Below are 144,179 nucleotides of genomic sequence, written 5' to 3' on the forward strand. Positions count from 1 at the left end.
ACCTCTATAATTTCCTGTATTAGAAGCGTCACTGGACTTGAACATGGGTACAATTCCTCTCTGGCCCCATTGCGTAGGAAAATTACTATTATCGAATATTGCATTTAATAATTTACATATATAGGGTTTCAGTATCTTCAATCCGTTTCTGAAATATTCCTTCAAAAGATAATCATTCCATGTTGTTTCAAAGTGTTCAGATTTTCTATCACTATTACAATTTCATCCACTGTTATTTGTTTATCTACTTCTTCGCAAATTGTTGCGTGAATCCACTAAATCCTATTCATATATACTTTGTATAAAAATCATCTTTCCTCATTTGAAAATTGTTCGTATTGATTCACGTCATGAGAATGAAAGGAGCTACATTTTAAAGCAAACTCTAGTCGTAAATGATCAGAATGAGGTCAAATATAAAAACAGGAAAGTAATAAAGTGGTATTATCGAAAAAGAAATAAGGATCTGTGATGGTAAATTTACCAATCTCTCGATCTCTAAAAAGCCTACCATTACCGATTCTTAATCCAGTCGCTTTACACAAATCAAGCAAACAATGAACAAATACATTTTGAATCCTTGTCCATAAAAACTTTGATATTATCATCATTAACATCAATATCAGAATGTTTTCTATATTTCATCATTTACAATAAAATCAGTTTGTGAAGCAGTTCTGACATTTCAGTCGCCAGTAAGTATAATACCATAGCATTCAGAAATGCACTTATTTACATCACTGTGTATTTATTGCAACAATATTTGTGGTAACATGTATTATTTTGTTGATCCCTAATGGCGGCAAATAAAGAAAACAGATTAAAAAAATAAACAAGAAAAACAAACTCCTACCAAGTAAATTCATAATCAATAAAATACTTAGTTTCAAGTTGTTACGATCTTAATTCATATCTTTATTTAAGAAAAGAAAATCTTGCGACATTTTGTCAAAGCCAGACAAAACATGAGACATAATTAGTGAAAAATTATTGAGGAGGAGGAAAACCATTGTATCATTCAGAAAAATACTGGCGGCGCCAGGGTTTGGGACGCCAGGGGACAATGTTCTTTAATGGTGCCCTACTTTGATACAATCAACCTCCCTCCTCACCCCATCAAAATATGGGTTTTGTGGAAAATTTCACCTGTTAGATTAATGTAAAGGTGAAATACTTGAACAGTTCAGTTCCAAAAAGGTAATAACGGCGCAATCTTCGCCCGGATCACGGGAGCAATTGCCAAACCCATACTACCCCCCCCCCCACACACATACACACACCTTGCGTCGCCTGTAACTGTATCTTTAAGGGGCACTACTGTCTCAAAGACTCAACTGTTCGTGGTTCTTCTTAGTAAGTACTTGTGGCCATTCCCTTGGCTTCTTATGTCTCTATGATGGAAAAGTTTGCACACTTGTTGCCATTCCCTTGGCCCCTTATGTCTCTATGATGGGAACGTTTGCACACTTGTGGCCATTCCCTTGGCTTCTTATGCCTCTATGATGGGAAATTTTGCACACGTGTGGCCATTCCCTTAGCTCCTTATGTCTCTGTGATGGGAAAGTTTGCACACTTGTGGCCATTGCCTTGGCTTCGTATGTCTCTATGATGGGAAAGTTTGCACACTTGTGACCAGTCCCTTCTGCTTCTTTTCTCATTACCATAGGTACGTTTTTTCTCTTGTAGCCAGTCCCTTCGACTTTTTATCTGTCTACCATGGGTACGTCTTTACTCTTATTACAGTCCCTTTAGCTTCTTTTCTCATTACCATCTGCACATTTATGACACTTGTGACCAGTCCCTTCGACTTTTTATCTCTATACCATGGGTACGTTCTTACTCTTGTTGCCAGTCACTTCAGTTTCTTATCTCTCTACCATGGGTTCAGTTTTGCACCTTTAATAAGTCCCTTTTGGCTTTTGATCTCCACCATGGGTACGTTTTTAGGATTGAGACCAATGATATGGTTTAGTAAAGATCGTCGCTCAGATATATGGATGACCACGGTTCAGCTGAGTTCTAAACATGAATCTTTAGTATTCGTCATGGTTAGCATTAAATAATAATAATACCTTTGAAGGTCGCCAAAGCTCAGGTCAAATACATTGACGCTGATGTTATTTTAAAAGAGATATCGTTGTAACAAGGACAGAAAACCAGTATATTATTCACAATGCAACCCAACGATCGATAACATGAAAAGCGTGCAATATTTGCCAGACTCGTCAATTTAACCACGTTTTGTTTTCTCCAGCTGTTTTGTACTTAGAGGAAATCTAAGTTTTTTAGAGCAGCTATAAGGAAGTTTGTGGTTTTGTGGTCTGAACGTCATTTTTCAGCGACCAATATATTTGGAGGGAGAAACCGGAAAGAACCAGCGACCCACGCCATGTTACTGACAAACGAAATTCACAAACATTGCCCGAGCCGAGATTTGAACTAATGTGGATAGAGGAGAAATGTAAACGACCTGTAAAGGCGAGCGCCTTTCACATCTCGGCCACCCGAGGGCCCTGTAATGACCATCCGGTGCCTCAAATAGAGGAGAATATTTCACGAATAAAGTTGAAATATTGTCATATGAAATGCTCCCACTTCACAGATTAAATATTTCTTTATATCAATCCTCAAAACCCATAGATTCTATTTTTATCATATATCTATGAGGATACAAACCGTCCACCTGCATAGATTTTATTCTAAATAAAATTATTAATTTACGGTTGCATTACTACATTAATAAAAAGAAATTCCTATATTTAGGAAAGATCATCTAAAGATCTAAACCTTACTATATTTGTCAGATTAAGTGCTTATGTCCACATTTCTTGCACAGACTGATACCGTGAACATTGCACAGCTGATACTAAAATCATAGCAAAGTGGTTGAATCGGAGCGAATTCATATCGTAACATGTTGAAACTAAATATTTTATTGATTATGAATTTACCTGGTAGGAATTTGCTTTTCTTGTTTATTTCCTTATCTGTTTTCTTTATTTTCCGCCTAAGGGATCAACAACATGTGACCTTTAAACCACAAGATACACACAGTGATGTAAATAAGTACATTTCTGAACCCTATGATAGTATACTTTCTTCTGATTTAATTGTCAGAAATACTTTACAACCTGATTTTATTGTAAATGATGAAATATAGATAACATTCTGACTTTCATAATAATAAAGATAATATAAGAGTTTCTGTGGACAAAGGCTCAAAACAAGTTTGATATTTGTGTGTTTGATTTGTGAAAAGCAAACGGATTAAGACTATATAATGGTAGACATTTCAGGGATAGTGAGATTGATACCTACACAAGTCCTTATTTTGCTCTTAAATCATACTGCTTTATCAGTTCCCGAATTTTATCTCCAAGGTAATACGACCCATTCTGATCATTGAAGAGCGCTTTAAAACGTAGTTTTTTTCCTTCTCATTACATGAACGCCATATATACTAAAGTTAACTACAAATAGAATCTAAAACATTCTGCTGCATTCCTTCAAGATTTAGAAAGTAGCCAGTCCAGTTAATCAACTGTATTACAAATAGTTCTCTTCATGACTCAGGGAGTAAAAATATTGCCATGAGAGAGTTTATGGATATCTTGAATGACCTTGGAAAACCGTACTTTAAACTGTCATACAGTGAAAATGTTAGTAGTGTTTAATTTAACCACTTAAGTATTAATGAGTAGTGAATGTAGCTGCAGTTATTAACGATATGTGGACCAATTATGAATCTGTCGGGAAAGTTTAACTATACTTGCAAAAAATAGCATTTGTAAGAAATGTTTAAGAAGGGAAAGTTCCGAAATAAAAACTAAATATCACATGACTTTAGTAATAAGAAAAATTCTAATCCCACGAGATTCATGAATTTCTTTTACAAAAACAAAAGATGAGACTTCTGCTTAAGCTGTGTCAGCTTAACAATGTTTCCAATAATTAATACTTTTCAAAACGAATCATTTTCAAACGAGGAAAAAATGGTTTTGTATATGAAAATGATTACTCGGAACAAGCTACAATCTTTGAAGAACTATAAAACAAATAACAGGGGATGAAATTGTAAAAGTGATAGAAAATCTGAACACTTTGAAACAAAATGGAATGATTATCTTTTGAACGAATATTTCAGAAACGGACTGGAGATACTTAAACCCTATTTATGTAAAATATTAAATACAATATTCGATAATAGTAATTTTCCTAGGCAATGGGGCCAGGGAGAAAGTGTACCCATGTTCAAGTCCAGTGACACTTCTAATACAGCAAATTATAGAAGTATTACTTTAGTAAAATGCTTTACAAACTTATTTACTAGTATTTTAAATGAAAGACTGTTGAACTGGGCGGGGGAGGGGATGACAAATTATTGGATGGACAGTTTGGTTTCAAGAAAAGAATGGGAACTACTGACACTATTTTTGTTTTTGCATTGTTTCATTAATAAATTGTAAGTCAAGGTAATAGGATTTATATATTTTTGTTGATTTTAACATTGCATTTGATAGTGTTTACAAAAATAGTTTGTGGTCGAAGATGTTTAGACAAGGTGTAAATAGCAAAATGCTAAACGTTCTTCGTTCTGTGGACAGTATATTTATATATATATATATATATATATATATATATATATATATATATATATATATATATATATATATATATATATATATATATATATATATATATATATATATATAGTGTAGTTAAATCGCGTGTTTGACATTTGGGTATTCAAAGTGCCTTTTAAGCGTAGGGTAGGTTTGATATAAGGGGATGTGTTATTAGCGATATTATTTTTGTTTTTTTATTGAATATCTGGAAACATCATTACAGTCTATCCGTTTAGAGTTAGACAAGTTGTCGTTATTTTGAACAATTTGCTGACGATTCAGTTTATTTTCAGGAAACTTTTAGGATTTACAAAAGCTGATGGGTAATTTGCACGACTACTTAAAAAAATAGAATACAAATATTAATCTTGATAAAACTGAAGGTATGGTCTTTAGAAAAGGTGATCCATTAAGACAAAACGAATTATGGAATATAGAGTAATATTGATGTGGTAGAAAATTGTAAATACCTTGGTCTTGTCTTTTAGAGCAATGGAAAATTCTCTAAAGCTCGACAAACATTGACTGATAAAGCACCAATGGCAGTGAATATGCTTAGTTATATTTTTAAAACGAAAATTTTAAAGGTTGTGATATTTATGTTGTTCAGTTTTGAATTACGCATCAGAGATATGGTACTTCACCAACGAACTTGTACAACAAAGGTCTTTGTTAAATATATAACTATCTACTTCTGACGTCGGTGTATATGATGAACTTGGAAGAATAACGCTTCAACATTTAAGGTGGCTGAGGTAGTTAAATATTGGTTTAGAATTAAACATTCTGCACATATTACCCTCAGCACAGCACAGTCAGTTGTATATTAAAAAGGAATCAAATAATAGTATCAACTAGGTTACACTCCTAAAATATTCTTTAAACAGATTTGGTGAAGTGTGAATAATTCCCGATGCTGTAAATTGATCTTGTTGTTGTTGTGTTGTTGTGGGATTTAACGCCATTTTTCACCACACGATAGGCTGTACAAAGATTGTGTATATTTATCTATCCTCTCCTTTCCGCTCTTAATAAGTACCGTTCTAAGTTTTTTGCTTAAAGTTGTACATATAGCATTTGATATTGACGCAATATTTGTAATATGTATTGTAATATGTATTGTACAACAATGTAAATGCTGATGATAATGAACTATTGAATTTAATTGTACATCGCTTGTTGTATTTGTCGGACATTTATCAATTCACACATTTTATTTCGGAAATTCGTTCATATCTTGTCATTCTTCTTTGTTTTTAAATCGAAACCAGTCATTAATGATTATTCAAGAGCCTTTGTTACAAATGTGAAGACAGAAAGAAAAGATAAGGTAATAAATTGCCATCTCAAAATAATCGACTATATTTTCTTGGTACTGACAGGTATTACTGCCAAAAAGAGGAATTTAATTTATTAAACTTTATTAATAACATATAAACTTCCTACGTCAGAAATCTGCAAATTACAAAGCATTACTACTTGAGATGTAATACTCTTCAACTTGTATAACATACCGATTGCTTACGACCCCAATGAATATTATTAAGCAAACTTACGTTTCTCTCAGTACGAATGAAAAAAATTTATATTAGGATTTTGAGACGGACTAGAAACAGACATGTCAGTAGATAGTATTTACCTGCGGGATATACTGTAGCTCAACTCTTATTCCCAGCTGATCTGTTCCAATCGACAGTAACAGAGCAATGACTTTGTTCGTCCATATCCGATCTATCAGCAAAAACAACTCAGTAATATTAATTATTCTTTTTTTTTTTATTAGAGACCACTTTATTATAGGAAACGTTTACTGAAATTGCTTATCCGTCTAGAGATAAAGTTTATGGTGTGATTCTCTACTTGTATTTTCCTACAGCGTACCGCGAGTAAGCAGGCACTGATGCTTTCCCGGAAGAGAAATATGTGACCCAACGATACATTGCTCTGGTTGCAGCACAGCTCTCCAACACCTGAAGGATAATATATAAAAAGAACTTAACTATATGTTTGTTTCAAAACAAACTTTTGATAAATATACGATTTTGGGGGATTTCGACTCACTTGGAAGTTCAGCGCTGAAAAACAAATGTTGAGAATCCCTCAGGAAAATAAGTGTATCCTAAACCTTGTTGGCTATGCGTAATAGTCTCTGATTAGAACGTTAATAGGCGTGCGCTCCAAAATGAACTTGAGTGAGTATGAGATATTTTGGATGATATTAACAGCTCTGAGTGGCACTGGTATTAAATTTAGCACAGAGATCTCTTAACTACGTATGTTACCGCAAGGAGCAATGTAAGGTAGCTGTTTTACTTATGCATCCACATCACACCAGGACCACGGCGAATCAACAACCTTTTCACGCCAGGGCCACGCACACTCTAAAAACGAAGGAAGGCGGCTTTGAGAAAAGAACCTAAAAGACTCTTAATAACACGCTTTTTCCCAATATTCTGCATCTTGTACAGAAACAAAGTGATCACAAAATCAAAGTTGTTTGGGTCAGATAAGAAATAATGAAATGACAACAACGGTAAACATTAGACGACTGCTACTGTTGATAACGATACTGCAACAGCAACTTCAACTACTACTACTACTACTACCACTACTACTGCTACTAAAACAAAGGCATAAGTAAACATTATATTGCTCACCTGGTATATATTTGGCTAGAAGGCAGTGTAATAGTAATCAGGCAGGCGCCTTTGGTTGAAAGGCATTCAGCAATCTGAACGTCATCCGCCTTTCCCTTCGCATGCTAGATCAAGGACTTGCATGCAAATAGCGAAAATATTCAACCCTGGCTTCATGGACTTTATAACGACTCGTTGACTACTGGGAAATTCATCGAGCGTCTTTCCGATTTGTCTTAATGAGTGTTTCTGGCGGGCGAATATCTGGATAGATGTTACTGATGGCACGTCATGAGTTGCTGTAACGTCAATGAATTTATTATGACCCAGTAGCGTTCACAGGCTGGAGCTAGTTGACAATAGTCACTATTTACAGCAAAGTATTATAAACATATCGTCACTTTTCGATGTAACCGCTCCGTTGGCCTGGTGGTTAGAGCGTCCGCCTCGGATACGGAAGTTAGCTGGTTCGAACCCCGGCAGAGTTATACCAAAGACTTATAAAAATGGTACTAACAGCTCAGCTTTAAGAGGTTAGTGTTAGGACTGGTCTGCCTGGTGTCAGGATAATGTGAATGGGTGGTACGTCATGCTTCGAGTCTACCCCAGTACTAGACATCACTATAAACTGCCACACTGCAGACATCGTAGCAAAATGACTGAATAATTGTTAAAGCTACATTAAAAAATTTCAAATCACACACTCATTTTCCAATGTGTGTCGGATAACTTCAGCTCTCTGAGAGAGACTTTGGAGCAATCGTGTAATACTTCCCACACTAGTAACTTTTTCATTGATGCCCATTCGTCAAGATAGAAAAAATAGAGCGTCAGAAAGAAACGCTGATGAAATAACGTTTTCCGGCGTTTCACCATCAACAAAATACACGCATTTCTAATTTATTAAGTAATTTTTAGAAATTTTGAAAAGAAAAAAAAAAGAAAAGAAGAACTCATCCATTTGTCATAGCCTCAAAATTAGTATTCAATATGGTGCAATTACAGTTAAAACTTTGTTAGGAGAGTCAAACGGACATAATTTTCAAGAATATTTCCAGGAAAATACCCATTTGAAATATGATCAAAACTGGTTCAGCCATTCAAGACGAAAATAGTTTATTCACCTTGTTGCTAATGAATCTCAACAATTGTTAGGCAAGCCAATCATAATAACATTTTGATCGAATTTGGTCCTAAGAATCATTCCTATCAAGTTTGATCACAGTTGGCTCTGCCATTCTGACGTAGAAGTTGAAAATAAGTGTTCCATATTGTTGATATGGAAGCCATGCCGTTCATAAGGAAGTAAACCAGTGTGCAATTCTGATATACCATATCCTAGGAAACAATCTTCGCTTAGTCGTTTTGGAGAAGAAATCGAAAATAGGTTTTTCATTTTTCTATGAAAACCATATCGTTTTTAGGAAGACTCTCAAGAAACTATTTTGATAGAGCATGTCCTATGAGACATTTGTTACAGTGTTGATCATAAATGTCCCGCTAGCTATTGAGAACAAATTTGAAAATTACAATGTTGACGGTCGACACATGAATGCCAACGAACGCCGGACGCAGCACTATTGCATAAGCTCACATAGTTCAATAATAATAATGACAATAATAATAATAATAATAATAATAATAATAATAATAATAATAAAGTTTTTACGCCGATTATGAGTACAGCATGACATGGACAGAAGCAACAAGAACAATAACTACATTTTCACATAAAAGCCACAATAAATGTTTCTTCGATTTAAGACATGTTTCTGTTCGCTCGCTGGTGAACGAAATGCGCAATAAATAACATAGTCGCTTCAGGGAAGAACAGCAAATAATCTTCAACCGTTTTACAGATTAGATCAATCATGTAAGTAAAGCTTTTCATACGTCGCTTCCAGGTTATTAAACAAGGCTCACCGGCACGAACAATCAATACATGGCCAGACGTATAATGCATGCCTCCGGAAGTCAATTTGATACAACCCTTATAAAAGGATCTTACGTGTATATTCGTGTCGCTCAAACACGTATTTGATAAGTATATTCTATTTATATTAATAAATGAGTTCAGAACTATCACTTGTAAAACTTACTGGGGTGAGAACAAAATATAGGAAGGCATGAAGCAAGCAAGAGTAATCTTCAAAGAGTGGTTACGGAAATACATAAATCTTGTGTATGCCATGTTTCCTTTCATATATATTCAAGTAAAATCTTGAAGTTATGATTTTATAATTGTTATAGCTTTTTATTTCAACGTTTTCTCATCAGCATGCGCTTCCGGAGGTAGTAACTTATGTTGATAATACAATTATCTTAAGCCAGTAAGAATGCGCAGCGCATCACTAAAAAAGTTGAAAAGTCATCATTGAAGCAAGTGTATTTAAATCTACCTGCAGTATACACGTGATTCAAATTGTGTCTTCTCCTTGTATAGTTTATAGTCTACAAAGGAAAATATTGTCAGGGAACCGCCAAGCAGTCCTTTTGTTGCATTCGTAGCGAAAACGTACGACACACTTATGAGAAAACAAAACAGAGAGAAAATGGACGAGGAAAGCTCTGTCAAAATAAACAGAGAAGAATTTGTGGATATGGTAAAACAATGATGTATGTTCGTACTTACCATTGAATCAATATAGAATCTATGGACTATTATTAAAATATTTGTAACATTGTTATTAAATCGTTAATCTTATAACTTTCTTAACGATTACTACTGTGTACGCCATTGCGACCATTGCGAGACTGACAAAAGGAAAAGCCCTTGCATTAGACCAGGATGTCAACGGGCAATACAAGCCTGTAGTATGATGTTGTTCATACGTTTCTATGCTATGCAATCATTGTCAGCCTGGCTTGGAGATATCCAGTGAAACTTATATTTCCCCTTCAGATCTACGGATTTTTAATAAATATCGCATCAATATCACCGTTGGGATCAATCTGAATAATTGTTTCTGGTGGCTGTATCTCCTTTCAAAACCTAATCATTATGAAGCTTTGTGGATGTCTTTTCATGTCTAGTTAAATGTAGTATCTTCAATAAGAAAGACAGGGACTAAAATAGATGATATCTTTGTTTCCTTGAGTAGATATAAGGAAATATTTCATGAGTGAAATATTTCCTTATATCTACACAAAAAACTTAGATTTTCTTTCTATTATATATTTCTTATGGCAAGAACCTTCGATTGCTTATAATGTTTACAATATAGCAAACATTATAAATGCGGCGAAACTTCAAGGAATATTATTTCTCGCCCACAAAGCAGTATACCATCTTTTAGATACGAGCAAAATCTAAAAATCTAGCAAAATCAAAAGCAAAATGCGTGTGTGTGTGTGACTTGGATTTTTAACGTAGCTTTAACAGTTTGTCATAGCGCTACGATGTCTGCAGTGTGGCAGTTTATGGTGATGTCTAGCACTGGGACATTATACTTCAGACATGCGGACGCTCTAACCACTAGGCCACCGGAGCGGTTATATGTATACATACATACATACATACATACATACCGGAAAATAATTCGTTTATCTTCAAGTTCTTTATTAGTAGCCAGTGAGAGAAAATTTCAAATATGTTTTATGAAAAACTGAGATCGAACTGTTCTACATTGTAGTAAAGGTGATCGATCGATCGCTAGAACTATAGTAAAGGAGAGGGATATAAAAGTGGAACTGTGGTAAAGGACATCGATCGAACAGTACTAATGTAGTAAAAGAGTTGTATCGAACATTATAGCTGTATAAGGTAGATCTATCGAACAAAGACCTGTAGTAAAAGAGATTGAAACCTATTTTATTTTGGAATTTACCGTATGAAAAAGAAATGATTAATTAAACAAAACGGGTTGAATTGAAATCTTACGGCATTTGTCTTATGTTACTGCGGTATAAATTTGATGTATGTATGTATGATATCCGATGTGTTCTGTATTTGCCTAAATTAGACCGTTTAGCATTAGTCTGTGGAAGAACAATTTAAAACTAGGGCCGTTGAAACAATATAATCCTAGAATTTCTCAACCGGTTACAAAACCCTTCGGGAGTTAGTGACAGTAAAATTGTGATTTTTGCGTTTGTTTTATTAAAGCTGTGAATTTTGTCATTTTTTATTTCGGTAATTGGCTGAAAACTTAAATTCCTTTTCACTATATCCCAAAAGCTCTTTATTGCGGTTCGTAGGACCCATATGGTTTGTTTACTGGCTTACATGTCAAATTATAATGTAACGGGGAGTGGGGATATGGGATTATGTGAAGGTCCCTCTGTCATCTGCCTCTTCATGTAATGGAATTTGAAAATCGTAGTGATTGTTACATCATTAAGCGCCATAAACTGGTGCTGTGTAATTGGCTCCTGATCCGATGTATTCCATACCTACTAAAAAAGCGCCTGAAACAGCCAACGAATTTAATGAATTGCAGCGTTTCAAAAGCAGGGTTTGTATTTTCGGGGCAATTACAGAGTTTTGTGCTGGTAGCGGTACAGCTTGTAAGAGGTGATTAAAATCTTTAGTATGAACATATCAAATAAAAATTCCAAAAGTCATGTTCTACATCAATTTATAAAACTTAACGATGAAGAAACGGAGGTGCCAAAGAATAACAACTTTAAGAGAAATGATTTTCCTGCTTTAAAAACATCTCTTATCAATGACTAAATAAAAGACATAAAACGTCTTTAGACGACAGAAGTGTGTATAGTTTGTATTTGTGACTTCGTTTTTGCAAAATGGAGAAAATGATGAACTTTTTCTAAAAGGCTGTGTTACGATAGGAAAGCTCTCTGAAACACTTGATGAGATAGCTATTCGTGCTAATCTTTTGTTGTTGTCTTTTCATTTTACATTTTATAGTTTTCTGTTTGTAAAGCATATATATCTCATCTCTGACGTATAATTAAGGCATTTCAAATGTCAGCGGCCTCCAGGGCTCTTTTTATCAGTGGAAAAAAAAAAACAAATGTGTGATTTAAATTTTTAATTTTCCAGTCAGACTTAATTCTGTATTTGTCAAGTAACCATTAGAAGAATATTAACATCATCACGTCAAGCCAACCAACATTTGCTGGACCTACATAAATAATTTTGGAGGGTGATGTCCAAAAAAAATTTCATATCAAAATTGTACAAGTTCATGGAAATCTTTATATAGGTATTAGGAATCGAGATGAAATATTGTCACGTTCTAATCACGGCAGGTATAAAATGCAATCGATTTTCGAATGCAGATTGATCTGGCATTTCACTTACAATGACAGTGTCTCGACGTCTTGCCTAATGAGATCAAAATATCTATGGGTAAAGCTCAACAGATAAAATGAATAGATTAAAAAAACTGGAATAGTTATAACAAAGTATAAACTGATTTAAATTAAAATATCGATTTATTTACTGTATTAGACTTTGCAATTAAGAGGGCACATGCGTTTAATCGTACGTGTCATGACTCATTCAGTTGTGAATTTAGTACGTTACATGATTCATTGTTTATATATTCATCTCTGGTAGGCTTCTATTTCCGCATTAGATGTGCTTGCTCAGTCTTATTCCGGTTCCCAATTTCCATGTGTATCCACATCCTTGTATTTACAAGGTTTTTCTATGTAGGAAGCGACGGCATCGTAGAGTGCTGTTATAATTGGCGGTAGCTTCTTGTTTATTCTACAGCGTTTCCCTCGCTTCTGCCAAAGAATATAAACAATGTAGTAACGAAATCTAGTTACAATAAAACCAAAGTAGTGAGGTATTCCTAGATAGATAATCATGTGCGACACACGTGGAAGCAATACGTGTATATGCATTTGAAGATGTTGAAATCCCACAACAGATGCTTGGCTTCATTTAACAAAGCCTTCCATGTAAACATAGCAATTTGGAAAGCAATAAGTGTAAGTTCTGCGTATGAAAATAATACAAAAATAACTTGGCCGCATTTCATTGTTCTGATCATCTGCAAAAACTTTGTTACGGTCCTTTACATTAATGTTGAATTTAACAACATCACAGATGCATAATTAAGCATAGAACTGTAGTTATTTTCTACAGCTTCATAATAAACACAATTTTATCGTCGTAATTAGGGACCTTTGTATGAAATTAGGTGATACTGAAGTCACTGTACCCAGATTATTTGTGTAGAAAAATACATCTTTGAGTTTCACTTGAATACAAGACCTTTGTTTATCTCCACTGTTAGTGGAAGTAAGATGTATTTGCTATCTACATTATTTTCCGTATAATATTCAAACGTTGACTTTGTGCGGTCCTTATACATGACTGGGTACCAAATTAATAAAGGTCACAGGCCAGTATTGAATTAACAGTGCTGACGTGTGCATATTTCTAGCTACAAGATTGTAGAGCAAGGGCAAAAGTCAACCACCACAGCCAAACCTCAACCATTATTTCTGACCACTCCGGTGGCCTAGTGGTAGGAGCATGTGCCTCGGACGCGGGAGGTCGTGGGTTCGAACACCAGCTGAGTCATACCAAAGACTTATACAAATGGTACTAACAGCTGCCTCGTTAGGCACACAGCATTAAGAGGTTAGTGTTAGGACTAGTTGGCATTGTGTCAGTATAATGTGACTTGGTGGGACGTCATGCTACATGTCTGGGGCATCATAAGTGCTAGACATCACATTAAACTGCCACAATGCAGACATTGTAGCGATATGACTGAAAAAGTGTTAAAGCTACGTTAAAACAAAGCCAAAAATCCTATCCAAGCAGTATTTCTATTCGATAGCTATATTCATAGAAGCTGCAAACTCACAGATGGAGCCCAGTTATTGTAACAACGCGATTTATGTCAAAAAGTAGAAATATTTAAAGGTAAATTCGTCCCATAAATTCTAACACTAAATTTCAATAATTATAGAACACTCGAAGAATGCGCTACATATATTAATGTTTTAATGTTTTACTCAAAATTAATAATTCTGTGAATATTAATTTTTTAAAACGATTTCAATGAAGCTCCAAAGCAGTCTCATGCATTATAAATCTTCCTAGAACTTAAAGCCTAAGTTGTTTGTTGTACTCCTAAAAACATAAACAAAACTTCTCAGATACTAATGTATTTGAATGAAATAAATTTCAACTCGTTGATTTTAAAATAACAGTCATGGTCGGTGAGAAGATTTGGATGAACACAGTATCAAGAGAACGGAGGTTGCGTGCCGCCTTGCATACATCTAACCAAGATTCCTATATGTTAAACCAATCTACACATTGGCGGATTAATCAGACATTTCAGTGATTTGTCCTAGCGATATATATTGGATTTCATAGTTGCCCTCTTTAATATGTAATGCTAACAAACCAATAGCGTGTAACAGCGGTGTTTTGTACATTGTCCGAAAATAGTAGCGGCAATTGATTTTAAAAGGATGCTCTGTAAATGTTACATCAAATGTATGACTACGTACCAGAGAGAAACTATTACAGATGTATCTGAGAAAGGATGTATTTTTACAAACATGGACCGGCAGTGGAAAATTGCTTTTTTACGAGTCCATTCCAGTTATGTACTCCTCTTCTCCTGATCCTGCATGAAGTGTTCAAATTTGAACAAGCTGATTTTGATTGGATGCGGCGAATTGACCAATCATCCAAGGAAATTCACAGACCCGAAGAAACGAAAAATCTGATTGATCCGCCAAGGTGTCGATTGTGTTAGCATACTGGAACCTTGGCTTGCGAAGATGAGATATATGGTCGGTTAGATCTTTTGCTTATCACCAGAAGTTTATAAGTGCTAACGATAGCGGAAGTGAAGTACGACTACGTATCATATGCGACTGTACAGGTACCCGCCAATAAGGAAAAATTTAAAGCCAACAGCTGCCTTCATTAACAAATCAAACTTAAAACTGGCATACATATATGTAGGTAACTGTGGCGAATTTAATGGTGAAACCTATTTTGTATTGCTTTCAATTACGCATGTTATGACATGTATCTTTGTACTCTTAGTCATTTTATCATGTTGTTTTAACATGTATATTTTGTGTATACAAATTACAATAATACCAAATAGATGCATTCAGTTTTTTGTAGAAGTTTTTTTATTCAGAACACGTCAGATTCTTATCAAGACAATTGCTAAATTGCTTGAGGTATCCATCAAACATAAGTGTTAATGCGTGAACGATTTCTTCCAAGACAAGTATATTGTGGTTGTTGCTTTCGTATTTTCCACAAATCTCGTTATCGATTTTTCGTATCAGAAGCAAAAAATAATCTTATTAAAACGTAATTTTATGCGCATTAATTCGTCTGGAAAATGTTAGATATATTACATTGCAATTTATATTTTCTTACGCAACAGTAACTAAGCCATTGGTGGTATTAACATTATACAATGTTACCATTGCAGGAATTGACAGTTATAATTCTAATCGGGATGCAAGTTGCACAGATCCAAATCTGGAGTCGCATAACGCGCCAGTAAATCTGGAATCATTTTTTTAAAGGAATAATCTGTTGAACAAACAACAAAGACATTGATCTGTCAGCGCATTAGGCGACGCCAGATCAGAGCCAATGTTGTTTGCTTTTTAACTTATAACCTAGTATATAGGGTACAGGATGAATTATTTATGGCATACAATTTCAAGCAGACTTTTACAATTTATTAGATTCAACATATTTTAGTTGAATTCGCATTAATTGCGCGAATGTTCTATTTGTGCAAGAGGTTTACCTGAGTGACGAGCTATGGCAATTTCAAAGAATATTCATGCTTCAATGACCATCGTTTAATAATATATATTCCAAATCATTTACATCTAGAAGCTTGCAGTTCATTGTCCTATTTCAACTGTGTAAACAAGAACAACATAGCGTTACACAAAGTCATGGCAACATCAGCAATAACTCTGTCTTCCTTCTGGACCTTTGATTTTGCATCTTCTATGTAATTTTAGTATTACACTAAGAAAATACACCAGATCATTAACTAATACAGCGTTCCTGTTAAACTAACTGATTAAATATATTATAAAATCTGGATCACGTAAACGCTTATTGTCAATATCTGTTATTAAAGACTGCTCAAGATTACTTAAAAAACAAGAATGCACTGGTCTAAAAATGATATAATTAAAATATTTTACTTTGGTAAAGAGTAAATGTTAATCATTAAAATGTTTCCTAAACATGATTTCGAAATAGAAATATGCCTATCAATGAATAATAAATTAATTAATAATTAAATGAATATATTCCCTTACTTGCTACATTAATCCCTGTTGCTAGACCTAGTCTAAAACGGGAAGGAATAAGTGCAAGTAGTATCGGTGCACGCTCATTTTTAGATATGCTTCTATTATCCAACATATTTCAACACTATTAATAGCTTAGGAAATTCTCGTCATATTCGGTATGTTATTGTTAGAAACACACGTCACCGTTATGTTCCGCTCGTCTGTCTTGCCGATTGGTGATACTGAATTGCACAAAACCCTTGGAGAACAACGAGCAGTTTGAACGTGTAACCTCTAATGCAAATGCGCAAATTGTATGTAATATTAACTGTCAGTCTTTTATAATCATTACTGCTAATACGCAACCGATAAAAAAAAAAAAAAAAAAAATACTCAGGCGGATCCGTCTTTGATGAATAGCTATGTTATCGGCAAGCGGAACTAAGAACGGTACCGCCTACGGAAAATTGAGAGACTTGATAACCAGAGAATCCATAAATCGAATAGAGAGGCCCACAGTGTTTCCAACTATCGGTATAGTATACATTTCATTTTTTAAATAACTAAAGCGTATTAATGCAAGAAAATGTTATCGTTAAAGAGATGAAGAAAAAGTGGGCTTCGGTTCAGAAAAAAAAATATTGTTACCATGTCATGAACGGAAGATCACAGTCTCCATGAAATCGAATAAATTTAATTTAAACATATATAATTGTTGGGATAAAAATTATTGTCATATAATATCCACGGGGATGATAAATGAATCAATGCCATTTTGTGTAAAAGCCAGACTATTTTTTCTTACAGATTCGTAACAGTGCGCAATGTTCGTCGTGGGCCTGACGTTTTGAAGCAGGGATCAAAAGACAAGCATGCAAGTAAAATACCTATACATCAAAAACAATTACTTTCTCGAGTGAAATGAAAATCATACGTTACTAATAAGACAAAATCGTGCGTTATCATTAACATCATTCGTGGACCTTTAATGCCCTACTGGAGCGATTGTCAGGTACAAAAGAAAGTCAAGTCCCAGTATAAGGAGGATCATGGGTTTGGCAGGCTATATATTCCTTAACATATTTATACCTCATTTCGTCCGGCATCGAGCGTGGTTTATCTTCTAGTAGGACTTGGTTACGCTTGCCCGGGGCCATCGCTACCTACTACACTGAAATATCCTGACACCAACATAAAGATTTACGCATGCATATATCTTTGTAAGAAACATTTTTGCAATTAAGCATGAACGCGTTTCCGAAAAAATCGAATTGGTGTCAGTAAAATATATCATCTTAGGTTGAAGCCTAGCAGGTAGTAAAAAGGTAATTTATTTCGTCTTTTGCAGTAGTAAAGTGACTGACTGGCACATACATATATTTGGATAATTTATTTACATCTGAAACAGGACTGCTCCAGTGGCCTTGTGGTTAGAATCACCGCTATGGATTTGGGAGGTCGCCGGATCGAACCACGGCCGAGTTACACCAAAGACTTATAAAAATGGTTAATGGAAGCTGCCTCGTTAGGCGCTCAGGATAATCTGATAGGGCGGAAGGAACATCATGCTACATGCCCCAGTGCTATACATCACTGCTACACTACAGGCATCGTAGCAACATGACTGAAAATTTGTTAAAGCTGCGTTAAAAATCACCAATCACACACAAATACATCTGAAACAAAATAAATCACCGATGGTTATCGAAGATAAATAAAATACGGAGCCGACATGAATTAGAAATGAAGCTTTAGATGAAATTTACCAGCTTCCAAAGAAGGAAAGTACAATTGGGCTTAAATCCAAGAGGATACACTTACGTCGACATGCATGTTGAAATAAATATAGAAGACTCGAAATGCGTTGCAGGTGCCACAACATTTTGTTCAATTGTATAAGGCATGTGGAATGCAAAAATCAATTGTTTATCAAGACATGCAATGCAAATTCAGATAGACTAATTACTAGAGCCTCTATTCCGTTTTCGCGCACTACGTCTCATCACCCCGGATGGTCTGTAATGTGCTGCTGTCAAAACCCTGGGTCGAGCTGAACTTCTCGCTGATATCGATCCATATCTGTTTGTCGAACTTGGCATCCGCGGCGAATTTTCCATGGTGAGTCACCGTTACGTTACGGATAGTTACATCATGTACCGGCACAATAATAACCTGCATGGATGGATGGGTCATGATGTAACCTATGCCGGCAAGACAGGTTATGTGAAAAAATTATGTGAATGTTGACATACACAAACACATAGCAACAGCGACTGTGAATGCTTTTTTGAAGTCGACTTGGAATATGTGGAGGAGTTTCAGTACACACACACCACGAACATCCACAGCTCCAGGAATGTAATCACCATACCAGTGTGCACCCAGAGTCGATTCCAGGGGCATACAACTGTTTCCTGCAGAAAACTGCACCATTCCGGTTACTAACCTGCGCCAGAAGCTCAGTACTGTCGCACATGGAAGACCCTTTACATGTTGATGAATACGAATTGAGAACAGCCGCGCCAAACGAATTGTTAAACGACGTTTTAAGCTGATGAAGCGCAATGGAAAACCTGTGAAAACGACTTCGTGACGACATTGTCAGGGCATTGTTAAAGGAAAATTTTACAGGTTGAATATTGATACGATATCTGAGTCACGTAAAATATTCGATAGCGGAGAACTTAACATGCACATTAAGAAGTCCAAAGTGAAGCTGACGAAACCCATTTACTTTGGCGCATCAGTGTCGAATTTGTCAATGCTGCTTATGTACGATTTCTACTATGACTCGATAGCGACACGGTACGGTGACAACATTGAGATGTACCACACTGATACGAACTCAATGGTATCTCTCCACCAACGCAGTAACAGCTCCGAAAATTCTTTATCTGGATACATCTGCAGAAGCCGTTAGTGTCTTACGTTCATTGATTCGTTTGAACGCGTTTGTGACCCTTTTTGACTCCTAATACGACAGTAACTTGGCTTTGTTTATCTGATGGCAACGGTAAGCGCATTTTTGTACGTACGCGCATGTGTGCGGTCATGTGGGAGAAACAAGATGCCAGCCAGGTGAACCTCGTTGGTGGTTGAACATTTGAAATATCAAAACGCCCACGGGAAACTTACTTGGTGAAGATAAATAAATCTACCACAACGCTTGGTTGGGTAATAACGCTACAGCGACACTACAAATAACTTTTTCCGCTTTCGCTAACTTATCAACAGCTCCTTCACTTACCAGTAACCGTAAGGAATGTAGTATATGTAATACAATGTCCGATCGGAAGTCAAGTTTGTTATATCAAGGTTTTGCCTCTAAGAGCAACTTTGTTCTTCTGTTCTCCCTTGTTGACACTATTTGGCGATTCTTTCTCTGAGTGTAGAAGTAATTGCATTTAAGTCATAGATAAGTTCCACGCTAGCGCGTTGACGCAAACGGTATCGTTTCATGTCTTATATTCGAGATCATGTCGGTAACATGCAGCACTGACACAGATAATGGGTTCTTCTCAGAGCTTCTGTTGGTTAATAAAGTGCAGTGGTACATCTAACCGTGTACCAGCCTTGCAGTAATTGTATCGGCGGATATGCTTCTCACAAGGATATTTTACTTCAACGTGCTTCAGGTAGTTTCATTAGTGAGGCAGTGATTTCACCGGTAAGTTTTTCTTAGACCTTTACCCAATGGACCTGAAGGGTTTAGAGCCGGAAACGAAAGGGATTTTTTTCTTCTCTGAGTCGGATGCACTCTCGAATTCGGTTTACGCGATGTGCATTGGAACAGCAGGATCAGGGAAAATTCAACTATTGCTGAATCCGATCATGCATTTGTTATAATGGGACAAGTTGTATGTAACAGCACCATCAGTGCACGATCAGCTGTGTTACAACGTACCCAGGCATGCTAGCGTATTAGGTGCCCAATACATTTTCGTCGGCCATCCTGTAATTTGCCACGTCCTACGGAAGCCTCTACCAATAACAACCTTTACCCGAAAAGGTGGAAGACATCCCACAAGTGCAAGATAGGGGACACCAACGTATCATACATGTGGTCAAAGAGCAGCTAGATGTCAATCGAAGATTTAGAAAAATGATCAGTGATGAACGAACACATCCTTGATTCATCAAAATCATAAACTAGGCCACGTCGATTTGTCAGAAGTTGGTCACAGACAACATGATGGGCCTCAGTAAGCTCCGTGTATTAATAAACGAACTCAGTGAAGATATAAATGATGTATACAACACCGATGAGGAATTCTGAATGAATTGAAACACATCTTATCCTTCATGGAATCAATGCCGCCATGCATTGGGTCGTTGAGAATACAACCCCGAGCGTCGCTTCGATGATTACAATCTGGTTATTGAAAGTAGAATTTCACTTGGGTTTACGACACCAGTTACCGTGGAGGATTCCCGTACACTCGAGACTATATCGTTATATTACGCGTCTATCACAGTAGTCCTAACATTTGATAGACACCGTTTGGAGGCCTGGACCCGAATAACCAAGTGGTGTTCAGGTCGAACAGTGGCGGAACAGCAAATGTTATTGTACTTCTTGCGAAAGCATATGAAATTGACTGATATTATTGACGAAATCTGACAGAGTATTTCGGTGTGGCCAGCAAAGATTCAATAAGTTGTATACGCGAACACGCACTAATGCTCAGCGTTGCCATCTAGATTCAGTATCTGCAGTACGTGGTGGATTTTGCACAGTCGTGGCTGAGAACTGTTGTCAGCTGTCTGAAGACATTAATGAGATTCGCGTGGAACATCGAATTCTGCATAAGGACCTGGAGTTTCAGGATACCATATCGTGTTAGGCATGTCACGATGACCTCCACGATGATCGAACATACGATGGAATCAGCGGAAGTTACCGAGCAAACTTTCATGCCTAATTGCTCATGGTTACATATCGTTCGGATTCGCCCAAATGTGTCTCGGCTGATTTTCTCTCGATTACTCCAACTTGCATCATCGGTGCAACAATCCCCGGTTGATATATCTCCGATTTCCCCTTGTGGATCAGGATAGGCACTCGTTTGACCCCGCAAGGGGACTCTGAAAGTAACTGTACAGTAGAGATCGATCAGAGATTTAATATATACAATTACAATCGTACGTGTAAGTATAACCACTGTTCGCTTTGTCAACGCAGGAGTCCAGTTTACAATATATTGTATGTAAATGGCCTCATCGATGTTGTCCGAGGATTGTTCCTACAAGCGTCAAAGGTTCTCGCAGGCCTGGCCTCGCCTGCTGATCAAATCGCTAAATAATTTGTTATGTGAGTTGTCGATAGCATCAAAAGGGCAGCTGAAATCGATTGAAAGATCTAGAATCACAGGAATTTCAATGGATGCAGATCGATTAAGACGATTCGTTACTCAGAATGCGAAGCTTCCAAATGCGCTTCCGTCTACGGCAACAATGGCATGCCGGTTGATAAAATCATCAATGAAGCTGTTCAACAACGTCTAGCTGAGTCGGAGAAAGTCAGTACCATACTGATGACTGCAGATCTGGCAATGGGTGTGGGTTACAATTGCGGACGATACGCAAAGACATTAAACGAAACCAAGAACTGAATTTTGAATATTTAGAGAATTAGCCGATTCCGCGTTAGATATGGACGCGTCTGTTCTGTGTTGCTTCCGAGAGTAACAACGTTATGTGTACGAGGCTAAGGCGCCAGACGAGCGTGGACAAATAGAACGTCTAGTTCAGGACACATCTCTGTATTTTCTTCAGTGCGAAGCGTTCTTGGAAGTCTATGTAATGCTTGTACGCTTCACCAACAATGCTGAATTCTACCCCAGCACAAAGCCGGATTTTTCAACAATGACATCGCGGCATTACTCAACAGCGCAGGTTATCTCATGAATGAAAAGTAAATCGAAGCTTGTTCGGACGATTTCGACGTTGCCATGACAGTTACGACGATGGTTATAATAAGTCCGCTGGCCCGTATATGTTATTCGTGAAAGACACAAGCGAACGTGATTCTCATACCACCTGAAACTTAACAATAGAGGTTCCTTGTCTGGAGACAACTTAGGCTTTGATCTCGAAGAGACCAGATTAATGATAAACGGAAAATATATATTCTGCACGATTACATTCAAATATTCGGGTTTTCCATAGACTTTTGTACGATTTAGGCCTTCGACGCGAATAACTAACTCATGTTCAGGTCGAACGGTGTTGAAACTTTAAATGTTATCGGACTTCTCACAGTAGCATACCAATTCGACTGAATCAATGACGAAGTTATTTTCGGGGCCAAACAAAGTCGTGTTATTCCTTAAGGGCAACGACAACGGTGCAATCTGGCGTGATGGTGCCCTTCCCGAGGGTAATTTTTGTTGTCCAGACTTGCGCTTTGGATACGCTTAATGAGCCCATCAATGACCGTAGAAGACTGAAATCTACGATGTTATTGCTCACGACGAGCTAATCCCAGACGGCTATGATGAAACAACTTATGTCAGCGGATCTTCCTGTGAACTGGCAGCCTTGACAAGAAAGGTAGAGGTCTTCGACAACCCCTGCGGATACGGAGCGGATGGAGCGGATCTGGTCTCTTCTTTTAGGGCCAAGGCATCGAAATGTTTCATTCATCCATTTACCAATTTTGATTTAATAATGTTGGCCAAATCAGTCTTGCATTTTAAAGATTTCTTTATACAGGCTTGCACTGGCACGTGAAGTCATTGATTATTTATATAAACATTCCGGATATGTCAATGCTGGACAACAAAGTGATATACCTCTGTTTTGTCCAACGCTCTCAGTGAAAGTCCGAAACGACGGTCCAATATGTATGGCCATCTCGTCGCTGAAGTACTAAGCGCACTCAGGCGATTACAAAGGTCACGTGCGCAAGTCAATTTTGCGTTGTCAGTTAGAAGCTACGCTTGAAACAGGTACAATATGCCAGTTGACATCTACAGCGACACAATGGGGAGCTACCGATGTGGATCTGCCCATGTTTGCGACCGAAGCCGATTTAGGTTGATTTGAATAACATGGTCATCGTCGGTGTAGACGACATCAGTGGCCTTGTTTTGAAACCATTGATATCATGGCCGCAATCACTGAACACGCGTTAATCAGAATCTCTGGTGTGTTGGTGGAATTTATCAATAGTTACTTCGATGATGCTAATGCTAAGATAAAATAATACTTGGGGGGGGGGGCACCAGACAGCTGCCCCCCCCCCCCATCCTAGCCAAAGCTGTAAATGGTTTATGTGTATTTGTTTCCCACAAAGGTGTCTAGTTTGTATATTTTATCTCTAATTTGGAATTTAAATTTTTGTTTAGAAATTTAGAGCGGGGTATTTCTAAGTTCCCTAGTTTGTCTATAGGGTTGTTTCTCCGAGAGTGATTTTTGTCATCCTCTCGGAAATCCTTCCCTAGTGCGTTATCGACCTGGCTAGGGTCTCCTATGTCCTGTAAAATTAGCGAGCGATGAACTCGGGAACTACCTGGCTTACCAATGTCTGACTGGGATTATATCCTGCTACGTAAAACATACATGGGTCTACTTTGGATGCCTTTTGATATCATATTCGGCATTGCTAAATTAACACACAATTTATTAGGTATTTTTATGGTTCACTGGACCTCAGTCCCCGCCACGAGCAGCACTTACTTCTGGAGTATATAAAGAAGGGCTTCTAGCGATTCGATGGTTAACATGATCGTTGGGGCTGGAGACTTAATGTTGATAGAAGTGTTTCTTGAACGTGCACGCGTACAACAACGAATGAGGGTCTATTCGTATTTTGTTAGCAAGTCAACCCATCCATCCCACTCTTTAACGTGCACGCGTACAACAACGAATGAGGGTCTATTCGTATTTTGTTAGCAAGTCAACCCATCCATCCCACTCTTTAACGTGCACGCGTACAACAACGAATGAGGGTCTATTCGTATTTTGTTAGCAAGTCAACCCATCCATCCCACAGAAGATAAGGTCCTAAGCTTGGCAAATAATCTTACGAAAGCAAAAACCTTTAAAAGTCAGAAATTCTTTACTTAAAGGAGACCAGAAATCAAACTTTCCCTTTTACGTATGTAATTCTCTACAGATTTTAATTCGACTGTAATGTTTATAAATTAAATATCGTTAGCGGGTAGTGATTATATTGCATGGATGATACCACGATTCCGTAAATTGCCGAAATTTTTCCGAGTTTTGATGAGACGACAGGTCCCGTGGTCCCGTGACGCAATACTAGCCAGTCCTCGAATACAAACATAAACATGGCGAGCGAGACAGACAGGAAGAGACTAGATTTGGGTTGCACATTCAAAAGATCTGCTGTCTGGTATAATAGTTTATGTACTGTACTGATCAGTGCTCAAAGAAATTATTTTTAAGGCACAGGCCCCGGGCTGGTGACTTAAATAACCTCAAGCCCTGACTGAAAATTCAACAAGCCCGGACAGTTCATACCTGTCAACTCTCAAGCCAGGAGAAAAACCTCCCGATTTGGTGAGTGTTTCCTCATCTACCTCCAGATCTCGTAATACCTTCCAATTTTTCGCAGAGAAGTCCCGATTATTATATTATGTGTCAATTTTCATTTGTCAGAAGAAGAAAAAAACCAAACAAGCCATACATAAATAGATATAACGTGCAATCCACAGATGCCATATTCTATTTTATCACTTGTGAATATTGTAGTGATCAAATCAGTGCCGGATTTAGGCATAAGCTAAACAAACTACACCTTAGGGCCTCACAGTCTGAACTCAGTCTGAAGGGGCCTCTCAATTTTATTTTATACCAAATAGGGCCTCTACAGCTTCTCATAGCTTAGGGCCTTGCTATGTCTAAACTGCCACACTGCAGACATCGTAGCGATATGACTGAAAAATTGTTAAAGCTACGTTAAACATCCAAATCACACACACACACACACACACACGCGTCTAAATCCGGCACTGGACGAAATAATTAATATCACACGAGTTATTTTTCTATTCTTCAGTAACTAGAACGTTAAGATTAAACATTATTCCCGTAAATTTCAGATGTTTTTAAACACCTACAACAGTACCATAGATTTTTTGTTTTTTTTAAATAACAAAATTGTCACCAATTAGCTTAAATGAATGATCACTGTGGATGCTGTGAAATTTTCTCTGCAAACAAAATCTCATCTCCATTTCAGCCAAAGAAACTCGGCCAGTTAACACCTGACATTTCTCTACCGTATATGTAAAGTTTAATTACCATGATTACATTAAAAGAAGGAATAAAACAAAATATACCACGCAGTATATCTGCCTCCAAAGAACTAATTCAGAATAAATATTTTATTCAGTAAAAAGTGTTACATGCATTAAGACTTAAACCTAAGGAAATAAGGTGGGGCATAAAACGAGTACGTTAACTTATGACTGCAGATTTGAACTGTTAAAATGATGTCCTAGGCATCGTAAGTTACAACAAAATAGGCATCGTTTATTTGGCAATCAATTGCTGGTGCTTACATACACACACTTTCGAACACGTATTCTTTGAAGTATGTCCGAAGGGCAGTCCTTTTCATAAGATAAATGCAAGGATAAGGATTAACTGTTAATTAGTCACACTGGCTTTATTGTTTGCGTACTTTAATCAAACCTTGAGCTATTTTGCAGTTTAGCCAGAGCTGACCAGAATATGAAAAGGGTCTTGTCCTGGGGGAATAATAAGGCGTATCACAGGGAGAAATGGCACGTCCCATGTGCGTTCGCACATCGGGGCAAGGGAGTGGGGTCAATAGTCTCCACCCCCCCCCCCCAATTTCTATTTTCAGCTAGTTAATGTGAAACTATGACCTCTTTTCTTTTAATCGCTGCTATTTCAACTGCCCAAGGGATAGTTTTACATCAGTTCCAATCATTACAGAATACCGTTTATACATACTACATGTAACAGGCATAGACTGAACTTTTTTTAAAAATTAATTTTTAATTTTTTTTTAAGACTACTGAAAATTGCGTTTTCTCGAAGCACGACAGGTTTAGAATCTTATTTTTAGCAAAGCTTCCATTGGATTAAAATTAGCTACGATGTCGTAGCCTCAGCTTGATTTGTTGTGGTTGAGGCTACGAACTGATCCCATATCATGTAATGGAGCAAAAAATTTCATCACTAAAGTCAGAAAAACAAACAGTGTAGAAATCAGCTACATAAGTATAATCATGTTGTGAAAGAAGTTTGGCTTATTTTGAATTTATTAAGCCCTTACACGATAAAATAAATTGACATAGTTACTCTAACCTTATACTGTCCGCCATGACAGATAACGCGAGAATCTCGCCGTGACCCCTTTTCTACTTTAGGCTTGCCAAACCATATTTTGGATATTCTACGCTATATTATTATCAATCAAGTGCGAATAATCGCTTGTTGGTGAGTTTCAAAGTTGCCGATAAACTGTATTTACTTTTAATGCGCAGAATTTCTGACCCAAACGGCGCCAAATTTTTACTACGATTTGTTTACATTTCCAAATAAGGCGTCAATGTCCTTATATGGCACACAAACAAACGAGGCTGAGAACGGAAGTAATCATTATTTGAAATAATATGGCGGACGATCTAAACGAAAATATCGGCTAAAAAAGGTAAACGAGATTTTACAACTATTTCTACAATGATTTTCGATACTTCCGGTATTAAATAAGAGGACTACTCAGTTTATTGGATTATATGCAAGGAATATGTTTAAAGTGTTATTATTAGGCTAAAAGAGCGCCGGGTGTGATTCACACCCGGCTTGCTCCATTAACACGTATGTGCTCATGTTAGTACCCTGTCCACGAGGTACGAGTAAGGGTACTAATATTAGTACTAGATTTAAACCAGATCTCAATTTCACCTAGGACAGTAGTGACCTGATTTTAGATTGTGCTGTGTTAAGTCATGCATGTCAACATCTTGAAAATACATTTACTCATTTCACCAGCGCGATCAAAGTTTCCTCAGGCAAACATTTTTAGTTTAGACAAGCCCGACGGGCACCTAACTTTGAATACAGGATGGGCCCGAACTAAATTCAGAGGGACCCCAGATGTCTGGCTATCATCTATTTTTTTAGCACTGCTGCTGTAGATAAAAGATCTGTGAATTAATTGTTACATTTTGTGTTCACTTACTCGGCCTTTTACCTATTTTCGTAACTCACACGTTTAACACTTTTCCAGGATTTAAAATATCCAACGGTATGTCTGGAATAGCGCCAACTTTTAGTCTGGGCCTAGCATTTCCGTATCCTAGAGCTGCCTATTTTTCAGGATCCCTCTTGTTACATTCCTTATAGAAATGTAATGAGCACAGAGTAATGTATGGTGTTGCTTTGAAATCGAGTCGCTTGTAGTAAATTATCCATACTCTTTTATGCCTTTATCTTTTGGAAAAGAAAAAAATGTTGTCCACGGGCTTTTCTTCATGTGATATTACACCTGTAAGCAACGCTAAACGGCATCATCTTTTACTCTGGCAACTTATACTTGGGATGCTGGAGTCGCTACTATGACGTCACATCCCGAAAGTAGCCGAATAGGCGCGGAAATTGTGCATACGAGGTCACGAAAATTCAGCCTCTAGAAAATATGCCAATAGTTAAATATTGGCATTATGGTCGCAGATGATACTTCAGAATATGGTTTTCTTCTATAGTGATTTTAATATTATTCTATATTTCCATTGGTTTCTGGTCTCCTTTAAGTCATATCTTAATGATAAGTCTTTGAGAACGTTTTCAGATGCAGTCTCTTTTAAAATGAATCTCGGGGAAGTTATAGAGAGACAAGGGTTGCATATTGAGGAAGAAACCCAGTTAACCTTTTCTGGCATTGTATTGAAGATCGATTACCTTGTATAAAGGGCGGACGCGTCGCTTGCAGAATTTGTTCCCGACGATGATGGAGCAGGAGCTGAATTGGAAGACGGTGTGTTGGATCAGCTGGGAGATCATGAAAATATTGACGACAACTGTGTGCCTCTTGTCAACGAATATATGCGTGAGAACCAGTAAACATACCCTTAAATACAATTAATTATAATCTCGCTGAGGGTCAGAGAGAAATCGATAGTTGGAATCACCCTGATGGGCCAAAACCAACTCCATGCCACCTTGGAATAATCACTTTGGCATGCGAAATTCCAAGTCGTTGACCGAGCCGACAGGCATGAAACCACCCAGCGACTATTCTACAATGATGAAGCTTGTTTTCCCGACAAATCTACAGCCATTAAATTCTCCGTCAATTATATTGAACCAACAACATTAATTCGACCGGCAAAGGAAACCTCCAGACTGATATTCAACAACGATGCACTCGTCAGCGTAACAGTTTTCTGGATGAGAACAAGAACGATCGATGGCGACACAGACCAGGGCTGTAATAAATGTAGTTCTACGTGAACATGGAAGCATGCAAACAATACCCGGAAACATACATTTTCCCAGGAAGACATTTTCTGTAATTGCATGGCAGTTGTAACATTGAAGAATGGTAAATTACGTATGCATGTTTCACCCGGACGCGATACGTCATAATAATGTCTGCAGATGAACATGGAAGCATGCAAACAATAGCCGGAAAAAAATTGCCCAGGAAGATATTTTTTCTGTAAATTGTATGGCAGTTGTACCACTGAAGAACGGTAATTGTTTAAATTACGTGTGCATGTTGCACCCGGACGCGATAAGTCTGGATAAGGTCTGCATGTCAGGTATTCATACTTCACCACGAGTTTATGAATAAAATAACTATTTCAGACCCTCAAAACTGCCAGCGCGAAAAACTAATTTAAGCCAAAAAACTGCCGAGGGATAAAATCGCCACAAAGAAAGACTGCCTGTTGTCTTAAATGTTATTTTGACTAGCGCGAGCCTTGGCGTAGCGGGATATGCGACTTCGGCAACTTACACATGTACTCCAGTTGTCTTTGCTCTCAGAGCTATATAGATAACAACCTGTGTTGCTGGCAACACTGGAACAATAGCATTATTACGGCTGCATAAATAAATACGCGTCTATTCGGACGCTTTCATGAACGTCCAAAGAGGTCTCAGTACAATTATCAAGCTGCATTTGGTGGACATCAAATATAAAATTCGTAACACAACAGAATCCCAAAAGGTGTTGGCCGAAATGAAAATCTGCCGCCAACTACGCACGAAAATACGGTCAACCGATACGTCATCGGAATGCTCTGCCTCCTCAACAGAGTAATTATCTTTTTAAAAAATTCAAAGTATGTCAAATATAAAAAAGACAAGCACACCTTTCGCGCACAGGTTTGTTGAAATACGATGCCTGCATTGTACGGTCTTTGAAAAAGCAGTCCAAGCAGTCGAAGAACAATATGGAATGAGCTCAACAGATTATATCAGATATAGACTGCTTTCGAATATTTCCGAAATGTAAAAGAAAAATATGGTACCGACGAGAAAGGTCTACACCTATAATTGATAAGATTAAGTGAGCGAAGGCTGGATGCAACGATATGGAAGAAAATATCCAAAGACAGAAATTGCTGAAACCGAAAACAATCATTTGACACCATTAAAAATCTCTTAACGCTTGCATTGCTTTCAGCCGTAACCTGGCCCTTTACATCAATTGTCAAAGAGCATTCTATGTTCCAATGCTTTCGGCCATAACCAGACGCGTTACCTTAAAAGGCATCTGGCATTTTATGCTTGCAATTCTGTATGCAACAAAGATGGTAAAAAGAAAGCAAACGGTAGTCGTAAGATTTGCTAGGTGAAGTTCAGGGCGAAATCCACGAAGTCGGATAAGACATGTACAGGGATTTCAAACTACAAGTGTTCTAACACACTTTTTCTGTACTACAGTAGTACATTGATATTATTTACAACAACAACCTACGAGGAAGAAGAATTTGGGAAACAACTGCTTAACAATCATTCACTTTGATGTGAGACAATAAAGCTTAACACAAGGTAATTTATAAATAAATATTTGATGTAATTCATTAATTATTTAATTATTTAAAAGACAGTTTCAAAATGACGGAGATACAAGAATCTGTGGGTGTATGATATCACACAACTTATCTAAAAATTGTAATTACCATATGATCAAAAAAAATGTTTTATTATAAACATATTTTTGCATTTTTTAAATTACATCTTTTTACAAAAATTGTTTATATAACCTTCTCATGTCATGGGAAATTTTTTTATGTGAAGATTTGTTTGAAGATGATGAGAAAATATTGAAGCTGAATGTTTCTAAATCTTATCTTCATGATAATTATAATTCGTTATAAACAGTATCATGCAGCAATGAAATATTCGATTCAGGCGTTTAGAAAAGAAGGAAAGGAAATTAGAATTGAAACAAATGTACTGATAATAGCAAAAATCGCAAAAATCAAACTTACTCTTAATATTGATAAAAAATATATTAAAAAAAGAACAAAATAACATAACTAAAAAAAATAATAAAATAAAATAAAGACGCTGTTCGGTATTTCCCAAAATTACTTTCGGGTAGATTTAAAGATAATCCTGTTTATATGTACCGGATTTCATATGGCGCCATCTAAATGTGAGATAATCGAGTAATGGAGGCCACTGTAACTCGATATAAAATGTAGACCATGCCGAGGACGAATATCTTTATATCATGACTTCAACAGATTTGTCAGTTTATGGCCATGGCATATGATAAAATAATGGAACGCATCAACTTAGTTGAGATAGCGGTCGCACAGTTGTTGTTATCATCAATCTAGACAGCGGGTGCCAAGTTATCATATTTAATGACGTAACACCGAATCAAAGGATGCTTCAAGAACTCCGAGATAAGCTACGTGTCGACAATTTAGCTTTATGACCATGTCGTTACCAAAAGCAACCAGTCAAACCAACTATATGACACCGCACATAAGTTTCGATGTGGATGGGGTTGATTATTTCGAATGATTTCGTCTCCGTAGATTGGCATCGATGCTAAATTAGTGAACGATCAGGAAGGTGTGACCTAGCTACATGTACTTTTCGAGGATTAATGTAAATTAGTAACAAGCGTTATCGTTTGCTCTCTCTGCAACGAATGGACAATTGACACCAAATATTTGTCACATTGTTTTGAAACTGGAAACATTGCATACCATTTCAAAGATAATGAATGAACGAATTATTTTCGACACATTTATTTAGGGCCATCAATATATGACGTCACACAATTTTGGTGGATTTTAACCCCCTTCATCCCTCCTCACGTTTCGTCACAAAAACTCATACCTCCTCATATATGACAACACAAAGCTTAAACTTCCCAATATGTCTTTTAATTTGGTTTGAAATCAGTTTGTATAGAAAAACCTATACCAAAGAGGAAAATTATGGATTGGAAAAAGACTTACAATCCAAGGATAACGTTGTAGAAAATCTCATCTCATGAATTTATTTTTTCAATGGTCTCTCCTTTCCATGGCGATAGTGCCATGCTACGAAGTTTACATTTTCTCTGGTCGGTAACGCTGGTGTTATTTTTGTGATTTCACATTTTTACCCAACCATCACCATCATCAAACATCGTCACACAAGTCAAACCCACTCCCCCTCCTCGCGTGACGTCATATATGGAGGGCCCGTTATTGACCCCGGCACATACTAAATTTGAGGATTGTAATGTAATTCATATGGCCATTTAATAATGTGATTTTTCTGTTGCTGCAAGTGCCGAAAACAATCGAAAACAAATGGCACGTAAACTTAAGAATATGTATCACTAACCTAAATTTTCTTTTATTTTCGTCAAGACGCATTTAAGAAGAATGGGTTAGATCTTTTTCTACATGTACATAAAAACGGGGACAAAAAATCGTACTGAGTACGATTACGACAATTATTGTGCCTGTTTAGTTAAATGTTCGCTATCACGAGAACTCAAGCCTGATACAGTTCTAATGATAGGGTATGTCATAGGCTATATTCACAAAGGTGAATACGTCTGGTCTTGTTTATCTGATCTGACTATTGTGGTATTCTGTGCGCCTTATGTAGACGCACAAAATAAAATAACCAACAAATAAAAAGTTTAGTTCATTTAATATTCTGCAAAGATATCACAAAGGTACATTTAGCTTCGAATTTTCAAGACAATCTTAGTAAACGTACCAAACATTTTTTGCATGCTTGAAAAGACTATAGATACAGTCAAATGACTATATCAATGACTCTTGCTATTGGAAAGCATTATTACTGATTTACATGCTACTTTTCTAATGAATTAATTCCCTTTGCATCACAATATTATCCACTGTGTGTGTGGGGGTGGGAGGGGCGCTTTGCCAAGGAACCAAAAAGTGAGTATTTTCCGAGACAAGCAAAAAACCAAGGCCACAAGTTTTGTGAAGGCGAAAGTAGACAAGACCCATGTGTTAATAATTCAATTCTGTATCTTGAATAATTTTTTCTTCCTCAGTTGATATATACATTATTTCGGCCATTAAATTCTCTTCAAAGCACACACGTACAAATTGAAATGAAATCAAACCTACACAAAAGACGGCAGACTAAAAGCAAAACACTTTTCAACCGATCAGTAAATAACAAGCTGTACTACATGTACCGTTCATACTCGCTTATTACTTTAATCCAACTGTAAAGAATATAGACCCTGATCTGCGGTCGTATAATGCGCCATCAGATAAAGTTCTATTTTGTTTATTCCTCTGATTACTCCTAACAAGCTGCATAGACCCAGATTTACAGGCACATGATGCAACATCAGATCTGGGTTTGCGCAGTTTGTAGTTCGATATGGCTTACAGGCTAGTATATACGGTATACGTTAGTAATATTGTATACCTGGAAACACGAAAGTGTCGATAGAAAATACAATTAGAGCGACGAGTATTTTAAACTAACTGTAGATAAATAGTTAATGAGATGTAAATAAATTTATACATTTTAATGGCCAAGCTCGTACATACGTCAACAGTTATACGTATATGGATCCTAGTCTAAAATCCAATCGGTGAGTTGATGGAGATACGATGAGACATTACAGATTTGTGTGTGCTCGAACAAATATGCTTATAAATGATTATTTTAATATCAAAATTAGATTATGCAAATCTTATTGCTGAACAATGTATCGCGTTCCTCTGAATACAAACTTTGGTGAATATATGAAAAGGAAACTAGTTAGTGGTTATAATAATAGTCTTCGTTGTCTATTGAGCCTTACAAGATGGAACAGCGCCTTTAACATGTGTGTAAACTATAATATATTCAGTTTTGAGGAAGTAATGAGAAAGTATGTATTCTCAATGATGACATGAATGAAAAGTAGTAAGAACTGTATTTTGAAATCTTTGTGGACTTTCGTTTTAAATTTTCGTGTTATAGATAAATGGAACAAATTACCCTTTATTCTTAACATTACTGTAGATCTGTCTGTGTATTTGTACATTATATATATATATATATATATATATATATATATATATATATATATATATATATATATATATATATATATATATATATAAAATCTTTAAAGTTAAAAATACTTTAAATTTATATTTATATTTTATTTTAGATGTATGGACTATGCAGTATGAAATAAAGAATTATTATCTTATTTAACGGCTCATATATCTTACCTGATCAGTTTGTAATTTGGTTAAAATTTGTCTTTGTTTTAACATTTTGTATCCATACTGTTGCTTGACTGGAAGTGCATTCCCACGCATTACTGGAAATACTAGTTCTTATACATATAAGCAAGTTGAATTTATATCCCATTTATATATATATATATATATATATATATATATATATATATATATATATATATATATATATATATATATATATATATATATATATCTGTGTGTGTGTGTGTGTGTGTGTGTGTAAGGTTTAGTTAGGATAATAAGCCGATGTCAAGTACTTTTCATTATCTTTAGACGAGTATTACGAACGAAGGACTGATAATATCCAATCACACAATCCTTGACGGATTAATATTTGTAAAACTACAAGTGGTGAAAAAAGAGAGGAAAGGAATTAAAATGTACACAAAAAAGTAAGTCTTTACATAGATTGCATTTCAGAAATAATTAGGAATTTTCTTCGCTATTAATAGTATCGACCACAACTGTACTTCCCATATGGAAAGTTTCCTAAGTGGTTAGAGCGTCCGCCTCGGATTTGGAAGGTCGCGAGTTCGAACCCCAGCCGAATCATACCAAAGACGTTTACAAATGGTGCTAGCAGCTGCCTCGCTTTGCGCTCAGTATTAAGAGGTTAGTGTTAGGACTGGTCGGCCTGGTGTCAGAATAATGTGACAGATGCCACATGTATTCGGCATGATGACCCGGTACTAGACATCACTATAAACTGCCACATTGCAGATATCGTAGCGATATAACTGAATGGTTTTAAGCCTACGTTAAAAATCAAAATAAACACAAAGACACACACACACAGACATACACACACAAATACATTCACATACGTAAGTTTGATAGCCATCGTGCTAAAGGTATGCGTTTAATATGACCGTCAGTCAATGGACCGTGTTGCATGTAATAAGATTGTCAGTCATGGGACCGTGTTGACTGAATAAACACCATTATGGCAACCCACATTACATGACATCGTACTGTTTGCCACAGGCAGTGCACGCAAGCCCACGATTATGAAGACTGTAGCGTTCGTTGTATCTTGCTTACTCTTTATGCACAATATAATTATAATGCAATATCTCAATTTTTTGTCAATGCCGTGACACGTTGCTGAGAAAATGCAATATCAAATTGCACATTTTGTCCAGGCTTGCAAGCGAATTCAACAATCATGGTAAGAACATGTCTAATTAGTATAACACAAAACTATATTATGTCGCTTGATGGTGTCTATGAAATTCAAAACCTTTCATTTTGATTATCTCCTCTTGGTTCAGACACCCCACTGTATGTACATGAGGAGAGAAAACGAAGGCGGCAGGAAGAAATCACCAGATAATCTATGAATCGAAGATAGATTAACAGTATTTCGTATTAAAGAATACAATCCGGGCATTTATAGAAACTTCGAAAGCACTGAGAAGTAATAAAGACAAAGATGAATGCCTTGTAAAATGTGAATTTTGTAATATAACATGGCATTACAGATACTATAAATCCCACTTGCTCGAGTTACGTGTTTACCCAGATGCTTGACATTGTCTTAAATGTGCTGTATGAGTCAACGATGCCAACGATAAGTTTGTTCCCGTTGGATAGCTTAAAAATTAAATCTTAGCGGCAACAGTTTACTCGAAGAAACGCTCCGCAGTCCCCCTCGTACAAATTCCCTACTTGGCTGACACAGAATGTCCATTAGTCTAACTCCCGCGTGGCATACATATACCTAACTAAATTGTATCTGAGTGAGTATAACACGGGTGGATATGAAATCACTGTGTGCACAAATGCGACAGATTTCTGCCGAAACGCGTCAGATGGTTTCAATCCGATCGAACGTGTGGGGCCCTTATTCAACGCTGCCATGACCAACCAAACTGAGTCAACCATTCGCGAGACGGTGCTCCACAATTTATTAGCAATTCTTGCACGTACTGGTACTCGGATAATTGTTCCGAAAGAGTACGGCTAAATAGTTTCACATTGGCTTGATCACGATGTATGCTTCTATGTCCACAACGAACCCGCGCATGACGATTCACCACCAGCAACTTCGATAAATATTTTGTCAGGATTCGCCTGTAGATACCGTGGTCACGCTGACGGTCCCATTGCTTGATCCATTGACGGATAATGCGTGATTTTTTTAGAACCTGTACACAATGTACCTAAAAGATCCGACAAATGTAAACGTCTTAGATTTGCGGTATAATTTTTAATCCGGCATCGCATACTATATAAAGGCAAGATGATACATTATACGCAAATTGACATTCAACATGAATAACATGCATCACATAAAAGAAAAGAGTTTACTGTCACTGACTTCTCTGTGTCGTTGTGGCATAAATAAGGTTCCGACAGAGTCAGCTCCATGTTTCCAAAATCGCTTCATGTGCTGATCATTGACACTGCTGGATCCGGGAAAATGTTGTCGCCTACTAATAAGTTCTTTTCCACGATTGACGAACCATCGGCGATTGAAGACCTTTACATGGAACACAATAATCCTGTTGCATACGATAATATGATGCTTCACCAGCAAGACCACCATGCAAGAATATTTTGATTAATGTGACCCAAAAATACAAACCGTACCCAAAGTGATCCGATACAATTGCGGCATGTTAATGATATTTCGTGCAGTTGACGCGCATGGTCTGGCAAAGGTTCATAAGTCCACGGTCTGCCGTCAACCGCTTCTTGGATGAGTTTCGAAATATTCTTGCGGAGCCCAGATGATCACTTAATTGTCTCACGATTGGTTTGATATTGGACGCGTTTTATCGTTCTGGTCTGCGCCTTGACATGCCTCACGGGAACACCCATAGCGGGCTTCGAACAGACATTTGCACCGGTGAGAGAAACCATTAGGGAAGTTAAGACAATTGTCAAAACCGACGCCGAGATGATGGAAATAGAAAAAGTAAAGAAATCAAATTCAATTGTCAGGACAGCCCAAGCAATTTAACATTCACTTACCGGCGCAGATGTACGAGTCCAACAAGGTGATGAACAGGCAACGGCGCATCAATGCAGAGCCTTCCAAGCGCAAGTAAAGGAAACTTGAAATATCTAGCAAGCAAAGCTGCCAAGAGATCGATGTTAATGTTGTGAAACTTGCTGGCTCTTTCTCCAGGGACTGGAAAGGTTACATCACGGAAACATATAGGAAAAGACTTGACATTGTAGTATTTGCAAATTGTGTTAGTGGGTATATCAGTAGAGGATAATTAACAGTAACTGCATCGGCAAATAATTGGAGGAATTAGATGGTGAAGTACAAAATTTAAACTCAACGCGGTAAGCTTTACAAAAAGTCTTTGAGAGAGGGAATCTGGAATACTTTGCTGGTAAAGGTATCAACAAAAGGCAACGTTTACCTATTGCTTATTTCGCGACTGTAGACCATTTGGCGTGATAATGGTGTAGCTGACGGTAAAGTTGTGTTATTCAAGCTTTGAATGCCCTTAATCAGTCGATCCGTGGCCACACACGAATTTTTGGCGTCATTTGCAGGGTTTGGCGGAACATCTATGATTTCATTTCTCACGATGACCACAGACTCAAACCAAAGCTCTGTTCGAGGAGAATTCTTGTGAAAAAAAATGTATCCAGCAAGTTAGCTCACGTGTTTGTGGCATTTAATGCTAAGAACAATCTGAAAACTCAACGGGCACGTTCTATGATATTTCCAAAATGGCAATGACTGAGGTCTCGCTGACGCTACAAGGTCATCAAGAATCCATCCAAGATCTTTTCTTAGACTTTCAAAGCAATTACTGGACCATTGGCACCGCATCCAGAATGGCCAATGCGACTAGTAACTGGATGGTTTTAAATTAAAGGAATATTTGTCCTCGAAGCAAATAATAAAATCTGATTTGTTAATAAATCATTGATTTACTTTCAGTGTTATGGACGAAGATTACTTCGATAGACCTGTACCTATAATCTTAAAAGTGTGTGAGCCTGTATCATAATTGTTCAACGTATACCTATATGGCCGCTAGTGGGATATAATTATATTAGTAAATGATCACCAACGTTTTAAGTATAATAAATCCCGGAAATGTTCAATGACCCTTTACATGTGCAGCATCGATATCATTAGTCCATGGAGATAAAATTTAATTTGAAGGACTCAGTGACTTTCAAATGGAAACTTAAACAGATTTTGGTGCTTGTGTTTAAGATTAATCATTAGGTATGCGTGATGGATTCTTACTATCCACCCGATGGTGACGTTGCGGAATTTACAGATGAGGCGGTGGAGCGAATGACGGGGAATATAAACATCGATGGTAATTTTGTTCGACTTGTTGCTGAATATATATCAAGGCCAAAATATAAATCTACTGTTGGAAACACCACACTGATTTGCCAATACCAAATAGAGATCAGCTTAGAATTTTAGCATTAGCATGCGAAAACATCACCAACAAGCATGCAAATACCAATGCATTCTTTCTGAAACGATGAAGCAAAATTCATAGACAAATCCACGCCGGTAACATATCCCGTTGACTATGTTAAACAAACATTGACTCTGCTAAAAAGAGAATACTTTCGACTGTTATTCAATAAGGACGTACATGTCCGTGTAATAGATCTTGGGCAAAAAGAGAACAATCATTTTCAACATCAATGAGTGGCTGAATCAAAATGATTTCGAAGTGAAGCGGTGTCAGGTCCAAGACCGCACAATCGCCGGAGACTTAAATATTCTTCTGGCATATATTTTCTACGAGTGCATAGTAGCTGTATCACTTAAGAAGAGTTGTTGCTTAGAAGTGCGTGTGCGTGTTGCTTCTAGAACAGATCAGCCTGCTGAGCAATTATACCACGCGATCACACTATTAATAAAAGAACTGTGATGGACCCTCGGAGATACCGACTCCAAAATGTAAACAAAGTAGAACAACATCTGCGAGAGTGAACTCGAAAGACGACTCTCTCTCTCTCTCTCTCTCTCTCTCTCTCTCTCTCTCTCTCTCTCTCTTTCTCTCTCTCTCTCTCTTGGTAGTATCCGAGGAAGACAATTTCTGCGACCTCGTCGACGGTGGGCGCGCATGTGACTCCGGAGTCCAAATTCCGATGTACACAGGAGGTTGCAGGTGGGGCATGCGACACATGTGGTTGGGGGTGGCTGCGATACAGCTCTGTGTCGTGTCTCAATAACTGTAGCAAGACCCAGGCGGCGGTCAACCTCGAAGGTGGAATATACTTGTCTGGTCAGGGCTAGCCATTGGCTTCTGTCTGAGGCAGCAGTCTCCTGCTGGTGCGGTTGAAGATCTGTCCATTTCATGTGCGTCTTGAGATTGTCTTTTTACTTCTTGCGAGAGCGGCCTTGGTTTCGGTTGCCCTCGGCTAGTTCGCCAAAGACCAGCTGCTTTAGGATTCTGTTTTGATCCATGCGGGTGACGTGGCCAGCCCAACGAAGCTGGGCCTAGATTAGTTTGGCTTCGATGCTTGTTGTGTTGGCTCTATCAAGGACTTCCTGGTTGGTGATTCGGTCCTTTATCCGCATGATGGATCTCAGCAAACGCTGGTGAAATTGTTCTAACTGACTAATATGCCTTCGGTAGACAGTCCACGTTTCACAGCCATGCAAAAGAGACGTGAGGACAACTGCACTGAACACTTTCATCTTTGTTGACAGACGTGAGTCCTTGTGCTGCAAGAAATTGGAGTCGTCCAAGTGCTTGACTGGCTTTTTAGATCCTCGCAGCAGTGATCTCTTTGTCCCGGGAACTATCACTGGATATTGTTCTGCCAAAGTATTTGAAACTGTCCACATTCGTCAGCTGCGTGTTGCCAATGATGAGGCAGGGTTGTGAAGGGACAGTGTTTAGGGCGGGCTGGAAGATGACTTCTATCTTTTCTAGGCTAAATGTGAGTCCAAATATGTTGGAGACTTCAGAGAACCTGGTCACGATTTCCTGAAGATAAATCTCTTCATGGACCATGAGTGCATTCATCTGCATCGAGTGCTTCAGTGATAAGGTGGCGCTCACCAGATAATATGTACTTTTGAGAGAGTGACGTATGTAAGGTGAAGTAGTTCGCATTTAAAACATGCACAGTGGAGAGAATGTTGGCATACCTCTATGCTACATTAATGTAATGTGGATGATATTTCTTTTGGATATTGTACTTTTGGAAATTGTACATGATTTAAGCACACTGCTAACTAAAATGACTGCTCCCTTGTGTTAAAAAATCAGTCTGAATTAGTCTAAAGTACACTATACATAGCAGCTATTAAAATAGGGAAAATGAATTTTGCCAGACTAGACAATACCAGCTTCTGAAAGTGCAATGAATGAATTACCAAATATATAAAATGTAAAAAAAACTTATCGGCTCTTTTTTAAACAATTGACCTCTGAAGTTCAGGAAGTGAAAATGACCAAGCAGAGCTAGCACTTTTTTGAAAGGTGCACATTTGAAGTAAGGCCAAGCTGTATACTCTATAACCCATAGTACACCCGTCAATCATACACCAAAATAAAGGGAATTAAAGGTTCTTTGCATTATACCTAAGATATACAAGGTCTTTTTTAAATAGCTAGTATAACCAGTGAGGAAAGCCGGGGAAATTCTTTTTCTTTAAAATCCTAACCCTATGCAAAATGCGAAACTGTATAGCGCCACCTAAGTCTTTCTAGCGTTCTGGTTTTTGCAGCTAGGCGACGGAGATCAAACACTGATCCATCCAGGCGATATCTAATGTAGATAATAAGGTCAAGGTCACGGATGGCATGGAGCAATACCGGTGTGAAGAATAGGTTGAAGAGTACCGGAGCGAGTACACATCCCTGTTTAACACCGTTAGATACGGGGAATTTCTCAGAGGGTTCACCGTCTGAGACAATCTCTCCAGTCGTGTCATCGTGAAAGAGCTGGATGAGGTTAGTATACTTCTGAGGACAACCAAGCTTCTTGAGTACTACTTGACTACTTCCCACAGTGCGTCTCTGTTGACTGTATCGAAAGCCTTTGACAAGTCCACGTAGACGGCATACAGATTCATGTTCTGCTCAAGGCATTTCTCTTTGACTTATCTCACTGCGAAGATCATGTCAACGGTGCTGCAGTCTGAACGAAAACCACACTGAGACTCGGGGAGGTTATCTTCTTACACTGCTGCAATAAGTCTGTTGAGAATGATGCGAGCAAGTATTTCGCCAGCTCTGGAGAGCAAGGGGATGCCTTTAGCTACTGCAATCCGCACTTGTGCCTTTATTCTTATAGAGGGTTGAAATTGATGTGTCGCGAAGGCCGTCTGGCATCTCCTCTTCCGTCCAGATGCTGATTAGCACATTGTGGAAAGCCTCCAGAGTATGTTCACTGAGAGCGATGTACACCTCTGCTGCAATACCATCCTTTCCAGGTGCCCTGACACAGTTCATTGTTTTAATGACCGTCCTCAACTCTGCTATTGTTGGCGGAGCATCCAGTTGGTTGTGCGTTGGCTGTTGTCGTATTTGGTCAAGAACAGATTGGCTGACCGATGAGGGATGACTAAAGCGTGTTTTTCATATGTCCTTAATGCCAGCCTTGTCCTTTATTAGTGTACTGCCATCTGCAGCAAGCAAGGGGGCAGAACCAGACTTTAAAGACCTGAAGATTGACTTGATGGAGTTGTAGAAGTCCGTGGAGCTGTCAATGTCGGCATAGCGTTGCGCTTCATCAGCTTTCCTTTCCAACCAATGGTCATGCATCTTGCGGATTTCTCTCTGAGCCTGATCTTGATAGGATTTGAAGCGGTCTTTTTTGGGGGGTGGGGGTGGATGATTGCTTTGTTTTTTTTCCTGGCAAGAAGATCGTCAATGGCACTGTTGTTCTCGTCGAACCAGTCTTAATGAGTTCGCTTCTTGGGGCCCAGAGTCGCCATAGCTGTTTGTCTTATCATGTCCCTGAGCTTGTTCCATTTCTCGGAGGCATTTCCACGTATAGGTCCGATGGTAGCCAGCTTGTCGTCTAGGCTCTTCTGGAAATTGAGCTGGGTGGAAGGATGCTGCAGTTTGACAATGTTGAAGGCTGTGCGCACAAGCTTATGACGACTTGGGTGATGTGGTGCAATGCACAGATTTAGGGTAGTTCGGACAGGTCTGTGGTCTGTCCAACATTCCGCTGCTCGCAGGTCATTGGCGGTGAGGACATCCTGGTCATCGCGATGGCGGACTATTACATAGTTAATTAATTGTCATTGGCGAGATATGGGGTGCATCCAGGTGTTCTTGTGTTTGTTCGCCATTCTGAACATTGAGTTTGTGATTAGGAGGTCAAATTCTACGCATTTGCTCAGTAGGAGCAGGCCGTTGTTGTTCATGTTGCCGACACCTTGCTTGCCAAGTACACAATTCCATCGACCATAATAGCAGTCAACAAGAGCGTTGATGTTCCGCAGTAGTATGATCTTGTCGTCAGCTGAAACTGAGCTATGCACAGAGCTGAGGTCCGTATAGAACTGCTCAACGGTTTCCGCTGAGTTGAAGAGGGTAGGGTTGTAGGTTTGATGATTGTTTCGTGGCTTTTGTGGCTAATAGGTAGTCGCAGTTTCATTAGCCTCTCATTGATTCAGGTCTAGAAGCTGCTTCAGAAAACTTGATTTGATAGCCAGGCCTACTCCGTAGATCCTGTCCTAGTTTTTGGGCTTTTCCTTTGCAGATGAAAGTGTAGCCGTGAGCTATCTCAGTCAGAGAACCCTCCTCTGAAAACCTGGTTTCACTCATGGCTACTATGTCGATATTGTAGCGTGAAAGCGCCATAGTAACTAGGGCTGTTCTCCGGTGAGGTCTTGATACGTTCTCTTTGTCCATGAGAGTACGTATGTTCCATGCTCAAATAGAAGTATTTTTGTTTGTTTGTTTCGACCGCGGATATGGATATCTTTCCAGCCTTGGCAAGCTGGCCAGATTTTGAAGGGAAGGCTATTTTTAAGCCACCTTTTCTAGGCCCCTTTTTATGCAGGGTGAGCAGCGATGTCCTGAAAAGGTCTGCTCGGTCGTCCTGGTTGCTGTCAGACTGTTCTACTGCACTTGGTACAGAGCAGATCGACCATTTGTCCAAGGGCCGCCCACTTGGAGGTCTCTGACTACAACTCCCAGTGGTCATCTCCACCTATTGCTTCGCCAGTCGCCCATCGCCGTAGGACTTTGGTAGGTGTAGGTAAGGAACGATGAGTGTGATGATGAGGATGAAGGGTGCACACCAAAACCTGTGCGTGAAGAAGATTAAATTGAAACAGCCTTTGCAGATAGATAGCCTCACTTTCTCGGCCTTGGTAGTTGGAACTCAGTGGTACGAAGATTCGTCACGGCTGGGGACTACTTCGGCTGTATTGGATGGCCATGACGTCTTCAGTGCCTTGTCTTGCCCTGCGCTCTCCACAAAGCGTTTGCAGATTCTCCTTCGTGGCCGTTGGATCACTCAGTTGATCGCTTCCTCCCAGTCTGTCGAAGCTGGTTTTGCATGCAAGGATATGCAAGCTCCTAAATCACCGAGGGTTTGAGGCCCGTTGGCTACCCTCAACCTGGTTTAGCCGGCCAGTTGAAGCCGTTGCCCGAGATGTGGCCGCTGAAAATGCTACAGCTGCTTGGAGCCACAGGTCAGAGCTGAGTGCCTGGTGGGGACCAAAGGTGGGCGAGCTTCTACCGAAGGAGCAAGACGTGCCCCCCGGGTACTACCCCTCCCAGAGCCCTCCCCCCCCCCGCCCCGAAAATGATGTATATGAAACGGTTAAAGTATAAATGTTTATGTTTATCTACCTTGTCTAAAATTTGTACATTACTGCTGTATTGGCAGTTGCTGATATTTTGTTATATCACATCAGTTTGAAATGTATGTCTCGGATAAACTATTGTGTCATGTTTGACTGGTACTTGTAAAATGTATGTATATAATAATAATTATGTCCTCCTGAAGCCCCAAGCCTAGACCTCACCAATCAGGTCATGTCCTTATTGTCATTCCCATTAAAACAAGGCTCTGCATTTAAGACAATGAATATCTTATGTGTACAAGAAATTTTATTTAAAATTGAAGCCGCGGTCGCTCAGGTAGTGAAGCATGGGACTCAGAATCCAAGAGTCACCGATTTTTATAACCTCCTTCAAGCCATGACTGTCACGGCGAGTCTTTTGGGGAAGGCAATTAGCTCCGATTTCTTCGGAGTGATATAGCCAATGATATATTAAAGTGCCATTAACACCAATCAAAAATGCACGTAGGATAAGGATAATTTGGGATTTTCACCACATGTATTAGGTCTACTCTCGTGATCAAAAGTTTTATGTATAATAACCTCTTTATCACGACAACAACAACACCAACGAACAACAACCATAACAAGAATAGTAATAATAAAACTAATAATAATATAAAAAATAACAGTAATAATAATGGCAGAACTAACGGAAATGACAGCAGCAAGCAAACAAAGACACGATCCTCTTTCTTGCAGAGGGTGCATGAATAATCGATAAATATCGTTTGTTCTTTTCACTATTGACTCAAAGTTAGTTGATCAAAAACTCTTATTTTATTTTTATCTAAAGGACAACTTTCTTGTTTTCATTTGTATTAATTACACATTTATATTAAATACAGAAATCAAAGACAACTGCAACATCAACTATGTCTTGCATTATCAGATAGTCAGTCTGTAACAAAAGAATATTCCTTCAAAGTGGTTTCTGCTTCTGCATAGGTTTTCATTTTATGTCTACCGTCATGGCTCCAGTTTTAATGTTACGCAAACCGCATCCGCTAACTGCATGACAATCCGATTCGTAAGTAGTGCGAAGTCTTTAATCCTAACAAACATATGTTTTGGTGTCTGTCTTTCCTTCGTTCTCACCACAGACGAGATTTGTAAAGTGGACATTACCCGATAAAGCCATTGGGTGTGCTTGGAAAATGCATAGATGCAAATTGCCGAGCCAATATGTATGTGTGTGTGTGTTCTGTTCACTTATGCAAACTAAACTGACACCGAACTGGGAATTAACGCGACAACCTTTCCTATGTTCCGCTCAGGTGGCGTAGTTGTTAGAGCGTCCGCCTCAGATTCGGGAGGTCGGTGGTTCGAACCCTGGCTGAGTCATAGCAAAGATGTATAAAAATGGTACTGGCAGCTGCCTCGCTTGGCGATCAGCATTAAGTTAATGCTATGACTGATCGGCCGGGTGTCAGCATAGTGTGACTGGGTGGGACATGGTACCACATGTCTGCGTCATGATGCCCCAGTGCTTGACATTACTGTAAACTGTCACACTGCAGACATCGCAGCAATATGACTGAAAACTTGTTGAAAGCTACGTTAAAAATCCAAATCACACCCCCACCCCACCCCCCACCCCCACACACTTAAAGCAAAAGTTTTGAGCAGTGGGAAATGTAGAAACTATCGCGTAAAAGGTACTACAACAAGCCTATTTAATTTATATGTACGTTTCCGTTTATAACTTTTATTAAATATTAGCAGCAGTTTCTTTGATTATGCGGAGTCTGTGTTGGGAAGATGTTTATCCAACAGTAATTAGCCAGGTATTAGGTACAGGCGTCATTCACAGTCAGCCGATTTCAAAAGACTGTTTAGTAGTACAAGTCAGTTTCGTACAATTACTTAGTCAAACTTATGTAAGGAATACTTCTAATATTCTCATATATGCTTAGTAATTTGAGAAAGGACTAAGTATGTGTACTAGTTGTTTGGGCAATGCTCTGTGGTACGTGGCATGAAATACTGATCTATGGCTTTGAAATACATTCTGACAGATCATACGAATATAAAGCTGCTACCTCCCAACCCCACCCCACACCAACAAACTTAAGTGAAACATGCTCTTGAATGTATGGTCCTGGTTTGATTGGACAACAAATATTTTGTGGTAATAACACATTTAAAGTCCCTTAAATTGACAACGACTGTTGTCTTAAGGTAATTGGAAATAGCGTAGGTATTGACCTCAAATCATACCTACTCAATGGTTCGAGACTGTTTTTCGTTCGGTCTTGAAGTGAACTTAGGCAAATGTGTATAAGACCGCGGGCGTATCACAACATATAAAATATACAGTATGTAAAATACTAAATTTAAATACCTATTTCAATTTTGATGCGTTCTATAGGGACGGGACGATGGAATAAAGAGGTCATAAATTAATCACCAACACCTAGATACAATTCGTGTCAGCAGTACAAAAGTCGCCTTTTTTCTAACGTGTTATGTGGTTGAGTACAATTCATCTTGTTGGTACATGATGTGTATACTCCAGCACTCACCCACACACGGACAGTTGGGATTGCATGTATGCTCACGTTTTGTTGTTGACGTCGGAATAAAAAAATATATCACGCATAAAAATAATACATAACTACAGATACATGCATACCAAGTGACAATGCATCAAGTGTTTACATAGTTTTTACCGGATGTGCGTGTAGTCGTATTCGTCATACTGAATGTGTAATTTATGAAGGAAAATGCTGGTTTTCTCGCTCTGGTATTTCTCTTTCGGACAGAACGTCACCCCTACCCACCCGGTTTAAGAAAATGTTCGGGCGCACAGTCATGTATTAGTCGATTGCTTCTGTCCTATAATAACCTCCTCTTCTTAAACTGAAATTCATTGGACGTCAGTTGGGACTCTATCAAGACAGAAGCAAACTTTTTCTCCCATGATTTAATAAGGGTGAGATGAGAAAATGTATTGTCCAAAAGCCTTTACAATCAAAGCACTTTCTCATTGAAAGTATTTGTGCAATCAAATCACTTTTCGTTCACAGCCCTTGAGCAATTAAAGCAGCACGCGTTAAACCGTGTCAAGGAATTTTTAAACCGTGCCCATGAATTCCATAGAATTATTAGTGATGTTGGATAGACGAATTGAACAATGCTTTGTTTAAAATTTGTTTAACTACAACGAGCTGACAGGACATGCCCACGTGAATCACACAGTATTCTGTGAACCTGATGTTTTTTTTTCCTAGGCTCAATAATCACTGGTATAGTTTAAATTGTTGTTGGAATGTACTAAAATCAGACTTGTTGTATTATACATATTTACTGAAATGAACAAGCTAGCTCCAGTAAGTATATAGCCCAAACCTTTAATTTTTCAAACGAATACACAAACACACTCACGTCATAAAAGGCAGTTGTAACTTTCAAACTGCTGATAGATTTTGCTAAGTGCTTTCGAACATACATTTTAATAAAATAAATTGGTCTATTTAGGAAAATAACGTATTCAAATCTATTGAAAACAGTACATGAAAATGGTATTTGGCATCATGCAGTGGTGTATTTTACCTGGAGATTAATTTTTTCGCCATACTATTACACTCAAGAAATTTAGTCTGAAACATATAACAAGTAATAAATGTAAATGTGCAATACATTTGTTTCGGAAATGCACAAAATGATAATCTTTAGGTTGAAAAAGTACTTGAATAAATAAGGAAGCATTGTCTCACAGGTGTATTCAAACAACCTCATTCCAAATTAAAGTACCTATAATAAAACTACGCTCTCATCTCCGATCACGCTTCCGTGCGTAAACGGTTATCTTTTTCCGGTATGCACGTGGATCATGCGAATATAAACGTGTTTTTCAAATAATAAAATAGATTTATGAGTAGAAAAAAGTATCGCACACATGTGATAAAAGATTCGTGAAACACGCACAAGACGAGTAATAAACTCCGGTTATTCAATAAAATTTACGGAAATAACAAAACCATGAAATATGATGTCAGAATGATGTAACTTACTTTTTCTCAGCCGTGTTCAAAGATAAACAGTACTACTTGAAGTATTTTTAGCACCGGAAGTAAAATCGCAATCGCAAAATTACTCATATACACGCCAGATCGTACCGGACTATTACTCATGGGAATCACGACGGAATGCATTCGGAACGCCTCCAGAGAATGTGATAATGTGAGTAATGTATATTGACCATCAAGTATTTGTATGTTATGCGATCTAGAGTAAACCCATGTTAAATTTTACTGAACTAAAATGTCCCCGTTTTAACTGATGAATTGTGAACGATTTCATACGTTGTTCGGATACGACAACAATTATACCAGCTATCAACAGGCTCGCAAGTTTAAAGTCGAGGTCACATTCGGATTCAATTTTAAGATCTAACTTTCAATTCACGCTTGTATCTTATGTTTCGAAGGACATACTGTCCTCGTGGCGACTGAAATAAACTTAAAGGCAAGAGCATCAAAGATAAATATAGTTAGATTAGGGATAAAGTACTAGTAAATGATAACGTATTTCGACAGTGAAAATACAGCAAAGTTTGTATATGAAATGTGAATACTAACGTAAAATAAAACTTAGCTACGTTGGTCCCCATGGTTAATTCAAACAAACTTTACATTTCATCACAAGTTTGAATGCACTAAATAGCTGTTAGATGTCGAAATATGGAGGAAAAAAATCATTCCATCTACTTATTCCTGTACGTCTTCTATCCTTCGCACTGAAGCCAGAAAGCTCGCGGGCAGCTTTACACATCTGGTCCAATGACAAGAATCAAACATTAACCGATGGCCTGAAAGATATGTAGCCAACGCCCTTAGTAACAATTTCTCCAGGAGAAATATTTTCTTCAGTACCTTAGTAGGCAATGAAAATGTAAACAATCCGACGCTTTCATGAGTTCTATCTCAACGTCAAATGTTTAAAATTATTCACAGGGCATGGTAGATAATTGAGAATTAATTCAGTAAAAATCACACCTTAGTATGTATCGTATGGTTTGTTTATATTGCGTCTTTTTTCCAGAGTAATATTAGATGGAATATGTTAGCTGTTTATGTTTCATTTTGCACGGTTTATGTAGTCTACAAATGATATAGTTTTATGTACAAGCCAACGAAGAAATATCAGGATGTAATTTTGTAATTTGTTTCTGACATTTGATTGGTTGTGACTTTCTACCAATCGGATGCCAAAACAAATTCGTAAATCAGTCATTTTTCTTTAAGAAACCTTATGGGCCAGTTACTTTCTAACTGATACTGTGTGCCATCTGATCACGTACATGTAAAATTTAAGGCTAACCTATGTTGATTATATCCAACGTTCCAGCACGAACCCGGCAATGATAAATTCATTTCATACACAAGAGACAAAAATATCTTTCTTACTGCCTTCTTGTTTTGTTTTCTTGTAATATAAACCTATAGTGAAAACAAGACTATCATCTTGTTCGATAAATTATCTGTAGCTAGAAGTTACAACTATTCGTGGGGATAATATTTCATGGCCTCGGAGTAAATTGACGGTTTCGTAGAGCTAACATTTCGTGGCAGTCAAGACTAATAACTCAATGTTTATCAATATTGTTTCACAAGGTGGCTTATGTTTTGTGGCTATCCTTCACCCACATAAACAGAGAAAAGTCAAAACGAAATCCTCTATGAACATTTCTGGTTTTATAACAGCAATTTACAGGTCGCCAGCTCTAAGGTTAAATATTAATATTCTCCGCCTCGTACGATTAACCGCCTTTCGTAAAATGTAATATTTTGAAGGCGATTTGTAGGTCACAGTGACATCTTTCCAAACAAAAGTAAATACTTTATAGAAAAAACAACATTTATTTGACATAAATGTGTACAAGACAAATACACACAAATTTATTAAAGACACTATGTGTCTGTACAGTACTGATATGACTTTTTCATGAACATGGACTGTGAACAGATGCATAACGTTAAATAACAATATCTCTTTTAATAACTATTGCTTGTAATCTCTCTCTCTCTCTCTCTCTCTCTCTCTCTCTCTCCCCAGTCATGCACTTCAAAAACGTGCCCATGTTACTTTCTATAATACTAGAAAAGAAAAGAAAAATGAACACAGATTTTCTACCGCTTAATTAAAACTGATTACATAGTTAGTCCTCAATATGACATACTATTCTTCAATATGACACAATATGGGCACAGCGGATAAAATGACCTTGTTTGGAATTCATCAAAAAGAAAACAACAGCACACATGGATTAGAAACATGGATTTGGATGGAGAAAAAAAAGAAGATAATCGAAAATGGTTGATGGATGCTATTAACAGAACATGAATTCAAAACAATATGGATTTTCTAAACAATATGCAAATACTTGTTAATATTATCTTACATGTTGTCTTTGTAGAATACATTCTGCTTTAATCTACATAAACCTAGTTCCTGAGATCATATATACAGAGAGAGAGAAACTGAAGTGTCCAGGACATATGAAGTCAAAAACACTTTACACGTCACTCGCTTCTTCCACAACATCTAAGGCTCTTTTGGCCACTCTGACTTTTATTTACATTTTTCTGAATTTTAACATAAATAAAAAGTACAGAAATATGTAGAATTTCATCTAATTGCATAAAAATAAATGAAATGTACTTAAAAACATCAAATCGTATATTTGCAAGGTTTATGTAATCAAATATAAGAGCCAGCAGAATCCAAAGAAGCAATTGCAGCACTCGAATACTTGGGAGGAAGCCGTGTGTCAAGCCAATGTGTTGTAATGGTGTTTGAACAAGAATTAAGTAGGGAATAATTTGTTCAAACGCTCTCGCTGTTTTTAAGATTTATTCAAACGGATCAGATGTCATGACACGTTTTTCTCTATTACAAAATAAAAGGTAAATGGTTTCCTATTTGAACAATATAATTCATCTGGCGCTAAAGTTCTTGGTTCTAAACGTGACTATTCAATACTATTTGACAGCCATGATGACTCAAAGCCCTAACCATGCGACTATTTGATCTTTAGATTCGTTTAAAGGATAAACATGGATTATATTTACGATTTATGTTCCAAAACCTAGCTAGTATCATCTCAGTAGCTTTTATGCAATTTTGAAAGAGCAAAATGGGCCATATCGTACGCATCTACTGAGAAAGATATTCACAAAATCTTACAAAAGATCACCATATACGTAGCTTTGAAACAAGAAAAACACGCTTACAAACGTTGTATTTAAATTTGTATAATTCATGTACATGCAGATTTGGTACTACAACTGGGCTAAAATGTTCTTAAAGGAAAACGAACGGATTGTGATAAACCGATTATACAGAAAATTCTATGTTTGAGAAAGATGTGATTTTTATTAATTTTGTAAGGATAGTGTTTCACTTTCTGCTCTGCAAAGGACGATCTTCCCGACGCATAGATGCCATATTTGTAAGCTCTTCACGTTTGAAGGCATTAATTGTCCTATCGTTACGTAGATTGTTTATTGCGGTTATGTGACAAGTTTTCAGTTGATTGAAAATTTCTTTTGGTAGATCTGTGTAAATTCGTAACTATATGGGATGCAATATGATTTCATAGTAACAGTACAAAAAAAACTATGAACTTGTGTAAGGAATAGTAAGACAAATCAAATTTGCCTTAGTGAAAGGGGGTAGGTACTCGAAGTAGGATGCAAAACTATGGCAGCATTGCCTACTGTTTCTTCGTCTATTTCACGATCTCAATTCATATTCATTATTTACTAAAGCTTTAACATCGTTGTTTTCTGTGATTTTTATTTTCAACAATTTTACTGGAACAGCTAATCGGTGGAGCAATGTCTCGTTGATAGACTTGGAAAAGTGTTACTTTTACATCGCCCAACTGGTAAACGCTGATGAACTCGTACAAATGATAGGACAAGACACCGGAAATACTACAGTAGACCCATTTTGATATGCATCTACATTGTTTACAAAATGGCATGTTCCATCACGAACCCATCATAGCATTTTTTACGGGCTACTCAGATAAAATGACTTATTTTAGCTCAAACATTTCCAAATCTCTTTTTTGAATCTGTGGAGAACTTTTATTTACTGAACGTGTACAAATAATTACATAAATCTAAAATAATGCTTTTTAAACACGGTTCTATGTGACTGAGTTCTCTGCCATTTCACGGCATTTTCCCTACTGTTACGTTGCGTAACTCCATTAAAATGGATCTGATATGTAATATTGTGAAAATATAAGAAGGGATCCAAATTATACCTCATCAAGCTTAAGCAGGAGAGACAATAATGTTCCACTTAGACTTCAACATGTAGCATTATCCACAGATTAGAAGAATACCCCCTCCCATTATGAATCATCCATTTCGTTGACGTATTAATAAGTGGGTTTTTTCTTCTTTTTATCAGGTATGCACTGCATACTAGTAGAAATAAACATGAATGACTTGTACATATACTATTTTGAAAAAGTGATAACATAAAGTTGAGTATCAATGTTAATATGAAAACATCGGAAAATTAGGTCATTAAGGGTTATGACATTATTTTTTAAGGATTTTGAGGTTCCCTCACGACACGGCTTAATACATAACGTGCATCAGTCGTTCAGTTCAACTGTTAGTAATACAAACATGGGTTATTTAAAAATCTTCCACTTGAAAATACCACGTAAAGGGCGATAAATAAATTGAAATCTTCATGATTACGGTATAATATTTTCGAAACGTGTTTAAACTGTATGCGAACATCAATCTAAATTTCAAACTAATGACAAAATGTACCAATAGTATTGGTCCCAAGACTTAACAATGCAAATTAGACCAAAAAAAATTAAGGAATATTTCTGTACATTAACTGAGAAAATTCGTATTTCGCTCCTTCATGAAACAGTGAACGCATGCTTTCTCCAATAATCCTCTAAGGTAGGGAAAATAGACAAACGATTGATGCCTATACTTTCCAAGTGCATTTCTTGACAAAAATTCAGTTGGACATGTTGTGGAAGATGATTTCCAATATGGATCATCGACATGGTTTTAATCATGTAAACCGAAGTCGACACTTCAATGTTGAAGAACATGATTTTCAACATGAATCACTGACATGGTTTTAATCATGTAAACAAAGTCGACACGTCAATGTTGGGGAACATGATTTTCAACATGAATCACTGACATGGTTTTAATCATGTAAACCAAAGTCGACACGACAGTGATGGGGAAGATTATTTCCATTATAAATTGTTGACATGGTTTCATGCATGCACACCAAACCAGACACTTCAATACCTGAGTAATCTTGAATAATGTTTCTCATATAAAAGGTCCCTTTGAATGGATTTCAAACACGAATCTTAAAGTCCGTTTAATATAATTTTCCACCCTGAATCGTTGAAAAAACCCTCAACTAATTCACTGGGAAAAAAAGCCTAATAACATATCTAATTCAAACATGTTGATCTCTTTCAGTATGTATTCACATCCCAATGTCTACTCCTACTTTTCCGTTGCAGAGTTTGCATGATAACGATGATCCGGATTCCCGTATTTGTTTCTCTACAGCCTGCTTCAAGAAAAGAGACGGTCCCATTTTCATGCCAAGAGAACGAGTAAGCTGCTCAATGGTAAGGGCCGGCAACAGTAAGCCAGTTATCCCTTGTTCACGGAATGTCTGAAAAGCAGGAGAAGTGGCATGTAATATAAACACAATACACACCCGTTTTCTGCACACCTAACTCGGTTCCCAAAGAGAAGTAATATAAATGGATGTAACTAATGTAAGGAATTGTAAATAGTACGTAACTTTAACGCATTCGGACAAAAACCGTAGATCGAATACAACCAAGCGAATTCACGTGAGCGAATTTCTTTATGACGAAAGTCTTACAAATTAGAAAGTTCTTGTCATGTGACGACCCCAAGGAGGACTTTCTCAAAAGTTCTACCAATACTTCAACATTTCTTTCTCGTGCTTTGCTTTCTTTACCTGTAACTAGATGTACAACTAAATATGTCGCAGTTAGTGTATTCAATGAGCATTTCCACGCTTTTATAATGTTATCGAGTCTCGTTTATGTTCATATTAACGCGCGTAGTTATATATGGGAAAAAAGTTGGTCCCGCGGGGTGGTGTTATATTTTCCTTATTAAATTCAATGGCCCAGTTTTCCACTTTGGGAAACGACACATTAATCCTTGAATATAACGGTTTGATCTTTTGGAATATAATAATACTGTAACACAGTCGTTTAGTCGAATACAGCAATAGGTTTAAAAGGTACACAATGATACATGCTTAGCAGCTAGCGAAAAAGTGATACCTATGTCTTGTAATTAGTAGAGGTCTTTTTTAAAAAAATTATTCAGGATTTGATATGGGTTTTCTTTATGATTGTTTTATTACCAATTAAAAGTTATATCGGTTTTAAACTTAACTGAAAGTAATGTTTACACCATAATTTCTTTTTGTTTTGTTTGTAAATAATATTTCATTTTGTTCCAGTACGAGACATTAAAACATTCAATCCAAATCAACACGAAGCGGACATGCCATTCTTTGTAATACAAATTAGGTAAAGAAATCTCAGTTGGTCCTACTTAAGTGTTATGTATGAAAATTGTTAACGAACATTATTATTGTTATTATTATTATTATTATTATTATTATCATTATTATTATTATTAACGGCGAACTATTTGTACCTTTGCATACATCGCACAGCCGTCGAGTCTTGTAAGAAAGTTACAAACTTGGTCTACTGTCCATTTCCGAATGTCATCTGAACAGTTAGAACCGCATTTGCAGGAAACTTCCACATTTGCTTTGGGAACTGAGTTTGAGTTCTCGATCCATGAATTGGACACGTTAGGCGACCGATGTCGTTTGTGTACATACGTTTCTTCAGAACTCCATTTCAAATCCATTCTACCATTGTCTTTCGACTTGTCTCCTTTTTTACTGAAGTCTATTGGTTTTGAGTAATCAAACACTCTTTCAACCCTATCTATGCGTGGAAGGTTCTTCTTTGACAAATCCAAGACTGCATTTTGTTCTTTTTGTTCCATTTTCGTGGCTTTCTGAACAGGTTTTGTTTCTTTGGCTTGCTTTTCTGGCTGACTGGTTGTTGGCATTGGATAAATGGCACTATAAGAAGGCACCCCAAATGGAAGTCTTGGAGTGAACGCTGGGAACGGATTAAATAAATGTGAATAGTCTAGCGGGTATGGCGGAATGGGATGAACTGGAATCATATCTTTAGCAAGAGGAGATGAAGTCTGGGCCCGGTTTTCCTGTAACTTGGAATACGAGTACATCTCTGGAAGACTTGGGCCGGTAACCGGAACAGGAAAGAAAGGAAATGGTTGCCTGTATAAGTAAATATTAATTAATTAATAATAATAATAGTAATAATAATAATAATAATAATTGCTATATCAAGTGTTTGAAAAGATCTGACGTTTTTCAATCTAGCATCTTTTATGGCATATTCCTGGAAGGCACACATTTTGGTAATGTGATATCATATGCACAAGGGCTCATTAGATACAGAAATGCTGAAATAATGTACAGTGCTTCAAAAAGTGTATCAAAGAGAGAACTGAAAACAGGTAGTTTATAAATTAAGTTTCTCGCATATTACTGTTTCTGCATTGAGATACCAATTATAAAGTTTTTGTCATATTTGTTTTTATTACCATGTACATTCAAGAAGAAACAATATATTACAGGCATTTGAAAATTTGTACTCAGTTTGTATATTGATAGCCTTATACTGAGTACGTTATCTCTTTCATAAATACATAAATTGGTGGATATGTTTATTATTTAGTTCGATCTCTGGTTTATAAATAATGTATATTTCAGTTCATTATCTGAAGCAGCGACACTGGCCAATACCTACCCCACCCCTCCCACATATATAGAGACAGACTGTCTGAGAGTTATAAAACACACACATACATGAAGGCATGTTGTGTGACACAACGTACTCACGATTCCAGGCTGTACATGGGACAATCTAGGCGAACGACTGCACGTGCATAAATATGTTGCAATATTAATCTGTAACCTATCGCTAAAAAAAACCCTGAAGTTATGTAACTAACTAAACACACTTCGACTATAAGTTAATTTACTTCAGGTTGATATATAAAATCTATATTGAATTGACCAGTCTCATTATCGTACCGACCGCTCCGGTGGCCTAGTGGTTAAAGCGTCCAACTCGGATGCGGGAGGTCGCGGGTTCGATCCCCGGCTGAATACAATCAAAGACTTATAAAAATAGTACTAACAGCTGCCTTGCTTGGCGCTCAGCATTAAGAGGTTAGTGTTAGGACTGGTCGGTTAAAGTTACGTTACAAATCCAAATCACATGAAACACACACACAAAATCGTACCTGTATGCGGATGCAAGTAGTGCCATATATTCATTGTAATCCTTCTGCATCTTGTTATGTAATGCGTGGCAATCAGGAAGATAAATTCCATTTGGAAATCCTCTCAAATCTTGGTCAATATTAAGTTTTGGAGAGCTGGCACTCTTCGATTTCTGAGGTTCTTCTGGATTTATACGCGAACGTTTTGTGTCAATCTTTCCTCTAGACCTATCAGGTGGAACTGGCCTAATGCAACTCTGATTATCCAACACTAGTGATTTAGAATGTGCGAGGTCTTTATAAGTTGCATTTAGAACACTTTTCTCTGATGAGAGACCCTGTCTTTTCGACGCATTAAACCTCAAGGATCCGGCGTGCACATGAGATCGGTTTTCCGACAAGTCTTGCATAGGGTGGGTTGGTGTGTTTTTTCTAGAATCAATAGGCTGTTTGACACTCCTTTCTGAATATTGCTGTGTTTGCATTTCCATCTTGGAATTATTCTGTTGCTTTGCTACAGACATATGAAGAGTTGAGATCAACGAATTTAGCGCAGCAGCTTTGACTGATGCTTCAGTCTTGTCATTAGTGGAATGATCAGTACCTTTAAGGCATGGTTGTGTCTCTTTCTTGGGTACTGATGATGCATTCAAATCTATGTTTGTTAGAGAGGACTTACTACTGTGAGAACTGATGGGTGGTGAAACTGATGGCGACTGCACCTTAGAAGGTGTGGAGGTTCGCAACACATTAGCTGTGAGACTACTGGATGAATAATGTTGTTGCTTGATGGAAAGTGAAGCTGACGACTGAGGAGATTTTGGTGACAGAACTTCAGCATGAATCTCGTCGTCTGCTTCGTATGTACACTTAGATGGCGTTTTCGACCGGTTCACACAGCCCTGAGAAGTATCCGCTTCATCAGCTACCTTGACAATGGAACAATAGTCCAGTCGTGGTGGACTAGCCCTCTCATCTGATGTCGGTACCGGTGTATGCAAAACTGGTGTTTTCATTTCGACACTGAGGTGTGATACAGGTTTAAAATCCTCAGTAATCTCCTCTTTGCTTAGTACCGGCATTGGACTATTATTTGCGTCGTCAGAACCTGCAAAAAGACAGCGAACATTTTCTTGATAATATGACACTTTTTATAATTTGGATCACAGGCGGCTCTTACTTATGACAATATGTTCTCATTACTGTAAATTCAATACCTAGAAGAGCAAGATGGACAAAAATATATTGTTCTGTTAATGGTTTCCATTATTGTCATTCAATTAAACCTTGTATTGAATGCCACATAAACGGGAGGCGAACAATGTAACAGCCACTACTGGTGAAGCTGGACAAGACATTGCAGCTTTAAAGCTAGAAATACTGTAAATTCAGGGTCCACATTACTGCGATTGCTCTATTTCTTTTGTCTTTCAACTGCAAGGTTCAAATACCATTTTGAATGCATTTTTAAAATATTGAAGAAATCAAACATATGCTTAAATAATTTTGTTCCACTGAGCCCGTAAATTCATCTGATTATAATTAGGGTGCTCAGAGATAAATATTATATCAAAGAGTGACTAAACTGGATACTAACCACTGCATGTAGCGCCATTCTCCGTCATTTTGTCTTCAATTGTTTCTGCTTCATCTTTTATTCCCTCGCACATGGCTTCAGAGGTTGTATGCTCCGATGTTATGTCTGCATCATTTTCATTGTTTATCGTTTCCAAATGATTGTTGGAATCATCACAAGTAGTTTCTGCGACTGACTCCCCTTCATCGAAGTCAGTGTTGACCGTATTGGACCTAGAATCAAAATGAGATCAACCACACTCATTTTGGACTATTTTAACCTTTTGAATAAGCTAACCAATTGTTAGTGCTTTCATCTCTTGCAAAACTGTGTAAATTGTTCGTGTAACACTTTATAAAGAGTTACGTCTGCTGGGGTAGACTTTTGGCAACTTTAAAATTGTGTTATATTGCCCCACTAGTCTTTTGGATTGTATATCAGCAGACAAAGAAAATAAAAGCAGCAACACAAAACACATGAATAAGCTATTTCAGTAAAAGCTGACAGGATATTTAAGATATGACTCTAATGCAATGGAAACAGTTAAAAATGTAGCTTTATACGAGTACGGCAAGTATAACGATTATGAAACTATAGTTTACATTTAAGATTTAAAGAGGACGTAAACGTGTAATCATACAGTGCGTTTGTTCTACGAACTTTAGATATCAATATCTTTATTTTCGCACTGTCTAACTTTGGCAACCATGGACACTGGAAATAGAGAATGGAAGCATCAACAACAAATGATTTCGACCATCTTACAGATCATGGTACTCGGTTATCGTATTTTCGTATTATATTTATTATTGCCAATAAGCATAGTCAATCAGATCCAAAACTATCACTGAGAGAGTCAATATTGCCATGTTTCTTACTATGGCGGCCAAAATCTCAGGTCGGAAAACTTTGAGTCTTGTACTTGAAATGATTTGTTAGTACTAGGCTGAACTCAGAATGAATTACGCTGGAGCAGTGAGACTGAAGACACTACGAATTAGGTAAGAATTATTTTCATAAGAAACGCACGTTTGGATTTGAATTGTTTCGGTTTTTTAATGACTGCAGACATAATTTCTGGCACCGTCGTACTAAACCTGGATAGGGTCATTACGTTTATAATTTACACTATATATATATATATATATATATATATATATATATATATATATATATATATATATATATATATATATATATATATATAATGAACAGATTACAGTATCATTCACTTTTTACATTTATAAAGCAGTTATATCGTTATCATATATTTAACTTTTAAGAAAGATAGGGAATGGCGTCTAACCGAAAACAGCCTTGAATCAAAACTTATTGTTTAAATGTTAATAATAAAAAACCCCAAACAAAAACAAGGGAACGAAAAGTGCGTGAATTTAACGTCCTTTTAAACCTTGTATCAACTATTATACTTGGAACCAGAAATACCATCCTTAAATGAATCAGTTACTGCAATCTCTTGTTCATCGTTAGGAAAAAAATATATTATGACTGATGCGGTATTTCACTCACGCAGCATAACTAGGGACTTTACAATGCAGGATTTAAAATTATGGAACAAGGCATTTGCGACCATGTAACTTCCGATCAATATGTGTTAGACTCAGTACTGAAGTTGCAAATTACTATGATCATAGCGATTTCTCTCCAGGTAAATATGTTCATACAATTATGTCTCAGACTGGTGGAGATCGAGATGTTTCTAGTTACAGTGTTTCAAAATGAGGTCGAACAGAAAGAGAAAAGCAAAAAATATTCCAGTGGATAATCCGAACAACCAAGCATCGGGAATTTAAATGTTAAGCTTTTTTCTCTGATACAAGCATCGCTAGATTGCGGTAACAATTTCTATCTTAGCTATCTTCCTTGGGTCAGTTAACGTTTCGCCTGAAACCGTCAAACTTTTTGATCGTAGCAGTCTTGTTCAAAATTAGATTGTAGCTATATCGCTTAGATTGGTCAACTGGCATTTCGCGTCAAAAGCGTCAAAACTTTCTGATCGTACCACTTTTGATCACATTTCAAACATAGTTAGCTCGCTAAGCTCAGACGACATTTTGCATCAAAACCATCGCAGCTGTGTGGTCTAAGCAATTTTTCACACATTTAGATAGTAACTATCTCAACCGTCACAAAAAAATCTTGCATCTAATCATTTTATTTTCAGCGATTTGTTTTCCTTCACATTTTGATCGTAATTGTTTTGCTTCGGTCAACTACATTTCCAACATAACAATCTATCTTTTGCCAACCGGCAGTTCGCGTCAAAGCCGTCGCAACTCTGTCGTCGTAGCGGATTTGTTCAGATCTTCATCGTAGCTATCTCGCTTAAGTCAATGGAAATTTTGTATCGAAACCGTCTAAACTTTTGAGATCGTAGCGGTCTTATTCGCATTCCGATCGTAGTTATTTCATTCGCCTTTTCTCTTGGAAACCGTCATAGCTATTTCACTGACATTTTATATCAAAACCGTCAACACTTTATGATCGTACGGATTTTGTTCATGTTCCCATCATAGCTACGTCGTTAAGATCAACTGACAGTTGGCATCAAAACGTCGCAGCTTTGTGATCGCAGCACTCTTGCTCACATTGGGTCGTAGCTATCTCAAAACGGTCAAATGGAATTTTGCATCGAAGCCGTGGCATGATTTTAATCTCAGCGGTTTTGTTCAGATTTTGATCGTAGCTGTATGGCTTAGGTCAACTAGTATTTCGAGTTGAAACCGTTGAAACTTTGTGATATTAGCCGTTTAGTTCATATTTCAAACGCAGCAATCTGAAACCATATCATTTTTATTCACATTCGCTCGTAGCGATCTCGTTTCGGTCATGTCATTTTACGTCGAACTGGCATTTCGTTTTTATCCCACATTCGATCTTCCCTGACTCGCTTTTATCAACTGGTATCCACTTCGAAAGTGCCGAAACTTTGTGATCGTATCAGTATTTCGATAGTAGCTATTTCACTCATGTCAACTGGCTTTTCGCTTCGAACACGTCAGAACTGTGTAACTTGGCCCGATCTTGTTTATATTTCGATCGTAGCTATTTCGCTTATGACAACTGGTATTTTCCGTCGAAAACCTCGGAACTTGTGACCGTAACGGTTTTGTTTATATTTAATCGCACCTTTCTCGCTTATGTCAAATGGCATTTTGCGTGGAAACGATCCGAACTCTGTGATCGTAGCTGTTTTTGTTCACATTTCAATCGGCTTTCTTACTTAAGTCAACTGACATTTCCGCTGAAAACTGCCGTTTTTGTGATCGTAGCGAATTTCTTCACATTTCAGTTGTAACTGACTCGCTTTCACGTGGAAATCGGGATAACGTTATTATCGTGGTTGTTTGATTCACACAGATCGTAGCTATCTCTCTTATGTCAACCGAAATTTCGCATCAAAGCCGTCGTAACTCTGTAATAGTACAGGATTTGTTCAGATTTTCATCGAAGCTATCTCGCTTAAGTTAAATTTTTCGTTGAAACGCGTCGGACCTGTGAGATCGTAGCCATCTCGCTTAAGTCAAATGGCATTTCAAATCGAACTGGTATATCGCGAAACCTTCGGAATTTGTGATCATATCGTTATATCGTTTACTTTTTGTTGGGGGTGTCTTTTTTTAATTCGATAGTCGCTGACTCGCATATGTCAACTGGCAGCCACTTCGAAACTCCCGTAAGTTTTATATCGTATAAGTATTGTTTCGAACACGTCCGAGCTTTGTGATCGTATCGATTTTGTTTATATTTCAATCGTAACCAACTCGCTTATGTTAGTTGGCATTTCCCGTCAAAAACGTCAGAACTTTGTGATCGTAACCGTTTTATTAATATTCGATCGTGGAAACGATCCGAACCTTGTGATCGTAACGATTTTATTAATATTCGATCGTGGAAACGATCCGAACTTTGTGATCGTAACGATTTCATTAATATTCGATCGTGGAAACGATCAGAACTCTGTGATCGTAACGGTTTTTATTTACATTTCTATCGTAGCCATCTGACTTAAGTGAAATGGTATTTCGCATGTAAACCGCCATTTTAGTGATCGTGGCGGATTTGTGATTCGTTTATGTCAACTGACATTTCGTGTGGAAACCGTGGTAACTTTGTGATTATAGCTGCTTTGTTCACAGCAATAGTAGCTGTCTCGCATATGTCAACTGGCGTTTTGGGAAGAAACCATCAGAATTTTACAATCGTAGCGGTTTTGCTTACATTACATTAGCTGACTCGAGTGATATTCAATTTGATACCGTCGGAACTTCGTGATCGTAGCGGTTAGTTCATATTTCCGTCTTAGCTATCTCGCTTATGTCAGTTGGCAATTAAACTGGAAACCGACAGAATCTGTGGTCGTACCGGATTTCTTTCCACATTCCGGTCGTAGCTGACTCACTTATGTCAACTGGCATTAACTTCGAAAACCTTGGAACTTTGTGATCGTAACGGTTTTTCCACATTTCCATCGTAGCTATTTCACTCATGTCAGCTGACATTTCACTTGGAACCCGACAAAATTTTGGGATCGTATCGATTTGGTTTCTATTTGAAACGTAGCTAACTCGCTTATGTCTACTGGCATCTTGCTTGGAAACGATGAGAACTCTGTGATCGTAACGGTTTTGGTTCACATTTCAATCCTCCTATCTCACTTAAATCAATTGGAATTTCGCGTAAAAACCGCTACTTTTGAGATCGTAGCGGATTTGTTCGCATTACCTTTATCGCTGTTTCGCATTTGTCAACTGGTATTTTGCGCTGAAATCATCGAACTTTATGATCGTAGGGGTTTTACTTACATTTCAATCGTAGTCGACTCGCATACCTCAAGTAACATTCACTCGATACCGTCGGAACCTCGTGTTCGTAGGGGGTTTATTACCATTTCCGTCTTAGTTGTGTCGCTCATGTCTGTTGGCATTTGACCTTGAAAGCATCGCAATTTACGTTCGTAGCGGTTTTCTTCACATTTCGATCTTAGCTGACTCGCTTTAGTCAACTGGCATTCATTTTGATTTTAGCGTACTTTTCACATTTCGAACGCAGCTGTCTTGCATAAGTCAACTGGCATTTAATTCTAAACCGTCGGAATTTAGTGATCGTAGAGGGTTTATTAAGATTTCCGCCTTAGCTATGACGCATATGCCAGCTGGCATTTGATGTTGAAACCGTCGGAATTTGCGATCGTAGCGGTTTTCTATACATTTCGATCGTAGCTGACTTGCTTATGTCAACTGGCATTCACGTCGAAATCGTCGGTATTTTGCGATCGTAGTGGTTCTTTTCATATTTCGATCGTAACTGCCTTGCATACGTTAACTAGCATTCACTTCGAAACCTTCGGAACCACGTGATCGTAGCGGGTTTACTCACATTTCCGTCTTAGCTATGTCGCTTATGTCAGCTGGCACTTGACGTTGAAACCGTCGAAACTTGTGATCGTAGCGGTTTTATAAACATTTTGTCCGTACCTGACTAGCTTATGTCAACTGGCGTTTAAATCGAATTTGTCGGATCTTTGTCCTCGTAGCGGTTTTCTTCAAAATCCAACCGTAGCTGACTCGCTTAAGTCAACTGGTATTCGATCAGAAATCGTTGTAACTTTTTGACTGAAGCAGTTATTTTGAAATTTCGGTTCTAGCTATTACACTTACGTCATACAGCATTTCGGCTTTGCGATCGTAGCGGTTTGGTATGTATCTCTCTTATGTCAACTGGCATTTTGATCGGAACTTCGTGATAACAGTCGATCTACTCACGCTTCTATCGTAGCTATCTCGCTTATGTAAACTGATATTCTGAGTCAAAACCGTCGGAACTTTGTGATCGTAGCAGTTATATTCACATTTCGAACGTAACGACCTTTCTAATGTCAACTTGCAGTTTGCGGCATAACCGTTTCAACCGTGTGATTGTAGCGGTTTTGTTCACATTTCAAACTTTGTTCACTCATCTAAATCAACAGATATTTTAGGTCGAAAATGTCTGAAGTTCGTAATCTCAGCGGTTTTGCTCACATTTCGACCATAGCTGACTCGCTTATGCCATCTGGCATTCACTTCGAGACCGTCAAATTTATGATCGTAACTGTTTGGTTTTTTTATTCTTTGTTTGATTTTTTCACACTTCGATCGTGGCTATTTTCCTTATGTCAGGTGGAATTTCACACAGAAACCGTCGAAACTTTGCAATCATATCGGTTTTCTTCAAACTTTGACCATAGCTGACTCGCTTATGTCAACTGACATTCATCTCTAATTCGTCGTAACATTGCAATCGTAGCGGCTAATTTTGCATATCGATTGAAGCGATTTCGCTTACGTCAAATTTTCGTTTGGAAATAGTCATTGCTTTATGATCGTAGTGGCTTTTCAAGTATCTCTCTTATATCAACTGGCATTTTGCGTGAAAAAGGACGGAAAGTTGTGATCGTAGCCGTTTTGTTCACACGATTCTATCGCTGCTATCTCGCTTATGTAAACTGACATTTTGCGTCAAAACCGTCGGAACTTTGTTATCCTAACATTTATGTTCGATCGTAGCTATTTTGCTCATGTCAGTTGGCATTTCTCTTGGAACCCGACAAAACTTTGGGATCGTGTTGATTTGGTTTCTATTTGGAACGTAGCTAACTCGCTTATGTCAACTGGCATCGTGCATGGAAACGATGAGAACTCACTTAAGCCAACTGGAATTTCGCGTAAAAATCACTATTGTGATCGTAGCGGATTTATTCACATTTCCTTCATAGCTGTTTCACATATTTCAACTGGCATTTTACGCTGAAACCATCGAACTTTATGATCGTAGAGGTTTTGCTTACATTTCGATCGTAGCCGACTCGCTTACCTGAAGTAACATTTACTCTATACCGTCGGAACCTCGTGCTCGTAGGGGGTTTATTACCATTTCCGTCTTAGCTACGTCGCTCATGTCGGTTGGCATTTGACTTTGAGACCGTTGCAATCTGTGATCGTAGCGGGTTTATTAAGATTTCCGTGTTAGCTATGACGCTTATGCCAGCTGGAATTTGATGTTGAAACCGTCGAAATTTGCGATGGTAACGATATTCTTCACATTTCAGCCACAGTTGACTCGCTTATGCCAAATAGCATTTATTTTGAAATCGTCGGCATTTTGTGATCGTAGTGGTTCTTTTCATATTTCGATCGTAGCTGCCTTGCATACCTTAACTAGAATTCACTTCGAAACCTTCGGAACCTCGTGATCGTAGCGGGTTTATTCACATTTCCGTAGCTATGTCGCTTATGTCAGCTAGCATTTGACGTTGAAACCGTCGAAATTTGTGATCGTAGCGGTTTTCTGTACGTTTCGATCGTAGCTGACTTGCTTATGTCAACTGGCATAGACGTCGAAATCGGCGGCACTTTGTGATCGTAGTGGTTCTTTTCACATTTCGATTGTAGCCGTCTTGCCTACGTAAACTAGCATATACTTCGAAACCGTCGGAACCTCGTAATCGTAACGGGTTTATATCAGCTGGCATTTTGACGTTGAAACCGTCGAAATTTGCGATGGTAACGATATTCTTCACATTTCAGCCACAGCTGACTCGCTTATGTCAAATGGCATTCATTTTGAAATCGTCAGTATTTTGTGATCGTAGTGGTTCTTTTCATATTTTGATCGTAGCTGCCTTGCATACCTTAACTAGAATTCACTTCGAAACCTTTGGAACCTCGTGATCGTACTGGGTTTATTCACATTTCTGTCTTAGCTATGTCGCTTATGTCAGCTAGCATTTGACGTTGAATCCGTCGAAATTTGTGATCGTAGCGGTTTTCTGTACGTTTCGATCGTAGCTGACTTGCTTATGTCAAATGGCATCGACGTAGAAATCAGCGGCACTTTGTGATCGTAGTGGTTCTTTTCACATTTCGATTGTAGCCGTCTTGCCTACGTAAACTAGCATATACTTCGAAACCGTCGGAACCTCGTAATCGTAACGGGTTTATTCACATTTCCGTCTTAGCCTTGTCGCTTATATGAGGTGGCATTTTGACGTTGAAACCGTCGGAATTTGTGATCGTAGCGGTTTTCTAAACATTCTGATCGTAGCTGACTTGCGTATGTCAACTGGCATTCACGTCGAAATCGGCGGCACTTTGTGATCGTAGTGGTTCTTTCACATTTCGATTGTAGCGGTCTTGCATATGTAAACTAGCATTTACTTCGAACCTTGGGAACCTCGTGATCGTAGTCGGTTTATTCACATTTCCGTCTTAGATATATCGCTTATGTCAGTTGGCATTTGACGTTGAAACCATCGGAATTTGTGATCGTAGCTGTTTTCTTCACATTTTGACCGTAGCTAACTCGCTTATGTCAACTGACATTTAAATTGAAATTGTCGGAACTTTGTGCTCGTAGCGGTTTTTCACATTTTGATCAGAGCTTTTCAGATTATACCAGCTGGCATTTCGCTTGGAAACCGTCAGAACTTTGTAATCGTATCGTTTTTCTTCACAATTCAACCGTAGCTGACACATTTATATCAACTGGTATTCGATTAGAAATCGTTTTAACTTTGTGATCGAAGCGGTTATTTTCAAATTTCGGTTCTAACTATTTCGCTTACGTCATACAGCATTTGGGCTTTGCGATCGTAGCGGTTTCGTATGTATCTCTCTTATGTCAACTGGCATTTTGATCAGAACTTTGTGATAATAGTCTTTTAATTCACGCTTCTATCGTAGCTATCTCGCTTATGTCAACTGACATTTTGCGTCAAAACCGTTGAAACTTTGTGATCGTAGAATTTATATTCATATTTCGAACGTAGCGCTTTCTCTAATATCAATTGGCAGTTTGCGTCAAAACCGTTCCAACCGTGTGATTGTAGCGGTTTTGTTCACATTTCAAACGTTGGTCACCCATCTAAGTCAACATATATTTTAGGTCGAAAATGTCGGAAGTTCATGGTCGCAGCGGTTTTGCTCATATTTCGATCATAGCTAACTCGCTTATGCCAACTGGCATTCGCTTCGAAACCGTCGGAACTTCATGACCGTAACTGCTTTTTGTTGTTTTTATTGTTTATTTTATTTTTTCACACTTCGATCGTGGCTATTTTGCTTATGTCAGGTGGCATTTCACACAGAAACCTGTGAAACGTTGCGATCATATCGGTTTTCTTCAAACTCTGACCGTAATTTACTCGTTTATGTCAACTATCATTCATTTCAAAGTCGTCGTAACTTTGTAGTCGTAGCGGGTTATTTTGCATTTCGACTGAAGCTATTTCGCTTATGTCAAACAGCGTTTCGTTTGGAAAAAGTAAATGTTTTATGATCGTAGCGGTTTATCTCTTATATCAACTGGCATTTTCCGTGAAAAAGGACGGAAGGTTGTGATTGTTGACGTTTTGTTCACACTTCTATCGTAGCTATCTCACTCATGTCAACTGACATTTTGCGTCAACGTCGGAACTTTGTTATTATAACATTTATGTTCGATCGTACTATTTTATTCATATCAGCTGGCATTTCTCTTGGAACCCGGCAAAACTTTGGGATTGTATCGATTTGGTTTCTATTTGGAACGTATCTAGCTCGCTTATGTCAACTGGCATCTTGCTTGAAAACGATGAGAACTCTGTGATCGTAACGGTTTTGGTTCACATTTTCAATCATGCTATCTCACTTAAGTCAACTGGAATTTCACGTAAAAACCGCTACTTTTGTGATCGTACCGGATTTGTTCACATTTCCTTCGCATATGTCAATTGGCATTCTGCGTTGAAACCATCGAACTTTATGATCGTAGAGGTTTTGCTTTCATTTCGATCGTAGTCGACTCGCTTACCTCAAGTAACATTCACTCGATACCGTCGGAACCTCGTGCCTTACCATTTCCGTCTTAGCTATGTCGTTCATGTCGGATAGCATTTGACCTTGAAACCGTTGCAATTTGTGATTGTGGCGGTTTTCTTCACATTCCGATCGTGGCTGACTCGCGTATGTCAAATGGCATTCATTTTTATTTTAGTGTACTTTTTACATTTCGAACGCAGCTGTTTTGCATACGTCAACTGGCACTTACTTCTAAACCGTCGGAATTTAGTGATCGTAGCGGGTTTATTAAGATTTCCGTGTTAGCTATGACGCTTATGCCAGCTGAAATTTGATGTTGAAACCGTCGAAATTTGCGATGGTAACGATATTCTTCACATTTCAGCCACAGCTGACTCGCTTATGTCAAATGGCATTCATTCTGAAATCGTCAGTATTTTGTGATCGTAGTGGTTCTTTTCATATTTCGATCGTAGCTGCCTTGCATACCTTAACTAGAATTCACTTCAAAACCTTTGGAACCTCGTGATCGTAGCGGGTTTATTCACATTTCTGTCTTAGCTATGTCGCTTATGTCAGCTAGCATTTGACATTGAATCCGTCGAAATTTGTGATCGTAGCGGTTTTCTGTACGTTTCGATCGTAGCTGACTTGCTTATGTCAAATGGCATAGACGTCGAAATCAGCGGCACTTTGTGATCGTAGTGGTTCTTTTCACATTTCGACTTTAGCCGTCTTGCCTACGTAAACTAGCGTATACTTCGAAACCGTCGGAACCTCGTAATTGTAACGGGTTTATTCACATTTCCGTCTTAGTTATGTTGCTTATATCAGTTGGCATTTTGACGTTGAAACCGTCGGAATTTGTGATCGTAGCGGTTTTCTAAACATTTTGATCGTAGGTGACTTGCTTATGTCAACTGGCATTCACGTCGAAATCGTCGGCACTTTGTGATCGTAGTGTACTTTTCATATTTCGAACGCAGCTGTTAACTGGCATTTACTTCTAAACCGTCGGAATTTAGTGATCGTAGAGGGTTTAGAAAGATTTCCGTCTTAGATATGTCGCTTATGTCAGTTGGAATTTGATGTTGAAACCGTCGAAAATTGCAATCGTAGCGGCTTTTTAATCATTTCGATCGTAGCTGACTCGCTTATGTCAAATGGCATTGATTTTGAAATCGTCGGCATTTTGTGATCGTAGTGGTTCTTTTCATATTTCGATCGTAGCAGCCATGGAAACGTTAGCTAGCATTCACTTTGAACCCGTAGGAACTTTGTGATCGTAGCGGGTTTATTCACATTTCCGTCTTGGCTATGTCGCTTATGTCAGTTGGCAATTGACGTTGAAACCGTCGGAATTTGTGATCGTAGCGGTTTTCCAAACATTTCTATCGTAGATGATTCGCTATGTCAACTGGCATTCACGTCGAAATCAGTGGCACTATGTGACTGTAGTGGGTTTTTTCACGTTTCGACTGTAGCGGTCTTGCATACGTAAACAAGCATTTACTTCGAAACCGTCCGAACTTTGTGATCGTAGCTGGTTTATTCATATTTCCGTCTTAGCTTTGTCGCTTATGTTAGAATTTGTGATCGTAGCTGTTTTCTTCACATTTTGACCGTAGCTGACTCGCTTATGACAACTGGCAGTTAAATCGAATTTGTCGGAAATCTGTGCTCGTAGCGTATTTTTTCTTCACATTTTGAACAGAGCTCTTTAGCTTATGCCAGCTGGCATTTCGCTTGGAAACCGTCGGATCTTTGTGATCGTATCGGTTTTCTTCAAAATCCAACCGTAACTGACTCGCTTATGTCAACTGGTATTCGATTATAAATCGTTGTAACTCTGCGATCGAAGCGGCTATTTTCAAATATCGGTTCCAGCTATTTCGCTTACGTCATACAGCATTTCCACTTTGCGATCGTAGCGGTTTAGTAGGTATCTCTCTTATGTCAACTGGCATTTTGATCGGAACTTTGTGATAATAGTCCTTTAATTCACGCTTCTATCGTAGCTATCTCGCTTATGTCAACTGACATTTTGCGTCAAAACCGTCAGAACTTTGTGATCGTAACATTTATGTCCACATTTCGAACGTAATGCCCTCTCTAATGTTAATTGGCAGTTGGTGTCAAAACCGTTCCAACCGTGTGATTCCAGCGGTTTTGTTCATATTTCTATCTTTGGTCACTCATCTAAGTCATCAGATATTTTAGATAAAAAATGTCGGAACTTCGTGATCTCAGCGGTTTTGCTCACATTTCGATCATAGCTGACTCGCTTATGCCAACTGGCATTCACTTCGAAACAGTCAAAATTTTATGATCGTAACTGTTTTGGGGTTTTTGTTGGTTTTTTTTTCACAGTTCGATCGTGGCTATTTTGCTTATGTCAGGTATCATATCACAAAGAACCCGTCGAAACTTGGCGATCATATCAGTTTTCTTCAAACTTTGACCGAAGCTGGCTCGCTTATGTCAACTGACATTCATTTCAAAATCGTCCTAACATTGTAATCGTACCAGGTTTTTTTTTGCATTTCGACTGAAGTGATTTCGCTTACGTCAAACATAATTTGGTTTAGAAAACAGTCATTGCTTTATGATCGTAGCGGTTTTTCAAGTATCTCACTTGTATCAATTGGCATTCTGTGTGAAAAAGGACGGAACGCTGTGATCGTAGCCGGTTTGTTAACACTTTTATCGTAGCTATCTCGCTTATGTCATCTGACATTTTGCGTCAACACCGTCGGAACTTTGTGATCGTAACATTTATGTTCGATCGTAGATATTTCTCCAATGTCAACTGTCATTTCGCGCAGAAACCTTTGAAAATTTGTAATCGTAGCGATTTTGCTCAAATTTCGACTGTAGTTGTATTGTTTATGTCAACTGGCGTTTCGCGTCGAAACTGTCGCAACTTTGTAATCGTAATGGCTTTGTTCGCATTTCTCTCGTAGTTATCTAGCTTATGTGAACTGGCATTTCGCATCGAAACTGTCAGAACGGTGTTATCGCAGCGGTTTTGTTCACGATTAGATTTTAGCTAACTAGATTATGTCAACTGTGATTATTACTAAGATTCTTGAGAAATGTGGAAAAATATACGTGTAAAAATGTATAACTGAAAACTTAAGTGCGTCAGACACAACACAACTTGAAAAAAAATATACAAAAAATAAATAAAAATAATAATAATATTTAGCAACAGAATCATGATCCTCAGTACGTACAATGTCAGTACAATCATGATTCTCACTGAGTACGATGGCGGTGCAATCGTGATCTTCATTACGTACATTGGCAGTACAACTACGATTATCACCTACGATGCCTTATAATCATGATCCTCATTACGTACGATGCCATTACAATTGTGATCCACATTATGTACCATGGCAGCACAATTATGACTCTCTCTACATACGATGGCAGTAGAATCATAATCCTCGTTAGTACGATGTCAATACAATCATAATATACATAAGATAGTACTACAATCGCGATCCTATGTACGATAGTAGTACAATCATGATCCGCATGACGTACGATGGTAATGCAATCTTGATACGATGCAGTTAAAATCAGGATCCACATTATGTACGATGGCGGTACAATAATGATCCTCATTAAGTGTGACGGCAGTAAAGTTATGATTATCCTTATGTACAACGGCAGCACCATCATGTTCCTCATTACGTAGGATGGCATGGCAGTATAATCATGATATTGCCTACGAATGATGGCAATACAATCATGACCATTATGTATGATGTACAATCTCATCATTACATACAACAGTATAACCATGATCCTCACGATGGCAGTACAATCATTATTCCTCATTACGTACGATTCCAATATGATTACCAAAGACGTTTTTGTACCACTTGCGTTATGTTCCGCCACGATTGGAAACACTAGCTTCGTGAGAAATATCTTTGTGGAACTTTCAGCTGACGAAATTTGTCATTGTTATTTGCAATTCAATCCTTTATATTCTACAGAACTTGAGCCTGACTACATCCAAACTACGCTAACAGTAATATTATTAATTTTCGTACTCGTATGCAATAACCCAGATTAACAAAGCCCTGGCGTCTTAAGTAAGGCTTTTGAGGGCCTGGTTATAACAAAGCCCTGGCGTCTTTAGTAAGGCATTTTGAGGGCCTTTTTATTTGTGTGGATATTTTAAAACAGTTGTGCAGACGAAGTAGTTTTGACCCGGAATTAAATTATCACTGAATGATCCAGGTGCAATAACAGAATTGTTATTTTACTGTTTTCCGTCAAACCTGACGAACTGTATTGGGTGAATGAAGTACGATGCAATGAGGTCGTTGCGGAATCGGTCAACGCAAAGAAAGCGTAGCGGAAACAGTAAAAGCATAAGAAATGCGACTGATGTTCACCTTTTGGATAGTTGATGACTGGAACATTAAAATCGTACCGCTTACTAGTACAATACGATTGATCTAACGTTAAGTATCCTACGTGATATATTCACACCATAGTGAATTACGTCATAGCATCTGTAGATGCATAGGGTAATGGACGAATCCCTAATTGGTAAGTGCACTGGAATGATGAAAGTCTCTCTTTCTGGATCAACCATTATTATTATTGCATATGTGTAAATCATTACCTTACTTGGTGCGAAGTTTACATAGATGACTTTTTGTTACAGGTGCCAAAATGTCATACCTTGGAATATTCCTATAAAAGAGGGGTAAATACATTTATTGTGGGGTCTGATCCTAACATTTTATGTATCAGATGTTCGCATCTGAAGGCTGAGAAAGGCTGTAACAATCCGTTCATAATGTACACTGGCGTTTATTTAGGGAACAGTTATCGATTACAAACTTAAATCCCAGTGTACAGTATCTTAACAACTAAACCATGCTCTTTTTATTTCAGCATGCTTATCGGGTTAAGTGCCTTGGTTAATACATTGTTTTTGTTGCGATTTAGAGCGCCAACAAATTTGAAAACGTGATATAGTGAAGGACAGATCATACGAGCAGCTTTCAGGTCTGAAATTGATTTAAAGACGTGGAGAACTAGAAATAACAGACATATTTAGACAGGGAACGCCGCACGTAACAGCTGTATTGCCGTTCTGCCTATATCGTAGCAATATCATACAGACAAGAAGAAAAGGCAAGGCGACAGCGGGACATAATATATAATTGAGACTTGCGGTGCATTTCAATGACATACTAATTCAGTTACCATCTTTTCTGAATTTGTTCGGCTTCTTGTGGAGGTGATTTGGAATTTGTGAGATAAACAAAAACAAATCTCTTTCTGATCGTTGTGATTGTTTGATTATCCCGAGAAATGTCCTCTTGATAAATTATTGTACACTGAAGTTGTGTGATAAAAACAGGCGTCATAATCACATAGTTTTCGATTTAGGCAAAATGTGCATAACTGAAGAATTTTCCGTGTTTGGTAGAATTAAGAAAGAAAAAAAAAAACTAAGTCGCGCTGGCTTGGTGCCGACCGTGCTGGACTTGCGAATGCAGGTTCGAATTCTATAATAGGATTAGCACGGGTCGGCTAGCGTGTTTTCTCCTTCGGCAATGCACTGTACTCCTATTGCCAAGGTACTAAATAACCTACTGGTGCTGATGTGGCGTGAAACACCATACCATGCCAAGCCTTGCCTTTCAGATAATGGTGTAATGAAGTAATGGAAAGTTCAAAGAATTGTCACATTTTCTATGTGCTCCCTTTTCCGTCATGGGGAATGTCGTCTTTCAGGCTGATATAGGCAAATTTAACGCTTGAGCCCTCGAGGTTTTGAGGCTAAAAAGACACCATAACGCTTTGTTCGTAGAGTTTCATATTGAAGCAAGATTAATTATAATAGTGAAAAGGACCTTTGTGTGCATCCTGCTGATTGGTTATACAATGCCACTTTATATATATATATATATATATATATATATATATATATATATATATATATATATATATATATATATATATATATAATTCTCACGCGTGTTGTGTTGCACCTAACAGATCTGCTACATACCATTATAATTTCTAAATTCTTCGATCGTGTTACTTCTATCCCAGTAATGAAGAATCTTAGTCATGATCACACTACCTTTTATATAATAATGAACAAAACCAGTACAGTCACAAGTTATGATTGCTTAGCTGCCGGTTTGACTCCAACGAAGCTGCTACATTCGAAATGTTGCAAACACTCGGCGGCAGGATACATGCAGGCAAATAGGACATAAGCAAATTTATAATTCCGACGTTCGCTGGTATAGATTGTTCGTTGGAATATTTATCGCTATTCTGCTATTTCCTGAAAACATGAAAACGTATGTTATCCATTTGTATAAAAAAAAATAGATCATGAGGTTTTATATCTAGTCCTTACTCATCATTTTCTGTTTCCGGATCAGATGTGCTGTCTTGTTCTTTTTCTTGTTCCTGAATATTCCCTTCCCGACATCCATCGGCTTTCTCTGCAACGGAAACGACGACATCCAGGGCTTCGAGTTCCGTAGCTTTTATTGTAAGTTTTTTAATTATTCTTCGGCGTTTGTTTCGCTTCTGCTAAAATAAAAAATAAAAATAACTAATGATACAGTCTAAATGCTATTTGAGTGCAAGCAGTAAGAACTTGTACAACCACTATAAGCAATTTACATGAAAGCAACTAAAGCGAACACGTTAAGGTAGCAACCTATTATTATGCTTGCTCAAATGTGTGAAAGTAGGATTCGAACAAAACAAAATCAGGATCCTCTCAGGCAGGAACCTATTAACAGCCATTCCGAGTAAAAAAGTCGGGATATTCTCTGGCGGTAAAACTTGTAGCGGCCATCCCTGCCCGATTTCTGAAAGAAAATAGTGCAAGTCGGTAGCAACATCAGAGATGCCACAACAGGTCGACTTTTCTTTGCGGTCTTCGCCAGCATAGGAAAAATCGCTTGCATCAGAATTTGTTGTATTATCTCGCTGTAGCATGTACTCACAGAAATTAATACTACCAACACAACCAAAATAATCTGTTTTAAAACGCTGATAAATAATATTTGCTTGCATGGACTATGCATAGCGACTGAACATCAACTGAAATTAAATGTAGTTGTGATCGAGAATATCTTTTGATTTATTTATATACTGATATATTCCTATTTATCTATTAAGCAGTAAACTGACATAGTGAATTTTAAACATTATCAAGCACCCTACGTGACACCAATGATGGTCAAAACTGTAATTGCTAGAGTATTTGACAGCATTATTTGAATTTTTATTCCAGATTAAAACCAAACGTCAGCAACGTTTGTCATTTGAAAACAACATTCTAAACAACAAATGAGTATCTTCAGGACAAACGCACTTTCCAATTTGTAGACATTATTCAAATTTGTATAATATATTTTATTCGCGAGAAGAAAAAAAATGTACTTCAAAAACTTTTTTTTAAAAAATACTGTCGTGAATATGCCAGAAAGATGGCAGACGTATTCGAAATGACCTCATTGTGACCTCATTATATATTTAGTAGGTGCGTAACAGTCCAGTGGTTTCTTGGTGTGTTGTTTGTGGATTTTTTTCAACCATCCAGTCAAAATAAATCATGTTAAAAACCTATTAGTAAGGATACAGGCTTCACCAGAAATGTGTTCCGATAGAAGGGATTCCGCGCCACGGTGCCTGGACAAATACCCAAATACAAAATGTAATCATGCTGTGACGGACGGACGGACTTACAAGGTTAACACTATATACCCTAATCAATGTCTCTGTGGGTTTATCATACTGACATATATTTCAAATTTTGATACTTTTTAATCAGGTTAAACCTGTTCCATTTTCAACAATGAACAAGAGCCTAACCCACTGTTATAATGCTACAAACCTAGTTTCCTGCAGGGTGTCGATAAATTATTCGACAACGGAGTCATAAATATTCAAGTTCAGCTCCATGCCTACGAAATTCAATAAGGGTATCTCGCTACATTATTTGCTTTGACATCGCCTGACTCGAATCACCACATTTTATCATTACAGCGGTATGTGAACTGATATTGATTGCGATACAATGTCTGGAAATGTCTTCGATATTTGGCTTTCTATAGCAACCAAGTAGTAACCACTTAATCGACAAAAAATGCACTGAACCTAAGTTTATTAAGTTTGTTACGCTATATGAGAAAATTATTAAATGTATCATTATAATGAAATAATGCCTGGATCTTTTCATCTCATTCGTACCACACAAAAACACCAATATATATATATATATATATATATATATATATATATATATATATATATATATATATATATATATATATATAGTGCCACTGAATTACCGTATATACTCACAAGACCGATCCAAATGCAAACTGCAAGACCCAGATCTGCCTTTGCATAATGCACCAACACATCGGGGTCTGTGCAGTATTTTAGGATTAATCAGTAGAACAAACATAGACAATAATCTGCAGACGCATTATGCTATGGTGAATGAGGATCTTTGTTGTTTGCAGCTGGACTCTGCTTATAAGCGGAGTATATACGCTACTATCTTTCATTTCACATACATTTCTGCTACGCATGCTCTGTTGTCTGATGGCCAGCCAATCTTACACGTATGCTACAATTTAGATGTAATGACTAACTATTTTTGTCCATGAGAATCCAAATGCGGTATGCAGCGGAAATAAAACAAGTACGGTATATAATAGCTTAAATGTTGAGTCCAAATGCGAACACATTGACACTGATCTGTGACGGAAAATCCGGGTCGGAACGGTTTTGCACCTGGCTTCAACTTGTAAGCCAGTACATACAGTCTATCGCCTGGGGTTTAGTAGATACGTGCCTATTAGCATGCAATTTACACTAATGGCTGAATTCTCTTATAACACGGTTTGAAAATAACAAAATATCGACAGTTCAACAGTGAAACTACGCCATGTTGTAATGACTAGGAGTACACGCAAGTCTATTACATTTCAAATACACCCATAAATGTTTTATCACGTTATGTATAGGCGTATTCATTTCATGTATGTCATATGGATCTTTTTTCTTGGTGAGCTTAGCCGTTCAGTGACGGTCTAATTATTTGCAAAATATTATAATTAAAAATAGATTTGGTTGTATTACTTATTCTAAAGCGTATATAAGTGAATTCTTACAAATAAAAGCGTATCCTTATTTTATAACCTGGATTATCTTTTTAAAATATCATATTAAACGCATAAAACCGATCGGACAATAATAACAGAGGCATTGGGTTTCAATCCTACAATCGGATCCACCCAGTTCGGCTACCGTGCGTCCTCGACAAGGCACCTTACATTAGAATCTAATGCCAATGACTTATTTGTGTTGCTGTCCCGTAAAACGCCCAATCCAAACCAAACCAACAGTACCACTAAAAATGTACCTGACATATGTTGGGTCAACTTTCTGATCTTTAACCATGGAACAAAGATTTTGACTTAGGACCTATTTTCAACTGGGAGAATAAACGTCAATCCAGTTTAAGTTTCAAACCCATATAATCTGTGAGATATTATTGGTTCTCTTTTCAAAGTCAATTTCTGTTCAACATTTTATATTGAGAAAAAATGAAGTGATTCGATGAACGACTGTGAAACGAGTCATTATAAAGACTCTCGGACCGACCATTTAATTTTCGAGGCGGTGGGGGTCTCGGAGTTTCTTCTAAACCAGGATATTGTTTTTTTTTTTTTATCTCAACAACATTTTTTTCAAATAATATAAAGTATGCAAGAGTTCTTTTTTCTTCAAATCATAGCAAACATACTTTTAAACTATCTAGGCACCAGACATTCTTTTTAAGAGCAGCTCACCCCGCGAGAAATCAGATGTTAGGTCCTTTAGTGAGGCATATGAAAACAGTTAATTTATAAGCATCCAATACAATCAGTTACACGAGACAGCCATTTGAAATAAGGAATAAAGACTTGGTCGATAATCAATTTTGAATGGATTTATTTATTTTCACCTACGGAAACAAAAGTGATGAAACTTGTGCTTCTTCGCGCAAATGAATGCATGTCATCCGTCCGTCGTTCAAAATAGAGACGATGAATAAATGGTGAAAAGATCTGAAAGCGATATGTTCCTCGGCGTGTCGGCAAGCGGCACTAAGAACGATGCCGCTGAAGTAATTAGTCAACAAAATGTACCCATATCAATTACTGTGACAACCAGACAACGGTCAAAAATTACCACGTGTAAATGGTTCGCGCAGTCGGACATTGGTCTGAACTAGCGAGTACAATGGTTCGGAAAGCCAGAGCAGTCAATATTTAAAAAATAAAATTAAAAAAAAAAAGGCAAAAAAGAAAAATGATTACAATTCTCTTATACGGAAAATAAATTAACGACTATTGTGCGACATGTGGAATACAGTCTGTTTCCCTCATGTAATCGTTCCCGTCCAAGACACTATAACCATCGCACCCTAAATTTATCTTGAAATCAGAAAAATACCTGCATGCCAATCTGTCATACCTAACGCATCCAACAATTTGAATTTTATTACTAACACAGGCGATATCTCACGTGCCAAATGAAGCTACGAAGGAATGGTCAATAATACAATTTGTATGTGCCTAAACAAACTTGCACATCAGGTACGTGCTCTGTAGAGTGGTTTGCCTGCTTAAAATAAACATAAAGAGAAAGTGGTTCGGTGTCGGTGATAAAAGCTCAAAGCAAACAGTGAAATTCAATGAAATCAGGCCTGGCCATCGTTGCAAGCCACTGGGGACATTTCGCCAAACTCTTTTATCACCCATGGCTGTATGTGCAGATACATACACAACATTTCTAACAAAAATATATATATATATATATATATATATATATATATATATATATATATATATGCATAAGCAATCACTGTCAGCGTGAGTGAAAAATCGGAACGTCCTCGGCTATTTCTGTGAAACATAAAGATGTCTCGGATGTATGTCGGCGCCTTATTTTATTGAACAGTCAGTCATACTATGTTGACACCTCTTAGTCTCATCCCAACACATTTAATTGGTTAAGACTTAGAAGTGACACCCTGGTTTTCTAATGATATTTTATGCTTTGTGTATCCCTGTCCACCGATAAGGTGTTATAAGCTTGTTTATCTCCAAAAAAAATAAAGATAACATTTAGTCAGGGTTAGTCTAAGTTTTGTTCATCATATGACATTGTTTAAATCATCCCATTAAATTTTGGTCGGTTGTACTCCCTTCCCTATACCTGGGCTGGTATTGGGCCTGGTTTCTATCCTTCCTTACTTTTAACCTAGGGGAGTACGATCCACCCTGGGGACTATTTAAGTTCCAGGGTAGTTTTCCTTCCCTTTCCCCTGTTGTTTTAATATTGAGTAGTGACTCTGCCAGAGTCATTTTAGTCCAATGTGATGTGTGCTTACGTGTGTTCTGTTGTATTGTGTCCCCTTTTTCGTGTATTGACGGCTCTCTCTAGGTCAAATCTTCTATGGTTTATTTTCTTATCTGATCCTGCCAGTGTATAATTTTGAATCGTATCCAAAAACGTGTGTTAAAAATAATAAAGTGTCTATATGCATAGTATCTTTGTACCATGAGTGTATGAACAGTCAGTCATACGTTTTGTTAGTTAGAAACTTCTACGAAAACAAATTCTATTCGGAACATTGTGGCTATTGATACGATTCGATTGCCTGTAGGACTGACCGAGAAACTGCGAGCGAAAAAATAGTTCCATGCATTTGCAACTTCTTAGCCAATTATTATTTTGTACATAACAGTGGAACTCTGTACGGTACTATCGGCATACATTAGGTCTGACTACTTAAATTTGCAAACGCGCGAGTAAACTCTCACCATTGTCACATGACATGTATTTTCTCGCTGTCTGAACAGGCCTGGCCCTAGCGCAAGGTGAACGAGGAAACCGCCTTGGGCCCCACTCTTTCAGGCAAAGCAATCTTTTTGCTTGGGGCCCAGCTCATCGCTTTTGCTGCCTTGGGCCCCGCACATCCTAGAGCCGGGCCTGTGTCTGAATGAGCGTATTAAAATAATTTAAATGTAAAGCTGCATATTTTTTTTATGCGTACTAGTGTAAAACAAGGAAATCCCCGCACTGGCAGCCATGGGCGCTCACGTGGATTGCGACGTTGAGGTTTGGCATGCTATCTATTTCCTATATACGCCAGTCGCCAATAGGTTATCCATTGACTGAGTTGCGTGACACTCCGCTAGTGAACCTGCACGTATGTCGCCGAATGAACAGGACACGTGCCCTTGCAACTGTTTTCCATAAAAGACGTTAGTCCTTTGTTACTGGGCGTCAGACAAACGCAGCGACTAAGATCAAAATAATCTTTTATTCATTTGATGGTGTTGGGGTTTTTTTTATTCGTTTTTTTTTCCTTGTTATTTCTGCTTGCGCGAGTTTCTGTTTGTTTATTAAATTTTGCTTTTATTTCTCAACGCACTTATCTTTCCTTTTAGATAAATCATAGGTTGAGCAGGTGGCACGATCATCGACTAAATGATTACAACATATGACCAGGATAACAACCTACATAAAGCGTGACTTGAAATTCTACAAGGACATCACTTATATAAATCGGTATGAATTATTTTATTTAATGATTGTACGCTTTTTTTTTTACGTGAACTTTCAATGCCTGCTTTTTGATATCCATATAGTTCATAGTAAATAACCGTATAATTGTCCCCCAAAATCTCTGCGAAATGGGGAGTAACGCTCGAAAGCAATAGAAGTTATTAATAAATATACGAGAAATGAGTATTAAAGGATAATTTCATGCCATGCATTTAGCTTATACCTATTACAAGAATGACAAAATAAAGTAATATTTAAATGATAAAAAAGGGACAGCCAGAAAGACAACTCGATAATGCCTGCGACGGTAGTGTTTTTGTGCCTATTATAGTCTTCCTTTACATTATAACCCACTAAACGACAGACACAATTTATTGCGAAATTAGCTATTCAATTAATGTTTTTGTTGCTAACTCGAGGTCAAACTAGTGAGGTTCTTCAAGGGATATCCTGATATATTTTCAATGTAAATAAAGTGGGGCATAAAACGTGACCGTGTATTTTCTACGATACGCTTCGTGACGCTATTTCGCAAAAAACGGCAAAAAATATATCTACTGAATGACGCCTAGTACCCGTCTGGCATGCTTAAGATAAAATATAATGACAAGTCAATAAACAGGCAAGCCTTTTGAACAAAATTCCATCCAGTACTGAGTAGACGTTTTGGGACTATACGGTTTGCGTTGACTGGCATCGGTAATGTCTTACGAGAAACAGAAGGAACGATGATCTGATTACACGTTTCCTCAAAGTAATCTACACTATCTTGGTCATTTACATCGCCTCAAGGCACGCGAAATCTTCAAACAAAGGAATACAGACAAAATTAAAAAGAACCTTCAGTCGATCAGTAATCAACTTGCCGCACCGAAGCTTTATGTTAGTAATATCTTGAATATGAAAAAATCGATCACTAAACCGACATTAGATGGAAGGTTATGAAACGACCAATGGATATACGGTAACTAAATTCGGTTAAGTGATTGATACGACTGGTGGATATACGGTAGTTAAGTCGGTTAAGTAATTTCTATCAAGCTTTATAAGTGCCAACAATATTTTCGTTTTTAAATTTCAGTTCCCATGTACCTAACTGTAATGTTCCAAACAATATCTGATGTAAATGATGCTTAAATTTCAGAAAGCAGAAATCGAATGATCAATTATAGTGACATACGCCCACACACACACACACACACCGTTATCGGCGACAGGGTTAGAAAAGCACGGGACAATGTTCTTATGTGACGCCTCTACCGAGGACGTGACGGCAACGTTCTTTAGTGATTAGCTGTTATCACATGCCGTCCTCCATCCACCACAATCTAAATATAGGTTTGTTTGGGGGTGGGGTAGGGATTTAAAAAAAAAAAAAGAAGTACCTCGTTACACTATGGTGAGGTAAAATACTATCAAAATTTCAGCTGCAAGAAAGCTTCCGACGGAGCATTACCCCCACCTCCATCTTCGCCACTACCCACCCACTCCAAGAAACATCTTAGAAACTTTATTTTACTACTTTAAACTGCTGTTGAAAATTACAACTATCCAGACAATATATTTTCAACCGCTGATTCACCGTCTATTTTGACTATAGACGATGCTTAAAACATAAGCACACAAATGGTACGAAATCGCTACTTAAATCCATCTTAAATATCTACCCTGTATGTGTATACGTCTGTATGTGCACGAGGGGGCAGCTTATGGAAAGGCCATTTTTCGTAACATTCCCGATTTTTACCGTCATACTCCTAATTATCCTAGTACAAAGTTTCTGCCGCCCACTGTTTATTTTGTAGTAGCAAATTCACAAGCACCGCCGATAATGACGATCATCTCTATACCAATACAACAGTGATGTCATCATGACGACCCTTACTTTTCTGTCTCTCTCCATAGGCGAGTCTAAAAACCATTTAAGTGAACAGGCATCACGTGCTCAAGCAACAGAAAACTTGACAAGCCTGTTTCATACATGCTCCAACAAGGCAGCCTTCCAATAATACTTGTGTAAAAGAGATAAGAGATATTTTTATTTTTCCCCCCATAATTGAAGTTAAAATCCTGACTGACTTTAGACAATATCCATTGTACTTCCAATCGGTTTGAATTACACTGCTACTACGAATCGGTCACTTACGACAAGCATTGCTGTACGATCTTGTAAACGGAAGTCACGATCAGAGGCTTTCATGTGATACAACAAGTTTGAACCATAAGCTAAATATTTATAAGGAAAGAAAAAGGATATGAGTAGTGTTTCGGTATGAATTTCAGCACAGTCAGTACGGGGTCTATTTCCTGCAATGTATATCCATTTTACATGAAAGTTTCAAGAGGCCCAAGGCGTTTGAAAACATACAAGTAAGAACACAAATACCGCGTATATATATATATATATATATATATATATATATATATATATATATATATATATATATATATATAGGGTGAAATACAAATGTTATCAATAGTGTGAGGGTGGTATAAATCAGTCACGTTTAAAGACGAATCCAAAAGATACAAGCTTCGGCCGCCTCTCAAAGAAAATATGTAGGGTATTCAGAAGTAGTCTTACATCATTAGGGTGTTAATAATATCGTGTTATGCAAACCTTTCATACATATTTCTTCGGAAAATATATTCATCCACTTCTTTCTCCGAGCTAACACCTTTCTTTACAAAAATTATCAGTACTGTGTAGTACTATAGAAAAGTTGTATAAAAATAAAAACATGTTTGATAAGGATGTCCCTGACATTTTAAAATATTATTATGAAATATTCAACGCTGCGCCACGAATCAACAATTGGAATGTTATTATACTCGAAACCAACCGCCAGCACGTAGATAAATTTTGCCATTAATTTCCCCTTGCATCTGCGTGTGTGAATTTGATGTCTGCCTTCGTGTGTACATATTTATTTTAGCACTCACACACATGCAAGGGCTATTGGGATCACAATTTCCAAACTTGTTTCTTGTGTAGAAACGAAAACAAAACCAAAAACAACCCCAAAAACCGAAACAAAACTATTTCATTTCTAAAAAATAAAAAATAAAAACTCGTGCAGTAAGAATATTCTATAATAAGAAAACGTGGGTCACACAGACGTTTCACTTCAAAAAAGATACTTCCCTTTCTCAAGATTAACAATGCATCAAGTGCTTACATTTACTTTCCGGCCTCGCAAACCAGTTGCATGGTTAGTTGTATCCTTGATACCAGACGGCTTTGTTGACGTATTTTCCTCATTCTGACGTAATTTGCGGACAGAGAGAATTCCCCTGGTGAAGAGAGATTTTAGGCTTAGTCCCTGGTGACGAATAGAGCGCTTCCAGTCCTTGGCCGATTCTCTTCCACTAACGAACTGGAATTCGTTCGGTGTCAGCCAGGATCCTTGAAAGGACACACAAGAACCCTTGCTCCCTGAAAAATTAGAAAGCGTGGCTGGATTTTGATTTGGGTCGATGTGATTTTAGTGTTCAATATTACCCTGGGGACAAAAAAGAAAGATCTCCGTAGTTAATTAAACAAAAGAAAAATACCTTAAACATTAGAATTTGTATCTCAGATCTGAAAGCCTTATGTGAACAAGTTCTTTATCATGAAAAGACGAATACGAACTAATGCATTTATTGTTTTTCGTTTACCTGATTTTACGCAGCATATGCAATCGGAACGTCAGAACTTTCCGTCAAGTTGAGAAAGAAACTTGCAATTCACAGCTAATGAGAACTATATTAGGAACTATTGTTGTTGACATACATCAATATGGCGAAATATGGAGAGAAAATTACAATCGGAACGCCCTCAACCTCTTCTGTTGTAATATAAATGGTGCGGTACTCCAAAAACGAATCACCCAACTCCTCAAATGTATGTGCATCCTTACAGCTATATACAAACTGGGGCCCCAGGTGACCAAGTGGTCTAAGGCGCTCGCCTTTAAAAATCACCGACATTATACATCTATCCGCGTGGGTTCCATTCCCAGAGTCGGCCTGATTAGTACAGTTTTGCAGATCTATCATCTAGGAAAACGGCTTGTGTTTGCACTGTGAACATCACATGGGGTAAAAAAACGATCTTCCGATATAAAACTTGCAGGTATAAATTTGGGATTGGCGTGCATAAACTTCCGCTATGAACTGCCATTGACTTATATGGTCAAGTGAATAATATTCTTATGCTTTGCGTTAATATAGGTATCCAAAAATATGGACCTTTTTGACCTCACTTGTGTATTTGATTTTTTATGATTTTTTAAAAATACTAGGTCGCTGATTGCGACATTAAATTTGTACATAAAAACTGGCCCCTGCCCCCAATCCATCAAATTAATGTGTGTTCCCACAATTACGTCAGGGGTTATTTTACGAACTGACGAAAATGAGCGAGGGATGTTTCCATCGATAAAGTGCGAGATATTTCAGTCCTCATTGTCACATCTAGAATTACATATCATGATTACGAGAAACAATAGTGCTGAACGATACCAAATATTATTTTCTTAAATTTCTGGATATATTTAATGTCAATCAATTCCAACTACTAAGGTTACGTTTACTCTAAATTCATAATAACGTACTTGCCCTATTTGAAATAAAGAGAGCCGCGTGTCTCAGTTGGAAGAGCGTTAGACTCCTAATCAATGGGTCGCGGGTTCAATACCAGCGTGTTTATGGAAAAGTCACTTAGCTCCATATCCTCAACATGTTATAGCAAATAACGTGGTAAAAGTGTCGTTAAAACCATGCAAAATATATTTCGAGATAAAATGTTACATGCATCCAGTTTTCGTTTAAAATTAATAGTAACGCATGTTTTATCTGGTAAATTGTATTACAGCGGCAAGAACCTAAACGGAACAAACTCTATCAAAATTTGACAACAATTTAACCACAAGTTGAAAACAATCACAAAGAAGGCTCTTGTTGACAGCGTGTTTCACGCGCACTTTTTTTAATTTCTTTTGTTGATAGTCATCCATCCAATGGAGTTGTTCCCGGAATGCACGCAACGAACGTTGTTTTGCTACATGCGAAATGAAGCTTACGGAAATCAGAAACAGTTCTGATATCAGGCTACGATGTTGCATGTGGTTCTATTAGCTGTATGCATGCATAATAAAATAGCCTTTTAAAAGTTTTCACTTCTGCAATTCATAGTTTCCTCTCAGCTTCCACTTCCGTTCGCATATAAATTAAGAGAAATAAACTATGTACATGTACGCGTTCTTTATTTAGGTATCACCATAAAGACCTATTTTCACACGTGAATGCCTACAGGATACGCGGAATTCCAGTTTCACGCTCCATATGTTATACATTACATATCATTACACATAAATATAGTATAATGTATTAATATCAGTGTTTCCCTTTACCCTCAGCTGCGCTTCAGAGACACCCAAATTTTATAATTTGACCCCCAGTTTTGATACCAAACTATGTTTTTAACTCAGTATGACCCTCAGTTTTGACATCAAGGTGATTTTTGACTCTCAGGCTTGCACCCCTAGGGGATACACTGTAATATTGCAAAATATTTTGTAACTCGTGTCTTGTCTACGTCTGATGCGTACAAAAGTAACTGCAAATGGGACTTAAACGTTAATAGGACAGCGCACGAAACGAAGGTTTCACAACTGCAAAACAGTGCTTACGGAAACAATTAACCCTTGTGGATATTGTGACGTGAAAACATTGTTCACTTCCTTGAATCATTTTCAAATAGAATAAATACATCGACTACTTAAATTTTCCTAAAACCGGAAGTCAACTCGTATTTTTATTAACCTTCAAACGATTACAGTGTAAGCCGATGATATATTACGATATCCATTCAATATAAAACAGAACAATAACTGAAATAACTTTGTTGCGCGAATTGTAGGACAATGTGTACAGATACAACGGCAAGGTGTGGCACAGTATACAACGATAACAATGCAATGGTAATGTCCCGAATAGTATGACGCCGATTCGATAACCCTAGCTGGGTGAACGTGTTTGGTCTCCGGAGCAAATGTAATCGGTTCGCCAGAGTTAAAATGACTAATGAAGGATTTACGCTGGCAGCCGCATTCTTCTTGTTCGAACAGCCGGAGCTTACGATATTTGAAACCAATACATTCAACCCATTTTAGCAGCCACGTCTAAAACAAATAAAAAATCAATACGAATTGATGTTTGTGATATATTATGTATACTTTCAGGTCGTGCGCTATCAACTTTCTAATATCGATTCTTCAGTCAATAACAGATCAATTTAACATGTAGGCCTTATCTGGTTCAACACCGAGCGTAGCACGAGTTATTGATCTCCTTAGTTACGTATGCAGTCCCGAGGAAAAGTGGTTATAAACCCTATTAATCTGAAAAGGGCGCACATCGTAGCTATTGTGTGGATATACGATACATAAACGCGCATCTTTCTCTGGCGATATCAATGCATCTTAAAGGATAATGGCGGAAAGCTTAGTAACAGCACGTTTTCCGTATACTCTTCAATCAATAAACGTTAACTATAAGTTGACAACAAAAGTTAACTGGTAATATGTTGCGAACTTTGAGCATAATTTGATTTGTCTCTTACAAAGCCGTAAACATCTTTGTTACGATGTTTTCGTAAGGAAACTGCTTATCCATGCGTTGGTTAAACACGGGTCAATAATTCATTTATCTGAAACCGCCCTACCAGCGGTCGACCGGGATAACGCCGAATCGCAATTCCTTATCAAGCTCCAATATTTAATTACCTAGAATAAAGTACTACGTTAGCCAAGCGACTTCTCTAGCATGGCGGAAACACGAACACAATGGAGCTTTCGTTTGTTTAGGCGATTAGCTGCAGCGTGCCGTAATAACTATTATAATCGTCCGTATATAATAGAAGGAGTCTTTGTCCCCATCAAGCAATAGCGCAAACACATTATGGAACATTCCACAGACGCCAACCTGGATCGCTTCACCTACGGAAATTCTTTTGTTTAGAAGAACGTTCCATTTCACGTAATGCAAACACGATACGTGCCCAGAATAATAAGCGTATGTCACTCAAAGGCATGTACTAAAACCCTTTCGACGGAAATTAAATTGTTCATTAATATAATCACCATTTTCCATTTTCATGACAGGTTCGAAATATACATACATCTATTCAGTTGTAATAAAAATGACATACTAAGTAAAGAAAACTTTCATAATTTTCCTCTGAAACGTCGTCACCTTTGAACTGTCGCCGTTTGTAATCGGAAGGCGTTACAGCAATAATTGTTTGATATATATATATATATATATATATATATATATATATATATATATATATATATATACTACATTTGTGGTAGTACATCACTTGGCGTATGTAGTTTCGCTAGCTATATACATCATGTATTTTGTTTCACCCACTTCAGCTCAATTTGAGGACACGATTTTAGACAGACGCAAGTCTTCGAAAACAATCTTTCTCAAATTTACCATATATATATATATATATATATATATATATATATATATATATATATATATATATATATATAAGAAAAAAGAAAAGGTTACATACGACAGTAAAAAGAACAATAATGTAGCAACGTCAAATGTAGAACCATAACATTGCTTCCGTAAACAAGTGTAAGTTTAAATGAGAGTCAATTTACTCAGAAAAACAAAATCGTCTAGTCATGGTTTTTATTGCTTGTGACTTTCATTTAATGTAAAGATGGGAGTGTCCTTAGATCATGTATCCCCTGAAAGAATATGTAATATATAATTACGAGTGGCACTATAGACAAAATACTGGGCGGGTGCTTACGTATATAAATTTATTTTTCAAATTTGTTTGAATATAATTTTAAAGATTAAGATTAGACCGACTCTACATCAACGGAATACACATTCACGTAATATTCACACTGATTCGAACTCTTCTTCCCACCATGAATCTAAAAAGGGGCTCTTTCAAGGCTGGATCCCCGCATATGCTTTATCCATTTGTTGAAGTTTGCCTTTACCTCCCCATTATATTTAAATATACTAATCACGCGAGTCCTTTGAAATCCTGTTCCACGTCATTCATTCATTAATTAATACTGCTGATGTAATTAATGATGATATTCCCACGACTTAAGTAATGTACAACACAAACCATCGTATGTACAAATTTAGCATGTACATGATTAACAGCACCCACCCACCCACTCCCCTAACTTCAAGCAGAGACTCGCTAACGCCCGCCATGTCTTTTAACTTTCGACTATTGTGTTGATACATCGATTGACACGTCAATATCCGCTAACAAAAGTTGTTAAATTGTATCCCGACACGTTCGTATATAGTCTCTTGTAAATCGATACATATTTTCATGTCCAGCTTTGAAAAAAAAAAAAGTTTTGTAGCATTTATTTTACACACGTACACGAACATTTTTTAGATTTCATGTTTACGTAACAATCCCTTAATCTGGTAAGTGTTGCTATTTTACGGAATATGTTGTATGTTAAGTTATTTATAATCGTAACGTCTAAAGATATATGAAGATTTAAACCGATACAGATATTTCAAGATTTTTTTAAACTAGCTTTTAAAAAAATTACACTTTTATGTACTTACCTTGATAAAGTTTCGATAAATACATGTAAGCTTTGTTCGGTCCACACTCAATAGCTAGTACTGATTCTCCATCTTTTTCGATTGGTTTGAAACAATCTTCATCTGATATTTCTTCATCGTAGCGATCTGTTTTCACTTTCTTTGCAGAGAAATTCTCCCCATTTTCCTTCGTTCGAATTCGCTTTCGTGGCATGATCACTGAATAACTAAAATCCGTCAAGAAAATCAACTTTCTATATTACTCCAATCGTCCGATAACTCAACGCAGTTAATATTCCGCCTTCACCACGCTAATTCAACTCCCAAGACGGAAATCGCCGATAGCGGCGTGAGGTTTTACCCTCTGAGTGTGTACATGTACACAATAAATAGTCTTCTATGAGCCGATTTCATGTATACACTTATCTAAATATTTTGTCACACCACCGCTCTTTCACAGCGAGCTAGCACTGAACCGCCTTCCTGGCCTAACATGTGGCGAGTTCTTTGTGTAGGTTCTCTCGCGATGCGAACTAAATAAGTATATCTGCTCAATATATTTTGTCGCCGTTAAGCGCGGTAATTGATCTTTTTTCCGCAAATAACTCGCGGCTCTAAACGAATGTTTTATCCTCCCGCGTTTGTCAGTGGCCGCTCAATATAGCTTATGGTATTTATGGTCGATCACACAAACCCCAGTTGGAATCGCCAAGGAGGAATTGATATGTAATGATTTCATGAGAGACGAAAAACTTAAATAAGGACTTCAGGCTGTGCGGAAATATCTTGCGAAAAGAAATCGTACAGTAACTACTTCACGTACATTGGTAATCGTGTATAATTATCAATCGCCAGAAGCTTCTTTGCTTATCGGCTAGTCACGTCCACTCCGCTCGCTTTGCTGAATGCACACACGAGCATGGAAGTTGTAATTAATGTATATAAAGTCTCGACAAACTTAATCGCGTCTCTCACTTGATCGATAGCCCAAAATTTTCGTGATTAGACTGTTATCACTCAGTATGCATATACCGATATTTTTGTTCAAACACTCGAGCGAATTTTATCATTCCAACCTGATATGCATTATATTTCGGCGCGCGTTGAAACCCGATTCTAGCTGTGACGCCAGGAGTAAATGATCCGTGCTTTGAACACCGCGTCGCATCCGTAATGATAAATACATTGTACAGTTCCCTCGCGAGTGCGAATTAAAAACCTATATAATTGAAAGAAAGGACTTCTCCTGGGATCGCAGATAAATAGGCTCAAATGTCGTGACTGTGTCAGACTTGCACATCATAAATTACTAAAGTCGGACATAAAAAGATTGGTTTATAATATAGCAGAACATTTTACGGAAATGGTAGATATGTGCTGTTAGAAACTTTTAAGAGTGCGTCTGTTATAGATTATAGCCGAGCGTTTGAGACGGGCGTAGACTAAATCTTGTTTTTTTGGGGTGCAGGTTTTTCATTCATAGCCTCTCACTTTGACAGATATTTCAGTGTCTCGAGGTTTCAAAATAACCTGGAAATATTCGTGACAAGGGCAAATCAGGAACAATGTGTGATCAATCAAAAGAAAAATAAAGGGGGGGGGGCATTAAGCGATATCGTAAACATTGATCTATACGATCGTCTAACGTACTTACTATGTCAGCTATTAGACACGCATTAACCAATATGCACATTATGAATTGATTTTATATTCCGTCGCACTCGCTTACAGTTCTGGTCTAACTTCAAACAAACGTAGACCATTATGTGCCTTTAGTAATGCGTCGACAGATCAAGCTCTGTGCTGTTTGTTATATTGATTACTACTAAGAAACTGCATAGATCCAGATCTACCGGCGCATTAAGGTTACGGGAAAGAATATTACATGTTATTACGGTCGTTTCTTGTATTGCAAATGAAACTATTTTGCTGGAATAATCTGTAACCAAATTGAGCACTTGAAATACAAACTAAGGAAAATTTATTAAACAAAAAGTACGGACAGTTGTTTTTTCCCTAGTATTTATTTTCAGATATGATATGCTAATAGATTCAGCTATCTTAAATACGTATTTTTGACGTAGTCTGAGTGCGTGATCGGATATCTGACTGACATTTCTCGTAAGATATACACTGTACTGCTTTTTTATCTTTCTCCCCCCAACAAGAAAATTTTATCTATAATAAAATTGCAGGTTTATGACACAATCCATGGCAATTAAAAGGGAGCGCAAAGCTGTACGAAAGACCTTGATAAATTACATTATTGTCTAGCTAAGATTCTGCCTGTAATTCTCCTCTTTGAATCCCGTTGTACAATATCTAATTAATTACCATGGCTGACTGACGAGAATGCCCCTTGTTTAGAACAGAACCGGTATTGGATGTTTCCAAGGAGATTTCGTGACAATTATAGTATTAACTTGGTTCGCTACGGACGTAAATTGTGCTCCGTCACATGTCAGAGAAGAATTTCTAATTTAGTCGAGCGATCGACTTAACATGCGAGTCCCATCGACGTCTTTTCGCAATAAATATACATTATGAAAGAGCATATGTGCATACGATGATTTGGTTTCATTTAGCTTTATGATGCAAGTTTCTTTGGTGAAATCGTAAACAAAAGTGAGGTTTATATTATATGAAAGATGCTTCTGTCGTTTTGAATTTTGGGTGTAATGGATGCATACAAGGCATTATAATTCTGTACGATCCGACACTGCACGGTTGCAGTCGGTCGTTTTGTTTTATCTTTGAAACATTTTGAAAATCAAAAGAAAACTCATTCGTCACACTCATCGCTTACTGTTCATAAAATAACCTACACCAATGTTTGTTGTTGTTGTTTTAAATGCAAAACCTAATTAAGGTATTTCCAGCGTAACGGAAGTTAAATATTTAATTTCGCAAAGTAGACGATTCCCGGTGAGTCATTCATTTTGAAAATAAAACAAATGTGTAAATGCCTCAGTCTTTTCGAGATGAGAGATATTTTCTTTGAAAGCAACATTTGTAGTTTAAAAACCCACACTTATCGTAGACTATTTTACGATATAATGACTTGCTTTACTTAATGAAGACGCTATTAATATAGATACATTTTCAGTTCTGTATTATTGTTTCTGTATATAATTATTGCATATCAACTTGTTTAAGGTAACAAAGCGTTCTTGCATATTGTACACATTTATATATATCATAATATCTTTATTAAGATGGTTTCATTTTTGTTTTCTTGCATCTTCCCATTCTGAACTACATCGACTTTCTGCAAGAGAAAAGTATTCCTCTGTTTTATGTCGGCGCTCGATTTATAGAAGAAAAACAAATCATACACATTCTTTGCCGGAAATTTCTCCGCAATAAAGTAAAAGTCAAACTATTCGGATCATCTTTGTCATCTCAATGATTGGATTTACTGTAGGTATAACAGAAGCGTCATGAATGACAAAAGAACAAAGAAACAGTTCTATCATTCATAATTTATGGGTCAATCATTGTACGTAAATATCCGTAGGATTGACCTCAAATTTGCGAATGATGTCTACCTTTAAGATTTCTCTCCACACTTGGTATTTTGCATAGGGATACATTGTTAAAGAAAACGTGAGTCCTTATGGGACCGTCTGTTATTTAAAGTAGAGCTTGGAAATCCTCAAGTTGGCGTGAATCAGTTGTATTTAAGCATTCAATATATTCCGGGAAAGAATTTCGAATTTAACTGGAACGATAAACTGGAACGATAAACTATGCACTCAAAGTGAACGACCACATTTAGAAAGCAAACCCATGCACCAATTTTAGTATAACTCATCTTTCTTTATAAATAAAATAAAAAATATAAACAAGGTAACAATTTCTTTGAATTTCGTACAGAGAAAGGAACATTGGTACTTAAAATTTTCAAACGAGTGTTGGTGCAGGAAAATTCGTTTTCTCCGAACATCAACAGAGGCTTCCGATTTTATCGAAAATTTTAGCCATGCTTATTTTGCACTCATTGACGCCCAATTGGTGAGCTAGCAAAACTATTTTTAAACGAGACGAAATTTTGGGCAATTTTCACATCAGTGATTGAATCTAAAGCAGACAATACATGTGTCAAACAGTGAAATTGTGTGCAAATTTGGAGCACAACCTTAAGGGCCTAAGACTACTGTAGAACAACAATTATTTTTATTACTTTAGGTAGTTTTTCTTGATGTGCTTTTGTAATTTTTGCAACTTAAAACATTTTGATAATCAGAACTTGACGGTAGTTTGAAAAAGCCTTCTGAAAACAGTTGTGTGACCCGCTACTCCACCTCCACCCCAACAAGAAGGAACCGCGCTGCTCCATTCTTATTGCATGTTATGATGGTAGCTTTTCATAACTATGTGACAAATTGTGCACCTTAAGTTTCATCAAAAACAACGTAGATGAAACAATATGACCCTTTTGTAACTTTTATACACGTATTTTGTACGGTATTTCACTTTATTTTCAGCATATACTACGGGTGTAAAATGGCAAATTCATTGGAAACAAGGGTTCACATTAGCAATACTAGGATATAAATAATCGCAGTAATAACTCAAATGTTCCTGATTACAAAGTTTTCTTATTGTACGTTCTTTCATGTTCAATCCCAATCATTTACATTAATTTAGGGACGCACGGACATAGTATTAGGTTTTAAGTGTAAAATTAACCGAATTCGTAAAAATCATTCAATCGACTGCGTGAATATCGAGTCCTTTAATAAGAATAGTTATCATTAGAACCTGAGAAATTTTATACCTTTTACTTCCGAAAACACCAAGAATTAGCAAACAAGGGGAACATATACAAGAGAATATCTGAGGAACTTTAATCTTGCCTTCTGATACTGACACTAAAACATAAAATTCACGTTTCTTATTTGGCCTTACGTGTTTTCCGTGCTGGTGGTGTTTACTTTAAACAATGGTCAAAGAAGAGGAAGTATGCTCAATTATTAAACCTAACGAAACCCTTAAGGGCCATTAAGGTTCCACTCTACAGTTTCGTAGTTTGCATTGGGTTCAAGTTTTAAAACAAATGTTAGCACGACATTTGACTAGTGTGATCATGTATTATTTAACGAAGAATCCGGAATGCTTATGTTGACGTGAATCATTTTAATTTAAGTATTCAGTAAGTACCCGATGATTCAGGTATTTCGTACAGTATGGTTACCACAGAGTTCAAAAGCGAAACTATGCATCATATGAGATTAAAAATGTCCCAGGTTTTGACTGTTTTTGCTGAAAGGTTTGAACTTGAAACAGACCACACACCTGTCTGAAACTTCCAAATAATTTTTTATCAATGTGTGGAACGTAATTAGCGTCAGAGGTAATTATCATACCTTCTAAAAAGTTACATTAAAATGAAAAATAAACGATTGAGTTGTATCTCCAGAAGGAACTGCAGAGTCTTTCTCTCTCTTTTATAAGGATAATGAGACAGAGAAACATTTACGAACTGAGAAACATACAGACTGACTAAACACCAAAAGTATAGCAGTACAGTGTGTGCAAAATTGTTATCGATTCAGGTAAACCCCGTATGCCAATGTGTGTACAAACTATTACACAAACAAGAGATATATCAATTACCTTAGTCAAAATTAAAGTCATTTTGGTACTGTAAATTACAAGTACAAGAAGGTTATACAAAGAAGGGAAGCTTCATTAAAGAAATTTGTGTCAAATATGCATAGAAATATGTATACCAGTACATGTCTGACCATTTTATACAAGATGTTTTTATATACTGGTACTGCTTTACATTTGACATTCATTTTTCTTTTTTAAAGTATGGACTTCAAATCTGTGTCAAAACTTTAAATTTAGAGAATGAATTTAGACTTATTGTCTATAAATAAAATGTTGTGTTATAAGAGTAAGAAAGGAAATAACGTTTGGAATATCAGTTTCAAATATTGCAGCTTTGTCAAATGTTTTATGAATATTAAAATTATCTTTCCTCCACTGTTCTAATTTATTGTATTACACTGAAATAACAAATCTATAATTCACCCCTTGTCCTATTTAAAACACAATTGATTATTATTTAGTATCCTGGCTTTATGTAAAAATGATATCTGTACAAAAAAGTTTATTTAATATTTTAAACTGAAAATACCCAGAATTAAATTCATACAATTAACAAGTTGAACAGCTATATTTTTTTACTGGATGTACAATATCAAACTATCTAATCACAATTTAGTGCAGATTCATGTTGGTTTATTTTATCTCAGCAAAAATTCTGCAACCTTTCTTATTCATTAAATATGTAATATGAATACATTATAATTTACTACAAAATGTCGCTAACATGTGATCCAAAATTATTTTTTTAAATAAAAACAAATCAATACACGATAAAACTATCCATTTATGTTTGTGAGTCATGGCCCTTGTCAACCATAACTTCAATTCTCTCATAAAATCTAAAATTTTAACCAGATTCAGAACTCCGTGTTCAGAATCTAGAGAAATCCCCCGTCTTTTAATACGAAATGACCATCAATACCAACCAAATTTATAAATATTGTTTTCACGTTTTTCTGTGAGAAATTTTGGCGGATGAGGCAAGGGTGAATTTTAGTAATGAATTTCCAAAATTAACGTATATAAATTTTTTTTATCTATAATTACACACCACTTTTTTGTAATGGTGCAACATTTTTGTAGATGTTTCGTCGCAGAACATTTTGTCGTGGTCAACGTGACAGGTAACCATTAAAATTGATGCATGGGCTAGGCTCGCAATAAATTGCTAATCGGAAGGATGGGGTATGCTCTGTTTGGGAGGAGGAAAACTAGATTATATGGAGGAAAGACAACTACGGTAAATCGATCAAAACCTGGTATTGTATCATTTTGTATATCTTTAATTATGTTTGTTAATTCTTGATAAGTAATTTCAGCTACTTAACGTTGTGACATAATAGTAAGCTGATATTCAATTGGTCTTGACACGAGTCTGGGCCAACTCAAAGGGCGTGAACTCCCTTCATTGGAACTATTTTTCCCTTCTTTAAAACAGCTGGTTACCTAAAAGACGCCATCCAAATATATTCGGATTCCTCTCCGTGTCCATCTTCGCTAGAAAAGGTTCCGATAACCATATCAACACCTTGGCATATCGAGCAGATATTTCTGTGCTTAGGGTCTGAGCATTTGATTGGATGCGGCGGCAAGCCACCACATCCAATCAAAATTAAGTTGTTAAAATTTGAACACTGTTCCTACGGGGTCGAGACAATGGGAATACACAACTTGAATGTACTGATAAATAAGCACTTTTCCAGTGCCGGTCCGTGTTTGCACAAATAAGTTTCAAATAGACCTATAATGGCTTCCTTCTGGCACATAGTCATATTTTTTATGTTAAACTTACAAAGTATCCGTTTTAGGTCAATTGCTACCACCGTTTTCGGCTGATGTACAATGCGCTACGCTATTGGTTAGTTGCTATTACATGCTAAGGGAGGCGACACATAAAATCCAATAGATGTCGCTAGGATAAAGCACCGATATAGCTATTCGATCCGCCAAGGTGTAGATAGGGTTATCGGAACCTTGGCTAGCGAAGATGGGTTATCGGAACCTTGGCTAACGAATATGTTCTGTACCGAACAACTGCCTCGAAGGCATATCTTTCACAATGACACCTTTCGTCTTATATTGAAATGAAAACTTGAAATTACAGGGTTTTCAAGTCAGCCCTGCATTCATGCTGAATTTATATTGTAAGAATTATTTACTTTTGGTAACAGCGTAAATAATAAGGTACAAGCTTTCTACTGGATCCCCTGTATTTATGTTTATGCTTATTATTAAAAAAATGTCTGAATAAAAACTACGCTTTTAGTAAGTCTCTTATCAATGTATCAAAGGACTCGCGATGCTGAAATAACGTTGAATTGTTTCCCTTACATACATTCTGAAGAAAACATCAGCAGGTACGATAGTTGCTGACCGTTTAGTTGTTTTGTGAACTATGAAGCGACATTCACGACATCGCAACATAAGGAGCAACACATGTCACTACATGGGCGCCCGCAGCATAGGTCAAGGGGGGCCACGTGACCCCTGGAAATCATGCTGCACACACACACACACACACACACACACACACACACACACACACACACACACACATATATATATATATATATATATATATATATATATATATATATATATATATATATATATATATATATATATATATATATATATATATATATATATATATATATATATATATATATATATAGTCTCAAAGTATGCAAAGGTGTACACGACCGAACTGAAAAAGCATGGCACATCTCTGCTCACGGGTTATATCTTTAGTCTTAAAGCATGCAAAGGTAGGTTTTCTCCAATCACAGGGCGCAGTTTCCTTCGAGTAGTCCAGTTTTCTTTCACAAACGTCAACACCATAGCGTATGCCGGAGGTAGCGAGAGCACATTTTTGTTAAATTGGCGTGATAATAAATGCAATTAAAAACAACAAAGCCTACCAATACATAAAACTTTCGAGTATATTCTTTACAAGAGAAATAACGCAATTTCAGATTGCTATAAGGAAATAAAATGAAAATTTCGGATAGTTATCATCACAGGTCCAAAGCCGCCATATTATTCTTGATACTGCCAGTGCCATAACAGTGACTGTGAATAGGGGTTGGGGATTGGAATTAATACATAATCTTGTTAGTTTGGAATGTGCCAATTCTCAAACCGTAGTTCGAAATTAAAAATTTGAAAAGGAATCGCAATATACAGGATTCGAAATTAGTTTACATGTAGTTTCATAAAATTAATAATTCTCTAATTAATATAATTAATATAAGTCTGTTAATAAGTCTTTAAATTACAGACACTCAAAAGCAACATGTCTAAATAGAGACAATTTTAAAAACGTGACCACACATGCGGAATTTTCTACAATTTGCCTAATGTTCACCAAGTTAGCGGCTTTGTGGCGGATTTCACTAATTTGCAGATTTTTCTAGTAATTTTCAGATTTGTAGAATTTCTTTACACTTTTCCCAGCACTCTTGGTCATAATGAACGAATGGCGAAAATCTAAATGGTAAGATTTAAATTATACGAAGTAAGGTAAGACTATAATTTACTTAAAATAACATATTTTGGGAGACGATGAATTTGCTAGATACATCGATTCTTAAAAAAATAATTTCGCGCCAACCGAACATAAAGAAAATATATAGATATTAGAGTGGAATATTATTGATTCTGGAAACAATGAGGTACTTTTTCTGGTTTTATTTTGATGTCATCGTGGTTGATTCACTTGCTCTATTATTTTTTTGTTTTAATATATGGTGACTAGGAATATAAATCCGATTCAAACGATATATAAATGGCTAATGGTGCACAAAATTTAAAAAAAAAATAAAAAAAATATTGTACCTTTAGCGTGATTAAGAAATTAAGCTTAATTTATTTTCCTGGTACCAACCGTCGAAGCATAACACGTAACATATTCCGACGTTCAAATATACGTACGTAGGGAATAAAATTAAAAATGTTGCCTGGTATTGATGATATCAAAATGTGTTGCTTTTGCTTCTTCACACACACACACATACACACACACACACACACACACACACACACACACACACACACACACACACACACACACACATATATGCGTGCGTGTGTGTGTGTGTGTGTGTCTGTGTGTTAGCAGCCTACGGTTATGTAGGTTAACGCATACATCCTTAATTGCTGATGACCTACTTTTGCATGCGAAAATTGACCTGCTTCTCCAAAGTCTATCCTGAGACCTAAATTGTTAAAATCATCCTCATTTTCCACAAATTCGTGTTTACAATTTCTTATAATATGTATGCCAATATAATCTGTATCACGTAATTTCGTGTATTTACATGTATTTAACTCATCGTCTTCTCTCATTCCTTCTCAGGTATTAAGTACTTTGGGGGAGAATGTACCTAAATTGGAGAACCTTTTTCCTGTCCACAATAACATATTTAATACAGTATTGTTAAAGTAGACTTAACGCGGTTATATTCATCAAATAAAGATTAATCGACACCGTTTCAACAGTCGTAAGACCACATTTTCAGTTTTATTATAGGTAAGAACGTACCGACCGTACCGATCGCAAAATCCTGGTATCGAAAATACAGACCTTCACATATTCATTGACTGCAATCGAATTTGGAGCCTAGTTAAAACGTTAAAGTCGACAATTGCTTTCCTTAAAGGTTTAATTTGTATAGCTTTTATAGCTAAATATATATGAAAGGCATGTATTTCACAATCACCATACGTAATTACACTATCTTCTTGCTTTGCCCGACTTGCATGGACATACGGTGATAAAATATGTCTGAATTTCAATTCGTATCGGTGACTGGTTCAAATTACAATATTTATTTTTTTTTACCTCGACTGAGTCGGATTATAATTTATTGGTAAGATAAATTACACTGTCTGACAACACAGACGCAAACAAAACAAAACTTCTCATCTCTACTGTGAGACGCAAGTGGACTGGTGGGGCCCCGAGTGGCCGAGTGGTCTAAAGCGCTCACCGTTCCGGATCACTGCCATCTCACCTCTGTCTGCGTGGGTTCGAGTCCAAGGCTCGGCTAGTGTGGGTTTGCGTGGAAAGCCTGCCAGTAGCTTCTCGTGGGTCGGTGGTTCTTCCGTGGGTTTTCCAGGGTTCTTCCTCCGCTAGTTATACTGGCCGCCATGTATAAGCCTATCTTGTGCTGAAAAATGGCGTTAAACCCTTGAACAACAACAACAACAAGTGGACTGGTTACGGAGACAAATGAAAATCAGTCCGTTGATAAGTATCCGCCATATGTAAAACCAATAAATATAAATAAAGTCTTAATTTTACATTATCTTAAACTGATAGGCTGTGAGATAGTAATGTTTTAGTGATTTGATTAATAATAACTTTAGTAATTCGCAACTTCTCGGTCATTCCTGCAATAGTAAAAGAAGAATTTGAACGAAAAATAAAGTATTATTATTTTTCCACAGGGGTTGCTCTTTGCTATTTGCATTGTATTATTTTTAAGATTGTTCATATTTACAAAGTACATAGAGCAGATCCGTTTGTTTTCTTTTCCGTTTTATTTCCTTATGACATATCTATCACTCTTCAATCACTGGGTGTTGCGGCTGGTTTCGATAGGATGGACTTTGCCATGGATCAGTCTAATGCCCTGTGTGTGTTATATGTGCATGCTATATTGTTTTATTCATGCTATATCGTGTTTGTGTTAGGAATGGACATTTTATACATTTTAATTTGTGATTTAAAAAACAACAACATGACTTTGTTTATTCATGTGCAAAAAAAATAATAATGTAAGTTTTAATAGTTGTACAAAATTATGTATTGTGATGAGTGTCCGTTTTCGGTTTAGTAATTATTCTCTCTAAATAGTGATGAGAGAGAGAGACAGAGAGAGACAGAGAGAGATTTTTTTATTGCGTCCCTGAATATGTATGTATTTGTCCAGTCCTTTTACGCGTAGTAAATGTATGCTGTGAAGGGGTTAAAAATCACTCAGCACTGCGTTATGGTTAACGTAACTAAATACAAAACACTTGGGAAATACGGATTCATAAGTGACGATAACAGTTATCTTCTTGTGCAGCGGCTTAATTACCTACCGGATGTAGTAAATACCTAATACGAGAAGGAGATAATTAGGTTACCGAAAGCGTGTATAGGACTCACGGTACTAACTCAGTTTCCATAGTAAACTTATGCAAATACCATAATATTAAAAATTCAATAACTTAACATTTCTGAGTGCTCATGATCAAATCTATACTGATCGATATAGATGAAACATAGATGTCAGCTTCTGTGTAGAAGAAAGGATATGAGCGGCGGCATTTACTGGACCTGCATGTGTTTGAAACATGTGCTTTCAATTCCGCACCAAAGAGTTAGGTGCTAATCTTAGTAATGAGTGTTCCAAACTCAAGACTGTTAAAGGACTGAAATTCCATCAATAAAACAATGTCTCTAAAAAATTGTTTACTTCCAACTAGTGCATGCTCTCAAAAGATTATTTTTCCTTAAACATAAACTTTCGTTATTAACCAATCCTGGCCAGTCAAACCCATATATACTCTATGTTATGTTCACCCATTTTCTTGCTGGTTCCCATTTTTCCATTTAATTAGTACCGTGTGTCACATAGCCGCCATTTATCCATTCGGATCACATCGGTTATTTAGGAAACAGGAATTGGCCGAGAAGTTGGGAATGCATCGAAGTATATTTCATTCGCAACTTCTCCGTCATTCATATGGTAAATTCAAATGCAGAAATAGCCAAGTGACAAATAGCTTGCGGTTTCTTTTCTTGCGAAAAGTTTCTGACGAACAAAACTCGTGATCTTTTTTATTTAGGAAATTACAATGCCGACATAGATCCGATATAGATTTTATATCCTAAATGTAGATGAGGTAGTTCAGATGTGACCAGTATCGGACAAACAATAATGGGATCGGTAATCAGTTAAGGAATATTTATTTTAACTGGTAACATTTGCCTTATTGTCAAAACTCAGATTCAAAAACAGAATTTAAACTCATTCAGCGATGTTCATGATCTAAATCACTCCGCACAATCGGTGCTAAATAAGTACCTCTGCAACCTGGCAATTTACTATTCAGTTGTGAAGATTATCCCTACGCGGACCAACTAAGTATGTTGAGAGCAACAAAATAGTTCCAGACACTTTGTCACATTATTTTGTTTATTTGTATGACTTGCTAAGGTCAATACAAGATATAGCTTAATTGTAATTTAAACGGTGTTCAGTTCTCTTCAATTTTGGACGTGAGTAAATAGTGCCTGTATAGCCCCAATCCCGTAATGCTTAAATATACTTTATAGATTTTGAGAGACAGCTGAAGTTATTAAAGTTTGAGATCTAGACTTGACAGATAAATCAATAAATGAAGTTGAAAAGGACAGTCTGAATAACAGTTCAGTTAAATGTGGGATAATGTCCGAGTTTTTCTACGGCTACTAAAGCATGTATGGTTTCAAATAGGGATACAAATGAATTCCCTGTGCCCTTTTTGTATAACACATACAGCATTACGATCAGAAGTAAATTGATGGATAAACAACACTCAGTTGCAACTGTAATAATAATAATAATAATAATAATAATAATAGTAGCAACAACAAGAACAAAAACTTCAAAAACTAAAGTAACCAATGAAGCACACTGGGGAAGTAGTGATTATTTATATTTTAATGATATTATCAAGAACAAAGTAGTAGAATGTAACAAAGCTAGGGCACACTGACGGAAGAACTTTGTACAAACCGATTAGGTAAAAAATCGATCATTATCATTAAAGAATGTGACCGTTAGCAGCCATCTTAAGTTTCTGGAAAAGAGGGAGGAGAGCGAGGAAAAAAGTGAAAGATAAAGGATAAAAAAGAAAACGGTTGCAGGAAATCACAATTATTTTGAGGTAAACGACTTTAAATTATGGTCATGATTTTTTAATTCATTTTTCAGTTCTTAAAAAAGATTACAATTAAACGAACATTGATCCTTCATTATATTATGTGTCATCTTAAATCCTATGTGCAAAACCTTTCTCCTATTAGGATTTTTTTCTTCCTCCACATTTTGCAAATGTCTGACTTCAAAGCAACTCCATATAATGGCCGAGGGTGAAAATCAAAAGGATATAAAGTTGTGTTGTATATATATATATATATATATATATATATATATATATATATATATATATATATATATATATATATATATATATATATATATATATATATATATATTGTGCGCAAAGGATGTTTTATTGTTATGTTGATGAAATTTCTCGCTAGCCAAGAGTACCCTGTCAGATGCCTTAACTTACGGTTATGGCGTGAATACGTTTGTTAAGCTATTATTGTTTAATTAATAAATATTTGGATGAATTTATGAATTAGGTCTTTCGTGCTTGCATCGTTTTAGAAATTGTTGTGTGGCTTGTACCCTACCCGCAGTATTTACACAGTGGAATAACAATAGGCACCCAAGAAACAGAGCTATCCACCCATCACAGTAGACTAAGGCACAAGGCAAGTAGAATGCCAAAGAAACGGCCTGGATGGCAACTGTTCTGAATTGCATCGAGCTCTTTAGTACCCACTGTTTAACAAAATTATTATCTGGGGAAACGGCTTGCGTTTAGTACTGTTTGTATCACCTTGTGTCAAAAATGACATTCGGACTTGAAAAATACATGTATAAATTTGTAGTTGGGGTGCATAAACTTCTATTGCTATGAATTTCCATTGACTGACTGATCACGTGTAGAGAATGATGTTCTTATGTTTTGTTGTGTTATTGCCATTCAAACGTATTGTGCCTGATTTGTGAATTTATATTTTATGAATTTTTGTATTCGGCAGGCGATTGCGGCATTAAATTTGTGCAAAAATTGTCCCTTGCACCCCAGTGAATGTGGACAGCATGGAAGTCGCTATATTAAACAGAGACGTAACGAGTTCTCTAAAACGCAGACTGAATTGGTTTGCTAAGGGCAGTCACTGTAACACACGCAAGGTTACACTCGTTCACAAGACTGTTTCGGCTCGCTACAAAAGCCAAGGAAATAGATCGAATACCAACAGCTAGCGATGATATGGTGATATATGATGGTGATGATTGTGATTATAATGACGAACAAGACGCTGACTACGATTTTAGTCATAGTAGTGCCTGAGAAAAGTAAGCAAAATATTATTCATTAGACTGGAACAACGCTAGTGCAGCAAAAGAAAACAAATTCAAACTAACATTTAAATCTGTTATTGTAGAGTCACCAAGACGATTATCTTATTTTTGTTTTCAGAATTGTTTAATTTCGAAACCACTTGATCTTGATTGGTACGGTTTTCAGTATATGCCATAGAACTGCTTTGAGGATCTGATGTTATTTTCTTTGTATAGGATTAACGGGTGAGTTACTGCGACTCATTTTACTTAGAAATATACATATAGTTTCGCAAGTTTAAAGGGTCACAGAGGACGATAGTCATCGAATGCATTAACTGGAACGAGTAATTTTGTTGAATTTTCATGGACAAAACCAATTACAGTCTTTGTTATATCAAGTCATTATCACCACGCTTTAAAAAAAAATAAAGCGTCGGGAATATTGTTCGACGACATTCCATTCTCACAAAATGTATATCCCACTTAAAATTATCACATGTAATTTAACATCGTTTTGTCATATGAAAAAAAAGAATACTATATCGAAGGCATGACTTATTTGTAAAGAAAAAAATTAATTGGATGATTAAAAGAAATACGATTCGATTGAACATATAAAAGAAATGTACACTATATTCTTCGACAGGTTGTTGTATCATATGCTGCATTGATTACTGTAGTAACATATCGAGGAGTTTTGAATGATATGCAGATGTACATTGGTCTGTATGTATGTATGTATGTATGTATGTATGTATGTATGTATGTATGTATGCATGCATGCATGCATGCATGCATGCATGCATGTATGTATGTATGTATGTATGTATGTATGTATGCATGCATGCATGCATGCATGCATGTATGTTGTTGTTGTTGTTGTTGTTGTTGTAGGGTTTAACGCCATTTTCCGGTACACGATATACATGGCAGCCAATATTAATGGTGGAGGAAGAACCCGGGAAATCCCCGGAAAGAACCACCGACCCTCGAGAAGCTACTGGCAAGCTTTCTCACATACCCAGATTGGCCTGTATGTATGTATGTATGTATGTATGTATGCATGTATGTCTGTCTATGTCTGTCTGTCTGTCTGTATGTATGTATGCATGCATGCATGTATGTTTGGATGGATGGATGGATGGTTGAATGCAAGGCATGCATGCAGGTAGGCAGGCCGGTAGGTAGGTAGGTAGGCATGCATGCATGTGCATATCTGTCAAATTTACTCATCTATCCACATGCTAGCGATTTCATATCGTCATTTCAGTGTAACTGTGTCTGCATTAAAGCTCATATTTGCCTATAAGGAAACGCATCACAAGCTTTCAAAGATATTTGTTTATGTAATTAGCGTATCTGGCTTTCAGTTGCTTTCAATAAAGCGTTTTGTTTAATTCATTTAGAGAACATGATAGATTTTGAAAGTGAAGTACACGTTACTTCCAAACTGGAGACGGTCTAATTTAGCTTTTAACAAGTCATGTTTTCGTGATATTTTTAATATACTGAGTAGAGATACATTGCCATCTGATTGTGTGCTACTTTTTTGTATACATCATCTGATTGTGTGTAACCTTCTGTATACGTCACCGGATTCTGTATTATCTTCTGTATACGTCATCTGATTATGTGTTACCCTCTGTATACGTCATCATTTGATTATGTGTTACCTTCTATACACGTCATCTGATTATATGTTACTTGATGTATACGTCATCCGATTGTGTGTTACCTTCTGTACTCGTCATCTGATTGTGCGTAACTTTCTGTATATTATTTCTAGATACGTTAACTGTAGCCAATTTACGTTTAAATCAATAGGAAAGGTAGGATACGTGATGAAATTTATTTGTCAAGATCTCACCACATAAAGTTCATGAAGTTAAATGAAAGTCTGAACTGGAAATACTGTTCACTTTCTGTATGAAGCCTGACTCCCTTCTGTTGTCGGTCTGTCTCTGAGGTGATATAAATGTTTATTCTCTATGTTCCTGAAGTGACTCTTTACTCCTTTATATCAATGCCTTTTTCAGATTAACGAAGTTTGTCAGTTAAGTTATTACATTTTTTTAAATCACATAAGCAGATATTACATCTTGAGTTATTACAGCATAATCACAGGACGTTGATTGATGCGGAATAATGGTCAAAGTGCAGACTGGACGTAAGAAAAGTTCGATTGCACAGTGTAAAAAAATTTTCCCCTGGGTAGTAAGTCATTTTTCCTAATTGCTTATGCATCAGAAGTATAGAAAATGGCTATTATTCCCCACAAACTTTGCTTTTGTGACCAGAACAGTGATATTTTGAAATTTACTTATTTTCCAGAACATTCCAGATAGATTCAGTGCTGAGTAAACTAGGAGTAACTTCTAGAACTTTCTAGAACTTTCCAGTAATATAAATATTAGTATAAATACAGGGGCCTTAAGCCCGCCAGTTCAGTTTAGTTCCAGGTGCCTGAATGGATACATATCTGCAATTTTCTCAGATGACATCAAGCATCTGGCAGACACGCATTTTGCCAATTAATCAAGATAAGAGCAAAAAGGACTCTGTGGAAGCATCTGCAAAGATGTGTGAGGCCTACAAGGCATATTTCGGCATGCCTGTCGGGGATCAAGACAAACCCTGGGCAACTCATTTCACCTGCAAGCACTGCAACAAAAAAAAAACCTCTGGAAGGTAAGATGAACAACTGTTGCTCGGAATTTTATGTTATAAAATTTGTTAAAATATTCAAAATTTAAAAGTTTTTAATTTTAAAATGTTTTACAATTTTCAATGTTATTGAAAAAATATATCATGTATGAACAATGTTGCGAGTATGTCTTACACATTGGCCATGGGTGAAATAAATGTATTTTTGTAGGATGGTACAGAGGGAAAAGAGAGCCATGAAGTTCGCTATCCCACGAATTCGGCAGGAACCCATTGACCACTCAAGCAACTGCTACTTCTGTATGGTGGACCGTTCCAAACGTCGGACTGACAAGAATGCACCTGCTATCACGTATCCTTATCTTCTTTCATCCATCGCCCCGCTGCCACACTGCCCTGAGCTCCCCGTACCCACTCCTCCGGAGAGAAAACAGCCGTCTTTAGAAGAGGGCAACAAGTCAGAGAGCGAGGAAGAATTTCTAGATCCAGATGACAATATCCGAGGTGGAGCTGAAGAGAGAAACTCATACTACACTACCCCAACAAAAAAAAAGACCTCAACGACTTGATCCGAGATCTTTTCTCACCAAGTCCAATGCCGAGCGTTTGACGTCTAGGCTCAAGCAGTGGAAAATGTTGGATGAAAATGTACAACTCGCAGATCAGAGAAAGCGTCTCCAAGCTTTTTCTAGCTTCTTCACCCTTCAAGGTGGGCTCTGCTTCTGCCACAATGGGACCAGTCTGTTCGAAGCAATCAGAATCGCCTGTAACTAGAATGAGTGGCACCTCTTCGTTGACAGCTCATCCAGAAGCCTCAAAGCCGTGCTGCTCCATAATGGGAACAAGCACCAGTCTCTTCCCCTGGATTGCCTCAGAGAGGATTACAAAAGCAACAAGACCTTGCTGGACGCCTTGATGTATGATGAGTACGGCTGTGAGATCATCGGAGACTTCAAATTGGTGACATTCCTGATGGGTCTCCAAGGCAAATTAACCAAGTGTCCCTGCTATATTTGCCTTTGGGACAGCAGGGACACCAAAGCACACTACCACAGGCTGGACTGGTCATAGCAAACCGAGTTCTCTTTTGGGAAGAACAATTTCAAGTTGGATCCACTAGTGGACCCTGGAAGGTTCTGATGCCACCATTGCACATCGAACTGGGCCTTATGAAATAATTTGCCATAGCTCTAGATAATGAGTCGGCAGCCTTCTAGTACCTTCAAGATTTCTTTCCTAAACTGTCTGAGGCAAAGGTCAAAGCCGGTGTCTTCGTCGGACCACATATAAAGAAGATCCTGGAGTGCAATGAATTCCCCAAGAAGCTCACTATAAAGGAGAAAGTGGCTTGGAACAGCTTTGTCGCAGTGGTTTAGGGCTTCCTGGGTAATCGCAAGGCCGAAAACTTTGTGGAGCTGGTTGAGATTCTGGTGAAGAACTACGATACAGTGGGCTGGTTGATGTCCTTCAAAGTCCGTATCCTTGATGCTGTCTTGATAAATTCAAAGAGAACATGGAAGCGTACTCGGAGGAGCAAAGCGAGCGCTTTCACAAGGATATATTGGACTTGGAATGCCGCTACCAAGGACAGTATAACGAGAACATGATGGGAGACTACATTTGTGGGCTGATTCGTGAAAGTTATTTACAGCATAATCGTAAATCTCGAAAACCTACTCATTCTAAATCTGTTGTGGTCATTTTTGTACTACTTTAGTATAAATACATATTAATTTTGATTTATATTTTGTCTTTATTCTGACTTTATGTGATCGAAAAGATACAAATTCGCCCGTTTTCTCATTGGAAATAGGTAAATTTCCAAATATCACTGTCATGGTTACAAAAGCAAAGTTTATGGGGAATAATATTCATTTTCCATACCTTTTAGGCATAAGCAATTACGAAATAATACTTACTACCCAGGAACAAAATTTGTGTTACAATGTATTGTTCGTAAATATAATGATATTTACGTTGTGAATTACACATGAACAGAAGTTTGGCTGGAGTGTTTCACAAAGAGGGTAGTCCTCAGGTATAAATCGTAACTCCCAGAATATAGGAATTTCAATATTTGATTTAACTGTGCGTTCGTTCAGCATACTATTTTGCACAATAATGTACAAGCAGATCATGATGGGCCACAATTAAGAAACACTGCAGCATTCTTCTAATACACTGGAATACAACAGCTTCGGTGGTCTAGTGGTTAGAACGTCCGCCTCAGATGCCGGAGGTCGTGGGTTCGATCCCCGGCCGAGTCATACCAAAGACTTACAAAAATGGAACTAACAGATGCCTCTCTTGGCGCCCAGCATTAAGATGCTAGTGTTAGGACTGGTCGGCCTGGTGTCAGGATAATGTGACTATGTGGGACATTATGCTACATGTCTGCGGCATGATGCCCCAGTGCTGTACATCACTATAAACTGCCACACTGCGATATGACTGAAATTTTTTTAAAGCTACGTTAAAAGTCCAAGTCACACACACACACACACACGCGCGCGCACGCACGCACGCACACACACACACACACACACACACACTGGAATACACCATGCTATATTTTAATCTGATTAAGACCAATATTCTCGGAACTGGTGTATAGCCTCAATGTATTATGTTTCATTGGTTCCTTGACGGAATTTCAAGCAGGTCAGTTAAATTATTTGAATGAGATAGATACTTCCTCAAGGATAATTGGAGAATTACCTAACATATTTAGCTGAGAGATACATGTATACAAAAAAGATTGTTTATTAACTTCTTGGTTACAAAGTTTCCTCTATTATAACGCTTGAGTTTAAAATCCCTGGCTCCATGCCTACGTAATATATATTCCAAAGGCTTTGTTATAATGTTCCTTTGTTGCAACGTTTAATTGGTTACAGAGTTTGATTTGTGTGGTACGCGTGAGAAACTTAACTCAATTATAACGTTCTCATCACCTGAAGTTGTTGTTGTTGTAGGGTTTAACGCCATTTTTCAGCACAAGATAGGCTATACATTGGCGGCCAGAATAACTGGTGGAGGAAGAACCCTGGAAAACCCAGGGAAGAACCACCGACCCACGAGAAGCTACTGGCAGGCTTTCCCACATACCCACGCTAGTCATCACCTGAAGTAACGAAGCCAAATGAACAATGGCGTTCGTTAAAAAGGGAGCCACTTACAAAAAGCGCGATAATCACACCTCATTCATAATCAGTACCTTAAAATCACTAAATAAAAAAAGATGGTTGGCTGCTAACAATTTCATTTCCACCCAAATAAAATAAAGGACCAATTTACAAGTCATTAAGTTATTGACCAAAAACGTTTTCACATTAAAGTGATTTTTGTGATTCACTGGCTGATAAATGTATGTTGACAATTTCAGCCGATGATAAAACTTACTGGTTTATCCTTCTTTAGTATAACATATATTTATCCAAACGTATGGGGGGGGGGGTGTTGAAAATGTTATCACCATTACATACTAGTTCTGAAAGTAATCATACCAGTTAATATTAATTACTGTATGTACGTCCAGCACGATCGACATAGACAAGTATATAAACATTTTCAAAAATACAGTATTTAGATTTAACGTTTCTCACTTTTGGAACTACTTTCTTTACCTCTCTGGGTACACACACACACGTATATAATATATATATATATATATATATATATATATATATATATATATATATATATATATATATATATATATATATATATATATATATATATATATATATATATATATATATATTTATATATATATATATGAATGCAAAAACAACGAATTGAAGAACAAACATCCATACAAGTAAACTCACAATCATCAAAATCTTTTGATTAAAGATGACATTTTCCGGGATGCGACCACTCCGTGATAATTCTACAGTATTCCTACATAGCATTTCTTGCTGTATTAATCCGCTCAAGAAATGTATGAACGAGAATAAAATTGTCTTCAGAACTGTTTTTGAAACCAGCCATCAATTTGACAAAATACACAATTTGAACCATTATTTGCACAAGATAGATTTGCAAAAGATCGCTGTCCAAATTTATTGTAAATTTCGGAAATTCGTTTTACCAGTGTTGCAATGCAGTCGTCATATTAACACAAAATGGGAACGAAACCGATGCAGATCGATGCTTTTCGCCTTAATAATACATACTAAACAGAAAATTCTATCTTTTGTTAGTATGTATATTGCTTTCTTTACGTGTCTTCTACAAATACTCAGTGTGAGTCGAAAGCGCTTAAGGTAGCTAAATCTAGTTTTGAACTGTTGGTGGCCGGTGTTTTACGTTCTATTTTAATCATTTCTCGACACGCGTGATCCCTGCTGGATCAAAGGCTCTTGTAGGTAATATTCTGAGCCATATGAGTTGGATTTTGCGTCCTGTTTGATTTATATTCTTTATATAACACGAAAATGTCGAGAACGCACGGACGTTTTCTGTGAAAATCATTTCATCTAGATTTTGAGATTCTCAACGCACAGTTTAAAAGAGAGCGGAAATAGTAAGATCGATACGGTTGCATTATGCTTATCCTTGAAGATTTATATTTAATCAAATAATAGCAAAATGGTATATATACAGCTATTTAAAAACAAACCAAACTTGTGTATTTGATTAAAATCGTAGCTTTTACTAGCATGAAATATAAAAGTTAATTCGCTTGCGTACAGTTGAAGCTCTTACCTAAGAAGGAAATACAGAAGGTTATCATCCAATAGTAGCTAAGGTTTAAGTTCAATCTAAGATCATATTCTTTCAGCGCTGAAAGAACTAAATGTTTCGATCCATGACTTGTATCCCAGAGCATGATACATAATATTTGAGAATTGTGTGTGTTTAGCTTTAACTTGTTTGCAAACATTCAACTATATATTTATCTTCTTTGTTGTTATTGTTCGTCAAGGAATTTGTCATATGCCGATTAAATAATCATAGGTTTGATATAACAGTCTTGACTTTATGAACCTTTTTCCTTTTACCATTGCTGAAACAAAAGCCCGAACCGTTATGACCAAAGCCCGACCCGTTATGACCAAAGCCCGACCTGTTCTGATCAAAGCCTGATCAGTTCTGATCAAAGCCCGATCCGTTTAGATTTCATTTCCACAAATGATGATAGAATCATCACCTAGTAAAACTAGCTGAATCTTTTGTGAACAATCACGTTTACTTTTCAACAACATGCGTGCCAGAAAAATAATGGTGGATTGTAATGCATAGAAATAGTTCAGTGTTATATAAAACGTTGTTCAATTCTTTTCGAAAACTAAGTTAAAATATTTAACTGGCTCCCTCCGGCTACCGATCCGTTGCTGTTGTGGTTAATGGCCGTTATTAACGCACTTTATTTTTGCGTCTTTTACGTTATCACTCTATTATATTGCACGCTTTCATTGTGCATTCAGATGGCTGACTTCATAGCAGAAAGATATTGTCTTTTCACCATTCAAAACATAAATAGCATCGTCAACGTACCATCTTATTTGCAGACTTCGCTACATCGCATAAAATACGTCTGCGATCAATCTAATATGCTTTAATGTCCAGTTTATCATTTCATTAATACGCAGCCACTGTATCTTCAGATCGTGATTAAATACCCCAAAACGTCGCAATCGATTTATCAATCCGTCGTCTACTTGTTTCTTGTAGCTGTTTTGGCTCGATTATTCAATTATAACCCTACCACCAACAAGCACTAAACTATTATCTACACATCATGAACACAATATCACTCTCTTATTATCAATCTGTTATCTATTGCCATCATGTATATATGTGTATATCACAAGATTATCATTATATTATCATCGTATCAAATCATGAACATTCCATTATCAGTTTACATTAAATCTGTGTATTTCCTGCCACTAACCCACCAACTCGTCTCCAGTGTAATATCAGTTGGCCTTTTTTTTTATGGCGTGATACAAACGATTCAACGCCGTCGTAATATTAATTTGCAGCATGTAATACAGATCTATCGCCATTGTAAAAAAAAATGGTTGCAATTTTGTCAATGTCGTCATTCTCTTTGTCGACCAGTCTGTCGCCCTCGTAATATCGATCCCATCTGATTTAGACGTTAAACTGTCTATAACTTCAAGGTATGATGGGTACAGCGATATTAAAATCGACCACGTTTCACAGGCGGCAGATCGTGCTTATTCGCAGCTCCAAAATCGATCATATGGATCATGCCTCGTCTGTATGCCGATAATTGACATTCAAACCATTTCTGCTATCCAGTAAACTTCGAACTATTTATTTCTCAGCCAGTCCTACTCAGAATTGAATATTAGAAATAGCCAAGTGATCCGCATAGATTGTGGCTTCAGTTTTGCGAAGAAATTTCCAGTGAACAGAATATACGAAGTTTCTCTAAGTTACTTCGCCGACATGCATCCGATATATTTTTTTTTTAATGCAGAAATAGTTTGGGTGGTCTGAATGAGATTTTGCTATGATAGCGACTTAGTGGTAGCAAAAGGAGCTGATTTGCCAATACACGGAGTAGATAGTTCGCAGCAATGAATTGAACGTAGGCTTCTACGAATGAACGCAAGTTAGTAATGGGCTAACTATAGCAATACTATATTTGTTGCTTAATGGTTAGGTAATAACAGTGAGATGACGACGAATGAATAGTTAAGTGTGACATTATTTTCCAGAGACAACGAAAGGATAGTTAAGTGTGACATTGTTTTTCTGATACGACTGGTATTTTTGGGTATCGGTTTATTACACAATAACAAGAGATACATGACTTATAATGTGCATTAACAATTTCAGTCATGTCGCTACGATGACTACAGTGCGGCAGTTTATAGTGATGTTTAACACTGGGCCATCAAGCCGCAGACATGTAGCATCATGTACCAACAAGTCACATTATTCTGACACCAGTCCGACCAGTCCTAACACTAACCTATTAATGCTGAGCGTCTAACGAAGCAGCTGCTTGTACCATTTTTATAAGTGTTTAGTACGACTCGGCCGGGGTTAGAACACGCCTCCTCCCGCATCAGAGGCAGACTCTCTAACCACTTAGGCCACCGGCGCGGTCAAATACTTGATGCAATTGAGATATAATGTATAGCAAAATGGACAACAATCTTTTATAGACAACATCTGTCAATGTTAGTATCAATACTATTGGTATTTTAATAAGCTGTATGTATGTATGTATGTATGTATGTATGTATGTATGTATGTATGTATGTATGCATGTATGTATGCAATGCATGTTTGTATGCATGCATGCATGCATGTATGTATGTATGTATGCATGTACGTATGTATGTGTGTGTATGTATATATGTATGTACGTATCTATAAATGTATCGCAATGACTCTTTACATAAGTAATTGGGTGTACCACCAATTTAATACTGTATTATTTTGACATATTGAGGACAAACCCCGTTCTTCCATAAAGAAAGACCTGATACATCCTTGTTTATATTGCATCATGTTATCTTGCAGCAGATTTATATCCTTTGAATATTAGATAAATGTTATTCGGTTTGATGAGGAAACGATCGTGTTACTCCTCTTAAATGTGGGCTTGGACGGAAGTCGTACGGTTATGGTCACGCGCTAGTCGCGGAATACTAAAAACCAGTTCCTTAAGATTTTTTTCATTATACATGCATACATGCGTGCATAAATACATGCATACATACGAACAATACATACGAACATACATAAATACATACATAGATACACAGATACACATACATACATACATACATACATACATACATACATACATACATACATACATACATACATACATACATACGTACGTACATACATACATACATACATACATACATACATACATACATACATACATACAGATTCGTCATCTACACCCACAAAACAATCTTTGAAAGAATGCTTTATATGAGAAACTAGGTTTTAGTATTATTACATTATTTGGGCCATGCAACAGTGGTAATAGACTTTATGTTCATTAGTTTCATTATGTAAAACTTTGAGTGGCATTAGGTAAATGAAATAATGACAGATAGCGACGGAATTACTTGAAGATTATTTGTACGCTTGTAACATTTTGAAGTGACTTTTTAAATGGATTAATAATATCAAATATTGAGCAACTTAATCTTACCTATCTACGAGAGACGACGGATTGATTGCAAGACGACAGTAATACCGGTGTGATGAATGGAGAAGGCATTGGCGCCAGGTAAACATTTATGCCTATTATATGGCGATCATTTGGTGTTATACCAGCATTTAGCTGTCATCCTTATATCATGATTCTGTAGCCACTGTACTACAAGTTGGTCACCTACCAAATAAACGTCAATAATGAATATACAGTATTCAGCAAAAAGAACCCTATATCTCCAACGCCATGCTAATAAATATTTTCAGATATTTTCGCCAATACACAGAGGTTTTAAAATAGCACAAACAAATTTCAGAAAATATAAAGTTTAGGTCTAGGTAACTGGTTTTCCTTTTGGTTAGTTCTACGTTATTTTTAACTGTTATATGTTTATTGACAGTTAATTGTTTCCTCGTGAAAACATTTAATTAAACTTTCAATTAAAAGAATGAACTAATTTAACCGCGCTGAGGATATGAAAGAATATTTAATTAAAACAAAACTGAACTAAGGACAAGAGTGAACAGCTTATTAAACAAACTGTACAATAAAAACTTCGAGGGAATATCGCTTAGCTCAAATGTTCTCGGAGCCAATTAATTACTTGTGGACATCTTGCTTTCTCATACATCTTGTCCTTTAGGTTTAATGTATAATCGTCTAATTAATTCATGTCGAGGTGATATGCACTAAAATTGCAAAATCATTGCACCTGGCATACAATTAACACAAGTCATTTAAGTACACCTCATCTTGGAAGATTTGGCACTATATATATGGATGATTAAGCCTATCATTCTGTATACTCTGCCACAAGACCGTTTCGCTAATTCATTACCTTTCAGATTCCTTTCGTTTTCAAATATTTCTTTATTTCCATATGCAGTGCGCATTTTCTCATGCTCTTGTTCGCTATTTGTCTGCTACACACAACATGGACATTTGTGATTTTCTGTTTTCCTTTTCATTCCGATACCAACTTAAGTACTGTAATGATGATGATTGCCTTACCAATGTCTCAGTGAATATTTAATTTCGAAAGATCACTATTGCAACTATGCCAAAGGAAAGAGCTCTAATACAACTATGCCAAGGCGAAATGGTTCTATTGCAACTATGCAAAGGAAAAGAAAGGATTTTAAGGAAAGCCTATACTTTTGATTCATATATATGTGTGTGTGTGTGTGTGTGTGTGTATATATATATATATATATATATATATATATATATATATATATATATATATATATATATATATATATATATATATATATATATATAGTTGTTTTGATGTTGCATAGGGAAAAAACTGATGTCGAGATTGTTTCCGTGAGTCAGACGTTTAGCTATTAATCGATGTTGTCATTTTAAGAAGCACTCCATGGTTGTTTTGTTTTGATTTTAAACTTGTCATGAGGTGCATTTTTGACTGTAGGTCAGTTCATTTAATATCGCATTAATCTCCCTTATTTTATTCAACGGGATGCTGTATGTACATGGTGATATTAATAATTAGTACATTTTTTAGACAGCCTGGTTCAGAATTTATATTGTATGTTATAAAATGGATTCGTGTCTGCATGATTTTCGTAGTTCCACTTCTGATGGATTTTCGGAAATTTTCAAAGCTAGTAATTTTTCTAATAAAAAGGGATCGGTAACGGTCCTCTTAACATGCCATTAACTTTTATTTGGGACAGGCTTGTTAGTGCCTAAGTACAGAAAGTTTGCAATATTTCTAGTATGTGATCTCAGATTTGTGAATGTTGGCGATTTCAGTATACTGTAGTGAGTAGTTCCTTTGTGCTTGCAAAATCAAACTGAATTAGTATACGGTACACTATCTTAAGCAGTTGCTAAAACTGGGAAAACGAATTTTTGCCAGACTAGACAATACATCGTCTGAAAATGCAACGAATGAATGACACAATTTATAAAAAGAAAATAGGCATCAACTCTTGTTTTACGATTTACTTCTGGAGGTTAGGAAGTGGAAATGTTCAAGCGGAGCTAGCAGCGGTTTTTTGTTGTTGTTTTGATTTTCGTTTTCTTTTATAGGTGCACGTCTGAAGTAATGCCATGCTGTAATCTCTTTAATCCAAATTACACCCATCAATCATACTCAAAATAGAAAACACGAAAATATTTTTGTTTAACAATCAAACCTATGCAAAATACGAAACTGTAGAGTGCCATCTGAATACAAACATGACGATTTGTGCATATTTACACAGCGCCATGTATGATGTTCTCAATAAAATGTCACATCAACACTAATCTTATGCATTAACATAAGCTTATCATGTTTAATTGTTTAATTTGCTCCTGCTTACTTTATATGTATTGTAGCAGTATTGTGTGTGTGTGTGTGTGTGTGTGTGTGTGTGTGTGTGTGTGTGTGTAATGGCCTTAATTAAGCGGAAACCAGAAGTCTTTGAAAGCAGGAGTAAAGTCAAATTAAATTTAAAAATTTTGCATTAAAAATAAAGAAAACTACAGTAAAATGCTTTTTATCAAACATCTTTAATGAAATTAAGGACAAAATGACGACAAAAAAGATTTTCTTTTTTTTTCCATATACTAGCGTTGGCAGAATGGGGAAATATTATAACTTTTGGCCTTTGACCTCCATGAACCTGCTCTGTTCCATCCCTTTTCAAAAAGTAAATTTATTGGTTACAGCCAAGGAAAAAATTTGGCAAGTTTCATGTTCCCGTCTTTCAGTATATGATTGGGTCCGATGTTGAGAAAATGCAAAGTACATTTTGAAAATAGCTAATTTTTCATGCTGGTGGAGTGGGTGATGGTGGTGGCTGAGCTTGTGTTGGATGTTGCAACTAATTACTCCTGTTGTGTGGAGATACAATCCTGTTGCGTGGAGATAAAAACACCAGAATTATTCAAAAGAACTGTTTTGAGGCTTGAAACTTAAATGTTTCAGCTATACAACCCATATTAAATGATACAATTATTAGTGTTATACCTGTGTGGTCTTTATTGGGACGTTGTACGAATATTATTAACTTCTGAGAGATTGACAGGTATAAGTTGATTTTGTTTACATCTGCAGCATGTACAGTGGAGAGATTGTTGGTATACCTCTATGTCACTTTTATGTACTGCGGTTGAAATTTCTTTCGATTTTGTACTTGTGGAAACTGTACATGATCTAAGCACACAGCTAACCAAAATAGCTGCTCCCGTGTGATCGCAAAATCAGCATGAACTAGTTTCAAGTTCACTATCTTTAGCACATATTAAAATAGGGTAAATGTATTTTTCCACACTAGACAGTACAGCTTCTGAACGTGCAACACATGAATTAAAAAATATATTAAAAATAAAACAAAATATCTGTTCATTTACTACAATATACTTCTGAAATCCAGGAAGTGAACATGTCGAGGAGGAGCTTGCAGTTTTTTGAAAGGTGCACATCTAAAGTAAGGTCAAGCAGTTTACTCTATAACCCAAAGTACACCCATCAATCATACATCAAAATGATGGAAGCTAAAATTTCTTTTAACAGGCTTAAAAAAGATAAGGTCATTTTTAAATAGCCAGTATAACCACTTAGCGAAACCTGGGAAATTTGGTTTCCTTACAAATCTGACCATATGCAAGATACAAACCTGTAGAATGACGCTAAACTACATACATATAATTAATCACACCATAAGCCTTACATTCAAAAGAATAAATAATTTCATTTAAATTCCAGTTATCACCACAAAAGAATAGAATAAATAGATACTTTAAAAATAGAATGGACTATTGACTTGGAAGTAATTATTGGAACGTGAGTTATATCGGGGAATTGTATTCATGGCCAATTTTTATTACAAAATCTTATGTTTTTTTCTCACGGCAAGCAAATGACTGTGACAAAGAATGTCAGTGTTAAGCTATGTGCAGTTTTTGCACTAGAATCCATTTTTATATTCCAAAACTAAATTTGCCATATTCGCCTTCAATATTTGAATCTTAAAATGAACTAAAACTAATTTCTAATACGAGATAATTTCTTTCTGAAATTATGTTTTAAAGAGAACAACATCGATAAATTTAATTTTAATAGAACTAAAATATTTCTCTTTCATATATAAATTACATTTTTATACAAATTAAAACTTTAAGCTGCCAAACTTGACACAGAGTATTTGGCAATTAACGATATTTAACATAAGTGATAGCTCGGGTATGACATTTCCTTTGGTTCAGTTCGAATGAAGAATACAAAAACTCACCGCAATTATATATATATATATATATATATATATATATATATATATATATATATATATATATATATATATATATATATATATATATATATATATATATATATATATATATATATATATATATATATATATATATATATATATATATATATATATATATATATATATATATATATATATATATATATATATATATATATATATATATATATAATGTGTACGCTGTATCATCGAGATGCATTAGAAGGAAACGAGGCTTGCCGAGATTCATTTGAATGCAAAATTTATAAAACGAGTGGTATATCATTGATACAGCGTACATCCTATATACTATACACCTATTGTATTTATATCACATACAAATACACATATTTGCATTTTGAATGGAGTTACGATATGCTCCGGGCAATTGTGTATTGACCGAGTGAATGAACTCCCCACATCTTCTACGCGTGTGTCCACTGTAAAATGTAGTTCTACGATTTTTCTTGTTGTTCACAGTCACATATGCAAATTGATAAGTTGATTGTTTTCTTTTTGAGTTTCTATTTTTATTCACATTTATCAAATCAATATAAGACACACTCATGATTTAAGCATGAAATATGTTTTTGATGGAGAAAGTAGTGCACTACAAACACGGTTAGCTTCTTGTACACTGAAATCATGTTGACAGGAAGACGTAAGGTAGGTAGGTAGGTAAGTATGTATGTATGTATGGATATATATATATATATATATATATATATATATATATATATATATATATATATATATATATATATATATATATATATATATATATATATATATATATATATATATATATATATATATATATAGTCATACACAGTTGAATATTCCATGAAAATCACCTAGTATTGTTTTCTATAGGATCATATAGAGGCCCTTTTCCTATTAAGGTGTAATAAAACGTGACATTGTTGGCATGACATACACCATAATCAGTAACAATGTCGTCACTATTCCGGAAGTTAAATATTTCGTAAAGTTTTGTCGTGTGGAAATGCAATATGCGGAAAGTCATATTACGTGAGTCCAAGTAACTCATCAAATTCCTATTAGGTGAGTCGAACTAACTCATTCTATTCATGGTATGCTAGTCCAAGTAGCTCATTAAATTCCAATTATGTGAATCCAAGTTATTCATTAAATTCATATCATGTGAATCCAGTAATTCCTTAAATTCATGTTATGTGAATCCAAGTAATTCCTTAAATTCATATTATGTGAGTCCATGTAAGTCATCCTCTTTAATATATGTTCATTCAAACTTAAAACTGACCACCTCGGAATATGGAAGCATTTTATATCTTAAAGACAGAACATTTAATTTGGATGTGGGAGGTATGGAACGTATTTTCTTTCTAACCAGGACACTTATTTTTCTTGTACCAAATTAATAATTTTTTTTTAAAAATAAAGCAAAACAAATATAATAGATGTAATACGTTCTTCGTTTGTCCTGCAAATCACAACAAGAATATTCTTTCACAATAGCTGGGGACCGGAAATATTTTTCTAAATATTTCAGCCCGCTCCTCTCCCGCTCCCAACAGGAAATGGATGTTCCCTTATTAATTAGTACAGATTGTTGCGCATTAGCATAAGTCTTCTACATCGGATTTAAAGGTACAAGACGATAACAATTTTGTTACTGTATACCTCGTAAATAGAAAAGGTTTTCATATATTTTTATTTCGTTGCAACATTTAGCACAACCGATACAAAAAAACATTGGTTAATTACGTGTGCAATGTGTTGGTGTAAGTTATTTACTTTATGATCAGTGATATATATACATCATCAACACTAGGTATTAGTTCTTCAGGAATAAACTCGCTGAAAAGGACAATCTAACGTTAATTCCGTACAATACCGTGTAATGATTGTATCACTGATTTTAAATAACCGAATGGTAGTAGTATATGGAGGCTGCTTAGAGACAATGGTAATGCCAGTCAATAAGGTCGTAGGCACGATTAGCGACAAGAGTTTTACTGACCATCTGGGTACGTTTAGAATTTATTTTTAGCTACAACGTGTGAGAAATTCCTTTAGAAAAACCCAATATCTATTTATAGCCTCGACTTGTGTGACGTTAGTGTTTAAAAACCCTAGTCTTATTTATAGCTACAACCTGTGGAAAAACCCAAGTCTGCATCTGCATTTATGGTCTCAAAATTTTCAGCTTCAATGTCGTCACTGTACTGGACACTAGGGGAATAATGTCAACATTTTTGCATGTGGCTGCCCTGACTACTCGCTAATGTAGGTAGATAGTAGGTAAAATGAATTTGATAGGAATAAAGGGAGATTTATAGGGCCAAAGACCGATAAATGCACACAGAAACGAACGTGCGCGCGCACATATAAGCACACTAAAACACGAAACCAAACGTACGCGTGCACACACGTACATACACACACAAACGTACGTGTGCACACACACATCACACAGATGGAAGAACAAATAAAACGAGCCCAAACTATACTATCCACACAAGGGAGGAGGAAAAAAATACCCAAATATTCTATCCTCACACGGGAAGAGGAAAAAAACGACCACAATATCTACTATCCACAAAAACGTACGCGAACGCATACAAACCCCAAATATAGTATCCACACAACGTACGCGAACGCATACATCCACAAAAACGTACTCAAACACATCCAAACACACGCTTTACTATCCACACATAAGGGAATGAGAAACAGCAAACCGAAAATCATGTATCCTCACAGAAGGGAGGGAAAACACACACACAATATAATATCCACACAGAGGAAGGAGAGAAAAAAAACCACATATATACTATCTACACAGGGGAAGAGGAAAATAACAAAAGAACACATATACTATCCGCACACGGGAAGAGGAAAAACAAATACAATATCTACTATCCCCACAAACGTACGCAAACGCATACAAACCCCAAATATTCTATCCACACAACGTACGTGAACGCATACAAACACAATATCTACTATCCACACAAACGTAAGCAAACACATACAAAAACACACTCAACTATCCACGCAGAAAGGAAAGAGAAAAATCAAACCCCAAATCTAGTATCCACAGAGAAGGCAGGGAAAACAAACCCACCATATACAATCCATATACGGAAAGGAGAAGAACAAAAAAAAAAAAAAAAAAACACACCCAAATATACTATCTACACAGAAGAAGAGGAAAGAAAACCCAAAATGTACTATCCATACACGGGAAGAGAGAAAAAGAACAGAAAAAACACAACAAACACAATGTCTATTATCCACGCAACGTACGTGAACGCATACAAACCCTAAATATAGTATCTACATAAAGATACGCGAACGCATACAAACACAATATCTACTACCCACACAAACGTACGAGCACTCGTAAAATACACACTCTACTATCAACAGGAACGTACGCGAACGCATACAAACCCCAAATATAGCAACCACACAAAAGTACGCGAACGCTTACAAACACAATATCTACTATACAACAGTAGTACGCGAATGCATACAAACACACAATCTACTATCCACACAAACGTACCCGATCGCATACAAACACATACTCTAATATCCACACAAACGTACGCGACCGCACACAAACCCGAAATATACTATCCACACAAATGTACTCGAACGCAAACGTAAAATAAACAGACCTTCTCAGGGCTAACCAAATCTCTAGAAGAAAAAAAAAGACTATTCAAGTTGTCAGTTCGTATGAATGTGGAGTAGTGTGAATATAAACACTCACTCCTTTGCAGTTGTGACTGTGTGTGTGTTGGTATGGGTGCTCGTACGTTATGTTTATAGTATATTTGGGGTTTATATGGGATTGTACAGTATGTGTTTGTATGCGTTTGCATACGTTTGTGTGATAGTAGAGCGTGTGTATGCGTTCGCGTACGTTTGTGTGGATAGTAGATATTGTCTTTGTTTTCTTCTCTTGCCATGTGTATATAATATATTTGTTTTTTTTCCTCTTCGCCTGTGTATATAGTATATTTGGGGTTTGTTTTGTTCCTGTTCTTGTGTTTGGATAGCATATTTGGGGATTGTTTTTTCCTTTCTTCCTCTGTGTAGATAGTATATTTTGGGTTTGTTTTGCCTTCTTCTCTCTGTGTGGTGTGTCTGTGTGTGTGCGCACTAGTACGTTTGTGTGTGTATGTGTTTGTGTGCACGCGTACGTTAGTTTGTGTTTTTATTTTTTGGTCTTTGCTTGTTTCTATAAAACGTCCTTTATCCCTATCAAATTCATTTCACCTACTTAAGTACCTGCCTACCTACAGTAGCGCGTATTCAGGTCAAACACTTGCAACACTGTTGCCATTCTTACCTTAGTGTCCAGTACGGTGACGCCATTGAAACTGAAATTTTGGGACTATAATTACGGACTAGTGTTTTTCCACAGGTTGTCGCTATAAATAGATAATAGGTTTTTAAACAGAAACGTCGCACATGTTGAGGTTATCAATAGATATTTTTTTTCTTCAAAGGAATTTTCCACATGTTGTAGCTAAAAATAAATAATATACTTTTTAAAAAAAGGAATTTCCTACCAGTGGTGACTATAAATAGTTACGAGCGTTTTTCCACATAGTAGTTTTGGCAGTGTAAGAGTTGGTCTATTTTGTGAGATTTTATCTCCTTCTCTTATATTTGAAGCTAACACATAACTACTTTAAAGCCACAATATTTCCTTGTTCGATTCCCTTTGACGACAATGTGGCTCACTAAATTTCCCAATGTTCAATTCCCCTTAACATTTTAGTGGCCCACAACCTTTCAATGATCCTTGATGCTACAGTGGCCCATGGCGTTTTTAAGGATACGTAAAGAGAGCTGATTGAAGAAGAAACGGAGGTGAAGGAGGATGAAGAGGACATACAGAGGACGAGAGAGTGGAAGAACAAAATATAAATGGAAGAAGAAAATGAAATGAAGAAAGAGGTAGAGTAGAAGGCAAAACAGGAGGATGAAAAAGTAAAAAAAGAAGACAACAACGATAATAAAACGAAGAAGATGGTTTAGGAAAAGAGGAAACTAGAAGAAGAAGAAGAAGAAGAACAAGAAGAAAAAGAAGAAGAAACACGAATGACCTTTTCAGTGCCACTCATATGCCTCGACAAAATATTTATTCTTTTTGCCATATATGTGTGTTTGTGTGTCTTTGTTTACCCACTTCACCTATTGATTCTATACAACAACCCAACTTTCCCTTGTCGCTATACAGGCCCATTATTCACCATGTTCAATTTGCCTTGTCGCTAAACGTGCCCATGGGGTCAGTAAAAGTCTTGTCGCTAAACGTGCCCACGACTATTTTGGACAGAGATTTCCATTGTCGCTAAACAGCCCTCATATACTACTTACGGTGGTTACCAGAGGTTTCGGTTCTTTTCAAGATAGTTTTATTGCCTGAGCAGTTTTGTAACAATATTAGAGACATATTTTTAATGATTTACTTTTCGGTGACATATGCGAACGTTTTATACCGTTACCAAAGAACTTAGATTGTATTTCGATGGGGTTGACTGCTTTACAACATAAAACAATTTTTTTTATGGTAGAGTAATTAGATTCGGATTTTCTCTCGGTGTGACGGTACACATAGTTAATGTTCAATCATATTTTTCTTTTATTAAATTAACATCTCTATCTTTCATTTAATATCATAATATTTTAATAATATTTAATATAATAATATTTTAACATTTATATGAATGCAGGACATTGTTATTACAAAGTTTGATAATCCTTTGTCTCAGCTTTTAAGAGCAGCATATATTTGTGTTATTGAAATTTCAGATGTACATTCGCTTCAACTGAACAGATAAATGACAAATTGTATTTATATCGCGAAAGTATTTTCAATGTTTTATAAAATATATGTATTAGAGGTGCGTCAAATTACCGATAAACCGGTTTACCGCGATATTGTTTTTCTTCCCGTGATATGTATTGCTGTACTTTTGACAGTACTGGTACATCGGTAAATTCTGTCAGGACGGAGTGCGGAAATTCCCGAGGTATCTTGTTACAAACTAAATGATATTATCAGCGTGTTTCCATTATTCATGACAAAATAGTTCCTGAATTATTGTTTGTTTACATAACTGTTGTATCCATCACAAATTAATGTTTAATATTATAAATATAATCATATTTATGATTCTTTAATCATCTTTGTGTCACCGCAGGGTTGAAATGGAATGTTCTGAAACATATTCGGGGCAAATAAAAATATGAATAAAAGCAAAACAAAACAAACAACCCATACGTCATGATTTTTTTATGTACTAATATATATGTGTGTGCTGAGTATATGTATTCATGCGTAAGGCTCGGGACAGGATCAAGTAAAGTGTTGGGGTGGAGGTGGGGGTGGTTCCGAAATTTGAAAAGGTCCCTGACTTTCCTCGAGGGCACAAAAGCAAAAGTCTCTGTGTCTATTTACTCAGAGTGTGCATATCACCCAATAACCTTGCGCAAGAATAAAACTATGGTCCAATTCCAATTGACCAGGGAATGTACGTTGTGTGTGTGTGTGTGTGTGTGTGTTTGCTTCTTTAGCATGGGGGTCCTGAAACCCTGGAACCCCTCCTCCATCCGACCATGAGACTGCAATTCATTCTAAGATTTTCAGAAGCGTACTTATTTGTTGTCTGAACTTGACGCAGTTTCTTAAGTCCGCAAATATGTTCTCGTTTGACGAGTAAATATGTTTTGTTTACTGGTCCTTTCTGATAAATATCTTGCCCAGGTGTTGGCATCCCATTCAAGGTTTCCCTGCCTTTTATATCAATAGTTAAGTTAATAAAATAATTGGCTTCGTATAAACAATTCATATTTTTATCAACAGGCCCAACAATGTCAGCACGATGATTTCTACAGTATCAGCTATTGTGTAAGTTTACACTTCCCACTTAAGCTACATCTTTTTTTTTATTGCAAATTGTAGAATAATTAGCATACATATAAAAAATTCATCTGCTGTAAGGAACTGACCATTTAATTTAGGCGGGGGAGGCAAAATTCATCTGCTGTAAGGAACTGACCATTTAATTTAGGCGGGGGAGGCAGTGATTTTCTTTCCAGCTGAAATATTTTCTTGTTTTGTATCAGGATAACTATTTTGTTTTTACAATAATTCTGTATCACAGATATAATATGGTCTTATTTTGCTGCAAATCAAAGCAAGATATTTTTTCCAGCTACAGACAGACGGAAATAAAACAAAATGGCCCCTACACCAAAACAATGATCAGTTGGTCCCTAATCTAAGTGCGATATATCATGATATATATCGTGGTACGTTCTGAAATAGCGCAGTCGAAAATGTTTCGTGTAACACACCTCTAGTTCTATGACGATGATGATGATGATGATGATGATTATTATTATTATTATTATTGTTGCTTTTGTTGTTGTTGTTGTGGATGATGATGATGATGATGCTATTATTATTTATGATTTATTAATATGAAAATAAAACCGAACCAGCGGTAATGAATGCAGTTCTAAAACTTTATTTAATCGAAAAACGCAACACCGTTTAAAAAATAAGTTTTACATTATTTTAACATTCAAAACTGTTGCATTTCATTACATTGTTAGTTGTTTTGTTGTTGTTGCTTTTTTCTGCCTATTTATACTATGAAGTATTAATTTGATACGGATATTACAAAACACTTATGTGTTATCAGGGGGTTGTCCATTTTATTTTTTCATAAACTGGATATTCTCCCTTGCATACTTTCATCTCTTGTTTTCTCTATAGACTGTATGCACTTAAATGCATAACCGTTTTATTTTAAATTATTAAAATAATTCATAAAATTATTGTCTTTATTATCATTATTACATATCATATCCCGGTTACGGACACGCGGTGCATGTGAACATGTTTTCATCATTCTAGCGGAATGAATATAATTTTTGGGGACACAAAATACAATATTTCACCAGTCACAAAGTAAACACAGGAAAATAGATTTTGTTGTGTGATCCACTGTTTTAAGTTAGACATGACAAAACCATGTTCATCACAAAAACGGCCAAGTTCATGTCCAAAAGGAGTGGATGTGTTCGTGTTAGCATTCAGGTTTCCTTAGACGTAAACATTCGGTGTACTTGCATTTTTTAACAATACGATTAATTATTCCAAAGTAATTGACAAATTCCGTACACAAAAATGCAAAAGGCCTTTCCTCAGAAGAGCAAAGAGGAACCAGAACAAGATTTATTTTGCATTTTAGGCCACCGCCAGAAGAAAAGAAATAAAGGGGGGTGGGGCGGAAGAATGGTAAGATAAACAAAAGAAGTATGAGAGAGAAGAAAGAGCGAGAATTGGTCAAAATAGGAGCGAAAGTTTAGCATTAAAGTATCTATGATATGCTAGGCATAACGTGTTTGCAACAAAAATGGAACATTTATTACCGGATTTAATTAAAAATGTAAGAAGAATAATATTGTTTGGCGACGAAAAGTCGTAGGGTCATCAGATTAACGTCAACATGTACAATGTTTCTGTAGATCTAAACAATACTAAGACCGCCTCGGCAATTAGAGTTTTGAATCTTAAAAATATGTTAGGATTTGTACATTTCGTTCTATTTATAACTTTATTGACTAAATACTTTCGGTTATAATAAATGAGTTTTAATTCACAAGTACTATTGTGTTGACACACCGTTTCAACATGTTAATGAAATTATTTTATTTTATTGGGAGGGTCATTTGATTTTTTGCATTCCATGTGAGCTGTCCCTGCTGGCCAACGCAAAAATTTGAGTTAAGTCGACTGCTGTAAAAATCCCGAAACTTCTCTGGGCCGAACTTGAAAAGAGTGAGACCCTGGCATTCATTTGGTAATGTTTCCATATCTACCTTTGGAAGTGTAGATTAGCAGAATGATATATAATAACGTTCACATTAAGGAACATGCGTGGTTATTTTGTCAATTTTTCAAATAAAGGCCAGAGATTTCTTCGTCTTTAAGGAGATCGATGCGAATAAATGGAAGTTTAGGATAATGATAACAATGCAATATCGATGCATCGATGATATGATGACAAAGGTACAAGATCAAAAGAATTTACCACCGCAATAAATCAGTATCTACATAGTTTCACGGTAATATCGCAATAGATCTGTAGCAATATGTTAGGGTAATATTGGTAAAACAGGATGAAAATGAAAGTTTTAGTGTTATGAGGGTATACTAGCAGTTAATTACAGATATAATGTTAACGGATTGCCGATACAACTAGCAATTTGCTTACAGATATAATGGTAACGGATATCTGATACAACGGTCAGTTAATTATAAATATAATGGTAATGAATCGCCGATAGAACGGAGATAATGTATTATATTAACAAGTTAAAGGACAAATGCACAACTCAGGAAAATCGAGAAAATACCTCAGCGGAATGATCCTGCATTTTATTTCGATCAACAGTAACAGTACATATTTAATGTCACGAATGACTGAGCTCATCTGGGGTCGCAGTAGATTGATGGATTTGCGATAGATAAGGTGAACAAAGACATCTTATGGCAACATATTGACGACAGGATTTTTACAAACTAATGATGCGTTTGTCCGTATGACAATATTTACTACGGAACAGATCAGTATAAACTTTATTTATCAATAAATTACAACAGCAATTTTAGCAACAGTCGAGGCTACGAACGCATCTTACTGCAGAACATACTTCGATTTGGTATTAAATACAATAAAGATTTCACGTATTGAAAGTTGTTGTTGTAGGGTTTAACGCCATTTTTCAGCACAAGACAGGATATACATGGCGGCCAGTATTAATGGTGGAGGAAGAACCCGGGAAAACCCCAGAAAGAACCACCGACTCACGAGTAGCTACTGGCAAGTTTCTCACATACCAACATAGGCCGAACCCGCGACTCGAACCCACGCAGACAGAGGTGGGATGGCAGTGATCCGTAACGGTGACCACCCGGCCACTCAGGGCCCCCGTATTGAAAGAAAAATATAAAATTAAATAATTTTGTTAGCTTTATGACGCAATATAGGCATAATTACTTGTACATAATTTAGTCCTTTTCTGACCTGATGCTATGGACAAAGACAGTGTAGTTAATGAATCTGACTAAATATGCAGACATAATAGTTTTAACTTGTTCTATAGTTGGCCCAAGGACAATAACATCGTGGTAAATGTGTTCTTCTCAGTTCCCTGTACAATGCACAAAAAAGTACATCATAATATTCATTTTGGACATCTCTTATATTACACATCTTACAGTCACTAGTTCCTGTATACACTCCCATAACGAACCGTTTCTATATTCCAGTCATGTGATACTGCTCTCAATCTACCTAGTGTAATTTTAAAACGAGCTTTTTATGTCACACCCAATTACTCTTCAACGAGCTTCATTTATCGAACACAAGTACTCTTCAACGAGCTTCATTTATCACATCCAAGTACTCTTGAAATGATAAGAATTCTTTACACAAGGAATAATAATACTCCAATTTGTTTGATGACCTCACATACGATAACCATTTGTGCTTATACTGATATAAATCTGTCGTATTTCACAATCTGGAGTCTCATTATCAAAATGTCTGTCCTGTACGTAAAGCCTGATCATCTAATGGAGATTTTGCTTGAAATGCACAATTTTTCCTATTTTAAGAGTTACCTATTTTTAACATAACATCAGTTCTAAAAATTCAACTATCCCTATTTAACAATATTTAAGTCAGACATTTTCAAATGCATATTTTTCCATTTTTCCACCTTGGATAGACACTTTCTTTCCAAACAACGGACGTGGACATTCCAAAATAGTGTTTAAAAAAGAGCTGGCAAGACTATCATGTATTGCAGAGGGTTCTCTGCACTGCCGATACATTAAGTTACGCGCCACTGCATAACTATCAAACATGAGCCAACCTACTTAACCATTTGTACCATCATCTCATATTAGCTTCTCACTCACTTAGACGGAACTGAGTTGGAGTGAGCTGCGTTAGCTGACACATTGTTTGTGGGGAAGAGGCCGGCCACGTATTACACACTTGCGTGCCCTGCACGAAGGGTTCCGACGTGGAATCTATTGGTGAGTGCAAATTACTGATATTGATATCTGATGGACATGTACTCACATAAAATGGTCACGAAGAAAACATAGCTCGATAATATTGTGAATCCTCGAAGAAATGCAATCACAGATTTGTGTAGAGGTCTTTATCACAGTCATAGATTGAGTCCGATTCAATGACTGACCTTTGCCCCTACCCTCTGCAATCTTGTTCATACGTATGTAGGAATATTTCCTTCGATTCTTTCACTTTTTATTGACAAGGCGGTTTTGCGTTTTTTTGTTGTTAATGCATTTGCACCTTTGCTTGACATTTCGAGTTCACATCAAACACATTCTCCCATGAAACACAATAAAAACATGCCAATTTACCCGAACAATGCAGAGCGAACCAACGATCATCTTCACTTAAACTAAAACCAATCCCGGTATGTTGATGCCGATTACATATAAAACGGAAGGAATGACTCATTCGGGATTGCAGTGGAATTATGATTGGTTGGCGAAAGATACATTACACGATGGCATCGTATGGCAGGCGATTAACTACAGAAGTTTGATAAATTTAAGGATGCGATGGCAACTGTTGGAACTTTCTTTCAAAACGGAGATATAAGATGACGACAAAATAAATGGTGGGACGGAAACCTATTGGCGGAAGATTGACGCCGTTTTGATGACACAATTGCGATAAAGCGATAATACTTTGGCGATGAATATACGTCACAAAAAGATAACGCAATGGAAAGAAGTGAGCAATAAACTAACTGGCCAGGACAGCTATGATTATGCCACAGTCACGACACGATTGCACGTATTTAATGTTAGGATGGATGATAACGGATAGATAGACGGGGACTTATTTATGGCGAATCGACGATAAAATAGCCACGAATTAATGATGAAATGGCGACAGATCTATAGTGTCATCATAATGCAAGTCACTAATCATCATGACACCAATATTTTAAGATACTGGATCATTATGCAGTGTGCATAATTGGTGACCAATCGTGGAGAAGGACTGAATCTACTATGGACTATGGATTGTTTGATACCTATGCTATAATAGTAAATTGTTGTATACTAGAGAATCAAACGGCGAGGAAGTATCCAATAGCCGACGTTTCACTTGTGATTTAGTTGGTTGTTGTTGTTGTTGTTGTAGGGTTTAGCGCCATTTTTCAGCACACGATACATGGCGGCTAGTATTAATGGTGGAGGAAGAACCCGTGAAAACCCCGGAAAGAACCACCGACCCACGAGAAGCTACTGGCAAGCTTTCTCACATACCCACATTGGCTGAATCCGAGACTCGAACCCACGCAGACAGAGGTGAGATAGCAGTGATCGGTAACGGAGAGCGCTTTAGACCACTTGGTGGTTTAGTTGGAACTGGTCATCATGATACATACAACATGAATTCATGATAGCTGTTGACAGATTAAAATAATTCAGTTTTACGATGACGAACTTGTTAACATTGTGAGAAGAATCAGTCGCATGATGGGGATAATTTGTGTTACCACAGCGACTGATTTCTTTTGTACCTTGGTGACGAATGAATATTAGAAATTAGAAGGACACCAGTGTAACGTCACACCCTTAGTAAGAGGGGTGGTTAATTGGATCTGGCTGGCGTTATCTAGGGAATGACCTCCCTCGATTTTACAGCCCGGTGGGAGTGGATAGATAGAATATCAACAAAGAACTGAGCGAGACTATTGGGAATGAATAATGCAATACGAGACCTATTCGACTAGAAAAATAACAAACTTTAATTAATAACAATTAATAGCGGCAACAACAATTCAGCCTAACTTATGTCAACATAATTTAATAGCAGTGTCTAATTTGGATTTATTTCATCTGTATAACGAGTGGTGAAAAGAGAGCAATGTCCACGACTGATTGCATCACCGTCCTCTCGTGACCCGTGTGTCACGTATTTCTATTCTCTAGTTTCCATATTATGAACGCTTCATCTCTTCTGGACTTCTTAGTCTTTTATTCTGAATACGTCATCTATTTCTGGACTTCCGACTTCCGTCTTCAGACTATCCTGTCTCTCCCAGAAAGCTGTTTACTTAAAGGACAAAATTACCTCTAAATATCTATACGTATCACTTTCTATACGTATATAAATTTCCCTCACGTAATTCAGAAGCAGAAATAGTTGCTATCCGAACACTGCATACATTCTGACCTAATTCGATAGATCATCACTCTTGCTTTAGGGCGACTGACCATAAATTAACACGTGGACGTATCTCTTTATCTAAGCTACCGCATATGCTCGATTACTGATACATACAATTCACACAGTTCTAGCTAGCTGATAGCAATCCCTAACTTAACACGAAGATTATTTAAACATTAGAAACTCATATAAATATGCAATTATCGTTAACTCACGATAATCAGTATTGTCCTAACAAACAAAGGACATTATTTCATATAACCCTATGAAATCCTACACACATAAAAATTTGGATATCATAATAGCGTCAATTCTATCACTGAACTAGTAGCTATAAAATGAAACAGATAAATTGCATGACAACTTTGCATCACAATTCCATGACATTGAATAAACGATGCATAATATGGATCATAGTCATATCAAACACATTTGCATATAACAATCAATTAAAAATAGAAAATTACGTGAAAAATTAAAATTGCGCACCCTAATGCTGTTCTCTTTCAGAAATTGTGCGTCCTAGCACTAAACCCTGTATTTTCTTACAAGACAGCCACCTGGTCCCCTTTCCTTGTTTAACGAGAAAAGCACTATTCTTTTTAGCCTTCATCGGAGACAAACTTCTCGCTCAGGATTTCGGACTAAAGAATTTCGACCCAGGGCGTCACTTTAAATTCACATTACTTGCAAGGTGTACGCCTTAATTTACTCTGACCAATTGTACGCAGCGGCTCCTAAATTTTCCCCAATATAATCATTTCTTCAGTCAGATTTTGGACAGTGTTACATCTCTGAACTACGTTGCATATCAATTTCCCTTTGGAAATGACAATTTGACATGGGTTCCTATCAAGCGGTTATGGTTGGTAGCTCAGATGTTTACTTTCTCAGGACAGGGTTGAAATGCCCTGGTCAAATCTCAATGAGTCACACATGCTAGCCTTTCAAGTTTCACACTAATATGGGGGTGGGGGGCGAGAAAAGAAGAAAGGTCCAAGTGACCCTTCATAAAGACTTTTCTGGCTTAAATGTGATAAAATGTTAATGCTCAATGTATTCAACTTTAAGGTTTAATGCAATTCAAAATTCGACACTTTACAATGAGATTAGTCAGGAGGCATGGTGATGAATAGAAAGTAACTAAATTGCTAAGACTTATTATAAGCTTTGATCCACTTATGACTGACACGAATGTATTGAGATGAAGCTATCGCTTATTTTATGGTATGGAAGTAATCGATATAGACTAAGATATGACAGATCGATGGTATACAAGCGACACAGCTAGTACGAAAGTCTTGCGAAGGATTACTTGATTTTAAAATTTGCAATGGGTTTCAAGGCTGGAAAAATTAATTTATTTCTCCTTTAACAAACTTGTACTTCAACAATTGTTTTTCCAATATTTATTTCAACAATATAAACATATTATCTAAGTATTGCTCCTCATTTAAAATGACAATTGCACTTTTGGGAGTGCCTTTATTAAGTAAAAATTCAAGGTTTTAGATCAAATGCATCACATTCACAAGTTGTAATATATGCCGATTTAGACCTAAATGGGGCATTTTAAACACACACGGAATATACTGTGTTAAATGGGTCCATATGTTTAACATGGATGGGTCACTTGGAGCCCAAGGTGTAACATGGGTCGAAATAGACCCAAATAGGTACTAATAGACCCAGATCAGGAAATCCTATATTAAATGGGTCGATAGGTTTAACATGGATGGCGCACTTGAGACTTTAAACGTCACGGCACTTGGAATAGAGTTGCAAGGGGCTGACCACATTCGGGTGAGAGCTTAGTAACAGTTCGAATTAACCTCAATACGCGCTACTCGAGGTATGTAGGTATGGAAAATCATATCTTAAATGAACCTATAGGTTTAATATAGAAATGGAAATTGAGCGACAAAGGGAGCATAGCATGGGAATGACACATGAGAGACTAAAGTGTTAATAGTGTAGAAGGGGTGAGAGAGTCAAAGAGCAATGGATAAGGGTTCAAGATCAATTTGAAAACATAAACATACATAAACAAATAAGACATAATGCAGAGGCAAAAACACGAAATTGTTTGAGCGATAGTAAAAGAAAGTATCTTTCCATTGCATATAATGGCCCTGAAAAGGCTGATGGGGTTTCTTCTATTTCCTCCCTGACTTCCAGTTCTTCCACTATCTCATCATTTTGTCTAGGAACTTCACTTTCTTCTTTCCATTCTCACTCATCCAGTTTAATTTTTCCTTGACTTTGATCTACTTTTCATTCATTCTGTGGATATCCTGTTGTTTCTTCTCATTCTCCTTTTCATTTCTCCCCTATCCTATATGAACTTCAACTTCTCCTTTTTTCTCTTCCGTCACTTCTTTAGTCATGTTCTTAGCTCTTTGGAGAACAGCAGCTTCCCTTCTCACTCGGCTTAGCGGTACACCATTTAGCCTATACTTACTAGAGTAGCTGTTAAATGTCCATTATAATGTCTACTGCTTCTTACAACGTTTCTGTAATCTTATTCTGTTATCTAATAGACGACGAATGGTACGACTGATGAGTGCGTCGCTTTAATGCGCACACCGCATACTAGAACATAACATTGAAAGGTATATCGCTCTGACCATAAATAAACTCGGACTCTACCTTTTACAAACAATCACACTGTACTTCAGCAAACAAATACATTTAATACACTACTTTTTACCCAAAAGTACAAAGACAAACACATACATACACAGAGAAAAACACACACTATCACAAAAGGTAAGGTAGAAAGTGTTTATTCGTGCAATACCATGCCGTAACATACAAACACACACTAGAGAGAGAACGTTACTTTTGTTGGAGATCAAAAGACAAACACATATATACACCAACACACACAAATATGCAAACAATACTTCTTGGCAAATTGGCAAGTCTCTTTTCTAGAGATCTGGTTTGTCTTGAAAAGGGCTGTTTTGCTTATGTCAGTTCTCCTTTTGGTTTCTGCAAGGACGGCTTCGTCACGCTGCAGGCTTAGTCGCAGGTGAGGGCATACGTCTTCTATAGAGAAAGGATAACTGATCTGTCTCTATTCGGCATTCTATGTCACCTTGTTGCTGCCGCCTCTGCAGTTCCTCATGCTCCCAATTTTGATGCAGACTTCTTCTATTAGGTCTTGCGCAATTTTCTTTCCTTTTGGTGGTTTCTGAAACAGGTTCGGCATGATTCGATGCCAATGCACTTTATATGCATCAAGTATGGACATCTCTGATTTGGGAATGCGATTGATAATATAACTCAGAGCGATAGAGAGGGTGAAGATCATATGCATACAATTAAAATAAAAACAAGATACATCATTGTTTCGAAATTAAATATTCTCAATAACAATAAGCTTTTCCAACGCAAAATACAAATCAGCAAGTCAACAATTTTAAACAGGAACATATTTACAAGACTGATAATGTTCCAACGCGACTTCCATTAATCTAGGTCATTTGACCAATCATGCACGAAAAGTTTCCAAGGTAAGGCAAAATATAGCCATAATGATCACGAAACCATCTTTCTACTGTATTATCATTTCGGGCATATTCTCTATCAAAACAAGTCACTAACTGTTCTAAGAGAAATCCAAGACTGGGTTGATGAGGAAAATACATATAATATTTTCTACACACCATTGAATCTGTTCCATGTGATTTCACATTATTGAATCGAAGCGATACGGCATTTCGTCTCATAAAGTCAATGATATCTTCCAAAGGCAGTGATCGATAAGAACCGAACTAATCCACACTATGGTCGTTTGGAAAGAAGACGACGACCGAATGGGTTCTTGGTTGATGACTGTCGTCGATGTTGATGACATAGGCTTGAGTGTATTTAGGTTTGAGATGAGGAAGTTCATCCTTTGCACACACCACAGGATTCCAAAAAGACGTACATGAGCTGTGAGACAGAAGACAATCAAGTTTGCAGGTGTCCATTATTTCTTTTGTTCACAGGTAATCTTGACTTCTTGACAATGTATGTCAAGTAAGGGGCTTTATGGTTCGTTTCCGTACTCTGTGACAAGAGAACGTAGATGCATGGGATTTCCAGTGATGTCAATGGAGGGGAAGAGTGGTTACGCAAGTGTTTATACCAATGATTCAACACTTTCTCTTCGGAGACGAGACCCAAACCGTCGTCCAGATACTCTTCCAATATTTCGTCTTGACTCATCATGATATATTTATCGTGCTGAAACTGACTCGGGTGCTCGTTTTGACATCCAGAACAATTGTCGTTGGTGACATCTGCAATTATTTCAGTTAGCTGAGAAGCAAAAGAGGAGATACACGTTGTTCTCGTTCTGGCCATTGCGACCTCATGACTGTCTCTTAGTGTTTTGTATTTCTTTTTCTTGTTCTTGTTCTTGTTCAAAGACATCATTCTCACCAATCTCTAAAGATGATCTATATTCCAAAAATGGTTCGTATTCTTCAATTCTTCCATAGCTTCATATAGCCTTCTATCACTTCTGTTTTCCGAGTATTGTCAAATTCTGCATGCAAGATCACATTCAGCGTGTGCCCATGAGCTTGAGCAAAGTGTAGCTTAACACGAATGTGGCCTTATTTTATAGAGTGGAAATGACCTTCGTCGCTATCTTGGTCTGGAGTGAAATCAAAGGCATACAAATCATAACCTACGGTATAATCTTGTGATGAAATAGCGTGGCTGGTGTTGGTATCTAACCTCCCCATTGGGTCATACTGGGACAAGTAGCATCTCAAGTAATTCTTCTGGGCAATGATATATTCGCTGGTAGGCAAGGTCTGGACATCTCGACTGATTTCTGTTTTGGACACCTTGTAGTGATTAAACTCGAAAGGATTTTGAGCGATGTCTCCACTGAGGCCTTCGCTGCTGATGGTAACGATGATTAACGTTTGGGTAACCGTCCATGGAACAGATAACCTTCGATCTTGGGTCGGAGTCAAGAAGCAATGGTGAAGTTTTTTACTTCCATTTGTCGTATCGGTACTTGGCCGTTTTTCTGCTCAACGTGCAAATGATGTCGTTTCCCACTTTGGGTAAAACCTCAACACAAACCACGTAATGGAAAACGATACTACTTCGATTCAGTCTCAAGCAGACATCCACTCTGTTCAACAAATACTTGTCTTGCAACTACATGTCAAAATGAAAACGATCCATTTATTCTAAACTTCACTCTTCGCTCTTGCTGAATTTTCTTTCGACGTTCGTTAAATAGCTCATTATAAGGATTTGCATCTTCTCTCAAAACCGTGTCTATGAACTTGCCCAAAGTATCAGATTCCATGCCACGGAAGCATCCAGATGTGTATTCTTGGCTTCTTTTCCGTGCGTCAACAGATTTTCTAGGTACGCTCGGTGAGGGTCAGTACTTATACTGCTGATGAATAGTTTGTTGTTGAAGAACAAACGCAATTCGGAAACAACGAATGAATCAATATGTTTACAGGAGCTAATCTGGCATCGTCGCCTGGATTCGTGTCGTTGGTTTTAAGAACTTTGACTTTTAAGTACAAGTAACTGCTATTCAAATCAATGTAATCTTCGGTCTGACTTTTGATTTTAAGTTCGATAGTGGCTGCGTAGTCAAAGACGAGACGGGAGGAAATTCTACCCATTGGATTCTTGCATCATCATCATACTAGGTATTATGGCAGACGTATAGAGTTCTGGCTTGGATAATTCGAAGGGATCTCTGTGCATCATTTTCAGTTAGTAATCAAAGAAGTAAATTTTTATAGTTGGTCTTCTTTTCTTTGTCTTTCTAGCAACGTATATATGAGTTCTGGAGGATTGTCGATGTCTCTTTCTACCTTGTCCTTGTTGTGGGTTGGACCAGCAGCTTGCAGCGCATTTATTGGAACTTTTCGGCGAGCCAGATGGTCTTTTTCAGTTTAAAGCAACACGTTTTGGCAAGCTCTCACGAAGGCTTCTTTAAGATTTTGTTTCTCGATGATGACATTTTGGAGAAATTATGTTCCTTTCATCAAATCGGCATCTTTCAAAGCATGTTATCCTCGTGTCACCATCAGTTTTAAGATGGGTATAGCCGTACGAAAGGTGGATTTCAGCATAGCTCCTAAACCATGTCCTGGTTGTGGAGCGACTCATCGGTACACAGAATACATGACTTATAAGGGTTTTTCCAATGCGCACACATTCTCCCGTCGTTAGAATATCACGTTTCTTGGAGGCAGTAGGGGATGTTCCAAATAAGTGCTCGAACACGGTCACTTCATTGTCTGTGGTGACGTCTTCGGGGACGGGTCTTGTGCTCCGACAGTACGATTGATTGTAAACGTTGACCAGACTACCTGAGAGTGTGTTGATGAGTAAAATATTTCAACATGCGAGCTTTTAAAGTGACGTGGAACGTTCCACGATATTGGCGTTGGTTTCGGGATTCTTGATGATGTGAAAATAGATGTCTCTTTTCTTTATTTCTTTATGGAAAGCTTGGTTAAGAAATTCAGTGCATTTGGCTGTTTGTCATCGGAAAGGGTGACGACCGCTTTGTGTCAACACAATATTTAATGCTCGCACTAACTCGGAACTCGTTCTAAAGTCAAAGGCACGACCCAGGCAATTGTGGATAAGGCGTCAACGACATAACAAATAGCTGTTACCGCGATTGTACGTAGCCTATGAGAGTCATTGACTAAATCGGATTTCCATTGATAATCGATACCTTAAACTTTGGTTTGACTTATGGAACATTTTGTCGAATGAATTCGTATGACTTGTACATTGTTTGTTCTTGTAGCCATCATCGCACCTGCGGTAAACGTACGTTTTTTAATTGGGTTTTGTCAGCAGGATACAATTTGTGAACTCCTCTGTAACCCGCAGGATGATCAGGATTGTAGTAAATGCTGGCTAAGAGGATCTTCATTAGGATTCTCTTCAATAAATCACCAACGGTTACTCTTGGATTCCTGAAATATGGAAACTGCTTGGCGTGTCCGTCGTGTCACATAATTAGGAGCCGAAGGTGGCGGTGGTGGTTAAAAAGGTCACCTATTTCTTGCCTTTTTCACTTCTGATTTCCCTTCTAATTTTTGACATCTGCAGTAGAAGGGGTGGACATCATCTTTTCAGCGCAAGATTTGAGTTCTTCTCTTTGGAAAATGAGAAAGGGGCCTACTGAGACGCTGAAATCTTAATAGGAATGTTAATTGCATGAGTTTGAAAGATCATCGTGTGTCATCTTCTTTCAAAATTAGTTTTGCTGTTTGGTCTAAATCTTTCTGATGAAAGAGTTGAAGACGTTGTAATATTAGACCGTACGGGTGAGATTTTGCCATATCTGGCAAATAGGTGAGATCCATCAACATTGATAATTTGCACTTGAACTGTGACATCTCGTTGAGATTAGGATTGGGAGGAAATGAGGGGTTCATTGTTCGTGCCAAGAGTATAATTCCATCCATCGTTTGTTTGGTACTAAGGTCAACTTTAGTCCTTCAGTGAGGCTTGAAGGTACACATCTGAGGTCCTTTCAGAAAAGAGACCCTTTCATCTGCTCATGATGCCTTCTGAAAGTGGCCACTTTCAGAAAGGGTCCTATCAGCATTTGTAGAAATCCTCCTCGTAGCCCAATCATTTTATTTCGCCTGATTTTCGTTTTGACTATTTGCCGAAGAACGTTTGGATGTTTTCTTAAGTGTGTTTCTTGTGTTTGAACAAAGGTTCCGTTTCTTTCAAGACATTCAAACAATATTCACACACGGTATCAATGATTTCTTTAGGGGCTGTTTGAATGACTTTTTTCGCATGGTTAGATGGGCTTAAGTCAGTTCCAACATATTACAATATTTGGCCAAAGGAGGAGGCAGGCAGTTTATTGTTTAGTGGTGTGCACATTTGGAGGATTCCATCCTTTTCTTTCAGAAAATAAAAGTGAATCGCCTGGCACACGTCTATTTTATACTGGAATTTGTCTCCACGAATGGTAGGTGCGTCGGTACGTCGTATCATCGTTATGATAGGTATCACTCGACGTTGATGTATTTTTCAAGGGACTAAATCACGACAGTTCTTATTTTGATAAGTCCAGTAAATTTTGTAACATCCCCAATCTCTCATGGAGTTTGGTCTTGGGGAGGGTACTTTGACGGCAGAAGCCTTCTCTTAATAAGAGGGCGTCACCACTGGAGAAGCTCCTTAAGAAACGTATATACATTTGTTTTGTCAAATTGAGAAGAACGCTTGTTAAATCGGATTTTGCTGGCATCATGACTAGCGGCGAAGTTGATGTAGCTGGAGAAACAGTCATCGAGGGACGTGTTTTGGGTGAGTACAAATGTGTCCGAGCAGCAGTGTCACTCTTTATAGCTGTTTTCTTCTTCTTGTTAGTTTTCTTTTTCTTGGGGCTATTATTTTTCTCGTTGCGTTTCTAGTTCATGCCACTTTGCTTCTCTTTTGGATATTTTTGGGAAATGATATTTTCTTTGGGACTGCTTGGGCATTAGGACCCCATTTTATGAGGAAACGAACGATGACACATTCGTATGCGATTCTGCCTTCAGGTCTCAAAATGATTTGCTTTCTGGTTTAATTATCGATTATCGAATCTGCCATTTGTGACAAATTCACTTTATGTTTGTCAAAAAGCGTTTGGTTTGATGAGAGATATCATTCATGCCTTAAAGTAATTGACGTGCAGTCAGTGTAAACCATCGTAAGACTTTGAGGCCGACCTCTAACACATGGACACGCACTTGTGGATTTTTCCACGACAGATGCCACACAGGCAGAGAATCGATTTGGGTGGAAGATGAGATTGAAAGAAAGTCACGTTGACGTTTGTGAGACAGAAAAATAATTTCGGAGGTTTTTATAGTTCTTTTTCATGCCGACGGAGACGTGTAAATAACCGGCCCTTCTTTTCTGAAATAGATGGGTACGAAATCTCAAACAATCGAGAGTGGTGGGTTTTAAATCGAGATGTAATTATACCTGACGTGTTTGAGTGGCGTCGTACGCAAAAGTCAGCCAGGAAGTAATTAACTGTTTGGCGAACACTCGCTCTTCCGATCTATCTCCGGGAACTTTAAACAAAAGCACACAATGGACATTGAAACTGATGGTACAATGGGCTTTCCGTTGTTTAAAAAAAATGGGTTATGTAAATTATACTGGCACTATGATGATGTACTTTACATGGAAACCATAGCTTAATTTACTCTTTGTCTTCTCTTGAGATGACTAGATGTGCTTGACTTATTTGTGACAAGATACTGACATCTTTGCGAGGAATGCATTCCACAAGTACGATGGATTCTCCTTCATTTTATTGAAGGAGGATTAAACCGATTGATCTTGGTAACACCACATGATGTGTTGGGTGGACGATCGATCGATCAAATGGGTTTTGTGCCCTAATAAACTTTTGACAAATTCGTTTCTGCCTGAACCATTCAGCCTAGCAATCAGTATGTTAAATGGATGTCGAAGATACAGTGCCTCCCAACCTGGACGATCTAACTTTTCGTCAATTACTTTGACAACAGAAGAAGAGGACGTGGAAGAAGAAGTAACCATCACAAATATGTTTAGTGTACTTAAAATGACATGGACAACACAAGAGATTTTATAAATCGAGGACACGTTTATTGAGTGTTCAACAACATAACTTGACATGAAATTCAAAACACATGAGAACCAGATGGTTGGGAACGTCGATAAAATGCAAAGCCAAATAATCAAAGTGGAACAAAAACAAGTCACTGTACAACATGGTCGATTAAAGTGTACCCCAGACTTCTAGGGATACAAGGTCGTGGGTTCGATCCCCGGCCGAGTCATACCAGAGACTTGCAAAAATGGTACTAACAGCTGCCTCGCTTGGCGCTCAGCATTAAGAGGTTAGTGTTAGGACTGGTCGGCCTGGTGTCAGGATAATGTGACTGGGTAGGACATCGTGCTACATGTCTGCGGCATGATGCCCCAGTGCTGTACATCACTATAAACTGCCACACTGCAGACATCGTAGCGATATGGCTGAAAAATTGTTAAAGCTACGTTAAAAAAAGGTCCAAAAGTCTAGGGATACACTGTAATGTTCTTTGACTCAATAGACCATGCACAGTTTCTAATGTTTCCTCTCAAAATGGCTTTTCACGTGTGTCGATGTCGACGACGGTATTGTCCTGAGCTTGGTGTCTTCTCTGCAGGGTTCTTATGATACTGTTTCTAACAAGGGTGTGAATATCAAACAAATTTTACTCAAAATATGATAACATTGAAAACCTGGGATACAACTTTAAGGAATACCGGCATCTAATTAGACATTTAATTAAACAGAACCAAATAAATATGATGCCACTACTCGATTAAACAACAGACTGTCTAACATTTACGAGCATTTAGCGACTTAGAAAGTGCAGAATATTAAAACATTGTTTTCACTCCAGCTTCCAAAGTGAATGATACTGACGTTGAACTGAACTGCCTCCAGTCCATTACAAGACGAATGACGAATTATCAGAAATAACGACTATAGGGCAAGATATTTCAGATATAATAAAACTATACCAGTCAAAAGGCTATTGGACTTGATCAGATCAGTCAGCGAAAGTTAAAAGGTGCCTCCACGGCCATTGCCACACCCCTGTGTATCTTATTCAATAAATCATTAAGACAACAAATGTTTCCAAATATTTGGAATAAAGCTATAGTGATGCCAGTTTTTAAAACAACGACCTGTCGTATAACCAATTTGTGTCTTTGATAGTATGTGTCGGGAAAAATATGGAAAGAGCTATGTTTAAATATATTTACAGGCATTTGAATTCAGATAATCTATTTTTTAAATATCCGTCTGGTGTCGTACCCCAAAATTCGACCTTACTTTAGTATATAATAATAATAATATGGTCTGCTTATGACAAATGTAAGGTTGTGAATGTAATATTTTGTAATGTTTCAAAGATCGCAAATGTCAGAAATGTTTGCTTTTCAAATTGAAAACATTTAGAATACATTATCATTTAATTACAATTAATAATTTGATTAAGCAACCCTTTCTCTGGTCTGTTTAAAAATGAAATTGTTAATTCCTCGGAATCAACGAACAAACGTGTATCTGCTGCCGTCCGCCAAGACCAAATATCTTGTCTAGCTGATTAGGTTCACTATTAATTCGTGCACACACACACACACACACACACACACACACACACACACACATATATATATATATATATATATATATATATATATATATATATATATATATATATATATATATATATATATATATATATATATATATATATATATATATATATATATATATATATATATATATATATATATATATATATACATACATACATACATACATACATACATACATATGGCATTGAGGATAATCTTCTAAGTGTCAAAAGCCTTTTTGCTGTTTGATAGTTCACTAGCTTCATTCTCATCTAGTACCTATGCCGTCGAATATATGCGAAACTCTGATCTTACAACTATACACCAATGCTCCAAAGAATGGCGAATAAGTTGTAACACATCAAAGACCGATGTTATGTTTTTCTACAGCAAATTAGACACAGTTTTTCCTGAGCCTGAGTTTCAAGATGAGCTTCTACATTTTGCTGAGCATGATAAACACCCTGGTCTGACATTCACTAACACTGGTTGCTTTTCGTAACATATTGATAATATCTGGTTACATGGATCTAAAATGCTAAATGTTTTGAAGTCCTTCAACTATTATGTAGGTAGGAGAACATTAGAAAGAATGAATATCTCTTATATACGCCAAGAGTATACTGATAAAGTATGGGATAATTCTCTGCCAGACTGCAACTTGAAGCAGGAAGAATTGCAACTCACTTACTTGTAACACTTCTATTAACAATATTTCAGAGAAACTGGAGGCTCTCATTATCTGAAGAAAGAAACGTTCATA

General features: G+C 37.0%; 1 protein-coding gene across 2 annotated transcripts; it reads right to left on the reverse strand.

The window, feature by feature from the left end:
• Nucleotides 1-49,807: 49,807 nt before the first annotated feature.
• LOC149803668 (uncharacterized) lies at nucleotides 49,808-89,975 on the reverse strand. 2 transcript variants are annotated; one of them, XM_089953435.1, is made up of 7 exons: nucleotides 89,041-89,975; nucleotides 83,598-83,854; nucleotides 74,189-74,364; nucleotides 57,962-58,173; nucleotides 56,386-57,472; nucleotides 54,688-55,351; nucleotides 49,808-53,656 (listed from the first exon to the last, which is right to left on the reverse strand). In XM_089953435.1, exons 1-7 carry the CDS (start codon nucleotides 89,231-89,233, stop codon nucleotides 53,462-53,464), a joined length of 2,784 nt encoding a protein of 927 aa, XP_089809561.1. In that variant the 5' UTR covers nucleotides 89,234-89,975; the 3' UTR covers nucleotides 49,808-53,461. The 2 variants fall into 2 exon arrangements, with proteins under 2 accessions (XP_089809561.1, XP_089809560.1); XM_089953434.1 differs by having other exon boundaries at nucleotides 74,189-74,367; nucleotides 89,041-89,971.
• Nucleotides 89,976-144,179: the final 54,204 nt, after the last annotated feature.

The sequence above is a fragment of the Sinohyriopsis cumingii genome, chromosome 3, assembly GCF_028554795.1.
Source record: "Sinohyriopsis cumingii isolate HCF-2022 chromosome 3, ASM2855479v2, whole genome shotgun sequence".
Taxonomy (NCBI): Eukaryota; Metazoa; Mollusca; class Bivalvia; order Unionida; family Unionidae; genus Sinohyriopsis; species Sinohyriopsis cumingii.

What these genes read in the sequence shown, in the direction of transcription:
- LOC149803668 (XM_089953434.1), bottom strand. Translation starts at nt 89,233, where the DNA reads ATGCCACGAAAGCGAATTCGAACGAAGGAAAATGGGGAGAATTTCTCT. An exon ending in TGCGAGGCCGGAAAGTAAAT is followed by an intron (nt 74,368 to 83,597) that starts GTAAGCACTTGA and finishes TTTTTATTTTAG; the next exon opens with CAGAAGCGAAACAAACGCCG. An exon ending in GAATGGCGCTACATGCAGTG is followed by an intron (nt 57,473 to 57,961) that starts GTTAGTATCCAG and finishes GTCTTTTTGCAG; the next exon opens with GTTCTGACGACGCAAATAAT.